Here is a 121,896-nt window from a genome sequence, read left to right on the forward strand (position 1 = left end):
TTTCTACATGTACCCTTTCTACCTCCACCCCATGATAAGGCCCTTGCTTCTTGTTGGCCAAGGATGTAGGCTGGAGTTTTTCTAGTACCCTTTTCATTAATATTCAGTCTTTAGACTTTAGGCTTAATGCAGAAGTATCTGCTGTTCTTTTCATATGTGCCTAAGGCCACATCTCCTCTCCCAACATTAGTGGGCAATGAAACTCTTAATGGCTAGTGCTTGGGGTCTCTAGCCAGTCCACAATTCCCGTGTAACACCTGAGTATTTCCTTCATTTTCTACTGAAATCCTCTGAGATTTTGTATTATGGTTGTTCAGTTCTGCTCAACATTTCTATTGTTTATTGGCTAGAAGAGGCATTTCCACATTGGCTTAGTCCAGAAGTGTCATTTCAAAGAGTTTATATATATATATATATATATATATATAGTGAAGGTTTTCCCAGAAAATCTTCATGATAATCTTTGTTCTTTTCAATAATTATGGAATATTTAAGATATACAAGAATGTGTAAAATATAACAAACACTCATGCGTGTGCCATCCAGGTTAAGAAGGGAAACGCTGATGATACAGCAGAAGCCCCTTGGGCTCTCCGCCTGGGTTCCACCTGCATCCTCCGTTTCATCCCTGTCCCAGACGTAATCATTATCTTGGATGTGGTGTCATCATTTTCATGTACTCTTTTAAGTTTATAAATAATATTAGCCAAATGAGCACTTACAATGTTCCAGGTACTCCTATAAGAGCATTAAAAGTGCTAAATTTTCATAAAATCTTCTATGATATAGGTAATATTTTAATTACTATTTCCCCATTTTACAAATAAGGAAAATTAATCCCAGAGGGGTTAGGTGACCCTCCCAGAGACACACAGTTGACATGTGTGTATAATTTGTACCCAATTAGTTAGTCTGGCTTCATGATCTTTGCTATGAACCACTGTGCTGGGGTGAACTGTATCGCACTTACAGATGTTTCTGCAGTTACCTTCCCCTCCCTTTGTTTTATGTTCTGAGTTTCACCCATGCTGATGTTTGCAGCTCGGATTCATTTTCTGTCCTACGTAGAATTCACTCATGTAAATTTACCTGTTTATTTATTCATTCTCAATTTGCTGGATACTTAGATTGCTTTAAATTATTTTGCTATGACAAGTAATTTTGCAATGAATTTTTGTATACATATCTTCAGATGAACCAATGAGTTTCTTTAGGCTGTATTGCTGAGTAGAACTGGGGTCACTAGGCATGTGTGTGGGCAATTTTACTGGATTTTACCAGGTTTGACTTTTGTAATTGTTGACCAGTTTACATTTCCAGCAGCAATGTATGCGAGTTTTGATTGCTCTACATCTTTGCCACAACCATATTTTTAGGCTCTTTAGCTTTTGCCCAGGTGATGTGTACACAACAGAGTCTTATTGTGCTTTTAAGCATTACGTTCTTAATATTTCATGAGGATATACCTGCTCCAGTTATCTGTTGTTGCATATTAAATTACCCCGAAACTTAGCCTCTTAACACAACCAGTTTATTAAGTTCAGAGATTTCATGGATCACAAATTCAAACGAATAAGAGCAGAAATGGCTTGTTTCTTCTGCATCAAGATGTCTGGAGCCTCAGCTGGGAACACTAAACAGCCAGGAGTGACTCCATGGAGGTGGCTGGTATCATCGGGAGGCAGCATTACTCACGTGCTTGGTGCTGGCTGTCGGCATGGACCTCAGGTGATGATATTGACTCAAATAGCTAGGTATGGTCTCCACATGTGGCCTGAGCTCCCTCACAGCATGGGACACCAGGATAAATGAACTTTTTTACGTGGTGACTTGGGCCTCCAAATCAGAGTATCTCAGTGAACAAGGTTGAAGCTCCATTGCCTTTTATGACCCAGCCTTAGAGGTTATACACTGTCACTTTTCATAAACAATATTGATTAGAAACAAGTCACTGAAGTCAGTACAAAGGGAGAGGGCATAGACCTCACTCCTCAATGGGAACCAGGTCAAAGAATTCATGAACATGTTTATAACTACCATAAATGTCCCACAAGTGCCGTTTGGTCATTTTCCCTAAAATAACAGTCAATAGGGTGTAGTTTGTTTGAAATAACATTTTCCACTAATAAAATGTTATTGTTAAATTTCACATTTTGTTAGAAATGTATTAATGTCTCCAAAGAGTTTATTGAAAGGCAAAAGTAGTGGTAAAATAACAAACTTCATAATAATTTTAAGAATGTAAATAGTGAAGTAGATTCCAATGAGAATATTTATTGTGAATCTATATATTGGGACAAATTAATCTCTGAGTTTGCTGATTTCCCACAAACAAGAAAAATAAAACTGGAAAGAGGGAAGAACCAGAAAACTAAATAATAAGATTTTGTAGGATTTATTTGTAGGATTTGCCTCTGGCCAGTGATGTTATTAGGATAATTTCTTAATAAGCATTATGTGAAGTTGTTGATTTCTTAATAAGTAGTACCAGTGAAGTTTTTGCGCTTACCACTCTGGTAAACTCATAAATATTTTCCGGAACACACAAAGTAATTTTTTTCCATGCAAAGTCATTGGATTTCGTTGTTGAAAATGTAGAAGAGATTTTAGTCAACATGAGCTGATTTTCCTTTCTGACCAGCACATCTTTCTTTGGAAAGCCACACCTTCCCCAGTCCGTGTAATTCTGGTGAGGCTGTCAATCATGTAGATCCCCTTTGGGGATCAATATAACACACAAAAGACCTCCTTCTCCTTCATCTGGGACCATAAACTCTTTTGTATGCATAGACCTGGAGTTGGGGGCGGTTTTCATTTCTGCCCCATGGAGAGAGCCTGTGGAAGATGAGGTCAATTCTGAGGAAAGCAGGGCAAAGAATTGGACAGAGAGAGGCAGAGTACAGATGATAGAGTTTGATCTTTTAGATCTTATTGTGACAGAAGTCCACGCTCGGATTTCCTGGTTTGTGAGTTCACTGCTTCCATTTTCTGTTAAAACCACTTCGTCTTGTGTAGTCTATCACTTGCTAATCAGAGAGTCTTGACTACTATCAATTCCAAAAGTACAAATGCAAAATTCAGTCTTCCTCCTTATATTAATAAATGGTACCGGTCGCACCATATTGAGAAGTGTGCAAAACCAGCCCCAAACAAAAGATGAGTATATGTGGAAGAAAAGCAGAATGAGCAATAAAATTTGGTGGATACAACCTAGACCAGTGTAGGTAGGACTGCTGAGGAGTAGTCTTACGCTGGGTTTTAGTGTTGCGTATCTGTGAAGGAGAAGCGCTCAGCAACTTTTTATTTTTCATCACATGGAAGACACCTTTTGTTTGGATAGTGATTGTTTTCTGAGTCATGATACAGACAAGAATGAGTTATCCACAGGTGAGTCAGCAACAAAGAAAGACATTGCTACTTCAGTGAAAGTCTTTTGGGGGATGCCAGTAACTGTATGATTTATTCAGAGAACAGTCCTCACTAGTTCAGCCTTGTGCTTCCTGACTTGGACTTACTATTACACAAAGTAGCGAAAAATTTAGTAAATTGGTTGTGATCACTGAGTAGGAGTTTTTAGCATACTGTGTGAAGAAATGAAATGGGCGGCAAAGATGAGCTTTTTCCCCACATGACATTGGTCTGGCTATTAAAGGAAGGCTGCTCATGAGCTTGGACATGAGGAATGAGATGAAAGCATTTTTTAAGTAACAACGATAATGCTAGTGAGGCCAATTAAGTGGTATCTGGTGGCTTGCTCAAAAGCATCATCAGTGAAATAGTATCTCATTTTTAATCTTGAAAGAAAGGGATCAGGATTTCTTAAAAGACTTAACTGGTGAAAATGTCTTAATTGCTAAGACTAAATGTCATGGTATTTGATGATTTTTTACATAAATAAAAATAACAATGCTCTGTTTAGGTGCAATTTTTTTTTTTGATTTGGGCAATTTGACAAAGTACTGAGGAGAATAAGATAGCCCATACCATCAGTAACATTTTCCAGGCTTCTCCCTTCACATATACAGAGACAGAAGGGGTGTGTGTGTGTGTGTGCGTGTGTGTGTGTGTGTGACAGAGACAGACAACTACATAGCACTAATTTTCTAAACATTGTATCATACTTTTTAATAGAAAGTCTTCCATTTAATTTTACATTATAAAATCTAAATTATCAAAAGAAACTGAAATAAAAATAAATGTAATTGAATTTAACATAAAAGAAATTGAAGCTGCTGATAAATGTTCCTTCCCCACAAAAGAATTGTAAACTTATTTAAAAAGTCATTTAGAAGTGACAATCATTATTCAAGCATATGTTACTAACTTCAGATTCTACATTAGTTGACTCTCTGCCATAAAAGGTGAGGAAATTACCAGTCTCACTTTCCATTCTCTCCTTCCAATTTTGTTAGTTTTTCTAATTTTTCCAAGGTCTAAAACATTTACACTTGGTTCTAGAATTGTAATGACCATAGTTGCTTATAATTTAGTGTGACATTTGGACAGACTCAATGTTCACCACGGGATTTTATCACTGCTTCTCTATTCCAAAGCTTTTTAAAATTTTGATTCATATATTCAGTTGGATGTGAAGGGGTCAGAGATTTTCTATTTCTTTCTTTTGGTTGTTCAAAGGTGCCAGTCTTAGGACTTTAAATTAAATGCAGCTTGGTTGGGTATAATACTCTTGGCTTATACTTTCTTCCTGTAGAACTTTATAGCCAGTGCTTAATTATCTTTTGGCACTGAGTAGTATTGCGAAGATTTCTGAGGCTAGCCTGATTCTATCTCCACCTTGGAATGACTTGACCTTTAAACATAAAGTTTTAAAATCTTGAAGTTCAAAACCATCACTGGGATATGGATTGGTGTTAAAAGCTCTGTGTCCTATTTTCCTGAAAAACAGTAGTATATTCTTTCAGTACATAAATTCAGTTTTTTTATTTTAGCAAAAATTTATGATATATTTGAATACTTTTTCTATTTCACTCATTAGATTCTTAATTCAGGGATGCCAATAGAGGATCATCTTTATTCTCAATGTCCATTACCATCTCTGAATTTTCTTTAATCTCTTTATCTTTTTCTTCTGCATGCACTGTAATTATCTCATTGTAGCAAAAAACCTTTTTTCTGTTAGTAAGTCTGTGGCTTCAACCCCCCACTTAGCACTACGCACTTCTGTGTGTTTGGGAAGGAGGATGGGAAGAAAAGGGGAGGGTTTATGTGTCCTTAAACTTGCAGACTGATTAGAATTTTCTTCTAATTTTTAAGCTCTTCTGTGTCTCTCATTTCTTATTCATAATGATATTTACTTTAGGGCCTTTTCTCTTTTCTTTATTTCCTTTAGTCTTCCCAGAAGCTATTTCTTCTTTCTGGGACCATTTTCCTTCTCCTTAAACTACATTTTCAGAAGTTCTTTTTTGAGTATCAGATGATAGAAAATGTTCACAACTTATTTGGAATGGTCTTTATTTTAGCATTGTTGTTTCTTCTCTCACAGTGATGACTAAGATCACTTTTGTTCTTCTCCCCCTCTCTTTTGCTTTTTTTTTTTCCACAATGGTATGCATGGCCTTTACTGATTGCAATAGGAAGTGGAAAAGGAGGGGAAATGACAGCTCACGCTTCTGGGAAGGCTTCACAGACTGTGACTACCCTTTGAAAGCCATTCTTCTCTTACTGTGATGGCTAGGATCCTTTGGTAGAACGTAGAATAGGAGTGGTGATAATGGGAACATCAATCAGGGGCCAGTCAGAAGAATAAAAACCATTCTAGATATTTCAACAGAAAAGATTCAATAGAAGAAACTGGTCACCCAGGTGATGGAAGAATAGTTGAACAGCTGTACTTCATATAACAAAAATAAGTACCAGTCATAATACTACTAAAATTTTTATAAAACCAGCCCAGTATAGAGACAAATATTAGAATGGTGGGGAACGTTAGGGAGCTCTTTCAGCCCTGGGACTAGAAAAAAGAGAGAGCTGGCATTCACAGAGCTTGGGAGATGGGGATAGCTGGGAGGACAGGGAACCAGGGTAGTAACCAGGAATTGGGACAATGGAGAACTCGGGAAATGGTAGAGATCACAGACAGGGAGGGAAACACTCTAATTATACCTTTTGGCTTCCCTTCAGTCTTTCACCACCAATTCTCATTGTCTAAGCCTATCTAATGCCTGAGGGTTAGGTGCCTGGGTCCCAGAGTCCCTATTTTACAATGAAACAATAGTTTTCCATGTGTAAAAGCCTAAGAAAAGCAATCATTCAGAACTTTAAAGACATTACCATTTTTTGGGTCTCTTTCTTTTAGAACTTTTACACAATTATCATGTCTCCTGAAGCTAAATTCCCATTTTTTAACTTATCATGGATATTTTTTCTTTATACTTTAAATATCAATTCAGAGATTTCCCAGACTGTATCTTTGAGATTACTACTATAGTTATAGCTATTCTAAAATTTATTTTTTTCATAATTGCTTATTTTGTAAAAAATCATGTTTACTAAGGTATAATGTACTCGTTTTAGGTATACAGTTCATGAGTTTTGGAAAATGTATACAATCAAAATGCTTCTTAGGTGAACTCATGTTGCAGCTTGTGGTCGTAGCTTGTTCCTTTTTACTGGTGAGTCGTATTCCATTCTATGGATATACCACCATTTGTTGACTCATTCACCTGTTGCTGGACATCTGGATTATTTTCAGTTTTCAGACTGTGATAAAGATGCTGTGAACACTCATGCCTTTGTGTGGACAAATGTTTTCATTATCTTGGGTAAATACCTAGAAGCAGAATAGCTAGCCATAAAAGTGAATGACAAACTTTATAACAAACTACCTAAATGTTTTCTGAAGTGGTTGTGCCATTTTCTGTTCCCACTAGCAATGCATATCAGTTCTAGTTGCTCTAAGATCCTAAGACTTGGCATTATTTGTTTTTAATCTCAGTCACTCTATTGGTATGTAGTGTTATCTAATTACTGTTTTAATTTGCAATTTGCTGATTTATAGTGATGATGAGTATCTTTCAAGGTACACAGAACTGATATTGCTACTCAATTAAATTCTGTGACAATGTACTTGACTACTCATTGCACGCTAAGCATATGCTGCAGGAAAATCTCAGTTCAAGCCTTGGTTCTCTTTGAATTGTGAGCACTGTCCTGACTCCCATTATTCAGATAATATTTCCCACTGAAAATGACATTATTAAGCGTGGTAGTCAGTACAACTCCTCCCCTCAAGATGTCCACGTCTGAGTCCCCAGAAACTATGGACGTGTAAGGTTATACAGCAAATGAGGAATTGAGGTTGCTCATTGGCTAATCTTATCATGCGGAGAGTATCCTGGATTACCCGGGTGGGCTCAATTTTTACAAGGATCTTTAAAAGTGGAAGAGGGGACACAAGAGGAAGTCGGAGGGATACAACATGAGAAGGACTCAGCCCGATGTTGCTGGCTTCGTAGGTGGAGGAACGGGGTTGTGCGCCAAGGAAAGTGAGCAGGCTCTAGAAGCTGGAAAACATGGGGAAACAGAGTCTCCCCCAGAGGCTCTAGAAAGGAATGCAGTCCACATGACACCTTGATTTTAACCCAGTGAGACTCACTTCAGTTGTCAGACTTTCGGAGCTGTGAGATAATATTAGTGTTGTTTTCAGCCCCTAGGTTTGTGGCAATTTGTTCCAATAACAATAAAAAATTAACACATTAGGGGCATCATTTGCTGTGAGCATTACTACCAAATGAACAATCAGATGACAAACCACCTAGGGTTTTGTCCCAACCCTTTATACCTGTTCCCACAGTCCTTTGGCCACTTCATTAACTCCACCGCTAAGATACGGGCTGAGACTCTAAATTTCATGTTGTGCTAGCAGTGCTCCAGGAGGATGGCTTGATGCCCAGGCTAAGACTGACCAGGCATCAGGAGTGGTTTCAGTTACCCAGGCTTCCCCCGACTTTCAGTCCTGACAGTTTCCTGTTCCCCGCTTGCATTCCAGGAAAGAACAGAAACAAGATAGCAGGTGCACTGAGGTCTGTGACCACACACGCTACTGGTATCTGACTTTTTAAAAAAATTTTGCTTATGGTAAATTAGTTTAGTTTTGACTAAGTAGAAAGCATTTGGGGGAGGATTAATGCAAGTCTTTCACCGTGGGAATACAGTGCACACCGGGGGACTATACTTAGTCGGTGTACCAGTTTGTTAGGGCTGCCAAAACAAAGTGCCACTGGGTGGCTTAAACAATAGGAAGTTATTTTCTCACAGTTCTGGAGGTAAAGTCCAAGATCAAGGTGTCATCAAATTTGGCTTCTTTTGAAGCCTCTCTCCTTGGCTTGTAGATGGTCATCTTCCTCTTACGTCTTCACAGGGCCTTCCCTCGGTCTATGTGTTCTCTATGTCCTGATTTCCTCTTCTTGTAAGGACACCAATCACATTGGCTGAGAGCCCATCTGTATGACCTCATTTTACCTTAATTATCTTATTGTTTTAAAGGCGCTATGTTCAAATACAGTAATAATCTTAAACTCTAGGGTATAGAATCTCAACATATGAATTTTGGCGGGACACAATTCCGTCCTTATCAGAGAACACAAAAAGCTATTAAATAAAACTGTAGAAAATGTTCAGGAAAGCAAAACTGGAAGTATTTAACTTCATATTCAATATTTGTGCATAAGAAAAAAGTTAAATGGAGTTCAAATAATGATAGTTCTTCAGTAAAGATCCATCTGTTCAGATTTTTATAATTAGTAATATAAGGAAACAAGCAAACTGGAATTTACATTAAGCTCTAACAATTATAAAATGAAGTAAGCACTGGTATGAAAATAGTAAACACCATGCTTTAAAATGCATCAATATTTACAAATGTTTGTAGTAACAATCATAGTAATATAAATGGTAAGCTATTAAAATAATTACCTACAAATTATTTCTTGAGGTCAAGGACAATTATAGAAAGACATACTAATCAACCTGGCTGAAACTGGAAGAGGTAATGTGAAGCTCAAAAGCACTTCTGGAGAAAAATGTGTAAATTCACAGTTTGCCGTAATAATAAAAGGATGAGAAATCTTGTAGCAACAATCCTTTAAAGATGGATATTTTCATAATTAGACTAAGAGCAATTTGAACTAATAGCATGAGGAAGAAGCAGAAACACATTTTTAAACTATGGAATGAATTTAGTAGTTTCTTAGTAAACCCCCAGTTGGAATAGATGGGCAGACGCTCCTCCCCCTGTTGCTCTGTCCCCACCGGCAAAAGACCAACCCAAACACACAAAAACTAGGAATCTCTAAGCATCTGCAGTATCCACAGAAAAGAAATCAGGAGAGAAGGGCAAGAAACACAGTTCAATACCCAATAAATTGTTTCATCCCTTGAAGATACTTTAATTTTACAGTTACTGATTAATTAAAAAACACAGCTGTTTTCAGCATTTCCTAGCTACAGTAGTGCATAGGAAATTCCATTCTAAACAAAGAAGTAATTAGTGAAATAACAATACACCTTAACATTTTACATTGATAGGTTACAGGTTACAAGGTGCTTTCACATACATTATTTCATTTGATTCTTATAACGAGCAGAAAAAACAATCAGTGGGAAAGAAAAATGATTATTTTTCAAGCTTACAATGAGTATTTTCAGGCCAATGGGCAGTCAGTACAAGAACATATCAAAAACATGAGAGCAACACCCACAAGCCACAATATCTTTTTTTGGTAGGTTGACAGTTTGATATTAACTGGATATTGAGCATCAGTGAAAGAGGAGGGAATCTAAACAGACATGAGCTTTTCATGATATTCAAAGAATTTTATGAACACTGGAAGAAAGAGAGATGCCCTAAAAGATCATCTTAACAAGATTTACTTCAAACATGTTATCCCTTCAGAATGGTATAAAAAGAATCTTATCACATGTGAACATTAGAAGGGACTTTAGAAACTGCCTGATGGAACTTTTCCATGTTACAGCCGAGAGGCCTGCAGCCGAGGTCCTGCAGGTAGTGACAGGCCGGCCTGAAACTCCGATGTCTGGACTTTCAGTCTAGGGCTCTTTCCTCCACACTGCCATCTTCTTATTTACCAAATAAAAACATCATTTCTTCTGTTTCAAATAATGTAATTGGAGGTTAAATACTGATTCATGCCACTTATTTTCTATTTAAGTTTTTATATTGTTCTTGGCTAAATTGTGGCAGAAACTGAAAACTTTGTACAATTTTAAGATATTCTAATTCAGTGTACTTGATTGGCTGAAAATAGATTCCCTGGATATATTTAAAAGCTTGCTCATGTCCTTTAAATACAGAGTAAAATGCAATGGCTAAATAGCCCTCAAAACCAATGTATTGTGTAGGCGTCATCTACCCAGATAGATTCTACAGCAAGTTGTGCTGCACAGTAGCAATTTCATTAAAAAAAATATTTTTAGAATTCATAGAAATCTTTTTAATTACCAAAAACTAAAATGTAATAATCAAATTGTCATCCCCATGATTTATTAAAATAATTTTACAATAATATACAACAAAGCTCCCATAGAATTTGTAGCATACATATAGAATACAATGATCAGCGTGTTCTTGGGTCTAAATGAAATACAAAAAAACTAATTAAAATATTTTATACAAATGATATTTTGTAAGTTTATGAACATGATGATATATTTTTGTTACATCAAAACTTGCTATAGCAAAGTAGTTCATTTTTTTTGCACATTTTAAATATAGGTGGACCAAAAGCTGAAATCAATACCAGCTTGTAAATGACATAACCATGCAGAAACACTTGACAACCAAAAGATGTACCAATCGATCCAGAGAACGTCTGACAGGCTGTTTCAGTGTCTTCAAAGGGTTCACAAGGGTGCAGTGGAGACAAAAAGAAGAGCGTCAGTGCCCTGCCCGCACCGATAATGAAGCAGATGAAATACTTGTACACATTAAGATCAGTATGATTAAAAACTACATCCTATGTGCATGTAAATTGATCATAAAAAATGAGCCAGTTTATTTTCAACTATTTTGGTGTGTTCTTTTAAGATAGGTCACTGACTCACAGAGAGAAAACCAGATGGGAAGATTTAAAAGCAAAGATAAAAATATTTCAAAAAACCAAGTTAAGCCATGAATTCTCAACAAAAACTAAACTAAATGTGCAAAAGTGCTTGAAATTTCCACATGACCAGAACATTATTAAGTCAGTTGGCAAAAGAACATATAAAAAATTAAACTCCAATGATCACACATTCTGTTTACTGAGAGAAGAGAGGCTGGAAATTATTACATATCTGGAAATATCACACCTCAAATGAAAATGCAGTTGTGGCAGTTGTATAAAGTTTGCCCCTTTCCTCACTGACGAGGCACAGGATAGAAGCCAAGGTCGCCTCCACTCAGGCTGACACACAGTATAGTACACTGGAATAATAATCTGTCCAGAACTTCCTTTGTTCTCAACTGTGACAAAACACAACAGAGCAAAAACAAACGAATACCCTTATTTAAATAAGTGTGTCTATATTGTTCACAAGCATTAAGCCATTTGTTTGGTTTAGCAAAGTATTTGTCCACATTTAGTTTCTTTCCCTTTAAAAAGTTTACAATGAGGACTTATTTGAGAAACTTAAAATTTTGTCACTTCATTAGTCATGTTTTATTAAAATACTGGCTAAAACCCTTATGGAAGAGTCAAGATTTAGGAATCTGAGAACTCTTCTCTAATACCTACAGAAATATGGACACCAAGGGACAGAGTCTAGGTGATCACAACCCATATCATTAGTTTTTCCTGTAAATGAGATGCCCTTGTCGCAATGCACAGGCGGGTCACTTAATTATTTGAGGGGAGGAGGATATAAAAAGAGGTGAGGGAAATAGAATCTTTGATCTACAGGAACCTATGTTGTTGTCTCTAGCTACTTTATATTAGTCCACCCAAATTTACTGCCAGAACAGTGAGTTTTGAGAAAGTTATTTTTTAAATTTGTATATATTTCCTTGACAATAAAACATTCTATCTTCAAAAACTGTCAAAGAGTTCTGGCAAAACTGAGTCTGAACTACTCAAAGTAAGAATAATTATTAGAAATTCTACCTTTGAGCCACAGACCAACACAAATATTGGCAAGAACTACTAGAAGGAACACTTTCCTTCCCTTCAAATATCACATAGCCATAACACTGCCCTTTTCAAACACCAACAAAATAAAATGGAGCACTGTTTGGAGAAAGACTAATGAATGAAAAAGGAAGAAAAAGGATGCAGGTGGAGAGGAGAAAGGCGAACCAAAGAGAAGCAGGAGAGTGCCTAGTTCTGTGTGATGGCACAGACAATGCTCGCTTAGCGGTGTCTTGTGACACAGGTGGACGCAGAGTGCACACAGATGATGGCAATCAAGACCTCACTCAGTCGCTGTGATGAAGGAACTAGGTAACTGCTTCAACAAGGACCGTCTCAGCTCCACCCTCTCTCTCAACAGAGTGCAAAGACTGAGCGTGAGTTCTGATGTCATCTTGTTGTTCATATTTAAAATTCACAAAATTCTTTTGCACATTTTTCTGTTATAGAGACACGGATATCTTCTTCTTCATAGTCATCAAAGTTGCTGGTATCTCCAGAACCTCTGAACTTTGGTATGAATGGAGCTTCAACCTATAATTGAGACAGAGGGAAAACTAAGTGTGAGATTGTGATTTATAGTAAGAAATATATTTGGTCTTCAGCCTGATTTTGTAGCACAGAGTTCCTAAAACCCTTGGAATTTCCTGAATACAGAGAGTGGTAAAGATGCCTTTTGTTATGTTAATGAGGCAACTTTTGGAAAGTCCCTGGGTAACCTAAGGGTGGGGGCTGGTTGCCAGGGAAACCAGCTAAGTGATTAGAGGACTGGAACCTTCAGACCCCTGGGAGGCAGAGAGGCTGAAGATTGAGTTTGGTCACCCAAGTCAGTGATTTAATCAATCATGCCTATGGAATGAAGCTTGCCTAAAACCCCCAGAGGATGGGGCTGGAGAGCTTCTGGGTTGTTGAGCAGGTGGGGGGTACGGGGAGGGTGCCATGCTCTGGGAGAGCAGGAAGCTCTTCACCCTTTCCACATTCCTTGCCTTATTTATCTTTTCCACCTGGCTGTTTCTAGTTATATCCTTTTACCATAAACTGGTAATGTAGTAAGAAAGGTTTCTCAGTTCCGTGAGCCGCTCTAGCAAATTAATCGAACCCCAAGAGGGGTTCGTGAGAACCTGCAATCTACAGGTAGTTATTCAGAAGCAATGGTGATGAACTGGACTTGAGACTGGTGTCTGTAGTGACTGGGGGAGGAGGGAGCTTTGCAGTGCTGAGCTCTTGCCCTGTGGGATCTGTGCTATCTATCTCCAGGCTGACCATAAGAATTGAGTTAATTGCTTGGTGGTATATAAAAAAAAAACCATACATGTTAGAATAAGAGGAAAAACAAATGACTGAGGGTTTTTAAACACTAAGGAAAATAAATTCCCACTTAAGACACAATGGTGTCTTTAAATGCCTGTAAGTCCGTAAGTGGTAACAGCACTAGAAAAAAGCAGCAAAAAGTAGGTTTGCTCTTAATCTCGACATTTTCATTCAATGAATAGGACAGGCCAACAGAATACTTTTAGAGATTTATAAGATAATTAACTGTTGGCATCAAATGCTCGCACTGAATGTTATAGGGCTCCAGTTTTTCTTTTATCAGTTCCTTATTTCTAAAGCCTTTATTTTCCCATCCTCTTTCCCTTAATTTCTTTCTCCTGCGGTTACAGATTAACTCTTAGACTTACTTTTAATCTCCTTCCTTTTTAAGTTCCCAAGTTTATTTTGTTTAAAATATCTAGCTATCAAACCTTTCTGGAAGTTGGAAAAAAACCCAAATTTCTGTTAAATTTATAGAATTGTTAAATTCTGATCATTTCTCTCCTTGGATCCTAAAACTAAAATCTTTCCATTATTTAAAATACGGTCTTTATAAAATTTATGTGGTATATTTAATATGTTTGAGGAAAAGACTTTAAATATTGAAAATATAATACACCTTACACAGTATTTATAGTGTTTACAAATAATCATATGTATGGCTATTTCATTTCTTCCTCAATACAACACTGTGAGAGAGGCAGGTATCTTCTTGCCATTTTACAGATTATAAAACAAAAAGTTGACTAAATTAACATGACTAACAAATGGCTAACGTAGGTCTCAAATTCATGATTCTCTACTAGTGGCCGGAGTCCTTTCTAATATCTATATACGTGGTCTCCAAAGTATTTTGATTTATATGACTTTTAATAAAACACCAAGTATATGCCACCAATATATGTCTAGTATTTATTTATAAATCATTTATATGCATGACTATAATAAGACACATAAAACAAGATATTTAAAAAGAATAAGGTAAAAAACAAGTAGGACTGCAGAGCCTGATAGCATCTTAGTGTTTGTCAGCTGGGTGGCTTGCACATGCTGCTTTGGTGAAGGGACTGCTGTTCGCACCATGCATAAGAATGAGCTAAGGAGACAGTCGCCTCACATCTAGTCATGAGGCAATGTAGCACTGTGCCTATTGGTACAATCATTTGTAGAAAATGATTGCACGATCTGAGTTTCCTGCCTACTTTCCTGTTTCCTGTCTTTCTGCATAGTTACAGTTGAGGCAATATTAAAATAAACGGCTATGCTGAGTACTGAATCATTTCTATTTGTAAATTATCCTGGGATGCCCAAGTCCACTTCTACTGATAATCAAGATTTGCTGCTGATCAATTTGCCCAGTACTATAACCTGTTTGTTATAGTATGCTACTTTTTGGCAGATAAGCTCTTTACTACCTGGGACAAGTCAAGTCCTTTGGAAAACATATGAACTCTAAATGAATGGTTGTATACCATTTTAAGAATAATTGTTAAAAATACAATAATGATGGGCATTGTTTAGTAAATTTTTTGCCATATGAATAGATTCAAAATATGCTATAAATCTTTAAAATACTAATAAAATGGACAAATCTTAAGCAAATCTGATAAGTACTTCTATATGCAGCATTAACAATAAATATAACAATAAAGATAATGTCAACAGTGATAATTACAAAGGGATATGATTAATTTTATAGAAAGATATACATTTCTAAAACTGACTCAAGAAGAGGCAGAAACTCAAAGAGACCAATATCCAAAGAATTAGTTTGTAAAAACTCCTGAGGAATAAATACAAGATGATTCCTATGTTCCTTAAATTTCCTAAAGAATAAAAAACATGGAAAATTTCCAAACTCATTTTATGAATCCACATATTCTCAACTCCAGAAAAACAAAATCTAGAGGTCAGTAAAACTGATGATGATGGAAATAAAAATCCTAAATTAAATTTTAGTAAATCGATTACAGGCAGACTTTAAAATAATACCCCAGGATTAAATGAAGTTCACTGCAGGAATGTGAAACTATCTCACCAACAGTAATATGTCAAAGATAAAATACAGCAGACTGGGTAGCAATCAAGGGTATTTCTCAATCAGGAAGACTTATACAAGACCAAGAGCTAACTTTGTATTTGATGGTAAAATAGGAAAAGGATTCATAGTGCAAAGAAGAATAAAATAAGAAGCTCAACATCACTATTGTCTTAAAATATTATTCTATACTTTAGCATGTAAAATAAAACAAAATGGAAATACAAATGTAAATATTGAAAAAGAAGAATCAAATGATACCTCCACCCCCTGTGATTATCTGTCAATAGAGTTCAAGGGAATCACTGAAAAAGCTACGGAAATCAGTAACAGAGCTTAGTAAGGGGACAGTAACAAGGAAAACATGGAAATGTCTTTTACCCCCTTTGTTCTATCATAATGAGAAAGAAACCATTCAGGAGAGCAGCCAATAAAAATTTAAGGAATAACTTTAAGAAAGAAATTGGACTTGAATGGGAAAGGGGTCTCTAAAACTTTACTAAATAAAAGAAAATATTTGAATAAAAGCAGAAACATAATGTATTCAGTATAAAGAACTCTCAAGATTTTGGTTCTCTTCTAATGAATATACTGTGATCCCAATTAAGAGTCCCAAATATCATATACATGTTTGGAAAGATTAACAGAACAGAGGAGCTCGTGTTTCACGGGTACAGTTTCAGTTTCACGAGATGAAGGACTCTGGAGATGGATGGTGATGATGGCTGGTGCAACGACATGAGTGTACTTAGTACTACTGACCTGTACACTTGCAAATGGTTAAAACAGTCAATTTTATGTTGTGTGCATGGTGCCATAATAAAAAGGCTGGAAAAATATGGAATTATGAATTCTTTTCCATGGCCCAAGGGTTAGGGACCCCTGGTGTATGGCACAAGAACAGATAAAAAGAAAAGTTCTGAAACAGACTGAAGTATATAATGATTTTCTATTAGTAAACATGGAAGTTCAAATATGGGGTCATATAAGGATTATTCAACAAATGCTGAGAGGATAACTGGCTAATTATTAAAGAGTGACAAAAAAGATAGGTCAAAAGCACTAAAGGAAAATATAGATGACATAAGTCACCCAAATAGCATCGTGATATTAACAATCGGAAGGCGAGGGGAAGGTGAGGGGAAAGTATGGGAGGAAGTGAATCTGAGGTGGTTACTGAGGTCACGTAGTGACACAGAGCACAGAGGTGCTGTCTGGATGGAGGGATTATGAGTTTCAAATTCATTTTCTTAACAAATTATCTGATTATAACTATATGAAACATACCTCACCCAGAAAGAAAAATAGAGCCTGGACTCATCCATCCAGTCTTTCTCCCCAGACTACTCTTCCTTTTGCATTCTCTACCTCAATCCAAATTTTCAGGATAAGAGAATGGATGCTTTCAAGAGTGTAAACATTTGCTCAAGATCACATCGCTAGTGGCCGGTTGATTTAAGATTCGGACTGATGTCTACCTAACTGCAGGGTTCATGGTTTTTCTTTGCTGCCTTTGAGGCAGTCTTCCTACTGCCAATATGATGAAAGCATAGCAGTTAAGCAGATGATATGTAAAATCTGTAAAAATCTTGTGAAGAAATGTATTGTTCAGTGGTTTGGGCTTCATTTTAATAGTCACATGATCCTGCAATCAGAAATCTGAAGAACCTGGGATCAAATACAGGTAATGTCTGGCAGCTATCCAATCATGTTTAAAGTAGTTAACCCTTTCTGGGCTGACTTTTTTTTATCAGTGAAATGGGGGGAATGGTAGCACCTGTCCCGCAGGATTACTTCAAAGATTAAAATGAGAACTTAACAGAGAGTTGCTTTTAATAAATTATAAAGTACTTCACTGGTTCTAGGGGGAAAAAGAATATAATATTTTATGCCAACTATACTTTGGAATAAAAATAAGTAAATAAATAAATAAATAGGAAAATCTGAAGTGTTTGTTTCTAAGATCTAAAATCTACTTTAAATTGCCGAGAACCTTGCTCTTAGTGACATAACACGTCTAGTTGACACAAGGATGCTAATGGCTGTTTCATGAATTTAATGGCTGGAGGCTTTCTGAACCCTCCTCAGGGGATACAGAGGTGGTGCCATACTCACATTGTTTTGTTCTTGCTATATTTTTTATTTCTTGCACTTCAGAATTCTTGTAGTGCTTTGATTTCAAAATCTTTTATAAAAGATACAAATAAGAAAAACTGTGCTATTAATACTTAACTAGAGCATTTACATTTTTTGCTAAGGAAATTCACTCATGTGACTGCAAAGCATTATTAAATATGGCAAGTCTGAAGCATGAGAAGTTTTGGTTTTATGGAAAAAATTAAATATGTTGAAGATAAAAACACTTTATTCATACAAATTATCTTTAACTTGATTCAAGAAACAAAAGGAGAAATAAAGGTAATTCAGCAAAGCAAAACCTTTTATTAAATGTCTCAATTTATTGCAAAGGTACTGATAAAAACTGAATAATAACTGATGAATTTAGCAATTAAATGTTATTAAATCTGGCTATGTGCCAATTCTGGGTTACAGACTACATTTGTTTACACATGGTCTTTCTAAGGAGGCTTCACATCAGTTTGGAAATGCAAACCCTTAGGATATTGTCTAATACAAAATATATGCTTTCCCTTTAATTAAGGAGAAAACTCATTGTTAAGTTGTGTGATATAAAGTTCCTTTAAGACTTGAATAGGATTCATGAAAAAGGTAAAAAAAAAAAAATTAAAACCACTGTTAAGTTGAAAATACTTCTAGTATATATAATATAAATGCCAACTTTAAAAAAGCTCTAAAGTTAAAAAGGGAAAGGCTCACCTTCCTCTGGTAAATAGCAATCCAATCGGTTGTGGCAAACCACTTGTGAGTTTTTATATCACTCACACCATTCTTTAGATTTCCAAACCGCTTCGTCAGATCCACCTGCAGCAAGTTCCTGAGAAGGTCCTTCAGATCTGAACTGAAGTGTGATGGGAATCGGACCTGTGCAAACACACCATGTGATAAACCACACATTCCAAGACTCGTGACATTTCTCTTTTGATTTCAGAAAGGTTTGTTTTTTCTAAAGATGATAAGTCATATGTAAACAAAAATATGTAGTGATAACCTTCAAATACTCTTAACTACACATTTCAGTCCCTGCAGAAGTCTTAAGGAGAATAATTGGGTGAATGAGACTATTCTCTTAGGGTCTTGTTTTGGTCAGGAGCCCTCTTTAAGAACAGAGGCCCCTCTCCAGAAAAAGGTGTGTAACATACAAAACTTTTCCGGCAATGTCAGAAGGTTCACCCATCTTTAAGAGAGACCCCTTGGGTCCCACGTTACAAATTTCTGTCTTAGAGACATACAAATTTAAACTTGTAATGTCAATAGAAAACACAGAATGTAAAGACATCAGTATGCACATTTTGAAAAGGGAAGTCTACAAATGATTGTAAAACCCACGCTGCCTTTCACAGCATTGGAAACCATTTTTCATGTATTTGTTGGTGACTTTTAAGCATAATTTTTTCTATTATGCAAAAGTATAAAAATGATTTAGATTGGTTTAAAAGCATTTTCTATTTCCTAAGTTATGAAGACTTTATAGTTAATTGATTGGCCTTGGGCCTTAAAACAAAACAAATAAAACCTCCCAAAATAACTGAAGATGTTATTATGTATTAAGCAATCAGTAAAATACAGTATTAGGCACAGAAGACCTAGGGCTATTTTTTGTTTTGTTTTAATAGGTTCTTCTCCTCTAACTCTCTACTCCAACATAATTCCCAGTTCTCATCTTTTTATTAACATGGGTACTGAAAAGTTAAAATGGGTACTACCATCATTCCACTCTCCTTTCCAACTTGTTGCCCTCTTCCCCATGACACATGAAGGTATGTACGTGCATATATCTTTGTATGTACATGTGTGCTCACATGCACCTTTATTCTCATCCCCTTTTCCTATTACTTACTGCTTGGACCTATTTCATATTTCCACCCCCACTAAACACAAACACTATTCTCTGGACTATCATTGCATTGACTTCAAACTGGCCACACGACTCTGTAGACAATTCTTTAAAGGGTTAACAGATTCATTTCTGAACTCCTCACACTTTTATGTTGGTTCCCTACAAGTACCACCATCATTGTGTAACTTGCAAAGTGACGCATTACGTCACCTCGGCTGATTTCCACAATGCATTCATTCATTTAACTATGCTGTGACATTCGTGCATGTCTGTTTCCCTAGACTATGAGCTTCTGGAGGGAAGGAACTGTGCCATTTTTGTGTTTTTATTCCCAGAATTCATTAGATCATTTCAAATAATGCAGTTCATCGATTCTACAATTACTTACTTAGTATCTACTATGTACCAGGCACTGTTCTAGCTGCTGGATATACAACAGTGAGCAAAAACAAAGCCTCTGACTTCATGGAGCTTATATCCTAGGTAGACATGACATAGTCAGTGGATTTTGTATTAACTCTAAAGATGGAGAAACTAAGATTCAGAGACATTATATAGCTTACCAAATCATTAGAGTATAAAAGTGGCAGAGCTGGGATTAGATAGCAAGTCTTATGATTCCTAGCCTCATAAAGTTTGTTCTTTATTATACTGTCTTCAAACATATAGAACTCTGATTTTCAAAAAGCCCAACATACTTGTATATTCTCATGTTCTCAAAGTAGAAGTCAAGAGCATGTAAAGCTAGATTCTATGGCAATGCTAGAGTCATAACCATAGTCCTCTGACTGCTACTCTCATGCTACTCTGCAGATACATGTTTCTCAAAGTGTGGTCCTAGGACCCACTTCCATTAAAACCAATTGGGAGCCTTGGCTTGTGTAGCTCAGTGGATTGAGCGTGGGCTGCAAACCAAAGAGTCGCCGGTTCGATTACCAGTCAAGGCACATGCCTGGGTTGCAGGCCCGGTCCCCAGTGGGGGCACGTGAGAGGCAACCACATACTAATGTTTCTCTCTCTCTCTTTCTCCCTCCCTCCCCCTCACTCTAAAAATAAATAAATAAAATCTTAAAAAAATAAATAAAAATAAAATCAACTGGGAGAGTAGAGGATAAAAATGCAGATTCCTGGGACTTACTTTAGGTAATAGGGCTTTGGGACTGAAAATCTGAGTTTCTATCTCCAAGTGATTCACATGTACGTACATGAAAGCTTGAGAAGCACTATTTGCAACTCTATTTACTTCAGGCAGAAATTTTGTCTTTCTGCTAGTGATAGGTAAAAAATTTAATGTAAATAATAAACTAAAATTACCATACCAGAGGAAAACTAAGAAGTATTTGTGTCAAGCTACCAAAGACTATTTGAAGGTTAAATAGTTAGTGTATGACCAGGATTTGTGTGTCAATTCATATAAATTAGCAACTGAAAGCTTCATTTTTGAAAAGTCTGTATTATCACAGACTATAAGAGGTTTTTTGTTCCCAAAGGACACAATGGCTTATTAGAAGTTAGGCATGTGTTAAACAGTTTATATTCACTGGCTCATAAAATCCAAAACATAACACTGAGGTAAGTACTATTATTACTCCCATTTTAAAGGTGATTACAAGTAATTTGCCCAATACTACAGAGCTAATAATTGGTAAACCTATAATTTCACACCAGGTACTCTGAGTCCAGCATGTAAACTTTTAATTAGTCTATACTATTTCAACATTCAATATATACTATATTTCCAACATTCAATAACCTGACAATAACTATTATAAGAGGCTGAAATTTTAATCTTAAAAATATTTGCTATACATTTCTTCATTTATCCTAGTTCGAATAAAAACTAGAGTGTATGGGGTATTCACTGTCTAATTGAAAAATAACACAATTTATCTCTAGACAGTGGTTATATTCTTTGTTAAATTCCAAAGAAATAACTTATTTGAAGTAGATCTCTCTTTGTTTAGAATAGCTCTCGTGAATTGGTCAGTGCAATGTGTTAGTTATTCTCTCCTTCATGGTGTTCAGAATAATGGACAGTAATGAACTGCATATAAACTATCTTCTGAGTTCAGGTAATGTGCACTGCAATGCATGAAGAACATACACACCTAAATAAAGGTGTTCTTTTGGAATGCAGATAAACTGATGGTCGTGAATTAGTTAATGTGTATCTGTTTAATCTTCAGAACAGTGACTTTCAGATGGGGAGGGGTACTGGGAGAAGGTGATGGTAGACAGCAGAATCATTTAGGGACCTTTTCAAATTGTAGTCACATCCTCCTCACCTCCATCCACATCACACCCTCTTCTTCCCCAGTGATTTGGATAGGTAGCCCACTCTCATAGTAATCCATGTTAATGAAGGGAATCTGTCATAGCCTTAAAGTATACTGAGGGAGAAATAATGAGAATCATTGTGAAAGACCTTTTCCCATGATTGTTCTGAAATGTAATCAGACACCCAGTTCCTTTGTTGACTGAACTTTCTGTAGAGCCATGCTGATTCATCAAACTGAAATTAGGGGAAAAAACCCCCAAACTCCAAAACAAAAAGCAAAACAGAAAACAGCTTACAATTATGTTTTAATTGCAAGACCTTTATTTTTAGTACAGGGTGGGACAAAAGTAGGTTTACAGTTTGTATGGAAAATATAATAATTAATAAATAATACTACAAGGATAAACTGTTTTTTGTACTCACAACTGTAAACCTACCTTGGCCACACCCTGTGTATTAATCTGGGAACACCAAAGATTTTTATAAGGGAAAGAATGACTGATTTTTCCTTCAAAACGGTATCAAAGATGGTATTATTTCTGTTACCATTATCAATTATAACTTCTTCAGAAACTGAAACCAAAATTGTGGAATATGGAAGCTAGAGAAAGCTTAGTTTAATTTAGTCTAAACCTTCATTTTAAAGATAAGGAACCTGAAAGCCAGTTAAGCTACCATCTCAGTCAGTTTCATTGTTGGGAAAGTAACTTAAATCTAATGCTTGCATTTTTCTGCCAGTTCACACTAGGGCAAATAGTATGCAGGTAGCTGTAAAGAGCCAGATGTGGACAAGAGACAGTCCAGACCCATTCAACCATCAAATCTAAGAGATAAGTTGATTAGAAACTGGAATTATTTAACATGAAAGAGGTGTTTGTGCAGTACACACTTCCTGGAGTGTTTATTTGATCCTTTTTCCTTAATATTTCCTATTTAGGGTTTTCCCCCCAGACTTTAGACACCAAGTTACTTCTGAGTCTCCTCATGGTATATTCTTGAGAATAAATCTATTTCTACAGTGAGGTATAGACAAACAAAACACATGGTAGGTATTAAAACTGTCTATGATCATTTAGAAAATACAGATGTTTGTAACACACATAAGACCAAATGAATCAGTATCCCTGACTGTGAGCATTGCTGCTCATGAAAGCTTCATGAAGGCAGACAGACCACACTGATCTGCCATATTCAGCAGGGGCATGGCATATTTTATGAGCTCAAGAAATATTTAATGAATACATATATTCAAATCTGACAAATCCTGAATGGGCATCTTCAGTGTACCAGGCACTGATGTGCTTTGTATGTAGTGGTACACAAAATAAGACAAAGATTCCTGTCTTCACAGGGTGTATGTCCTAGTGAGGATGACAGATGATAACTTGGTGATAAGAGTGATACTTTACCAACTGTCCCCCCAGACTCCTCAGAAACCTTGCATTGTAAGGTCTTTATTTTGTACTCTGAAGAGAATGGAGAACCACTGCAAGGTTCTAAAGGAGTAGCAGGATCTGATTTAACATTTTAAAGACCTACTCTAGTGACTCAGAAGACAGCGGTACCAGTGGAGGGGGTAGGAAGTGGTTGAATTCTGCACATCTTCTAAAGATAGAGCCAAAATGGTTTTCCTGTGTATCAGTGAGGACTCCAGGGTATTTGGCCTGAGTAACCGAAGGGATGGGGTTATCATCAACTAAAATGGGAAAGCTGGTGGAGGAATGCATTTGCTAGGGAAAACAAAAATCTGCCAGTCTTATGTTGAATTTGAGATATTTATTAGACATCAGAGTGGAGAGCTCAGGTAGGAAGCTGAATACGCGAGTCTGTGCCTTATGAGTCAGGAATGGGCTAAGAAAATGAACTTAGAAATTGTCAGCTGGCATTACAAGTCATGAAACTGGATGAGACCACCAGGGAAGGAAGTGCAGAGAAAGAAGAGAAGCGGGCCAAGCCAAGGAGAGTGAGGAGGTACAATCAGTAATGCAAGAATAAAACTAAGGTTGTGAAGAGCCAAGTGAAGGAGTAACAAGTGAACTGCTGCACTTGATTCTATTTCTTGCTTTGCCACAGTTCCTTTAGTCTTTGGGCAATTTTGAGTCTTGATTTACCTACATATAGGATGAGTGAGTTAAGCTAAATAAAACTGAATACTCTTGTCATGTAAAAAATTCTACCAAGCTATTTCTTTAAGCTTCTGTAGAAAGAGGACCTGGCCTCCAACCACAGCTCCAGTTACACACGTGCTGTGTGCTTTGGAGAAAAAAAAGCCTTTTGCCTTCTGAGTTTCAGTGAATGCATCTGTAAGATGAGGAGAATATGTTTCATCTGGCAGGTATGAAAAGAAACTAGATAACTTTTATGAAATGAAACTAGATAACTTTTCATCATGCTTAATATCTTGCAGGCACTAATTCAATACATTTTTCTTTTTTTTTCAGCCTTTCCATTAGAGCAACATGTAACAATCTGAAGCTGAATTTTTGAATCAGAGGGAATGTGGAAGATGGCAATATCTATCACTGTGCTTCCCCACAGCCCAAGGGCGGTTTGTGCTGGAAGAAGCACCTGGAGAGGGCTGGAAGGCTCTCCTTCCTTATGTCATGCTTCACCTAGTACTGTATAGAAAAACACTTTCTTCTTTATGCATGTGCTTAAAGTTTGATTCAGTGAGGAAGAAAATGGACAACTATGACCCTGCTTTGTAAGGACAACGTGGTGAATATGACTGATGACTTAAACAGCTGTCAAATTACATTATGTAACATGTTAAACCAGCTACGAAACTCTGAATCAAGCCAACTTAACAAAATATTTGTTCTGTTTTCAGCACCCATTTTAAGGTCTTGTACATTTTGGCCTTAGTAATGACAATTATTTCCTGAAAATTTAAGAGGAAGTTACCTCCAAAGGCCAATCAGTTCATGTTGTTATTATATCCACACTGAGTGATTTAAATTCACTAATCAGTTGTCTGAATTTATTTTTTCTTTTAGAAATAAGACCAAAATAAAATTTGCCTATATGCAGCTTAATTACAGAAATTAGAAAGTTGACCTTTGATTGAAGAAGAAGGGGAAGTTTTTACTGCTGTTCTTCAGCAGTCAGCGGGGCAGGGGCGGGGTGAGATTGTTTAGCTAGTGCATTATCTCCTATGCATCAGGATAAACTTCACTGGGCCAACATAACTCAAAAGAGTTTGCACACAGCTGACAAAAATAATCTGTCACCTTCTGTCCACAAGTATGTTGGAATAAAATTAAAGAAATTATCTCTCATAAATTAAGTATAGTTCTTAGAAATCTATAATCCCAGTAAAAATTTATCTAGCACATATAATAGTTATTTTTTCAAAAGAAATAACAACTTTTCATACATTAGGCTTTCCATAAATATGGTGCCAAGCTTATACTGCTTCAATAGGACCTGGGGAAACTTTAATCAACCTGGATCCTATCTATGAACAAATATCAAGGACAATTAAAAAATACTTATCAATATCGGTACCACAACTGTGGACTCTCCGAGGTGTTTTCTTACCTATGCAGAAAGCGTGGTAGATATAGCAAAGCTGGATGGTCGCAGAGGGCTATTACCCACCCCACCCAAACAAGCTGCAAGCATTTGTCCATAGGACCAGTAAAGAGCTATCTCGAAGCAGGTATTAAGAAGAATTTTAAATGATCACAGAAAAGTGTTAAAATGGCCCTGGGTTTTATGCAAGTAGAAAAGAAGGCTTTCACATTTTATGAAAATGACTCGTGAGTAGTCTAAGTCTGTTTAACTATAGCCACAGTTAAATAGAAAACGGCATTTTAATTTCCCAAAAAGCGTAACAATGGTATCATAGAAAAAGTGGAGTAGTATATCCACATACACGTATGCTGTTTGGGATACAGAACTTGTGCAAGCCTGTAAGTGCTATGAAAGGTCTGCTTGTAAGTTTGGCCCTTGGCAGGTACCCAGGAATTGGAATGGTAACAGTTCTCACACTGATATGAAACTTTCTTGAAGTGATATGAGTGCCCCACTGACCCTAGGCTGTTTGTACACATGGTTTATCCTGGACATCTGCTTTTGCTCCAAGAGTCTGGCTTTTTGGTGTGTGCTAGGAGAGGGTGTGTGTGTGATTCCAATAAAACCCTTGGGCACTGCGTCTCCAGTGAGTGTCCGTGGTAGACAACACTTCACCAGTGGTGTAACAGTTTGTTCCTGGGGACATTAAGTGCATCTCTCGTGACTCTGTTGGAAAAGAACTCATTTTTCTTTTTACTTCAGAGTTTTTTAAAAAATAATTTTTTATTTTTCAATTATAGGTGATGTACAATATATTAGTTTCAGGTGTTCAAGCTCATTAGACATTTACAGGACTTACAAAGTGATCACCCAATAAACCTAGTACCCATCTGACACCACACACACAAGTTATAACAATGTTATTGACAGCTTTCCCTACGCTGTACTTTATATCCCCATGACCATTCTATAACAACCACTGTGTATTTCTGTAAAAAGATTTTCCTTATTTTTAGAGAGAGAGAGGAAGGGAGGGAAAAAGAGAGGAAGAGAAACATCAATTAGTTGCATCCCACAAGCCCCAACCGGAGACTTGACCCTTTGGTTCACACACCAGTGCCCATTCACAGAGCCACACCAGCCAGGGCCCAAGTTCCACATCTTCATCCCTTCACCTTTTCGTCCGTTGCCCAACCCCTCTCCCTGCTGGCAGCCTTCAGAATGTTCTCTGTGTCTATGAGTCTGTTTCCATTCTGCTTATTCATTTATCTTCTTTTTTAGAACTCACATGTAAATGGAATCATGTGGCATATATATTTCTCTGTCTGACTTATTTTATTCAGCACAATACCCTCTGGGTCCACCCATGTTGTTGTAGACAGCGAGATTTCATTCTTTTTAATGCTGAGTCATATTCCACTGTACATATGCCCCATTTCTTTGTCCGCTCATCTACTTATGGTCACTTAGGTAGCTTCCATGTCTTGGCTATTATAAATAACGCTGCAATGAACCTATATTAATAGACATATATGCCTTTTTTTGGCTTGGTGTTTTGGGTTTCTTTGGATAAATACCCAGAAGTGGATTTGCTGGGTACTTTGTCTCTTGTTATAGCCTTTGTTTTAAAGTCTATTTTGTATGAGTATTGCTACCCCAGCTTTTTGTTAACTTGTTTGTTTCAATTTTCATAAAATATCTTTTTCTATCCCTTTACTTTTCAATCGGTATGTGTCTTTCCATCTGTAGGGAGTCTCTTGCATACAGCATATCTAAGGGTCTTGTTTTGTTATCTGTTCAGCCACTGTGTATCTTTTGATTGGAGCAGTTAATTTACTTGCATTTTAGGTAATTATTGACAGATATGTATACACTGCCATTTTATTATTCATGTTATTCATCGTTTTTTTTCTTCTTAAAGACGCTTTAACATTGGGAGAGGACTCTTGAAAGTCTGTGACAGGTTTAATCTGGACTTAGCCCTCTGTGCCTTTCCCCTTTGCTGACTTTGCTTTGTACCTTTTCCTTGAAAGGAACCTTACAATGCAGGTGTGTGTTACAATGTAAGCTATCCATTCCTTGGTTGTCACTGTATGCTAAGTTCTCCCAGTCCACCCAGTTTATCTCCTAACCTGGGAGTGGTGTTAGAGACCCTGCACACACAAGGAATAGCCACGTGGCTGCTGATCAATTAATTACCTTTCATGTGAATGTGAATTTCCTTTCAGGAAAAAATAAACCAAAACTCTTCGATTTCCTATGTACACAGATGTTTAAAACTTTGTATTTTGTATCCTGTTTCCTTGTACATTTCTGATGCTCATTAAAAGTGGAATAATATTTACTTTATATACAAGGAAGCTAACAATTTTAATAAATTACATAAGTCAAGGGCTCTAAAGTTGTGGTTTCCATAACAGCTGTTACTTGACTGCCTTATTCGCAAGTATCATTTTTGAACACAATATTGACTTTCATGTTTCCAAGAGTAATTCAGCCAGATAGAGTTGCTGTGGAAACCAGAACTGATTCTTGTCACAAAGTACATGGCACTGAGGCATGAAATTTAAATACTACAGAAACTAAGCACAGTCATTGTTAGGATGAGGCATAGTTAATTTGGGAATTATAAAACTTTTCTATTAACTGCATTTTTAAACCCGAACCTTAATATTACATGAATAATTTGACATTTAAATACCTCCTCCTTTGTTTTTTAAAGGCAAAATATGTGTAGGAGAGAATCTAACAAGCTGATTGATCATTTTTCTGTATATTTAAAAATACCAGTTTGAGTTACAATACTGTAATAGAGAAAGTAATTAACAATCTAATGCTCAAATATATGTATTTTAGTGAATTAATCACTTCATTAAATACATTTTAACTTGGATAAGTCATAGATACCTATAATCTTTATAACATGGTTTCAGAATAGAAGATACAATCAACATAAAATGTTGCTGCATAAAATAAGCATATGCTTATTTTTTGCTGCATATGCTTTAAAAATTAGAAAAAATTCTAAATAAGAAGTATATTTTACATGATATATTGCATCATTAAAACCATTAAAAATGTAAATGCAAATAGGATTCATAAATAAAAAGCCATAATGGAATTTTTAATAACTTGAACAATTTTAAAATATTAAAAACTAGTTAGTCTCCTATTTGGATTTTAGCTATTAAGCAGAGGGACATTTTTGTAATGTGGGGAGAGAGAGATGTTCAAGTATGGATCTGAGTGCTGAAACAGATGGTTGTGTTGGGAAATTATGAATATGATTTTATATTTACGTAATATAGAACCTAGAGATCATGTAATGGTGATATTCTGATTTTATGAGTTCTACTTTAACTGAGGAAAGGAACAAGGAATGTAAATAACTCTATGTGCAATATGAGGAGAGGCAATCTGGCACCTTTAATTAAAAGCAAAACACCCTATCATATTTCAAAATAAATTAAAAAAAAATCAAATACTGTGATATATTATATTGCTACTCTTATAAGGTGACCAATTTTAACCTGTTAAGATTCTAGAATATATGCTGATTTAAATTTTAAGATAATATTGGATCTTAAATGTTAAAGTCTGATATGAAATAAAAACATATTCATAAACAGCTGAAAAATTTTATGCAATATAGAATGATTGGCAAACTGAGGCCAATTCATACAGATGAATATATATTCATTTTTACTAAAGTAATTTTTCAAAGTAATAAAATTTACTTGTGACATCATCCTTGTCCAATAATTTGATTCCTTTTACAAATTTAAGCATAAATAAAAGCAATGAAGATTCAGGAACTTCGTAATTACCAACGATTAAATTATTTGGAATTATTACTATTTCTGCATTCTTAGTCTTTGTATTGGTAAAATGTACTTCTTCCCATCAGTGATTTAAGTATATTTTAGTTCTCTCATTATTGTCTCTTGAGAGTTTACATAATCACTTCTCAAATTCTTAAAAAATAAATCACTTCCTTGTCTAATATTTTTTGATGTTTTCTTTTGTTCCACTGAAATATTCTTTTACTGTTACTTCAATATTCTGCTTAGTGAAAACAATTTCAAATATAAGAAACCTGAAGCCTAGAGAGCTACAAAAGTAACAAGGATATAGCACTGGTACTTAACTACTTAAAATGCGTCATTGTGCCTTTCTGTAAATTTTTCAATGGCTAGCTTTAGTTTCCTTATCTGCAATAGGTTTATTTTTCATAAAACTTCTCTCATAAAATACACTGAAATATAACGGACAATCTCTGACCCCAGCAGATGGTACATGCACCATTAGACACGGAACACAGAGCGTGAAGACCTGGGGTCTGCGGACAGACTCATTTTATTGGAGTCTTATTCTCACAGCCAAGCTATGCAGTATCGGTGATTTAAATTTGGGTCCTGGTAAAGAAGATAAATTACTAGATTATTGGCTTTTAGGTTATCTTCTTAACATTGTAACTTTTAAGACTGTAAATTTTAAGTTCATTGGTCCTGACTATCAGCTTTCACACTAAAGTAGTGTGTAAACCTGGCTGCGATACAAAGAAATCGAGACTTTCCCCTCTATCTCCTCCAAATTTTTTAGGTCTATTAGGCTAATTTCCGCATTCAAAGGTAGAATGCAAAAAAGTCAACTACATCACATCTCAAGGTAATGCCATGTCAAAATTATCGCTCTATTTCCTGGTCATATTCTAAATGGGGCCAAATAATCTAAACAAAACAAAACAGAAACCCACAAAGAAACAGAATATACTGCATGTAAGAATAGCAAAAAGGGAAAATAAGAAAATTTTCCCATAAACTTTACCTTAAATATAGAAGGCATCCTCCTGGGAATTCTAAAAAGCCTACTCCTTTCTTGCTGTATGGCAGGAAGAAACAGTCTCATCTCTATTAAAATTGACTGTAGTATTTTTTTTTAAAAGACCTGAGGTCTGGGCCAAGGCAAAGAGCGAATGACTAACTCTAAACAAATACTACTGGAAACAAAACTAAGGATTATAAATGTAAAAGAAGGTTTATGGAGTAATCACAAAATGTAAAATACTGTGGCGCAGCATTTACTTGACACATGGTCAAGAAAAATTAATGTTATTTCCATACTTGCTAAAAGTAAATGGCAATTATCACAATGAACAGGAATAATTATTTACATAATTTCTATGAATTTCTATCTTAAAAATATTTTATATTTACTTTCAACTTTGTGGTGTCTAACATAATTCAAACAAGAAGTCTCTCCTGAAAAAAGCAAGAGCACATAAAAAAAAAGCCCCTAAAACATCTCTCCAATGAGATATCTACATGAAATGACTAACAATTTTTACTTATTTGAAGCAAGCTATGGGTTATAATGCTGTGTTTTGCAAGTGATAAAAGTACTAAAAATGGAAAAGGTTTTATTATTTTGCTAATTTGTTTATAAAACTGTCTCTTTTTTCTTAAGAAACTTTGATAATGTAACATTTATGCTGTTATCTTTAGTGAATGTCCGTTACAAGGACAGCAACTCTGGATATTTCCGTATTTTTCTGAATTTAGGATAATATAATATCAAATGGCTTCAATCTATAAAGCTTAAAATTCCTGTATAGAAATAATGAATAGTAGAGGAATAATAAAATGTATTACTTACCTTTCCTGAAACAATCTTTTCATAAATCTGAATTGGTTGGTCTGCAAAGAACGGGGGGTAGCCAGCTGCCATTTCATAGATTAACACTCCCAATGCCCACCAATCCACTGCCTTATTGTAGCCCTAAGAGAAACCATACCCAACGTCAATTAGTAATTCCCTCAGCAGAGAGTGAAGTCATATATGACTTCAAAAGGACCTTCAAGCCTAGGAAATTTTTATGGTTTATTTTAGTTTTAAATGCTTCTTTTTTAAAAAAATATTTTATTTATTCATTTTTAGAGAGAGGAGAAGGAAGGTAGAAAGAGGTGGTGGGAAATATTGATGTGAAAGAGTTATTTTGATCATCTCTTGCATGCACCCTGACTAGGGATTGAACTCACAACCCAGGCACGTGCCCTGACTGAGAATTAAACTAGCAATGTTTTGCTTTGCAGGACTACGCCCAACCAACTGAACCATATTAGTTAGGGCAATCTTTTTTAAAAGCAGTTGGAGTTATTTGGGACAGAATGAAACAATGACCCGATATAAAATGTACCAGGTCAAGTTTAAATTAAATTAGGGGAGACTTTCCCAATATTGAAATTGAATATCAGAAAATATTATTAAATCTCCTTTAGAAAATCATTAAGAATATTATGGACAAATAAATTATTCCTTATTTTATTTACTTTACTTTTATTGTTGCTCATTTATGGTTGTCCCCAGCCCCCCCATTACTTTCCCCTGCCCTATCTATCCCCCACAACCCACATTCAGTCCCCCCTCAACCCCTGTTGTCTTTGTCCATGGGTCCTTTATACATGTTCCTTGACTTGACCTTTCCCCTTAAATTGGGATAATTTAGTTGCTGTTCAACAATAGGGAGAAGGACCAAATTACCTCTTAAAGCCCATTTCAGGTTTATGGTGTTATGAACCAGGTTTTCTGGAGAATGCTTAGGAATGTCAAAACTTTTAAAACAAAATAGTAGATATTGAACTTCACAATAAATAGTGGAGTTGACTTCAAAATACGCTTTACTGTTGGATTACAGGATGGCAAATATACTAAAGATAATCCCATCTACTTCACAGGATCTCATGAAAGCTAAATGCTTAATTTGGAACCTTATAAATATAAATATTTAAGTGCATTCTACTATAGCTATCTATTGCTCTGCTTCTCATCTCTAGAAGGCACACAGAAAAGACAATGCATGGGGTTTTATGAGGACGACATCAAATGGAAGGAAATACGGGTGTGGAACGTGCGCGAGTGTGCTTGCTGCAGCAGCACACTCACTGAGAGGGCCTGGGACCCAAAAGTACAATCTAAGGGTGTTTTCTTTTTTTTAATCTTTTTAAAATTTTAATTGTTGTTGCAGTACAATTTTCTATGTTTTACTCCATCCCAACCCACCCACCCAACCCTCCCCTCTCCCTCCTATTTCCACCCGCCCCTAGTTTTTATCCATGTGTCCTTTATACTCGTTCCTGTAAACCCTTCCCCTTTTCCCCTGAAATTACCATAAGGGTGTTTTCAATTGGGTTGTTTATTGAAACTAAGATGTAGAAGTATTTATAAAATAAAATAAAATATTAACATGTTTACATGAAGTTTGTTATCAACCATGATCAGTGTCAATTGGCACAAAAGATGATAAAAAATAACTCCATTATGGAGAGGAATGAGCTGACTTCTTGCCAGATCTTTGGTCAAAGATGTCCTACCTTTACTACTTCCCACATTTCAGTCTTTTCTTAAAGTTTTGGCTTTGCAAATTATTTAGTTTTTAAATTATTAGCTAAAATATGACACTACAATGCAGAGATTCTCTTCTCCTTTTTGTTCTGCTCTTGTATTTTTTTTAAAGGGAAAGGCTAGTATAATAGGAATAGCACTTTGTTTTATTAATGGAAATGGGCATCAATTTTGCTCAACTCTTTTAACTCACTAATGCTGTCATTCATTACAATATTTTCATTATAATGAAAGCATATAATGTTGAACCAGATCATTATTACTAAACTTTGGTTTCTATGTTTCAGGTTGTATGCTAATGTTCACAACAAATGTGCCAGATGCTTTTAATACACTAAGTATACAGAATGAACACAAATCAATAAGAAAACCTAACTTACAATAAATGGGCAAAGGACATGAAATAACAATTCATACACATACAAAGAAATGCCAAATGGCTGTATTTAAAAAATCTAATGAATATATGAGACTTAATATCATTTATTGCCTATTAAATTTGTAATGATTTAAAAAACAAGAATACCCAATGCTGGAGAGAGTATGGTAAAATAGGCACTTTCATGTACTGCTGGTAGGAGTACAAAATGTTACTATCTTTTTGAAAAGCACTTTGGCAACATATATGGAGAGCCTGAAGAATGTTCATATTCTTTGACCCACTAATTTCACTTTTAAGACTTTGTCCTAAAAAAAACTTGAAATGAAGAAAAAGCTTATGCACAAAGATGCATAAGCTATTTATCATAGCTATTAATAACAGGAAAAAGTCAAAAAGGAAACAACCAGAATATTCAACAATAGAAGAATGGTGAAAATACTTTGTGGTTATATTTGCAAATAAGCCATTAAATGATGTTTGCATGCTTCATATCATTCAAGTGAAAAAAGCTAATAAAAAATTGTACATTCACTATATCTCAACTATGATAACATACATGTAAAATGTATTAGGGTTTTTTTTTAAAAAAAGACTGTGAGATTATAGGTTTTTAATTGTTTCTATATTTCCTGTATTTTCCAAATTTTGTACAGTGAACATCTATTACTTTTACAAAATACATACATTTTATAAGTCTTGGTGTTTATTCTGTCACCATGTTATCTCTTAAATCCACATGGATGCATGCTTTGTATTTCTACTTCTTACATAACGACAGTGTGAACATACCTTGCTGAGGATTATTTCTGGAGCCAAATATTCTGGAGTGCCACATAATGTCCAAGTCCTGCCTTTTACTCTTTTGGCAAACCCAAAGTCTGTGACCTATAAAAGAAAAACTGTGAATGTTATTATTTCACAAGAAATGCATTTACTGTATTGAAGTTGAACATTTAAAATCAAAGTTAAAATTAAAACCAGGAAAAAAACAAAGTAATTCAATGGAATTGAGGCTAATCCCTGAGGGCCACTGTTTAGTGAATGTAGTTGAACAACCCATGCTAAATAACCTTTCCTTGACTCACACAAAGAAGCAAATGAACCACAGAAGTGGTCTTCATAAAAATGAAGCAGCACTAGAAGTATCCCTTAAATCCAGTATGTGCTCTGCCATTAATTGTATTATCGGAAGGGTGAAACCGTCATTGGGGAAATCTGTTAACTGTCCAAAGGGACCCCCCACTCTATTAACAGCAGAAGTGGAATGAAAACACCGCCTCCAATCCAGCATTGGTAGGCGGGGACCCTTTGGCAGCTGTGTTGTAATGTTAAAAAGCGTGGACTCCAGGGACAGATTGTCTAGATTCAATTCCTTTTTGTTTTCCTTTACTTTATTTTATTGTTGTTCAATTACAGTTGTCCCAATTTTCCCCCATTGCTCTCCCCTGCCCCACCCACCCCCCAGTCCCACAGTCAATCCCCATCCTGTTGTCCATTGTCCCTGGGTCCTTTATACATGTCCCTTAACTAGGCCCTGACACCACCTGTGTGATCCTGCTGTGCCTAGTTTCATCAGCCTTCAAATGAGGATAACAACAGTCTTTACCCTTCATGATGTTATCGGGATTAAAAGAGATGATACATATAAAAACACTTGGAATAGCGCGTGGCACTAAATGAGTGCTCACAAATTCAGCTATTACTAATTCTTTATGCAAGAGCCTGTGGTCAGTTCACAAGTACAGATTACAGGAGACATAAACAAGGACTATCCTTCATGGTATTTTTTTGTTCTTTGTAATAGCAGTGGACCTGTAAACTGTGTTGAAGTTATTAGGGATAGGTAATTTTCTCCTCAAAGACAAAATTCTAATATTGGTAGTTGTCAAATACATGTAACTTTTTTACCTAGTACTTTCTCAAGTACAGTATGTTCAGTTCATACCTGGATATAACCTTGGTGGTCAATTAGGAGATTCTCAGGTTTCAGATCTCTGTAGATGAGGTCTAGTGAATGGAGATACTCGAATGTTAGCACTATCTGAGCTGCATAGAACCGTGCATGGGGTTCGCTACAAAGAGACAAAACATTGGATTTCTGTAAAATGGGTTAACACATAGTAATTAGTAGGTTATACAAAAAAATTAATATGGGGTTGAAGTATTTTGGAAGTAAAAAATGTTTTCTCTTTTAAACATATGTAACAAATCTTGTTAGTTTTCTAACATTTTAAATCTCTAAATTATCTTCAGATGATGCTTTGATAGACTCAGTGAGCAGCATACATTGGTCCAATTGTCATCATATTTTAAATTATTATTGGCCATAGTAGAAGGTACTGATGTGTTAATAATTGTCTGACCTTGAGGATGACTGAAAAGCAAATGTGCCGATTAGACCATTGCTACTGTTGATACGTTCCATTTACACCTCTCATAAATTTCAAGTGCTTAAAGAATTTTATTATATAAAGAGATCTTTAAATGCAATAGTTAAAAAGATCTTTAACTGTAATCTGTGGATTAATGCCATTTACCTAGGCTGTTCCTATTACAAAAATGATATATGCTCATTATAGAAAAAATTCATAAAGTAGTAACGAAGAACAAGACATTCTTAATCCCATCCAGAAGCCATAGATGTGATCCTGGTATCTGAATTCCCAAACATTCTACTGTGCATGTTTACACAGACATACAAGCACAGGAATAAGCTGTGCATTTGTGTAAATGTGCACAGTCCTTACAAGCACAGATTAGGTCAGTGTGATCTTGATGCCACATTCTGAGAATTATTCTGAGGGTGTACTGACATTTTAGTTTGAGTTTATATTTCATCTTCTAGGGCACACACCAAATTCTGCTAATCTGCCTGACAAATTGCAATGACTTTCAGATTTGTGTCATCAATGAACAACCTTAACTATGAACAGGATTTCCCTCAAGATGGCTGGCATGAATTTGATCTAGTGGGACCAGAAACAGAGATTCCAAACCAAGATTATCTATGCTGCTCTTTTCGCTTGCTACTACATTTCCTAGGCCCCAGACTGATACACATCAGGTGCTCAGTAAATATTGTTGAATGAATAAATGTAAAAAAGAAAAATACACTTGGGAGCAATATTTTATAATACCCTTCCAGTTTCAGCTCCACCTCAACACTGTAACAATCTGCATCCTATAAACAATTACAAGGCAGGAGGACACTGTGCAGGGAGACCAGAAGAGTTGCCTTGGCCAGTCATTCCTAAACTTTGAAACATTTTGTCTGTGAATGTCTCTACTATTTTCTCTGTAAGTGTAAGATGCACTTACCATCTTATAAGTAAATATAAATTTATCATAAAAATATAAGCTACATTCAGCACTTTATATTTATTTCTACACACCAGTGTTTGGGGAAACACAGTACATAGATCTATAATTGAATTGTTGAAAGGTGACAAAATATTCTATAGGAAAATTTAATGTAAAGTAGCTTGAAGTCTAGACAGATGCTATGTAATGGAGAATCAACGATTCCACTGATTCTGGTTAGAGCTATATTCAACAATAACTCAGTAGTCTTGTTGCTTCAGAATTTCTAAGATGGGAGTTAGCAATCTTTCAAGTGTATACAGGACTGGGCAAAAGTAGGTTTACAGTTGTTCATAAGGAAAATAATACAATAATTAATAAATAATAAGAATAAACTCTGTGTTTTGCATGTTGACAGCTGTAACCTACTTTTGCCCAACCCCATGTGTAGTGTGTGTGAACGGTTAGAAGAGATAGTGCCTCAGTATGAATTATGTCAATCAATATGCTTTCCTCCTAGTACCAAGTCAACTATTAAAGAAATAAAAGTATGGGAGTTGCAAATAAGTTAGTAATTAAAGAAAATGGACAAAATATATTTTTAAATCATTTTTTATTGTTGTTCTATTACAGTTGTCCCAATTTCTCCCCATTGCTCTCCCCTGCCCTGCCTCCCCGCCTCCACAGTCAATTCCCACCCTGTTGCCCATGGGACATTTGTACTTGTTCCTTTACTAGGCTCTTCTCCTTCTTTCCTCCCATATCTCTTCCCCCTCCCCTCTGGTCCCTGTCAGTCTGTTCCTTGTTTCCATGTCTCTGGTTCTATTTCACTCATTTGTTTGTTTTGTTCATTAGGTTCCTGTCATAGGTGAAATCATGTGGTATGTGTCTTTCGCCACCTGGCTTATTTCACTTAGCATAATGCTCTATTTTTTGAAGACAGATGTAGGTGTGGTTCTTTGGTGTAAAACTTTGAGTTATTATAGGGCAATAGGAGGATTCTGGGCCTGCCTGGACAAGAGGTAGTAGGATAAAAGGACAATATGAGATGAAAAAAAAATCACTAAAGATAAAAAGAAGTTACTTTGCACTAATATAGTGCCTGAGACATATTAGGTGCCCTGTATATATTATGTCAATAAATGAATACTGGCTTAGACCTCAGGAAACTAAAACAGCTCTAATGTTGGCCACTACTGAATAAACTGTCATGATAATCCAAGTCTATCATATTTTTGTGAATCTAATTACCATCATAAGTCCTGTTTGAACTCATACTTACGTGTTAATTACGCCAATATATAATGTGCTGAATGAAGTTGTACCTGATATTGGTTTCAGTTTCATTCCATTACTGATTATTAGTGAACAGTAGTAGCTTATAAACTATTACAAATGGGTAAAGATAACAATCTGTAGTCTGTTTTAACAGCTGTGTGACTTTATTAGTAAAAAATCTCATGAGGTACAAACTCTTTTAAAATTATGTATGTATTTTAACCTCAACATAGAAAAAAAACTACAGAGAATTAAATATGTGCAAAACTTTCATAACCTCATTACTATACTATTATCACCTTTTCTATATATTGCTTTTTTATCTTTATCCTTACACATACCTCTTCCCTAGAGTTGTGTAATTAATATTTGTTTAATAAATACTGTTATGTTTATATTCAGTTACTTTTGGCATTTCTGGAAATTCTTCAAATCATGAATTTCAAATAATACTAATGGTAGAATATTTACACTGCTATCATAGTGCTTTTATTTGATTTTTAAAACTCAGTATGTAGCCTCTTAGTAATGTTTCCACATAATTCTTCATATACTAAAATATTACTAAATAAAATGAAATAAATTTTTAGCATTGATAATAACTTAAAAATTTGGTCTAAAACAAATACACAGCAAGATTTTAGGAGAATAAAGCATCAGTTACCTGAACCTTCCAATTCTTCTTAGATGTGAAAACATTTCACCCCCAGGGACATATTCCATAACCATATATAAGTTAGAATTATCCTATAAACAAATACAAAGGATAAATAAAACAAAATTATGAAACTAAGATTTCTCAAAAAATATTTTAAGATAATGCCATGTTCGATTAGAAAAAGGCAAATTTAAAAATCCTCCTGATAGATTACTGAGAACAAATAGAAACAGAGAATAAATAGAAAATGCTCTCACTTTTTTTTACACTGGGGCCCTCATTCCCTCCTCATCCTTCTTCCCCATCCTCCATATTCTTGCTACAATTTACTCTGGGATTTTTGTTATTCTTGCTCTTGCAGGGAACATTTAACTCTTAAATGAGTAAACAGTGTGGCAATAACTTAATGTTATAGTGTATGCAAAGGAATAACTAGGTTAAAAAACAATTTGAAAAAGTTATTAAAAAATATTTACATTTTATGTACCTTAGGTCAGAGAAATTAATGATTGTTAACACCATCAGGAATTCACTAGGTCTTTATCTGATTTAAAGAATAAAGGAGGAAAAAGCAAAAAAAGACTAAAACATTTCTTATGAATGAATATCGCAGAGAAATGCCGACTGTCAGTCGAAGGAACTAAAAAGCTGACAATTTACAGAATAGATCTTTTGCAAGTTTAGGAGACACTTGAGGAGAGGGTGAAAGTCTATTCTAACTCATATAAATGAAAAAACTAGAGTACAAACTACTAGGAGAAAGAAGATAGTGAGACTTAGGCAGAAAAGTTTCAGGAGAAAAAGAAGGTATATAGGTGTACTCGTTTTCAGGAATGTAAGAATTGCTTTATTAAAATATCACTATGGATTCTGATACACTGAAATATTTGATTTTATAATACCATCTTATAAATAATTTTACATTGCCTTTCGCCAATTCCCCAGGGAGAACTAAAACCTTTTTAAATGTTACCTAAATTTATATATACAATAGGATTTAATTACGTAAAATCTAAATACATTTACTTGTTTTTTTTAACATTTTCCAGGTTTACATCTGGTTTAGAATCCTATTATAGCTTTATATTTTGAAAAATTATGAGGGTAAAAATATTTTATTTGAATATTAATAAAATTTACCTTAAAAGAATACTCCAGTCGAACAAGAAAAGGAAAATTCACTGCCTGTAATATTCTTTTCTCATTCAAAGTATGCTCTATTTGCTTCAGTTTAACAACCTGTAATTGAAAGATAAATATATTAAATCAATTTAAACGAAATTTAAAACCTACTATCATTGTATAAGAAGAAAATTACATAAATGTTTTCCATATGATAATGAACTTAGATCAAACAAAATTTCTAGAGTCACACAAGGATGCTAGTAATAACTACCAATGAGGCTTATCAGATTCAACTGAAAAAACCTTACACAGAATTTAAAACTTGGTCTTCAGATATTACAGCATGATTTTCAGTAAGGAAGCAAGAGCTAAGAAGAATTAGACTCATGATAAATTACTTAAAAAATTCATATGTTAAAATATTTAGCTCTTAATGACTTACAGCCTACTAAAGGAGCTAGCACAAATCACTGTATTATGTAGATATTGATTTAAATCCTCAGATCAGCAAAGAAAGAAAGAATTGAGGAAAAGCCAATAACTGAAAAACAGTAGGTAAAAATGAACAATCTGTTCATTTCATAATACCTGAATAAACACAAGGACAAGTCCCAAAAATTCAATTTGCAAAGCCACAAAAGAGGACACACCAAATACTGGTAAAAAAATGCCTATATTTTTATAACAAACAGATCATTTAGGATCAATCAAGCTTCTACTGGATTGTCTACTCAATTACGGACATAGCTGGAGAAGCAGCTTATCCTGACTTCATGAAGAACACGATTCTACCCCAAATGTGATTCTTTTTTTTAATTTAAGAAAAGTTGATCTTAGGGAGATATAAATAATTGTCTTGTATGTGTATAAATCATTAGAAAGTGGCACTCTTTCTTTATAAAGACTTATTGTCAATGTGGGGTAAAGACAGAATTCATGAAGCTGAACATGGATAAGAAGGCAATTAAAGATATCATCCAGTAATTAGTATACAAATTATAGCATGAAAATATTTGACTAAGAGTAAAAAGATCTGTGTTCTAATCAAGGTCTTCTATTCAACCAGTTTTGTGACTTTGGAAATGTAACTTCAGCTCTTAAGATATCAGGATCAGGGTTTATTTTTTTTGTGTGTTTGTTTGTTTTATTTTATCTGTAACATGAAGTGGTTAGATCAGCACTGTCTGTACTCTAACTAGTTACAGAACCAATTAGTCCATACATATCACAATAAATTATATAACTCTATCTGGAGGGTTAGTATTGCTTTGTGTTTACTATTTTTCAATAGACTATATTTTTTAGCAGTTTCAGGTTCACAGTAGAACTGAGTGGAAGTTATAGAGATTTCCCAAAAACCTCCTTCCCCCAAACATGCATAGCCTCCCCCACTACCAACATTCCCCACCAGAGTGGCCCATCAGTTACAGCTAATGAACCTACGCTGATGCATCATGATCACCGGGAGTCCACAGTGGACGTTAGGGTTCACTCTTGGTATTCTACATTCTATGGATTTGGACAAATGTACAATGACATGTATTATCATTACAATATCATACAGGGTAGTTTCACTGCCCTAAAAACCCTCTGTACTCCACCTATTTATCCTTCCCTCCCCATTACCTCCTTGCAACCATGGATATTTTTATTGTCTCCAGTTTTTCCTTTTCTAGAATGTCATATAGTTGGAATCATACAGTAGGTGGCATTATCAGAGCAGCTTTTTTCACGTAGTAATATGCACTTAAGTCTCCTTCATGTCTTTTCATGGCTGGATAGTTCATTTTTTTAGCACTGAATAATATCCATTGTCTGAATGTACCACATGCATATGTGGGACATAATTAAAAATAGGAATGATTCCAAGATATTTATATGAACTGGCAAAGCAAATATGCTTAATTTTTAAATTAACTTAATTGAAAATCTAACTAACAAAAATCTACTTTAATTTTAAATGTATCTACTACATGTAAGACATAAGTGCAACAGAGATAAAGCCAAGAGAATGTCTGCCTTCATGTGGCATAAAATCTATTTGGATGCATGATACATGAATATGTGAATAGCAACATAGGACAACTGCCATATGAGAGGTATGTCATAAGTGTTCAGAGGGGCAAGTATACAAAGGTAAGTCAGAGTGCTAGTTCCATTGGGCTAGAGCTTAGGACAGTGCCGCTCATGTTTTGGTAATGAAGTATCCCTAAATGACAGAGGAAAATTAACAAGCACCCCTGGGATTTTTTGTCCATGTTTTATTTCAAAATTTATATAACATTTATATTCACTTGTTAATATTTCTGTTGGTTTAAATACATATATTTAAAAGCATTTATAAATGATTACTTATCAGCAGACTTATTTTTTCAGCCAAGCACTTGAGGAGTTATTAATAAGGAAGGTAGGTCATATATCATCACATACTCTCCTACCTGACCCAGCATATACTCCTATGGGTCATTTCAGGCAAAGGAGTAGAGTATGGAGGACGTGGAGGGGAATAGTGTGAGATAAGACTCGAGTTTGGAAGAAAACTAAGAAAGCTTTGAAAGTAGGCTGCAGAATTCTGACTTCATTGAATAAACATCAGGAAGCTTTCTGAGTAAGTGAGATGATATGTTACAGTAAGAAGAACTTATTAACAATGAAGAAGGTGAATCAGTAGAAGGTAAAAACTGATATTGTGGAAATTAATGAAGATGTTATTGTGAAAGCACAGTTAATATTAGTGATGGACAAAGTAGGTAGTGGCAGAAAAGATTTAGGAATAACAAAAACATTTGAAAGGAAAAATTAATAAGGAGTATAGGAATAGAAATGAGAAAAACCTAGGTCAAATTCTTGGTTTCTCTTGCTATGTGCTTGACTTTGAAAAAAATTACTTAATTGTTTTAAGTGGGAGATTAATGTCACACAAAGTTTGTGTAAAGATTCACTGATACAATAAATATAAAGTGCTTTGCAATGCTTGACACACAGTATGGAATAAAAAATGGGATTTCCTTAATTTTTGTACTGATTTTCTTCCCCTAACTCCATACACCCTAAAATAGGAGAAGCCAAAAAAGAGCTAATTAAAAGATATGTAACTTTATTAACAGAAAAGAAGATGATGGAGCATTATTTTATTACTTTGTTTTAGCAAATTAAATAAACTTGAAAAAATCAGAATATAGTCTTTGTCTTAATTCTAAATAGACCCAGAACATTGCTATAGAGCAGCAATTTTCAATGTTTTTCATCTCATGGTATACATAAACTAATTGCTAAAATTCTACAGTACACCAAAAAAATATTGTTTGCTGATCTGACAAAAAAATAAGTATAATTTTTATTCATTCACACTGGATGGCTATTGTGTTGGCTGTTGTCATTTTTTCATTTGACGATCTAAGGGATAAGGGGTCAGTGCCCCTAAGTAGTCAGATACTGCATGCCTTAAACATTCTTGCGGCACACCAGCTGAAAATCGCTGCCATAGAGAAATGACTTAAAATGGCGGCTGTTATTCTGGGAAGTACTCTTTCATCATGCTTTATTCCCAAGGCAGCCTTCTCAGTAACTTACTTAACAAGTCACTGTCTTACCAAAAAAGAATTTTAAAAATTCTCCCTTATATATTTTCAAGTATAAAAGTACTTTTTGTAAATATTTTATGACTACAACACATTCTGTTAATTCCTTAAGAAAGATAACATAAAATATTAGGGGCTATAGAGACAATATATTTTAATGACAATTTTAATAAAAAGCATAAATTCGAAGCATTTTGTTGTTGTTGAACTGCTACCACAAGTATACAAATCATTTATCCTCTCTGAGACTCAATTACCTCATCTAAAAATTAGGACAAGAACTAGTTGCTCTCTAAGAGCTCCAAGCTCAGCCTGTACAAATTGGAGTATAGAGCTCCAGGGTGAGTTGAAGCTTGGGTAAGAGTACATAGGGAGACTGTACAGAACACAAAAATGAGAAGGAATAGTCCAGATATTGGGATTAGCAACCTTTAGTGAGTAGACAGAAGGGAAAAAAATAAAACTAAACAGAAAAAGGCACATAAAAAAGAAGAGTCCAAGCAGTTAGGAGCGTAATTAGAAGAGCACAGGGACCCAGAAGGCCAGGCACAAGACAGTGTCAAGGGAAAAGTCAACACAGCGTAAACTCTAAAAAAGTCACATAAGACTAGCAAAAAGAGTCCACTGGACTTGGTGATTAAGCCACTGGACTGATGACCCTTGGCAGAGACATTTTAGTAGAGTAGCAAGATATTGACGATAAACAAGGAGGCAGCTAAATTATTGTGGATTAAATAATTAATAGAAAGTGAGTTAGTGTATAAAGTGACTAAACTATTTTTTCAAGAATCATGGTTAGAAAAGTTACTATGTGGGACTTCCCATCAAGATGGAGGCGTAGGTAGACACACTGTGCCTCCTCACACAACCAAAATAAGGTCAGCAACAATTTAGAAACAAGATAACAACCAGATCTGACAGAAAATCGAACTGCATGGAAGTCAGACAACCAAGGAGTTAAAATAGACACATGCACCAGACTGGTAGGAGGGGAGGAGTTGGGCAGCTAGGCAGAGAGGGGTCACGGCTCAAAAAGCAGCGGCACCCAGCGTGTAAGGCATCCCAGGCACAAGACTGCAGCAGGTGGACCCTGGGTGCGCAGGCAGCTGGCAGACTCAGCGAGGCAGCAATTGTGAAGCAAGGCACTGCGTGCAAGGCGCCTGGCTGTCCGGGTGGTCCCACATTCACACGCAGATACACCAAGTGAAATTGGGCAGTGAGACTGACCGCGCAACCCAGGGTCCCAGCACCAGGAAATGGAGCCTCAGGGCACTGACTGAAAACACCTGAGGGGGCTGAGGTGCGGGAAGGGACTCCCAGCTTCACAGGAGAGTTCATTGGAGAGACCTACAGGGTCCTAGAACATGCACAAGCCCACCCACACAGGAATTAGCATCAGAAAGGCCCAGTTAGCTTGGGGGAAAGCAACGGAAGGGACTGAAATCAGACCCAAGAGCGGAGCAAGAGCCATTGTTCCCTCTCAGACCCTCCCCCCAATACAGTACCACAACCCAGCAACTGGGTTATTCTGCCCAGGTGAACACCTAAGGCTATGCCCCTCATACATAACAGGCGTGACAAGACAAAAAAAATGGCTCAAACGGAAGAACAGATCAAACCTCCACAGCAAATACAACTAAGCGGCCAAGAGGTAGCTGGCCTATCAGATGCACAGTTCAAAGCACTGGTGATCAGGATGCTCACAGAATTGTTTGAATTTGGTTGCAAATTAGATGAAAAAAATGAAGGCTACAATAAGTGAAATGAAGGAAAATGCACAGGAAACCAATAGTGATGGGAAGAAAACTGGGACTCAAATCAATGGAGTGGACCAGAAGGAAGAAAGAAACAACCAAACAGAAAAGAATGGAGAAATAAGAATTCAAAAAAATGAGGAGAGGATTAGGAACCTCCAGGACATCTTTAAACGTTCCAACATCTGAATTATAGGGGTAACAGAAGGGGAAGAGTAAGAGCAACAAGTGGAAAAGTTATTTGAACAAATAATAAAGGAGAACTTCCCCAATTTGAAAAAGGAAATAGACTTCCAGGAAGTCCAGGAAGCTCAGAGAGTCCCAAAGAAGTTGGACCCAAGAAAAAACACACCAAGGCACATCATAATTACATTATCCAAGGTTAAAATGAAGGAGAGAATCCTAGAAGCAGCAAGAGATAAGGGGACAGTCACCTACAAAGGAGTTCCCATCAAACTGTCAGCTGATTTCTCAAAAGAGACCTTGCGGGCAAGAAGGGGCTGGAAAGAAGTATTCCAAGTCATGAAAGGCAAAGACTAATATCCAAGATTGCTCTGTCCAGCAAAGGTTTCATTTAGAATGGAAGGGCAGATAAAGTGCTTCTCAGATAAGGTCAAGTTAAAGGAGTTCATCATCACCAAGCCCTTATTTTATGAAATGTTAAAGGGACTTATCTAAGAAAAAGATGATTAAAAATATGAACAGTAAAATGACAGCAAATTCATAGTCATTAACAACCACACCTAAAACAAAAAACAAAAGCAAACTAAGCAAACAAGTAGAACAAGAACAGAACCACAGAAATGGAGATCACATGGAGGGTTAGCAACAGGGGAGCGGGAGGAGGAGAGAAGGGGAAAAGGTACAGAGAATAAGGAGCATAGATGGCAGGTAGAAAATAGACAGGGGCCTGGCTGGCGTAGCTCAGTGGATTGAGCGTGGGCTGAGAACCAAAGTATCGCAGGTTCGATTCCCAGCCAGGGCACATGCCTGGGTAGCAGGCCACGGCTCCCAGCAACCACACATTGAGGTTTCTCTCTCTCTCTCTTTCTCCCTCCCTTCCCTCTCTAAAAATAAATGAATCTTAAAAAAAAGAAAATAGACAGGGGGAGGGTAAGAATAGTATGGAAAATGTAGAAGCTAAAGAACTTAAGACACATGGACATGAACTAAAGGGGGGCATGTGGATGGGAGAGGGTGTACATGGTGGAGGGAGTGAAAGGGGGAAATGGGACAACTGTAATAGTATAATCAATAAAATATATTAAAAAAAAGAAAAAAGTTACTATGTGAAAGAGGGCAGTAGACAAAGATGCACAATTACATGGGGGTGTACTTACTTTTAGAGGCCTAAAAAGCCATTACTCCTTTAATGTTAGAGGTTAGTTTTGATTTTTGTTTTAAAGCAGAGGTTGAGCCCTGGCTGGTGTGGTTCAATGGACTGAGGACTGGTCTGTGAACCAAAGGATCACTGATTCAATTCCCAGTCAGGGAACATGCCTGGGTTGCAGGCCAGGTCCCTGGTGAGTGGTGCGTGAGAGGCAACCACACAGTAATGTTCCTCTCCCTCTCTTTCTCCCTCCCTTCCCGTCTCTCTAAAAATGAAAAGGAAGGAAGGAAGGAAGGAAGGGAGGGAGGGAGGGAGGGAGGGAAGCAGAAAAAAAATAAAGCAGAGATTGGATTAGAACTACAGACCAGTCTTAAAACTGTACTGTCTAAAATGGTAGCCACTAGCCACATGTGGTTATCTAACACTGGAAATGTGGCTAACCCAAGTGGAGGTGTATTATAAATATAAAATACACATCAAATTTTGAAGATTTGCTATGAAAAAAGAATTTAAAATATCTTAGTAATTTTATATTAATTATGTACAGCAATGATAATATTGTGGATACACTGGGATAAATAGTATCTATTATTAACATTAATTTCAACTATTTCTTTTTACTTTTTAAAAATTAGGCTACTAGAAAATTTTAAATTACATATGTGGCTCATATTTATTAGATTGCATCAACAGTCTAGCCACTATCTGTAACCCTGTTTCCTCTACATTTTCTCATCTATATATCCTAGTAAGCCAACATATTGTTGTTCTTGGGAACATACTCTCTGTATAATAATATATCAAGATTAGTCATTTTTCTTTTATTTTCCCTTAATTATAAATGATTACTAAAAAAAATAGAAGCTTAATATATAAAGCATGAATAACTGAGATATCCTGATTCTTTAGATATAATAATATATATAAGCACTTAAAAATTATTTTTAAATTTTTATTGAGACATAATCAACAGGTAATGCTATATTTGTTTCAAGTGTATAACATAATGATTTGATTTTTAATAGTATGTAGGTTTTCAAATTTTACCTGCTTTAATTGGTATTTTTAATTAAGCAAGCATGTTAAACAAAAAGGCTTCTACTGTCAATCAAAGTAAGTTGTACAATTGCCCTGGCTGGTGTGTGGTGTGACTCAACGGACTGAGCGCTGGCCTGCAAACCACAGGGTGGCTGGTTTGATTCCCAATCAGCACACCTGTGTGAATTGCAGGCCAGGTACCCAGTAGGGGGCACGAAAGAGGCAACCACACATTGATGTTTCTTTCCCTTTCCCTTCCCTTCTCTCTAAAAATAAATAAAATTTTTTAAAAAATACTTGTGTGAGTATTAAAAAATATAAATCATAAAATCGCTGAATATCTGTTATCTCAACCTAATGATCAAGTAATTTATTCCTGCATTTTTCCACAAGGCAGAATGTAGTAGAGAAGCCTGTTTCTTACATGTTAAATTCAATATTTTGTTAGTAAACATACACATACCAGTTATATATAAATAATTATTGGAATAATGTACTCCTATATACTAAAACTATAATTATGTATCATAGTCATAATAATAATGAAAATGAAGTGCAACAATAAAATTTGACAGTGTTAATGGTTAAGTCGTTACATTGCATCTATTTAATAATTTAGCTGATAAAACTGAAGTTTACCCTTCAAGTAAATCAAAACCACTAACCTTCTGCTTATCTAAGATCTTCATGGCATAATACTGTTCAGTGGCTTTATGTTTCACCAACATGACTCTTCCAAATGAACCCGTTCCAAGGGTTTTTTTCCTTTCAAAATCTTCCAGGCCAGCATTATTCTACACATACATAAAAAAATCAAATAAACTTTAAAATGAGAAATTTGCTGTTCTGGCTGGTGTGGCTCAGTGTATTGAACATTGGCCTATGAACCAAAAGATCAGTGGTTCCATTTCTGATCAGGGCACATGCCTGGTTGTGGGCCTGGTCCACAGTTGGGGGCATGTAAGAGGCAACCAGTAGATGTTTCTTTCACACATCGATGTTTCTTTCCCCATTTTTCTCCCTCCCTCCCCCTCTCTAAAAATAAATAAATCTTTAAAATTAGAAATTCTCATAAGAAGACTATCATAACAGTAATAGATTTAGTGGTAATATCAGAACAGATAATTTAATTTATAGTCAACCATTTAAAAATAATACAAAAGACTAATGAGATTCCAAGTTATTGGTGCTATTTTTTTCCTTTGAATAAAAAAGGATTTAATATTTGAGAAGAGAATTATATTGCAAAACAAAACATAATAGTACCTGGAGGAAATAAGAGCTTCAGCTGAAATATTAAAAGGTCCTATTCCAATATGTATTCCTAGTATTGGAATTCTAACAAATTAGTTTCATGTTTGAACTATTACAAACTGACCAGGAGCATACTGACAAAGATAATCGTGAAAGCTATACAGTCTTAGTGCACTTGCAAAAAATTGGAATGAACAGATAAGCTGAGGGATCAGAGTCCTTTCACTAGAGTTACCTCTGAAGAAAGCACATGTAACTTCATTTCTATCTTTATAAGAGCTCACAGAACTAGAGAATAACAGCATGAGTGATTCTTATAGCTTTCTTTCTAATGTTATAATAACCCAGTATTATCTAAAACAGTAACAATAAGGAAAGAAGAGTTCCTCATTCCCACAAAGATAACTGAGAGTCATAGTCCTGGAACAATAATCAGACTCTTTTTTTTCCCTTTGAATAGATGCTTTGTTACAAGCAAACATCTTTGTTTGCCTTTGACTATAACACAGAAGCAAAGAACTGGAAGCATCAATCTATTGAATTTGTTGCTGTCACAACAAAATAAAAAAATACTAGGAACAAATTACATGCTAAATAGCAATAAGTAGTAATTGCTGACCCACTTGTTTAATAGGTTTTAATTACAAAGATCTCCATGAAAATCTTATAAAAATTATTTCCACTCAGAAAAATGTGGCAAAATATGACTTTTGTATAGGTGAGGAATCTGGACAGCTATGGAAGTCCACTGTATTTGGATTTTATCTCTACTGAAAATCAAACCTTGTGTTTGGAGACACAGCATAGCTTCTTGATGAATCATGGAGAGAACAATCAACTCTTAAGTTTTTACTTACAAAACCTGTTTTCATCATCACTTGTTTTAATTTCAAATTTCCAATTTTAAATTGCCATGAGATTTTTACATCAATGTAAACAAAAATGTCCTTCTAATTATTATTAAATTATTTAGATCTATGAATTAATATTTAATTTTTGGTTTTATCAACACAGATGGATTGATATGGTTAATACAGTTCCCAACCAGATAATGAAAATAAACTTCATTAGTAGACACAGGCCATCCCTTCTTGCTAATCATTGCTTTTCATACAAGAATATGCCATCTTCTTCGCCTCCCTTAATGTTTCATGTTAGATAACATCTATCACTTGAGTGATTATGTTTTAAGTTACAGGTCATGCTATAAATCTTGATAATGAGGGAATCTTCATAAAGCATAACATTTATTTAAATCAATATTTCTTGAGTGAAAAAATACTGACGTCAAAAATTTCTGTGCTAAGGAGGTTTTCAAAATTTAACTCACTATTACATTTTGTTAATCATAACTTCAAAAAGAGATTTTTTGCAAGCATAGATGACTTTTTAGATATAGTTTCTAGATCTTAGTTAAGATCTAAAGAACTTAAATTATATAAAACTGATCTCATGAAAATGGTTATGAAACGATCCCTGTGTTTGGTATGTTATCAACAGCCAAGTGTTTGTGAGTATGAATTTGAAACTGCACAATAGGATTGCTATTGTTGCAATCAATAAAAATAATAAATATGCTAGCATAGGCATAAATTGAAACTATCACATTAGAAAATATCAAGAGTTTGTAGCAGCTTGGAATTAGTGTCAATATTTATAATCAGGTATTATACTGGAAATTAGTTCCTTCTCCAATTTATGTATACACAAAACAATTAATAGATTAAAACAATGCTATGGCAAAAATTCCCATGTTAACCCTATTTATTAATGCTACTTGAAAATTAAAGTTTCTGAAAGTAGTAAATTATCTAGTCTTGCCTACTTAAATCCTACTTAACACAGGACTTTAAATCATAGAAAATTTTAAATACTCGTTACCTGAGCAGGATTTTCCCATTTTCTTAAGAAGTCTTCTTTGGCTTTGGCTAGAAACTCTTTCACTAAAAAAAAAAAATTTAAAAAATTGTCTTGTAACAAATATTCATATTACATATAAATATACATGCTTTAAAAACACAGACTCATGTCCACTATGGCTGCTATAAAACATGTGTTTACGATCATGATGCACTAAATAACTGTTCAGTTTCTCCAAACAGGAGGCAAACATTTTCTCAAACTACTAAAATTCCCTAATATCTTTCTATATGGATCACCCTGATCATTTCAAATGTAATAATAAAAAATTGAAAACATACACAAAAGTAGTATTAAAAGGACAGAACAATCTAGAACAAAATACTCATTGTAAATAAACCATTAGTGATAATTTAAAGGCACAACAGAGCCTTTAAACATAAGAACTGAAAAAATCTGGAGAATGTGAACTTACTCATCTGTAGAGTTTCAAGAATAATCGATTTTGACAAAGGGTTATTTTCAGGGATAAGAGTAAGAATTTACGTTATTAGATTTGTGTTTTCTCTACCACAGACTAACATGTAAAGAATACCCATGGAGACTTAAAAACAAAACAGAACAAAACTCAACAAACAAACAAACAAACAAAAAACCCTCTAAAGAGCTTAAAAATCTCATTCTAAATGTGGAGCAAAAAAAAAATGCCTTAATAACTAACTTTAAATGTACAGTGAAGTAAAGCAAATTCAAACCAAATGTTTATATAGTGATTAGCAATAGCCACATTGTTTTACAGATCTGCAGCTTGAAATTTTAGATTTGTTAAATGAGGAATCATTTTAAAAGATTCCTCCTTCTCATTGGCTTTCCACAAAGTTATTAACAATGATCTGTTTACATTCAACATCAGGTGTTTAAAAACACGTAATAGAGAAGAAATTCCAGACAGATAAAATGGCATAAACAATATGTACTCTTGCTCCCAGTTAGCTCTATGCAAGCAAAACCTAAATATACAATAAATAATTATTTTAGTCTTCTGTTCAGAAAGTTACCAATACTTCTCTGATATGTGAATCTGTAAATAAAGAATAACATAGCATAAGGTAGCATTTAAGTTATGGTCGAACAGTAAAAGGCATACAGAGGGAACCGAGAGCAGCGCCCGCCTGGCCTTTGTTTCAGACGTCCCAGTAGTGATGACCATGACAGTGGCGGGTGATGATGACAGTGAAAAGACAGAAGTGGAAGCGAGGTGCTCACAAATTCTGTGCCGTGATCATCTAACAATGTAGTACTATTAAAATGAGGCATTTGAAGATACACAAAATTATTCCCTTTTATCCCCAGTGTAGTACTTTTCCCAAAACACTGCTCCTAGACAAAGAGCTACTATTGGTATTCTAAATCTTCTGAGATTTCAAAATGGTGATGACAGGCACCAAGAGCAGACATTATTTAACTACTTTATATAAACTGTCATTTGTATTTTGCTGTTAAAATAGTCTCCGAATACCTCCTTTAGAAGGTTTGAGAAAAATAATTTTTAAAATTAGAATTTCTTTATTGTATGGAAATCTTATCCACCAAAACAACGAATCAAATAATTGCACCTAATTATGCAAAATGATCTAATTTCTCCTGGAGGTGGATTTGGGGGGTGGAAAATTCTTACACTTCCTTGAGTTTAGGATGATTTAAGTCATCCTACTTCTAAAAGTTAATGTACTTGTTACAATTGGTTTTATAAGTAAGATTTTATTTTTTGGGTCATGGAGCAGACACATCTGTGTATGGATGGCACTGATGTGGAAACAATGCCTATGACATAAATTAAAAACACAATTTATTGCTAAATGCAACTATGGCTTTTAAAAAACAACTTGTAATCCCCAAAATAGAAATCTGATTTAAAAATATATATTTTTAGTTATCTTCTATTTATAGAACTTGCATATCAAGTTGCAGAATAAACTCTCCAAGTTAACAGATAACTTGGAGACAAGGAAGAAATTGAAGTTTAAAAAAAAAATCCCCCAATATCTTCTTCTAGCTTCTCGTGTCACTTCCTGATCAGTAGATATGGAGTAAGAAAATGTGACTGGTCAAAGGAAGAACAGGCAATATTGGCCAATGATGGTAAGTTGAAGGACATTTCCTTTTCCCTACTTGGTGAATAAGCTAGAGGAAAAATTTCAGGTACTACTTAATCTTATTCACTAACAGGGTATTCAGGAAATTTGATAATATTCTCTGTACACATCGGTATTCCAAGTTTACTGGTAAGTAGCAATGTAAAAAGTAAAGAATGGTTCTCATAAAAGTCTTGTATAAAGTTATCAGAAATGGATATGAATCAAAGATTCATATCTTTTGGATATAAATCTTGTGAATTATTTCAATAAAGAGATTTCTTTTTAAAGGATAAGCATTAATTATAATGTCATTAAAGAGTTCCATGAAGAAAACTGTTCCTGAAGCACTTTTTGTCACATAAGTATGCACAGACACATGAAATCTCTCGTTTATAGGTGCACCATTTACATGCAAAGATGAACAAAGTTAACTCTTTGTAAACATATACATCTTGTAAATACAGATACCAAAAATAAAGTACTTCACAACATTATGGATTGTGAATAACTCCAAAACAACAGGCAGCCCAGAACTACATGTATTTGTTTTGAATTTTATTATTTTTAGACAGTAGTCAATTGAGCTTTCTAAATGCTTTTCTCTGGTTAGTTTTAATATTTATACCTACTGATATAAGGTGTTGGCAGCTAATTAATAAAGTAAGTGGTGGGGGAGACAGCCAAATTCAAACACTATGGCATATTTAATCCAGAGTTCCCTATAAAGCATATATTAAAAGTTCTCCCTTTTTTTTGGTTTTCTTACTGTGTTTTAATACGTAAGCTGTATCTATACTTTACCATTTACACCAATGCGATACCCTAAAAGAGTGCAGGTTTTGGAGCTTGAGGTACAACTGAATTAGAATGTGACTCTAATACTTCTTAGCTACACAATCATGGGTATCTATCTACAAAGCAGCTAACAATGATTAGGAAAAAATATCTTACAAAAGAATTTTTCTGCAAATATATTTTGTTTCGTATCGATTAATAATGGAGTGAACTAGCTACCACAAAAATGAGGACATACCACATATCAACACGATTTCTTCTCAGAAGTGTACTTCTGAGATAGTTGAGATTTCAACTATCTTTATTTTCCAAATGAACTTATTTTCTCTTCATTTAGTGTTAAAGGGTCTATCACACTGCGTTCTAAAGAAATCAGCCCATCAATGGAATCTCTACGTTCGCTGAGGCCTGGTTTGTACAAATGTTTACCCACATTCACGAGATGAAGCAAGCAGAAACTGCCAATTTCTATGCATTTCCACAAGTACATTAAAACACTTAATTCTTAGCACTTTCAAATTATTTTTGAATATGTTTATACATAGGACATAGTATAAGAATTAGATTACAAAGTTCATTTTAAACATTAGGAAATTTACTAAAAACTCAAGTATGGCACACTTTTATTTCACATTATTCATATAATTCTACAATAAATAAGAATGCTTTATTAATTATATTTAGTAAATTTATTTATTAGGTACTTTGGGTTCTGTGTTAAATCAACTGCATTACTGCTTATTATAAAAAGGTAATGCTGTTAGTCATGGCATCCAGTTAAGCATCTATTGCTTAAAAGAGGTTATCATTCGTATTTTGTAAGAAGAGTTTAAAAAATATTACTATACAGACTACAACTACTCCAGATGTTGAGTTCTCCAGTCTCCTTGTAACGAGATAAATGTCACCTCCATCTTTTACACCTCTTTATAATAAAAGCATGACATTATTTAACTTTTCTAATGGATGTTAGAAAAGTAGAAGAGACACAAACAGAAAAATAGAACAAAATACAATATAAACTTACTAGCATAAATACCCAATTAAATATCAGGTATTTTATTCAACATTTACAGTAGTATATTTTCTTTCGAAAACCACTCCTTAACCTAGGGTACCGAGTTTAAAGGGAGCATATTTGCCTGTCTCCCGCCTCATTGCACAACTCCCACTGCTGCGGCTCTGTGTTTGCTGTTTCTAAAACATCACTCAAGAAACTGTAATGTAAATCACTTTTATAGCGAAAACTTAACATAAAACTAAAGAAACCATTTCCTTCCTTAACTAAAATGTTTTATTAACTCAATATACCTTATAAAAACAGAACTTTTATGAGGAGCATAACAATTTGTAAACAAACAAATAAAAACCTTGGTATCATTTTTGTTAAATTAAAAAGTAGTTAGTTGCCTACCAGATACTTCTGAAGAGGAGCAAGCTTGTATCCAAAAAAAAAAAAAAAAAATTAAACAGTGATTAAATGACACTCATAAAAACAACACAGTAGCATGAAATCACTTATATACATTTTCTCAGATAATTAAACACAGAAGTAAAATAATAATGTAGAAACTTAATTATTTGACTGAACATATTCAGATAGGACATATAAAAATTAAATGGTAAAGAAATAAAATCAATAATTACAGTTTAGTGCTCAAATTGATACCATTTTAATTCTTCTTAAAACTGCTAACAAAACCTTTAACTTCTCATGGTAATAGTGCTAAAAATATTAAGTAGCATGTATTGCAGTACACATCCTGTAACTATTGCAATACTATCTCTGGACTTTTGCTATTTATTGACAATTCTACTGAGAAAAGAGACTCTGAATTATAACATTCTAACACCCTTCGGAAAGACATTAGTGTCTTTCAAGCATTTTATTTTCTTGGTGCTGGTTTAACAATCTTTTCAACATTTACTGAGTACTGTTGAGTGGTGCCAGAAACCAATGTAGGCTCTGAGAACTCTACAAAGAATAAATGCATCTCCACTATTTAAGGGGATGAGAACCTGACTGGGAGATACAACCATTATACTGGAATGTCACAAGGACAAGGATGAGAAAATTGTAAGGTGCTATGCAAGCTTGAAAGGGGAAATTCTTGGGTGGTAAAGGTAAGGCATCGCATCATTAAGCTTGAAGGATAGAGTTCCTTTGGCACATGACTTGATGAAGAAGACATCCCAGGCCTGGACAGTCTTGTATAAAAAGGCATGGAGGCAGAAGCATGGCTTACCCAGGAAGGGCACCTGACTTGTGATAGCTGCAGCACAAGGTATAGCGTACAGCAGCAATGGGAGGTGAGGTATAAAGGCAAGCAGGTGCCCTATCATGAAGGCAATTGTTTGCCATGGTGACACTTGTCAACATGTGGGGAGGAACAGAAGTAAACTGAGTTCCACAACTCAGTTTTCTTCTGGGAAACAGGAGGCAAAATCACTTGCTAAGGAAGAGGGGAGCCAGTGTAAGGAGAGATAGCTGGGGGTTTAGAGGCCAGAATATTTCAAACCCTGATGACTATGTAGTGAATAAGGGAAGGGGCTATTCCTCTAAACGTTTCTGTTAGGAAAGAGCAGATGTGAGGTAATAAAGCAATTATGTTTCTTAATAGCAACCTTTTTTGTAATCATAGTTCAAAGTTTTTTTACTGAACAGATTATAATTCACAGGCTCCCTAATCACTTTGTAATTAAATTATTTTCATCCTTTACCTTAATAAAAGTATTATTCTATTTAAAAATTATTTAGTGTGTATCAGAAAGCAAAAAACAAGATGGAAACTGATAAATTACGCCTGAAAATAATAAATTCTATCAATAAAGAACAGTAAAATCCCTTCCAAAACTTCTGTAAAAATGAAAATCTAGCCAAGAGTAAAATAGGTTTTTTTTTGCCTCCCTTACTTCAAACTTCCACCTCTTTTGAGCTCTACATTTGTTACTAAGAATATCCCCCCAAACACATGCTATACTACAAATATTTTCAGTAAACTAAATACAAAACATTCTAGTTGCCACAAAATTCCCTCATAAAAACCCAATTTATAGCAATCAAAGTAACAGAATTTTTGTAAAAGGTGGTGTCCTACCAGATGCTTCTGATGATTTGCATGCTTGAGCAAAAAGAATAAATTAAACAGATAAATAACACATACAGTAACAAGCCCAGAAGAAGTTATTCACCCATACATGTTCATTAAAATATTTACATACAGAAAAAGAATGAAAAATATTTGAGCATACAAATTCAAAAGTGTTTTATACAAGAATTACACACATTCTTTGGATATTTATTTGTCTATCTGTCTGTCTATCACATTCCATCCGTTTAATCCAAAGAGCAATTGTGTTCACTTTGCTGAAGGGATACTTTATGTGCTATGTGCTTCACCATCTTCAAACAAGTTCGGTCATAGCCTTAAAAACGATAGTGGGTACAACAAACTTTAATTACTGTAAATAAATCTGTGCAGTTCAGTGGATGGGACCTTAACTACTTTTGTTATTTAAGACATTAGTCATGCACAAAATTGCACATGAGTCTGGAATTTATATAGGCAATAAAAGCTACACTTCCTATTGTGACATTTATTTTACTTTTCTTTCCTCTCCTTATTCTCCCCACCCCCGTTCTTTATCAAGTCTTAATTACAAGTGAACAGTATAATTGACTAACTTTCACTAAACCATAGAAAACTTTTGGTGAAACATATATTAAAATGACCACATTATAAAAAGAAACACATTGACACTACCAGTATCTACATGGACAGATACACGATGAATCCATGGCACACTATTCACAACTAATTACATGTGCATGCTTTCTCTCCCAACTTGCTCTCTTTTAGCGATGCTGTGGATTTTCTAGGCCATTCAAACCATGTTTGATTGGAGATGTTCCCTATAGGATTTGGTAATAAAACTTAAACTAAATTTACAGTCATAAAACCAATGACCCAGGCAACCTTCAAAATTTTCTTTGAAATGCATTTTACTTCCATAATTGTTCACTGAGGCTTTTTCTCAGAGGAATAGTACATCTACCACATCATATGCTAAAGATTTTCCATTTGGTTCTAAATTCAAATATTCTGTCTTGCTGACAGACAGGATAGAAAGAGGAAATGGATCCCTCATGACAGGGTATACACGTTTGCAACTTGACCAGATAGCAGTAAGTAGATCTATATATGGTTATGCCAATTTATATCACCACCACATCTTGATGCTCCGTGTCCTCACAAAATGTCAGACTTTCTAATTTCTGCTAATCTAATGGCTATTCAATCATATCTTCTTGTTAAAGATTAGGTAAATATCTTTATAATTTTATCATTTTCCCTTAAAGGTCTCATTTATTAGATTTATACATAGGTTCTTAAGGGCTTGGTTGATTCTGCAAAAGGGAGATTTTCTGAAATTACTGTTTCTGTTTGTTGCCGATGTACAGCATTGTTGATGTTTGTATGTTGATCTTGTACCTGGCAACCTTGCCAGATTCTGTTATTAATTCTAAAACAGAATTCGTATGTTCTCTTAAATTTTCTATATAGAAAATCACATATCACTTGTAAATAATGACAATTTTGTTCCTTCCCATCTTTTTCTTGTCTTAATGTGCAGGTTATGGCTAACACTACAGAACAGAAAATAAGCATTCTTTTTCTATTTTTAACTTGAGAGAAAATGTTTCTAGTTTTCTTTTTCAACACTTGCCTTATAAAACTATACTAGACTCAAATAAATTTAAGAATATCTCCTCTTTTTCAATTCTTTGGAAGATTTTGTACAATACTGCAATTTTTGTTATTTGAATATTAGAATTTGACTGTAAAATAGTCCTGTCCTAATTTTAGTAAGTTTTGAGTAAGGCTTTTAACTGATTAAATCTTAAATAGGTAAAGTACTAGTCAGTTATTTTAACTGTTTTCCATGAACTGACCTTTGGCGCTCATGTATCTTCTTTACTTCTTATTCCACTGATTTTTGTTCATGTCTTTATTAGGTATTTTTTCTTTTGACTAACCATGTTGTGCTTTCTATAATTTGTTTACTTGAATACTTACATCATGAGTATCTTTCCCCTTTCTTAATATAAGCATTAAAAATCTTATCTCAGCCCTGGCTGGTGTAGCTCAGTGGATTGAGCGCGGGCTGTGAACCAAAGTGTCGCAGGTTTGATTCCCAGTCAGGGCACATGCCTGGGTTGCAGGCCATGACCCCCAGCAACCGCACATTGAGGTTTTTCTCTCTCTCTTTCTCCCTCCCTTCCCTCTCTAAAAAATAAATAAATAAAATCTTAAAAAAAAATCAACTAACCTTTAAAAAAAATCTTATCTCTAAATCCAATTTGGCTGCACCCCGAAAGTTTTGCTGCATAGTTGAATTTTAAATTTATATTGAGTTAATTCTTGACCTGTGAGTTATTTGAACCTTTTAGTTCTTCACATATAACATTTGTGTGTTTATTTGTTTAATTAGTCTTTTATTATTCATTAAACTTAACTGCTTTGTGATCAGACACCACAGCCTATATATCAATTCTTTAAAATATTTTGAATTTTTTAATTGTATTATCAATTCTGTGTTTTATATTTTTCTGTATATTCTCCAATAACTGAATTGGGCTTCTTTATATATATATATATATCTATAAATCTTATATATTTATAATTTTTCCTTCTAAATGGGTCAATTTTGTGTTACATATCTTGAGGTTCTGCTAAAGGTGCATACAATTTTTTCATAATTTGTATTTCTTTTTGATGTGATTATTGGTTTTAAATGGTAGTGTGTGTGACAAATCTACTCTCTGATATTCTTGGGAGGGTCTAATCCTGTTGTATCTGTCTAATATCATTTATAGATTTGTGTGCATGTGTGTTTGATTTTGGATTGTGAACTCAAAGTTCACAAAGATAGGTCCCAAAGTGGGGCCTTATCTAAAAAACCTGCAGGGCTTGACCAGAAGATGTTTTGTACTTTCCCGTCTGGCACCCTATCACAATGGTGTATTTTATCTCAGTGGTTTTCATCCGGTGTGCCACGGAACACTCATGTGCCACAAGCATTTTTAAAACACCTGACTGTCTAGCCAGGGGCACTGACCTCTTTTCCTCTAGACTGTCAAATTAAAAAAGTGACAACAACCAACACAACAATAGCTGTCCAGTGTGAATGAATCAAAATTATATCTATTTTTTTGTCAGATAAAAAAAATACAATATATTCTTTGGTGTGCTGCAGAATTTTAGTAATTAGTTTACATGTGCCATGAGATGAAAAGGCTGAAAATCTGTTTTATCTTATTGGCAATTCTAGACCACACAATTAATATAGATTAACACCTGAAATGTACTGGAGGAGAGGCAATTGATTATAAACTCTCAGGAGAGGCATCGCACACCACGAATGCACCCCCCCCCCGCCCCCCCGCCCCGTCACTAGAAATTCAAGCCCGGAACTACAAGCTTCCTTATTTTCTCCCTGTGTCAGTGGAGAGGTTTTAATTTCTAATCTATTCTCTTACTGATGATGTAATCCTTTGAGGATCCTGGCTTTATATAGGGGTCTAAGAAATCCCATGTTGCATGGATCAAAGAAATTGTATTCTGTCTCTGTGAGCCATTTAAAAACCAAACTCATTTAGTTACCAAGGTATGAAAATCTCCTTGGAGTAGTCAAAGTATGCTCTCCCTTGTAGTTCTGCTTTTCACTTACCATTTCACTTTTTGCACACTGGGGCTTCATATTGTGTTCTTGTAAGTTCAGGCATTCATTTAAAGGGATGCTTGCTATATTTTATTCTGCATTTCTAGGTGCTGTTCAATCTTCATTAATTTTTGCTCTAAACGAATTTTCTAATTATCTAGTCTCTAATTTCTTTATTTCCCCTCACCCAAGGATATGTTTATTGATTTTTTTTTTTTAAGAAAGACAGGAAGGGAGAGAGAGAAACACTGATCAGTTAGTTGGCTCTCACACATACCCTGACCGGGGATCACACCCACAACCTAGGTATGTGCCCTGACCAGGGACCGAACCTGCAATTTTTTTCTTGATGTATAGGACAATGCTCCAACCAACTGATGCACTCAGCCAGGGCTGGATTTCTTTTTTCTTTACAAGGCAAGGTTTGTGTTAAGTGTAAGATGCAAAGATACCTGAATGTTTGTGAAATTCACTTTATCCTTGAAGTTCAACACTTCCATCAGGATATATTTAGCTGTTGGGTTTTCTTTGCTAATCTTTGTCAAACACAATGAGCTCTTTCAATCTAATGATTCAAGTTTTTCTTCAACTATGAAGTTTTCCTGAATCATACATATATTTTGTTGTTGCTTCTCTTCTATGAGTCATTTTCTGTCCTTTGGGAATGCTACCCATTCCATTTGTAGAGTCTCCTACTTTTATCTAACATGATTTTCACTCATCATTTCTATCCTGTCCATTTCCCCTCTATTTTCATTTTTCTTAAGCTAGTTCTTCACATCATTAATTTCCTTTCTGCAGTGATTACTTCAATCTTTACTGCCTCTAATGCTGCTTTATATTCTCCAAATGCCAGGTTCATTTTCTTATAATCTTATCTTATATCATTACTGCTTCTTTTCTATTTCTGCCTCTTAACCAGCTCTCTTTTCATTCTAGCCACTTGTGTTATCTTATCTTTCTTGTCTTATTTCATAAATCCCATGTTCAGTTGAAAATTTTAAGAATTCAACAGAGAGGCTGTCTATAATTTCTTATTTTTTAACCCTCCCGCACAAATATTTTCTAGACATAGGTTCCACTCTCCTCCAATGAAGGCTGTGATTTTTATCCTTTAAAGACACACCATCTCTTTCATAGGCTCCATGTTGTTGCTTTTCTTGTTTATTCATTCATAAACAATGAGAAGCCTTTCAAAACTTTACATTTTGTTCTCTCCCAATAAAGTGGATCCTCTCATCTCCTATTAGGATGTGTCAGAATCAACTTCTCAGATCTTTTAGTTGATACATATTTACATTATCAGTAAAATAATACAGTGACTTTCCAAAATGGGAACGAAGCCAAAGCATCCCTTAATAGTGGTGATACCCATCCACTTCAAGGAAGGGCCCTCTCACATCTAGAAGAAGGAAAACCACTTCTTCCACTTGGAATAGCCTAACAAATGTTTGGTTGTCCCATCCTAACTATTTTAAGTAAAAGTAATCAGTATATTGGATCTGCCGCTTCTCTTCCTAACAGTCTTTCTTATAAGCCTCATCCCTCTAAGTTAGTGAGGGCAAAACTACTGTTTATTTCTTTTCCATGAAGCAAGCTTCTCAAAGTAAAACTGTTAGTTAAAGTTTGGTGTCTAATTATCAGTCTGACATTGTACATTTCTGGGCAAGTATCCTTTAATTTCAGAACTAATACACTGTTTTCCCAGTTTTGTGTTCTCTCATATTCGGTCAAGACCTAGAAACAGGAATTAAGTGCTCGTGCTTAATAATGTTCTGTAATTTGCAAAATTTAATGCCTTTTTTTGACATTTGCCCTCAACTACAGGTAGACCAGCCAGAGTTCTCATCTGGAATGTTGGTATAATGATGCTAGTTATGTTTCAGTAAGCATCATAAACCAAAAAGAAATAAAAAATTAAAAATGGCCAATATTTTTCATTGATAATATTAACAAAAGTGTTCAAATATGTAAGAAATGAATAATATTTAGTTATTCACTTATACTACAAGAATTTGAGTTTATTGCTGTTTGGGGGACAAAGGTAACTACTGAAAACACACAGATCAACATGGCACTCCCTGACTTAAGTTCAAAGGTTGGAGATTGGAAACTGACATTCTGATATATAATTTCAATATAATATAAACAACTGTTACAGTTTCCAAGCTTGCTTTGGGCATACAGGGGGAGCATCCAACTCTATAAAGTCAATGAGAGAGGCACTAAGCATAGGTGATTTTCAGAACTTTTATGATATGATATAAATACAGAAAGGTAGCAAGGAATAATAATATGTAGGATAATATAGCTATATCAGAATTTTATGAGAGATGCAAATAAAGCCAGAAAGGTTGGTCATTGATCTTATATGCCCTACTAAGGAACTGAACCTTTATCTGAGGGACAACAGGAGTAACTAAAATTTCATGCTGGGTTAAGAAATGGGTATATCTACATTTTAAAAATGGTAGCATAGAAAATGGTTGAAAGCATATAAAACTAAAAGCTAGAGGCAGTGAAGCAGTTACTGCAATAGGATTGAGAAGCTACACAATGCTGATCTAAAAGCATTCCCAGTGCCAGTGAGACTGGAGAAAACAGGGACTTCTGAGACATTTCTGACGTAGGCTCAACAGAAACTAATGATGGCGTGAGTGTTTGGAGGTAAGATACAAGCTAAGAATGACCATGAGGCTTATGTTTTCGGTTCCTGCAGGGGCAATGAGATCATTAACAAAAATCAAAATCAATGAAAAAGGAGCAGACTTGGGATGAAAAGAGGGAATTCACTTTTGAACTGAATGTTCAGGAAACGAATGAAGATGTGAGCATGGATGAAATCATTCAGAAGGAATGTAGCTTTAAAAGAGGGACAAAGGTAGATTCCTAAGAAAACTAATACTTACTAGTCAGGAAGGAGAAAAGGAATAGCTCTTTAAATAAAAGAGTACCACATGCACTACCACATGTATAGTTATAGACTTAGCATCTACTTATGTTTACAAACAGAACCACACTCCATTTGTAATGTTCCACATTTTGAAATGGCTAAATATTTCACCAATTATAACATGAATAAAAATCAAACAATCCTGAAAAAGTCAGAATGTCTAGTTATGATTACTCTTCCTCTAGTAGAAAGGGCTATAAAGATATGCCAATATGATCAAGTATATCAAATTCTATTTGACTAATTTACACTTTCTTGAAAGAAAATAAAGCAATAAAGAAGCAGCAACAATTTTCTTCAGCTAAAACCAACACTTCCAATTGTCAAACCTCTATAACACTTCAGTGGTTACTTAAGATTCTGTTATACACTGAACTTTAAAAAGAGAAAATACATATTGACCAGATTCAGAGAAATCTAATATTTTAAATATGATTACTGGGTATATGCAATTTTGATACTCATAGAAATCTAAGAAATGTTAACATGTTGACTTTGTAATATTAGCCCAAATTTAAAGTGCTAGATCAGAAACATCAATCTAACAGGATAATAACAATAATTCTTAATATCTTGCATATAAAATTGGTCATTTAATATCTAATATCATTCTCTAAGCAAACATTTAACAGTGTGGATGACGCTTACGTTTATACTGTAGCTGAATAAAAAGTGTTTATTGGCAATAATGAGATGATCTTCAGTTATGAAAGAAAGGTTCCTTTATTTTGAATTCTATCTTTGTACAGCAAAAATTCAACTCTCTCAGGTTCTGAATTCCAATTCCAAATCTTTTAAGTGTAAATTATAGACTGTTATAAGAAAAACCATATAACACTTCCTTTAAAAATCTGATTCAAAGGTTAACTTATCAATATTCTCTTTTCTAGTTAAGCACAAAGATACTAATGAATTATGCTCTAAGCAAATATTTCTCACACTAACAACAGGATATCTATTTTTAGCTGCAGGTTTGGCTTAAAGTGAATAGCTTTTACCCTATCATAAACTGCAGCATATATGATAGTATATATTCTCAAAAAACATTTTTGGATTTTTTTTTAAATAAGTCATGTTATAAAAAGAAAAATGAAATCAATTATCACAGTAGTACTTATTCTAATAAATTATTTTCCCCAAACTATTATATCTAAACAATTTAACAAAGCCTCCAAAAACAAAATATATTTATTTCATCACTAAATCTGTTTCTCAATGAACTGTTTATAAAGGCAATGAATACGTCAATAAAATTTTGCCAATGTCTTATTCAAGATATTTTAATATTTTATATAATCAAAAAGAAGCCACAGAAATTAGTATTAGAATGACATAGCTAATAAAAAAAGTTTATCTTCAGGATCAGATACAAAAAAAAATGCCTCTTATCCTGGTGGGTCTTTCATTCACTAATTTATAATACAATAACAACAGTACCTAATAAGTATAACAAATCAAACCTAAAGAAATTTAGGAGCTGATTACTGGCATTGACTATTAATAGTGTTAACTCTTCAACAGTACTTAACGGATTTTAAAAGCAAATTAGTATAATGCCTAAATGCAAAAGCATCAACAGAAAACGTAATTCACTGAAGCTCTGGCTTTACAACTGCTCCTTTGAAATATATTTTTCCTCCTTTGGTTAAACATTTCTAAAAAATACATAGCTGCAGAGTCTCAGAGAGCATACTTACCACTCATGATGAAAACCAACCTTTCCAAAACATATTGCTCAAAACAACAATCCAGCAGCAAAGGGAGTTATGCTAATCTCTAGAGGTAGAAGCCTATGGTGTAAACACACACACTGGAACATGCAGCACACAGCAAATGAAAAGAGCTTTCTTTTGTTTTAGAAAGCAAAGCCCCTAGAAGCAAAGCATAACTGCCCAGCACGAGATATCACTAGTAAACATCAAATTAATGCCAATGATATGTATATATATATATATATAGCTAGATTTAATTTCCTTCAAGCTAGTTACCCTAGCTTCCTTCATATACCACTAGAACAACTCAAAATGGCAGAGAGAAAATATCCGAACCAGGATGTATAAGATGTTCTCAATTATATCAGCATGAGTTGTTACCACGGCAACATTAGACCAGAATTATCGGTTCACTTGTAACCATGGAGTAGCTTTTCTGAAGCTTTAATCAAACAAGACAAATAAAATGCCTCTTTATTTTAGAGCCACATGATTTTAAAATTACCACATTTCTTAAATTTAAGCACCTATCTATCCTCCTTACATGTTTCAAGATATAAAAAAAATGCTCTTTTCCTCCAATACTCACACAATCCCATGTCGAACCTGGCAAGGAACAAACAGCAGAATGATTGCACCTAAACGTCTTTCAATCACACCAGCTCTTACTGCTAGCCGTGGACCTCACTGATATTAAAATGCTGTGTGCTGTTGCTAGTGACTATTGGCAATGAATCTTATTGCCCAGATCGCTGATAGCTTTCATTTTTCATGAGCCAGAAAGCTATACTGCAGCACAAATGTTAACCATTTAAACATTCTGTATTATGGACAAGACAAAATATAATTCTTTATATTTTTATTTGTAGAGGGGATCTTAAAATAACTTATTTATAAACTTGCATTAAATTCAGCATTACAGTGTCAAATGCCACATAGGTAGTTTTCAAAAGAGGGGGGATACACAAAAAAGTTACTGGCAATCATTGTTGAAGTGTACATTTCCTTACATCAAACAGGATTAAAATTGTATAGCAAGACAGATGGTATGGCAAGGTGGGCAGACTGGATAAAATGGTGAACAGACTTTTCGGACTCCTAGAGTCCTAAAATTTGTACCAAAATGGTTCAAATGATCCACAGAATGGTGCCGTTCACTTCAGCAAGTGAACTCGCCATTGTAAAAGTTGTCAGTGAGACGGGACTTTCACTGATGGGAGAGTAAGTACATCAGCAAATCTTCTCCCCAAGAGGCAACTATAACATTGGACAAAATTGTCAAAAACAACTTCATAGCTCTGGAAATTCAGCAATCACAAATGATGTATTGAGAGGCATTTATTCATGAAAAACTGCTGAAGTCTGCATAAGAACGGTAGGGCCCTGTGGTGGTCTTGCCTGGTGCTGTCCCTCTTCCCCCACAGCTAGTTTAGTACGTTACTCCTTCCTCTCAGGGTGGGGGAGGCCATGACCACAAGCAGCTTTACTGCCATGGAGGGCTGACTTGATTTGGAGAGGAGGCCAACCCTGCCCACGCCCGCGCCCGCCCGCCTCCCCCGGCCCCGCAATAAGTGATACTATCAATTAAAAAAAACCAAATTGCAGGATAAGAACAGGGAATTGTCCAGCTTTGGCAGTCTGAAGTACGGTTTTGGTTGGGGTGAGCAGCAGACTGGTGGTCTAGCAAGAAATTAACAGAAAATGGACATCAGAGAGGCAGAGAGGGCCCAGACAAACTCTCCGAATATCCTCAGATTCCTGAATGACAAGAAAGCTGTCCCACAGGGGAAACCCAGGAGAGCCCAGCAGAAAGTTATAGCTGGTATAAACTTTAAAGTTGCCTGAAACCTGAATGTGTTTCTCCACCCACACTGTTCCATCAGCACAGACTGGCTCAAAGTATATGAGTACAACCCTTGGTCAATCACTGACTAACAACAAAACTATGCAGACACAGGGTAGTCCCTAGCAGAGAATTCAGCAGCCAGACACCATGGGAAATGCAGTCTATAGATTAAAACAAAACAAATACCCTTCAGGGAAGAAAAAAGTCAGAAACCAGAGCTGCTAAAAATATTATTTTAAAATGTCAATTTTTTACACAAATATTATATAACCCATGAGTAGGAAAAAGGCAGTCAATAGAAAATGTCTTGGAATGGGCTCAGATATAGAATTTAGCAGTCAAAAGATTTCAAAAACAATTATTATAAATATATCAAAAAATAAAAGGAAATTGTGTTTAAGGAATTAAAGGAAAGTATGATGGCAATGATATAACAAAGATTTAATATAGAAAGAAAAACTATTCAAAAACCAAATTATAGACAAAAAACAAAAATTATAGACTTGAAAAGAGACAAACAATCTTGAAAGATGCAAGAGAAAAATGACTAATCATATAAAAAGAAACAACAATACAATTAATCATGAATTTAACATAAATAAGAGTGACGAGGAGGCAGTGGAATGATATACTCAAAGTACTAGAAAAAAACAGAGACAAACTAGTTTACAACAATTCTCTATCTGGGAACACTATCCTTCAAAAACTAAGGTGAAATACAGAATTCCCAGATAAACAACAACTGAGGATATTTGTTAAGCAGAAATACTTAAGAAAGTCCTTCAGGCTAAAAGAAAATGACATGATACTAGACAAGATTCAAGTTGACAGGAATAAGTGAAGAGGACTGGAATGGTAAACAGGGGAGTAGAAGGTTATGGAAAGCCCTGGCTGGGTGGCTCAGTTTGTTGCAGTGTCGCCCTGTACAGCAAGAGGTTGCAGGCTTGATCCACAGTCAGAGCTGGTACAGGAAGCAACTGATCCATGTTTCTCTCTCACACTGATGTTTCTCTCTCTCTCTCTCTCTCTCTAAAATCAATAAACATATCCTTGGGTGAAAATTTTTTAAAAAGATTATAAAAATACATATTTTTATGTTTTCTTATCTTAATTTCTTAAAAGGCTTAACATTTTAAGATAAGGTAATTATAACACGGCATTGTTAGGTTTATACAAATGTATGTAATATATGTAAAAATGAGACAAAATTATAGAAGAAATTGAGCTATACGAACTCAAAGTAGCTATACTTTACTAGAATTAAGTGTAGTACTATTCTAAAGGAGATTGTGATAAGATAAAATACATATTATAACAACTAAGTGAACTATTAAGAAAATACTTTTAGCTAGTTAAAAAATCAAAGAATTAAAATGAAACCCTATAAATATTTATTTAACAAAAAATGGAATAACAATAGCAAAACCTATAAAATACACAGAAAACAAACAGCACAATGGAAGATAACTGTACTACAAGTGAGTGGAATAAATATAGATTAAGATGCAGTAATTATCAGACTGGATTTAAAAAAGTAAGGTTCAAGTATATGCTGTCTACAGGACTCACACTTAAGAGTTAAAAATATAAATAAGTTGAAAGTAAAAAGAGAGAAAAAGATATATCATGCAAACAGTAACCATAAGACAGCGGGAGCAACTATATGAGTACAAAGCAGACTTTAAACACAAGAAATATTACTAGAGACAGAAAGGACATTTCATAATGACAAAATGGCCAATACATCTGAGACCACTAACAATTTGAGAGAGACTGAATACAAGAGTCCCCAAAATACTGAAACAAAAATGACAGAATTTAAAGAACTAGATAATTCAAAACTGTAGTTGAAGATTTCAATATCCCTTTCTCAATAATTCATGAAAAAAACAGAAAAATCAGCAAGGATAATACCATCAGAACTGGACATTTATAATACATAGCACCTTCTCAACAGAATATACATTCTTTTCAAGCACACATGGAAATTCTCCATATTAACCATATACTAAGCAATATAACAAATCTCAATTAATTTGAAATGATTAAAAAACCACTCAAAATGTGTTCTCTGATCATAGCAGAAATAAACTAGGAATCAACAACAGAGAGAAATTTTCCCCAAATATTTGGATTTAAAACACAAAGAAATCCCAAAGAGAATGACAAAATATTTTGAACTGAATGGGAAAAAACCTACAGGGAATCATCATTTATGAGATATAGATAAAGCAGAGCTTAGAGGGAAATTCATAGCTTTAAATACCTATATTAGAACAGGTCTCAGATCAATCATTGAAACTCCCATCATAAGAAACTCAAGAAAGAGGAGCAAATAAAACCAAGACCAAGAAGAAGATCAGAGCAGAATTCAATAAAATAGAAAAACAACAGAAAAAAATAAGTTCAAAAGTCTTACTGATAAACATTTAGCTAGACAGACCAAAAACTAAAACAAAACATGACAAAATAAGACAGAACAGAGAAATAACTAATTACCATATTAGAAGTGAAAAGACAGCATCACCACTGACACTAAAGAATTAAAATAATGGGGGGGGGAAGGGTTTTCAGGAACATGTATGAAGGACACATGGACAAAAACCAAAGGGGAGGATCAAGGTTGGGAAGTAGGGATGGCTGGGGGATGGAAGGAAATGGAGACAACTGTACTTGAACAAAAATAAAAAAATTTTTTTAAAGAATTAAAAGGATTGTAAGTGGATACTATGAACAATTTTATGCCAATTAGATAACTTAGATAAAATGGAGATATTCATAGAAGGACGCAAATTACCAAAAGAACCCAAGAAGAAACAGAAAGTCTGAAAAGACCTACAAAAAATGAAAATATTGAATTAGTAATAAAATTTTGTTCCACAAAGCTTAGGTCCATATGGCTTCCATGGGGAACCCTATAAAACATTCCAAGATATACCCACCAATCCTACAAAAACTCTCCGGATATAGAGGAGGATGGAATACTTCCCAACTTATTCTATGACTGACACCAAACTTGGACAAAGATCAAAAGAAAACTACATAAACTGGTGCAGCCACTATGGAAAATAATATAGAGGTTCCTCAAAAAATTAATAGAGTTACTATATGACCCAGTAACTTCTCTTCTGTGTATCCACCCCCCAAATTTGAAAACATTTATTTGTAAAGATGTATGTACCCCTATGTTCACTGCAGCATCACTCACAGTGGCCAAGAAATAGAAACCACTGAGGCATCCTTCAATAAATGATTGGATAAAGACATGGTATTGCGTGTATATATATATATATATATATATATATATATATATATATATATGAATAAATAATGGAATACTACTCAGCAATAAGAAAAGATGTTTCCTTTTGTGACAATACAGATGAATCTTGAAAATATCATGCTAAGTGAAATAAGTCAGATGGAAAAAGTCAATAGCCATAGGTTTCACTCATATGTGGGATATAAATCTGGAAGCAAAAAATGAACACCAGACAAGCAGACAAACAAAAACCTAATAGACACAGACAACAGTATGTGGTTACCAGAGGGAAGGGAGTTGAGGGGAAGACAGCAAAGGGTAAAGGGGGTCAATATATGGTGACAGAAAGGGGTTTCACTTTGGGTGGTAAACACTCAATGCAATATACAGGTGATGTATTCTGGAAGTTATAGAAATTATTGAAACCTACATAATTTCATTAGCCAATGTCACCCCAATAAGTTTAACTTAAAAGTAAATAAATAAGTAAATAAGAAAATTACAGACCAATACATCACAATGCAAAAATATTTATCAAAATATTAGCAAACATAGTACACCAGTATATAAAAAGGATTATATACCATGATCATGTGGGATTTATCCCAGGAAGGCAAGATTAGTTCAACTCTGAAAATCAATTAATAGAATGTACCATATTATGGAATAAAAAACAAAGCCACATAATCACCTCAATATATTTAGAAGAAGCATTCAGAAAACCCAATACCTGTGATAATACCTCTTAACAAACTAGGACTAGAATGAGACTTCCTCAAGCAGATAAAAGCCATGTGTGTTTGTGTGTGCATGGTGGTGGGGGATGGGTACAACTTACATCATAAATGTAAGGTGTGGGCAAAAGCAGGTTTACAGTTGCCCCACAAATAAATAATACAATAATTAATAGATATTAACAGAAGAGTAAACTATGTTTTGTGTACTCCCAACTGTAAACCTCCTTTGGCCTACCCCTGTATAATGGTGAGAGACGAATGCTTTCCCTCAAAGACTGGGAGTAGGGCAGGATGTCTGCACTTACCACTTCAAAGCACCTTTGTACTGGAGGTTCTAACCAGTGCAGTGACTTAGAAAAACAGATATTAAAGGCATAAAGATTGATAAGAAAAAAATAAAACTGTCTATATTTGTGGACAACATAGGTCTATACATAGAAAATTCTATGGCATCTACAAAGAATCTACTAGAACTAAAAAGTAAGTTTATCAACATTACAGGACGTAAGACCTAATATACAAAAATCTGTAACATTTTAACATAGTAGGAACAAACAACCCAAAAATGAAATTAAGAAACAACTTCATTCACAATGGTATTAACAGAAATAAAATTCTTAGGAATCAATTTAACGAAACTTGCTTATTAGAGAAATACAAACTGAAAACCACAATGAAATATCAATTCACACACACGAGAATAGCTGTAATAAAAAGGACTCCTGGTACCAAGTATTAACAAGGAAGTGAAGAAACTGTAACCCCAACAGCAAGAAGGCAAGATGGTAAACCCACTTAGGAAAAAAAAAAGAAAACAAAACTGGAAGTTAAAAAGATAAACATAAACTTACCACATGACCCAGCAATTCTACTCCTAGATATGTACTCAAGAGAAATGAAAGCATATGTCCACTAAGTCTTGTATATAAATGTTTGTAGCAATGTTTTGCAAATAAGCTCAAACTAGAAACAATCCTTTAAATTTATCGATTGCTGAGTTGATAAACAGAATGCATTATATACAAACAACATGGTATAATTCAGCAGTAACACAAGGAACCAACTATGGAAATGCTATGTAACATGGGTGAATATCAAAAGGCAATTCTAAGTACAAAGAGACGGAAACAACAGAATGCATACTACATAATTCCATGTATACAAAATGTCCAGAAAAGAAGTCTGTAGGGAGAGAAAACAGGTCCGAGTTTGTCTGAGGTTGAGGTAAAAGTGGAAATTGATTGCAAAAGGGTACAAAAGAAATTTTGAGGCAGTGGAAATATTCCAAAACTGAATTGCAGTGACAAGTGAACAATTCTATGAATTTATTGTTAAACTTATCAGTAATTATACACTTACAGTAAGTTTTATGATATGTAAATTATACTTCAATTAAAAAAAGTTGTAAAGTGCTTCTCTACCTAGTTAGAGACAGTTGGCTTCAAGCAGACCTTTACTATGGGGAAGAATCACTGCCGTGGACAACTTAATTGCATAGATGTAAGGCTGGTAGGCATCCATCACCTTGGGGGAATGCTCTAACAAAATTAGTCTTATGAAGATGGGTCAAGGCTGTTCCTTCCCAATACCCCATAGTATTGACATCATATCCTCAGAGTACTTTTTTGGACAATATCTTATCTTTTAAGAATGCTAAATTTTCATATTTTCAAAAATTTATGTGTTATTTTCTTATGATAAAATAATCTTTTGCTCCTGAGTCTGAAAATGCTATTCATTCTTCAAGTTCTTGAAGGCCCCATCTTTTCAGTGTTAATTTCTTCTTACATTAAACTCCCACAGCAAAGTATTTACACATTTTTAAGTAACCACTTCACTGTGCCTTGAATTGCTGTTTGTGTGTTTGCTCTTCCTACTCTTGTTTTTGAGGATAAGAACTAGGTTTTATTTTTCCCTGAGACTTGCTTATAGGCTGATACAATAAATACTCAAAAAAGTTCACTGAATGAATAAAAATTGATTATTATTCAGAAGCTTAAGGGAATAGTTGCAGGTGAAAAAGGCAGATAAAAAGGTAATGTGAGAGGTCGTCTAGCTTAGAAGTTACAAAGCTACAGATTCAGTGGGCCAAGGAATAAGCATAGAAGTGAATTGTCTTCAAGACTGTATGAGCTTTGGAAAGGAAAAACTGACTACATCAAGCGGTCTGTTATAACATTTTAGTTAAGTGATTTTACCTGAAGAAATCCATATACAAAGTTGCTCATTTGTTCAATATAGTATTTAAATCTAAGATTCACTAATATGGATTTGTATCTGCCAGAAAAATAGTCTGCCAATTCATGGAAAATGAGGAATAAGGCTTTGATGCTATTCACTTAGTCAGTCCTTAAATATCTTATAATTAGTAAGTGTATAAAGTCCAAATTTAAAATGTGCAAAACTCCATCAAATCCATTATTGTATAACTTAAATATACCATTTACAATCAAAGGAATTATTAAAAGTTCACTGTAATAAATCTGCTAGAAAGAGAACTCAATGACTACTCCCATTCATTTTGAATCAGAACAAAAAGCAGAATTCCTCCATGTTTTTCTTTTCAACTTTATGTACTTATATGTGCATGGAATCAGCTGTTAAATATTTATGTTATCAAATAGGAATTCCTGTTACTTAATTTAGTAAAAGATGAAACACAGTTAAGGCACCTGGAAACCACTGTGGCCTTCATTGTGCATTCTTTCTATATTTAAGGTCACTGCAGAAGAAACTTGGATTAAAACTTGTTACATTCCAAACATGCCTAAATTGGTAATAAATCTTTACTCCACAGTTTATGAACCTAATTTTTTAGCTTCTATGATTAGTTTATTTCTTAAAATAGCACTTTTGAAACAATCATATTCAAGCTATTTATCAGAAGATATTACTTTTTCTTGTCAAACAAGTCATTCAAGTAAGCTGCTTTGAGTAGCTTTGGAGAATGTGGTTTGTGTAAAATCATCATACAGTCAAAACTCCTTCTATAACTACTTCTATAAATGAATAAAAATGGGTGTTTTTGCCACAAAAATAAATCTTCGAATTTTGCAACGATAGAATTCCTCTGTTTCTGTTGTATCAGTGTTTTCTCCTCTACATCGACAGATTCCACAATCGGAAACAAGAGCTCCAAGCTCACTGTACTTATTACACATACAAAGTCACTGTGTGTATTCGATATTTTGGGGATATGAAAGAGAGAAGAGAGCTAAACAATATTGGTTAATGAACACTCAGCTTCTGTTTATTTCTTATATCATACTATTAATAGCAAATTACAGGGTTCCTCTAATTTTACTTGTGTACATGATCTGAATTATTATATTTGGTGACATCACAATTAAAAATGTTAACAGTATATTATCAGTTTTTTTCCAAAAGACATCATGGCTCAAAATATTATCTTCCACTGTTAGATTTTAAAATGTGTTTCAGAAAACATCAGAGGTCCCATACATTTTAAAAATGGTAAAAGTATGGTTCAAATATTACCTTTAATTATTAAAAGCCCATGACATTCATTCAAGATACATTTATTAAATACCCACTATTTGAAGGAGCAGGTATTTTAGTGAACAGAAATTAGTTCAGTATTGTCTTCATTCCTCATTGAACTTTTAAAGATTTTTGAAATGTATAAAAAAGATTTCCAAAAGGCCCTAGGAGATGGCAATTTAACAGAATAAGGCAAACAGAATGAATAATAAACTTTTGTTGCAAGGAAAATTTTAATAATGAACTATTATTTCAATATTCATTAGTTCATTAACTTGAAGATATTTGAGATTCCTCATCTATTAACTTACTGTATAGTAAGAATTAATTACAAATAATAAAAACCTCTAGAGTAAAAAAATATGATACAAATTCTTTACTTTCTCCCTAAAACAGCTTGAAGGGAAAACACAATTCTGATGGAGTAAAACAAAATGATTCAGTAAGCTTCTACAGATCTATGAAGGTACTATATAAACCAAGAAGTAAATTTTGTAAACCAGTCTTGTTTTTTGTTAAAACTGAGTTTCCTTCCTCAACTGCTATGGAATAAATTTAAAAAAAGAGGCAAAACCTATGGCTGTTTGATGATCAAACAAACATAAAAAGAGCAATAGAGTACTTAAGGGTAATTCTACTGTTCCTTTAATCTATGACAAACTACCTCAGGGAGGACTCAAAGTGGTATGTGAAATGGAAGCATTGGTATTGTTTATGTGTGAAATATATCTTTTAAAGTACATGTCACCATTTTAGCAAAGCAAGCATAAGTCCAAACATTTTAACATGACTGGAAAGAATGTGATACATGCACAAACAACTTTTCCCCCATTTAACCATAATTATAAGTAACATTAAATGTAGTTTTTTATTTTTAAAATGTTATAAAATTTCACATAGACTAATCATACTATACTTTGCTATTAGAAATCTTGCTTGTAAAACTGAAGTAACTTTCACACATATATTTAAAAACAAAAGTTGGCAAACAAAATTGGACATTTAAGAATCTCCTATGCTCCTTTCAAATTTTAAGACTTATTTACATCCCAATTAAAAAAAAAACTGATCATTGTTTCTAAAATTTAGCCATTTCACTTTTATATAAGAACAAAAAAAATAAAAGCAAAAAACCCAGAAACACACAACAGGAATGATGTAATAAACACTCTGCAGACTTTTCCCACTGTTATTCGACATAACTAGTTGTAGATAAAACAAAACAATGAACTACGTGGTTCGGCTCAACTTATAATCAAGTTTCTGTGGAACTTTTTCAACTTCATCTTGCAAATGTCCTTGTGCAAATCATAAAAAGACAAACAAAACATAGTTCTTTATACTTGATCCTAAAACTCCAATTAGTATTTTAGCTTCTAGTTATAATGTATTATTAAAAAAAACTTACTTGATCTGTCCCATAAGGCAGTATATTCAGAGAAATGAAGGCTGTCATTGTCCAGAGCTGTTTTCTGATCATGTGCAGTGCCTTTAGAGTGTCTATGAAAGAATCGGCTAGCAAAGCCTTCCAATTTCTGAAGAGCTGTTGTACCTGTACACTGGTTACCAGAGACTTCTCTGTAAGCTGCCATTCATGTGTATTTACACTTTACTTAAAGTAACTAAAAATTTTTCCAGGAGCTCAACAACTTCTTACACAGAAGCTAAGAGCTATGCATGTGTCAAACTTCCTGTTTGCAGGGTATTCAAACCACTACTGCTGTTCTGTTTCCTGTTAATATAAAACAGCACATTACTGAGCCTTCTTAGCAAAACTCTTCATCTCAACTAGAGATGAGGATTTGAAAGACTTGAAATATTGACCTAAAATGCTGTGTTGAAGACAGTTTTACTATTACTATTCAAGTTAATGAGAGCATTAAATATAAAACTTCATATTATGTAAATATATATACTTACATACTTATACTTAAATATGTAAGTATATATATTTACATATATATGTATATGGCTATTTTTTTTTAAAGAAAAACTAGCTAAATATGTATTATAACCTTATGCAAACAACTAAAGGTCAAACCACCCTCCAAATAAAATATGTTAAAATTGTTTTTTTTCCTAGAAAAGCAGTTAATGTATAGATTCTGTGAATCCTTATAAGCAGTTAACTTTTCATCAAAAACTGGTATGGAATAGATATTACAAAACTTGTCAAACAAGTTTATAATACACATATTTTAACTAAGAAAAAATCTGAACTAGCACTTAAAGAAGAACTGAATGTTGCTAGCTCATTTACTTAAGTCTAATACATACAGGAAACTAAGTATGTTAGTATTGCTTATCAAATTTATAATCTGCTTACAAATCCTATAAGTGGTATATTTTTAAAAGTTTAAATTTTTTTAAAAATATATTTATTTATTTTTAGAGAGGGGAAGGGAGGGAGAAAGAGAGAAAGAGAAACATCAGTGTGTGGTTGCCTCTCATGTGGCCCCCATTAGGGACGTGGCCTGCAACTCAAGCATGTGCCCTGACTGGGATCGAACCTGCAATACTTTGGTTCGCAGCCCAAGCTCAATCCACTGAGCTATGCCAGCCAGGACAAAAGTTTAAAAATTTTTAAAGAACCAAAATAAGATTTAAAATTATATAAAATCAGCCATAGCAAGGAATTTTAATTGAGAGGAAAAAAAATCCTTCTAGTTGACAGAAACATATTAACTTTTAAATGTAACATGGAAAACTATAGCTTATCTTATCCCTGATTTAGGAGTCTCACTTAGAAACATCTCCTTCCATTAAAAGTAAATAAAATTCACTACTGTCCACTTTGTAGGGGAAAAAAGTAACCTGTGACATATGACAATGATATTGAGTACTTGCCCTTTTTCCACAATGAGAAGTTTGGCCCTGGCTCGTGTGGCTCAGTGGACTGAGTCTGGCTTGTGAACCAAAGGGTTGCTGGTTCAATTCCTAGTCAGGGCACATGCCTGGGATGCAGTCCTGGTCCCCATTAGAGGATACAAAAGAGGAAACCATACATTGATGTTTCTCTCCCTCACTTCCTCCCTTCCCCTCTCTCTAAAAATAAATATATAAAATCTTTTTTTTAAAATGAGAAGTTTGTGTGGTTTTCTCTTTAGAAGCTCAAAATGAGAGAAGGAAGAAAGGAAGGAAGGGAGGAGAGAGGTAGGTGGAGAGATGGGGTGAGAGGGAGAGAATGGGGGAGAAAGAGAGAAAGAACGAAGAGACGGAGGAAGAGAACATGAACGAACTTTTTAAAAAATGTATCTAAAAATATCTTAGTCCAAGCTTCCTGCCAGCTACTTGACAAATAGAATAAATTGGAATAATGACAAACAGAATACATAAAAACAAAAATATAACCAAACAAAGCAACACACAACACACGAAACATTGTGAAATGAATTTTGCCAATTAACAGCTCATTTATGTACACTTTGTTTTATGTAATAAAATTAATATTAATCTAAACAAATAACAGTATCTCAAAGACTAAACTTAAATTTGTAGCGTTCTTTATAAATGTGTATATAACAACAGATAATTTGTTTTAACATCTGACAGTGGTTTAACACGAAACAGACACCCAACAAGTCCCTGCAGTCTTTAAACAACTACAGAGCATGGACTGACTCTGTATGGACAGGAATAGATAAAATTCCTGAATTATTTGACTTGCTCTCTCTCTCGGGAAATTCTATTCACCCTCAAGGCTCACCACAAATGTCACCTCCTCACTGAAGTTTCCCACATACTTACTAGAAAAATAAACTGCTCTCTCTGGTTTCCACTGATCTTATAATTTCATGTTAAAATTTGCTGTTTATAAATGTATATCTCAAATAGTGAATTACTTGAATTCATAAATACAATGCATGTATTACATAATAAATATATGTCGAAGTATCAATTTTTTATAAATTAAAGGTCTAAGTTAAATCATAAAACACTTGAAAATATTTTAATTTTATTCGACAGGATCATAGTTGTAAATTATCCAAGAAGCACCAAGTTGTTCTTATACATAAACAACAGTAAGAAAAAAATGTCATTTAACTCTTTTTTCCCTATATTCAGTTACTAAATTTTATTCATTCTTTGAGTTTCATTTTTATTAGTGTAAATGTGAATTTCTAAAATAACTTCTTGTCTTCTCTGCTTCTAGTCATTCCTTTCAATCACTCATCTCTGACATATTAGCTTCCCCAAAATATTATACTCACCATATTCCTTCAGCAAATGCACAAACTAATCCTAACATTTCAGCCTCACCATATTCACTTTTAACACAATGTGTCTAGCCAGACTTATATTCAATGTTGCTTGAGTTTAGTACAGATATTTCAGATTCCTAACTAGGACACTAAGATTAATTAACTGTTTAAACATATAAACTTTACAACAAAATTACTATAGAAACAAAAAAGGAAGTAAGCCTTACTGGATGGTTATCTAGAAAACACTACATTTAACATTTGTACTTAAAAAAAAGTTTCCATTTGTTACAAAGTGCTTACAGAAAGAATCTTCAGTTCTCAGAGCAATGTCTCTATATATGGCTATGTGACCAGGAAGCTGTTGCTATGGAAGTACTTGGGCATTTGATTTTTTATTAAAAAAGAACTCTACTGGCATCTACTGCTAGAAAGAAACAACTACAGCTTTCACTAAAACAATTCCTTCATAATTCAAATTAATCTTAAGAAGTATTTTATTTGTTAATCTCCCTAATTTTTTCACAACTTTAATTTGTACTAAGATGTATAATCATGTACCCCAAATCTGCTGTAATAGATCTTATACTTTATTAATAGTTTAATTAAATATGTATGATAAACTAGAGAATATTCAACTTTAGGCTATAAAATCCTTATTATTCATTCTATATCATTTTTAGAAATTACAAGAATATTCAGAGTGCACCTCTTTTGCTTGCCATAAGATACCAAAAAATACTGGTTTTTTATACTCAATAAAATAAGTCTTCAGACTGCCTTCACATCCCTTTGATATTGAATTGTTTGTATGTATGGGCATGGGTGTTGGAGCACTTACTTTTCCAGCACGATAAAATCCCATGCTCATTCTCTGTCCTTCCTGCCCCAGTCCTAGAACCAGTCAAAGAACCCTCATTCTGTTTATTGGAGAATGGTATTAGAAACCAAGACCTGGGAACTAGGTGTGTAAGTGGGATGTTGTTGAATCTAGGCCCTTTCAGCTGACAAAGAAATATGAAGTCTATCTGGAAAAAGTCTAGCCATTGTTAATATGAGGATGGTTTGAGTGACATTGATGTAACCTGGTAGCCAAGGAGAGTGGACAGGAATGCACATGTGTAAACAATGACAACTTCACTGTATTAGTCAGTGGGGATGGTAGACACCATTGAGTGAGCATGTGTACTGTGTGACTGTCACATTCAAAATGACTGAGCAAGGAGAGCAATGAATCTGCGTCAAATTTTGCTTTAAGCTTGAACATTCTGAACATTCCTCCACAGAAACTATTAGGATGATTCAGAAGGCCACAGCTATGGGCAACTGGTGATTGGCAGCTTCATCACAACGTGCTTGATCATGTATCATGTCTTGTGCAGAGTTTTTTTGGGAAACATTTCATCACCCAGGTGACCCAGTCCCCATTCAGCCCAGATTTGGTGTTCTGTGACTTCTGACTTTTCTGAAAACTAAAATCACCTTTGAAAAGAAGAGATTTCAGACTGTCAATGAGATACAGGAAAATACAACAGGGCAGCTGATGGGAAGAACAGTGTGAGGTCCCAAGGAGCCTACTTTGAAGGGGACTGAGGCATCATTGTCCTATGTACACTGTTTCTTGTATCTTCTTCAATAAACATGTCTTTCATACCATATGGCTGGATACTTTCTGGACAGGCCCCATGTATCTGTGCATACCCATATCTATAAGTATTTCTACATGTAACCATCTTTGTCTATAATAAGGGTAATGCTAAGTTCTCTTCCTGGTGTCTCCAACTTTATTCATTACTTCATGATTCACTTTAGCTTTGTCCTCTTGCTTATTCGAAAACTCCCATTCCAGACAGTGAGCAATCTGGCTTCCACCATACATTTACTTACTTGTTCAATTTCAGTATATATATATGGCAATGGTAGAACTGTTAGCCTGGTACAGTTTAATATGTTTATCCCCTTGGGGAACACCTTTGTCAACCAGATACACTACTATGAACAGTTTCTTTTGCCTCTAGTCTTACAGACTTCCACTCATTTCCAAAGTTACTTAGGGCAGCACCTTTTGCCTCATTTTCTGTGACACTTTCATATATTTGTAATAAAGTTAGATTGTTCTGCCACATTCTGCATTTCATTCTGGGGTCCTCAACATTCTAAATAATTATAGGAAGTTTTGCATAATTAGGATTTACTCTGTATAACGTAAATGCTGAGTGTTTGAAAAAAATGCATGATGTCATGTATCCACAATTACATATCACACAAAATAGTTTACCACCTTAGCAATCTGTGCTTCCCTGATCTTTGGCATCTCCCAATGTTTTCCAACATTTTTACCATTGCCAGAGTTCTGCCTTTTCCAACTGAAATCATATAACTGAAATGATACATTATGCAGACTTTTCAGACTCTTCTCACTTAGTAATATGCATTTAAAATTGTTGCATGCCTTTTTATGGCTTTATTGCTCATTTATTTTTACCACTGAATAATATTGCATTGCATGGGATATGACAGTTTGTCCTTCACGTACTGAAGGGCATCTTGGCTGTTTCCAGTTTGGGGCAATTATGAACAAAGCTGCTGTAACTGTCATGTGCAAGTTTTTGTGGGCACAGTTTTTAAATCAGTGGAGTAAACTCCTAGGAGTGTGACTGCTGGACTGTATGCTGAGACTGTGTTTAGCTTTGCAAGAAATTGCTGAAGAGTCTTTCAAAGTGGCTGTTTTAATCACCCCAGACAATGATGAGCTCCTGTTTCTCTGCATCCTCATCATCAATGGGCAGTCAGTTGTGTGTCTTAAACTTAGCCATTCTAAAAGATGTATGGTGGTTTTCCATTGTTGCTTAATTTGCAATTCCTTAATAACAAATGTTGAGTGTATTTTCATATGCTTATTTGTCAACAGTATCTCTGGTGAGAAGTCTGTACGATCTTTTGCCCACTTTTTAATAAGATTATCTTACAATTTTTTGTTTGGTAGAATTAATCAGTGAATCCATGTGCTCCTGATGCTTTGGGGTTTCTTTTGGAAACTGGTTAATTATAATTTTAAGATTTATTCTAATTTTAATAGATACAGACTTATTCAGATCATTTATTTCTATTTGTGTAGTTTTGATAATTTATGTCTTTCAAGAAATTGGCCCATTTCATCTAACCTATCAACCTTGTGAGCATAGTGTTTCATAGTATTCCCCTATTACTTTTTAACCCCATAAGGGCCGTAGTGATAATATGGCTTTCACTTCTGATATTGGTAATATGTGTCCTCTCTTTTCCCCCCTTCATTAGACTAGCTAAATGTTTAACAATTTTATCTTACTATTTATAGAACAAAATATTGTGTATTAAACTTTGTTGTTATTCATTTTCAGTTTTGTTGATTTTCCCTCAATTTGTAGTTTTTCTTTTCTTTCACATGAATTGGGCTTAAACTGCTCCTTTTTCTCTAGTTTCCTAAAGTGAAAATGTACCTTACTGATTTTAGGTATTTCTCTTCTTATTTTGGGGGGGGGGGTATTTTTTAAATTATATTTTATTGATTATGCTATTACAGTTGTCCCAATTTTTCCCTTTGTCCTCTTACACACAGCACCCCCTCAGGCCATCCCCACACCATTGGTCATGTCCTTAGGTCATGTGTATAAGTTCTTTGGCTACTGCATTTCCTATACTGTACTTTACATCCCCATGGCTATTCTGTAACTAGCTATTTGTACTTCTTAATCCCCTCACCTCTTCACCAATTCCCCCACACTCCCCTCCCCTATGGCAACGATCAAAGCACTCTCCATATCCATGAATCTGTCTGTTCTTCATGTTTGCTTACTTTGTTTTTTAGATTCAATTGTCAATAACTATGAATTTATTGCCACTTTATTGTTCATAATTTTGATCTTTTTTTTGTTGAATAAGTCCCTTTAACATTTCATATAATAATGGTTTGGTGATGATGAACTCCTTTAATTTTTCTTGTCTGGGAAGCACTTTATCTGCCCTTCCATTCTAAATGATAGCTTAGCTGGGTAGAGCAATCTTGACTGTAGGTCCTTGCTTTTCATGACTTTGAATATTTCTTGCTGATCTTTTCTAGCCTACAAAGTTTCTTTTGAGAAATCAACAGACAGTCTTATGAGAACCCCTCTGTAGGTAACTAACTATAGGGAACTGGTCCGCATGGCAGTGGTGAATGTAGCTCAGCCCTGGTTTGGAAAACCAACAGGAGAGAGGCAGCACACAGGAGTCAGGTCCACAGATCAGCTTTCCCATGGGAAAGCAGGCTTGCATTATATCTAGAACTCTTTGAGGCTTCCTTTTGCTAAAACTCCCTCACCCTGAATTATGGCAGCAAATGTTTAATGCCTATCTTTGAAGTAACTTCCTAAAGTCTATGCTAAACCTCCCAAGGATGGAGTGTAACCAGTTCAACCACTTTTTCCCTTGCATTTGCAACATCCTTTTCTTTGTTATCTGTAAAAACTAATAACCTAAAGCAAACCTGTGCATAATGAATGAGGACCTTCCTTGATGTAATGCTCCCAGAAAAGCAATAAAAGCCTGTCCAGGCAAGGGTTGGGGCGCTCTCTCACTCAGAGAGTAGTCATGCCATCCCTTTTCTCCACAGGACTTCTGCAGTCCGTGTGAATTTGTTCGTCACATCCACAACACCGTGGACACCACTGGCCAGAGTCCACATCAACTAACTGCCTTTCTCTTGCTTCTTTTAAGATTATCTCATTATTTTTAACCTTTGGCATTTTAATTATGATGTGTCTTAGAGTGGACCTCTTTGCATGCATCTTGTTTGGGACTCCCTGTGCTTCCTGGACTTGCATGTCTATTTCCTTCACCAAATTAAGGAAGTTTTCTTTCATTATTTTTTTTAAATAGATTTCCAATTTCTTGCTCTTTCTCTTTTCTTTCTGGCACCCCTATGATGCAAATATTGGAATGCCTGAAGTTGTCCCAAGGGTGCTTACATGATCCTCATTTTTTTTTTGATTCTTTTTTTCTTCTTGTGATTTTTTTTCTTCCTTGTGTTCCAAATCATTAATGTGATTCTTGGTTTCATCCTCTATTTTTTTTTTTAACACAAAGTTATTCCCACACAGTTCTATTGTTTTGAAGCCTGACATGGGTCTCATAGAAATAAAATGTTGACGGGGCTGCATTCCACTATGAAGGCTCTAGAGTAGAATTTGTTTCCTTGCCTTCTCCAGCTCCCAGAGACCGCTAACATGCCTTAGCTGGTAGCCCCTTCCTCCATCATCAAAGCCAGAAACATCGCATCTCTCTGACCTTTCTTCCTTTACCACATCTCTCTGATTGTAGCTGGGAAACATTCTCCACTTTTAAGGATTCATGGTTAGATTGGGCCCCCTGGATAACCCAGGATAATCTCATCTCAAAATCAACCTTAAGTAAATTCTTCATTTCGATTATTGTATCTTTTGTTTCTGACTGGATCTTTTTTATGCTGTTGAGGTCCTCACTAAGTTCCTTGAATATCCTAATAACTAGTGCTTTCAATTCTGCACCTAATAGATTTCTTAACTTCATGTTGTCTAGTTCTTTTTTCTGGAATATTGATCTATTCTTTCAAATGGGCCACATTTCTGTCTCCTCATTTTAGCAGCCTTAGTATGTTTGTTTTTATGTATTACATAGAGCTGCTATGACTCCCTGTTTTGGTAGTGTGGCCTAACATAGTAGGTATCCTATAGGGCCCAGTGGCACAGCCTCTCCTATCACTCTACTTGCGTACTTGAGGCACACACTTTGTGTGAGCTGAATACACCCTCCTTTTGTAGTAGAGCCTTATAGCTGTTGGCAGGTCAATGGGAGGGATTTACCCAGGTCAATCAGCTGCAAGGACTGGCTGTGACCACTGACCACCAAACCCTGACTTCCGTGGAGAATCAGCTGTGCAGGGGCAGGGTGATGGTGCTCTGACATGGTTTGTAGTTGTCCATTGGTTGCACAGGCCCTAGGGTTCCCCAGGTGGTGCAGGCCAAGGTCAGCTGCCACCTGTGTTCTACCCAGGGACACCCTGCCTGAGCTATAAAGCAATCTGGGATGGCTGCTATTTGTGCTGGGCTTGGAGATTCCCAGGTGAAGCCAGGCTTTGAATCTAGGCTGGCTGCTGCTAGTGCCAAGCCTGGGGCCACTTAGTAAGGGGTTGGAAGGCTGGGGGACCACTGAGGCTGGCTATTGCTTGCTTGATAGGCTTTGGGAAGTTGTGAAGCATGAGCCAAGACCAGCAATTCATATGGCAAAGTCAGGGTAAACAGCTTGGGTGGGCCCATAAACTGGATAGGATAGAGTCACAGGGAATCTCCAGGGTGGGGCCAACAAGTGTTAGCCAGATACCTGCCTGCTGGCTCTGTGGTTTTATTGGGGGCAGGTTCAGAGAAGGGACAATGGCCTCTGCCCACCTTTCTGTCTGAGAGAAAGTTGTCCCCCAGCACCTACCTTGATGTCAGACACTTCAGTTCCTCCCTGTATGCCACTGGTGCCTTTCAAGCTACTATCCTAGTCCTGGAACTCAGAGGGAGTGAGTCTGATTAAGTCCTTGTGTGGATTCTTTAAGGGGATCTGCTTGGGACTCCTGAAGTTTCTTCCACCAACTCAATCTCCACTGGTTTTTGAAGCCAGAATTTATGCGGACTTATTCTCCTGGCACTGGAACCCTCAGCTGGGGGGGCCTGGTGTGGGACTCCTTGCTCCTGAGATATCCCTCCCAAATTTTTATCACCACACATGGATGTGGGACTAGCCCATTCTGTGTCTCTGCTCCTCTTACCAGTCTGGATGGATGTGGTTTCTTTAATTCCGTAGTTATCAGACTTCCATTCAACTCAATATCTGACTGTTTCAAGTGGGTTGTTCTATATTTCAGTTGTAGTTTTGATGTGGTTTTGTGAGTAGGTGAGCTGTGTTTAACCATCTTGACTGGAAGTCAAAGAAAGATTTTGTTGAACATGTTTATTAGACATCAAATTGGAGATTTCAAAAAGAAAGTTGGATATGAATCTGGAACACATCACTGCATGCTAAATTCTATTTTAGTCATATGCATATCTGTTATTAACTCTTTTATATTTCTGGTTGTCCAGGAGAAGATAGAATACCTTAAATTTACTTTAAATGCTAAATAAATCCCCCTCTCAATGCTGACAGAGACTGATATGAATACCAAAGGTCACAGTTTGTCTGTATTTCCTTTTCTCTCCAAATTCCCAATGTCTTAGTTCCCACTCATCGTATTTGTCATCTTATAAAAACACAATCATATTTCTAAAACAATCTTTTGTCATTCCAAAGAAAAACAAACTCAAGAGCTTTCCCATTGCCTATGAAGTTCAAACCCTTAGCACAGTAATCAAGGACCTTTGCCAACCTTAAACAGGACTCCATTTAGCTCTGTTTCACCAATTTATATCACAAACAATAATATTAACTTAACTTTCACTTCTTGAGTACACCATGCTCTTTCTTAGCTCCATGTCTTTGCACATATGATCTCCAGCTTTGGTTCATAACCATATTTGAAAATCAAACAAGGGATTTGTGATAGGCAGAATGCCCTCTCCTCTGTACCCATTTGTTCCATCTCTTACCTGAAATCTGTAAATACATTACAAGAGACAGCTACAAGGACTTGGCAGATGTAATGAGGTTACTAATTAATGACCTTAAAATAGGTTCTAGTGGATTATCTAGGGGCACCCAATCTAATCACATTACCTCTTAGAAATAGAGAATCTTTTTAGCCTGAAGCAGAAGCAAGCCAGGATAGGAAACTGTCAGATTCCAAGCACGAAAAGGATTCAGCACCCTACTGCTGGCTCTGAGATTCTAGAGTCTGTGTGCAAGGACCAGAGAAAGGCCTCTAGGACCTTAGGGCAGCCCCCAGATAACAGCTAGCAAGGACACACAGACCTCAGTTCTATAACCACAAGGAACTAGATTCTGACAAAACTATGAATGAGGGTTGAAGTAGATTCTTCCCCAGAAATTACAGCTAAGAGTTCTGACCAGAATCCTGACCTACAGAATTGTGAGAGAATAAAGGGACATTGTTTCAAACCACCAAATTTATGGTCACTTTTGATGGCAGTGATAGAACACTAATACAAGATTCAATGTAATAAGGTGACAGGGGTAAGAAAAGTGGGATTCTATTTTCAGAGTGTTACAATATATGAAATACAAAAATATGAAACTCCTAATCATGATTGATGCACACACTGTCCCCCTATAGTTTATAGCCCGTGATGTGGATGGAACCTTCCTACTGAATCACTACTGACTCACTAGCCAATGTTACGGTCAGGCAGGATATCCAAATCTCCAAGGAGGTTTATTTTCTAAATAAACCCCTGATGCAGAAGGGAAGATGAAACATATTCCTTCAACTTTCATTACCACAACACAAATGGAGTCACTCCTTGCATTCACACAAGAGTCCTCATCAGTACAGACAAGAGCAAGCTCCAGGCATCAGGTATCTGACCACAGAGTGGGAGGTGTGGCTCCACAGAATAGGGAGGTGAACAAAGGGGCCTATAGGCTCAGATGGCAGCAGTACAAATGCCCACCCAGAAAAATACAGTTTACCTTTATGAAGAATTACCATGAAGGAAGCTTGGTCTTCCTCACTAAGATACCAAAGCTTGAAGATTTTTCAGGAGATGGGTGTCAAAGTATTCTGGACATGAAAGGCAGTACAGTTGTACCAATATAAAATGTGAGAATGTGCAGATAAACCAGTAGCTAAAAGTCAACCACCAAAGTCTAATTTATGTGTGAAAAATAATATAAACGGAGTCGGCACTGCCACCCCAGATGTGCCATATGGGTCTTACTCCTCAAACCTTTGGAATGTTTGAACTGAGCAAACCACCACTGGGCTGGGCCAAAGCAACACTGCATTTCAAACAGCTGTTTGCAAAGCTGACAGGAAAGCAGACATTTTGACTTTCAAACCGAAAAAGACATTCTTTAGAGTTAGCACCACCATGTATAGCTATAGAAGTTTCTTCCTTAACTTATTAATCCTAATAGAAATTCCTTTCTTTTTCTATTCATATAATTTATTCCCATTCCCTTTCTTATAAAATCTCCTTACTTTCACTTCTTTGGCAGAATACTATATGGGTTCCTGCCTCAATCACTGCTTCTTGAATAGCTATTCTCTGGATCTCAAATACTTGCTGCCTCTCTCTTTGGCCTTTTATTTTTAAGTACACACACACAAACATTTATAATATGTACATATATACTTATACGCATACACATATATATTTATGTATGTATATATTTTTACATCTTTATATATATAAAGATGACTTTATATATAAGATGACCTTCTCCTGATAAATTCCTACTCGTTACTCAAAGTCTAGTTCGATGTTACTTCCTCTTTTAGGTCCTAAAATACATTAACTGCCACATTATCATACTGACCACACTGCACAATAATTAGATGTTTATACTTCTAGCTCTTATTGTGCGCTTCACCCATAATTGTCTACCTCTAAAATCCCACACAATGATCGCATAGTAAGCATTCAATATATATTTTTGAATTGATTAAATGTTTAAGAGAAACCATAGCTCTTTCCTGAGATAATTTCAAGTTTCTCGAGTGATGAGTCCCAGACAGAGACAGAGGGGCCTTTGTTAGGCCACAGTGTATCATACATGGTTCTGCTTTAGAAGGCTATGCATTTCCACTATCTTCAATTTCTTTATTTTAACATTGGATATAAAAGTGTAAAAAATATAAAACATTGTCCAGGGTATCTTGGAATATATTTACTTATAATATATATAAGAATATGTAATAAATTCTAAATGTTGTAAGATTGATGATAACACTAATTTATTACACATCGAGCATTATTCTAAGCATTTGACAGGAAGTAAATGACATATTTATTTCTCACAACAATCTACCTCTAAGGTGGGTATTATTGTCTAATTTTCCAGAGACACAGATGTAAAGTGTGTTGAAAAGGTCACAAAAGTGCAATATTATATATTCTAATTCTTTTCCCTTACCTCCTCCCAAGAAGTATATCATACTTATTTTAAACAAATTACATTTTCCAGTTTTAAACCTCTATCAAAATCCTTTTTGAATAAAAATACACTGAAGAGTCACAAAATTAAGGACATGCAGTACTAAGATTTCACTAATGTGTATATGGTTTCTCCTTTAGAGTTCTAATAAATGATTGTTGGATACAAAATTAATTTCTTTATAAGAACTTAGCAATGATTCAATAACTTTCATGTCTATATCACTCGCCAAAATATTTTATTATTGTGACTGTGATAGGTAATAAACTTGATACAGTTTTAATATCAAATAATATCTGAAGAAACTCTAGTATTGTGGAAAAGCCAAAAGTAGCTGTAACTACATACAACTAGAGGAAACAACCCCATACATCATCATGTGGTACCCAATTCTATAAACTCTGACACATTTTAGAACTAAAAAACATGTATGTGAAAAAGTCATTAGACCCATGTTATAGCTTAGACTGACCCCATCTGAAATCTCCCAGGCCCTAAAATATGATCTGGTGCCAACCATGGCAGAACAGCAGATGACATTCAGTTCATGGTAATATAACATACAAAGTCAGCCAGAAGGTGGCAGAATGGGGCCATTTAGGCTTCACACAAATTTTTACATTTTATACAACTACTTTTGGCTTTTCCACAGTACTAGAGTTTCTTCAGATATTTGATATTAAAACCGTATCAAGTTTTTTAGCCATGACAGTCATAATAACACAATTATTTGGAGAACGATACAGAAATGAAAGGTGTGACAGTGGTGGCCAACTGTATAATTTGGTACTAGGGCAGCAGAGAATCACTGTGATATTATGGCTAAACTGAGGTGAGTATTGTCCAGAAACTGATACAGGGACTGACAGATTTGGAGGTAGAAGCTGAACGTTTTCCTTCAGATGAAGGATAGTAGCATTAAATTAGACATAGCATTTTGTGATTGCCGTTTTTGTCTAGAAATGTCAGTAAAAGGGTACATACAGGTGAACAGCCAAGGAGTGGACCATGTTGAGTGCTGTAAATTGGCTCATCTGGCATCCTTTCTATGCTGTAATAGTAGGAGGGGCTGCAAAGCACAAAATATATTTCCTGAACTCTCCTCTGCAAGTTTGGGATGCAAGTGAAATTCTCCCCATTAGACACACTTCTACAATATTTAGAAGATAGAGGGCCCTTTTTTGTATATTTTTTTTATGGCAAGCATGGTCATGGAAATAAGGTTTCCCAGAAACAGTATTTCAGTGACTTCCAGCTCTAGCTTCTAACCATGAAAGAAATCATATCAGTAACATGAGACAGAAAAAGAAACACACAGGAAGACAGAGACAGAAAAATCCAAGTAACTCAGGGCCTAAAGTCAGTTTCATCACTTGAACTTCAAAATTACTTTAGAAAATTCTCTTTGTGTTTCAGTCAGGTTGAACTGGGTTTCTGCCTCTTGCAACCCAAAGACACTCATTTAATACATATACCAAAACAATTATAATTGTTTGGATTACCCAACGTTTTACAAAAGTAAACTGTTTTCTATATGTAAACTCATTTTAAGAGCTAAGTAATGAGAAAAGTGAATTCCTCCATTCCTCAAATGAAGAAGTGAATAGTGTAGTTTGAAAGACATGGTCAAATTTTATAAGCAAGGTTATTGTTGAATGAGAAGTAGAACAGGATAGCAAGTATGCCTCATGTTCAAAGTATTATGGTCTGGAAAGTTTGCTTATAACATTATGGCTCCTACCAATAAAATACATGATCCCTAAGACTGTTCTGGTTGCAGGCAGAGCCCTAGGTTTTCTGGTTGTAGCCACTTTTCCAAATACAGTGACCTTGATGGTCAGCTGCTGTTCTGCTCTTGCTCTGTCGTTGGGTGTGCTGTAGCTCACATGGTGATCACTGCCATTTTCGGGCCTTTTTATTTTCAATTTTTATATTTTTATAGGTCTATATTAGGTAACCAAAGAGAAGGATGGCTCTTTTGTGTTTCTTTCTTAGATTTTAGGTTTTCTCATCTTTATTCCTACCACACAGAAAGACCAATATGGTTATTTTAAAATATTTGCTTCAAGTCTATTTTTCTGCTTATACTTTTTTAAATTACATGGTTTTGAACACAGACTCTATTCAGAAATTAAAACATTACATACAATACCAAAGGCCCTCCTGATTTCTACCCTCATCCTGATTGCTCTGCTCTGCTCCCTGGAAACAAGCACTACTTTAAATTTGCTTGTGGCCTTCAAATCTCTTTTTTACATAATTCTACAGAAAAAATATCTACTACTTTTAAAAAATATGCCTGAAGGGTATCATGCTCTATATATCCTTTTGCAAGTTACTTTTTACAAATACACCATATTTTACTTAGCTGGTTCTCTACTGATAGACTTTTATATTATTTCAGTTTCTTTTTTTTTAAGAAAAAAGTAAAATATTTATTATTTATTTTTAAGTATATTTTGATTATGCTATTACACTTATCCCATTTTCTCTCCTCTTTATCTGCCTCCTCCCTGCAACCACCCATCCACAAGCATCCCCCCCCCCCCCCCGCCCCTTAGTTCATGTCCATGGGTCACACACATAAGTTCTTTGGCTTCTCCATTTTCTATGCCACTCTTAACTTCCCCTGTCTGTTTTGTACCTACCAATTATGCTTCTTATTCCCTGTACTTTTTCCCTCATTTTCTCCCTACCCTCTCCTTGCTGATAACCCTCCTTGTGATCTCCATTTCTGTGATTATGTTCCTAATGTAGTTGTTTGCTTAGTTTTTTTTTTTTTAAGGTTCAGTTGTTGATAGTCAACAATGACAATTTGTTGTCATTTTACTGTTCATAGTTTTGATCTTCTTTTTCTTAGATAAGACCCTTTAACATTTCATATAAGGGTTTGGTGATGATGAACTCCTTTAACTTGACCTTGCCTGGGAAGCACTTTTTTCTCCTTTCCATTTTAAGTGATAGCTTTGCTGGATAGAGTAATCTTGGATGTAGGTCCTTGCCTTTCATGACTTGGAATACGTCTTTCCAGCCCCTTCTTGCCTGCAGTATTTCTTTTGAGAAATCAGCTGATAGTCTTATGGGCAATCTTTAGTAGGTAACTGTCTCCTTTTCTCTTGCTGCTTCTATGATTCTCTCCTTATCTTTAATCTTGGGTAATTTAATTATGATGTGTCTTGGTGTGTTTCTTCTTGGGTCCAATTTCTTTGGGACTCTCTGAGCATCCTGGACTTGCATGTCTAGTTCCTTAGCCAGATTGAGCAGGTATTCCTTCATTATTTGTTCAAATAAGTTTTCAATTTTTTGTCCTTCCTCTTATCCTTCTGGCACCCCTATGAGTTGGATGTTGGGACACATGAAATTGCTCCAGAGGTTCCTAAGTCTCTCTTTATTTTTTTGAATTCTTATTTCTTCATTCTGTTCCTGTTGAGTGTTTATCTTTCTGTGCCAAATCAATTTGAGTCCTGGTTTCCTTCCCTTCACTGTTGGTTCCTTTTGTATTTTTCTTTATTTCACTTTGTGTAGCCTTCACTTCTTCCTCTACTTTCTATCCATACTCAATCATTTCTTTGAGCATCCTGATTACCATTGTTTTGAACTCTGCATCTGATAGGTTGGTCATTTAGTTTTTTCTGGACTTTTGATCTGTTCTTTCATTTGGGCCCTATTTCATTGTCTCCATGTGCCTGTTACATTGGTAAGAGGCAGAGCCTTAGGTATTCACCAGGGCGAGGCAACTCACTTCACTGTGTTGTGGTACTATATGTGGGAGAGGGGTCAGAGAGAAAACAATGCCACTTGTTCAGCTCTTACCCCCACTTTCAGTCACTTCCCCCCCTACCCACAAGTAAATTGGGCCCTCCTGGTGCTGATTCCTGGGTGGGGTGGTTTGTGTATGTTTTATGATCCCATGGGTCTCCCCAATGAATTCTCCTGTGAAGCTGGAAGTTTCTCCTGCAGCTGTAACCCCCACAGACTTTTACTGCCAGAGGCTTTGAGACTTTAGTTTTCAGTGCTGGAACCCTGGGTTGTGCAGTCAGTCTTGCTCCCCAGTTGTTCCTCCCAGCTTATCTACACATGAATGTGGGACCACCCAGTCCCCAAGCCACCTCCTTGCCACGCATCCTCTCCACCCCAGCTGCCTGTCTCTGCCCCTCCTAATGGTCTGGATAATGTTTCTTCAACTCCTTGGTTGTCGGATTTCCATACAGTTTGATTCTCTGGCAGTTCTGGTTGTTTTTTGTTTTTAAAGTTGTTGTCCTTCTTTTGGTTATGAGGGGAAGCAAAGTGTATCTACCTATGCCTCCATCTTGGCTGGAATATTTCAGTTTCTATTATTACAAACAATGTGATAATCAACATCTGAATCTCTCCCTTCCTCCCAACTTCCCTACCTTCTTCCTTCTATCCTTTTGCCAGATTTTTTTTCAAATGCACCATATTTTAGTTAGCTAGTTCTCCATTAATGGGTCTTGAGGTTATTTCAGTTTCCATTATTACCAAGAATGTGATAATGAACATATGCATCTCACCCTCTCCCTACCTGCCCACCCATCTCTCCCCTACTCCCTGTGTTCCATTATCTGTATTTCTTCTGAAAGTCATGATACGTCTCTGGTCATAATCTCTTTCAGTTATTCCTTTGTACAAGTGTTGACTTATTATCTCATGCTACAGTGTTTATAAAATCTCCAACTGTTAACCATTTTAACAATTATATTGAGCTTTAAATTATATACCATAAAATTAACCAGTTTTAAGTGTATAACTTTTAAACTTTTTATTTTAATATTGTTGTTATTTTTATCCTCACATGAGGACATGCTTATTGATTTTAGCAAAAGGGTAAGAGAGGAAGACAGAGGGAGGGAAACATCAATGTCAGAAACACTGATCAGTTGTCTCTTGTATGTGCCCTGACTGGAGACTGAACCTGCAACCTAAATATGTGCTCTGACCAGGAATTGAACCCATGACCTTTTGGTCTGCAGGATGATGTTCCAATCAACTGCGCCACACCAGTCAGGGCCAGTGGGGTTCTTAAAGTAAATTTATAGATTTATGCAGTCATCACCATTACTTAATTTTAGACCATTTCCCATCACCCCCAAAGGAAACTCATGCCCATTTGTGGTCCTTCTGCATTCCCACCACTAGACATGGGCAACCACTAATTTACTATCTGTCTTTACAGGTTTTGTCTTTCTCATATAAGTGAAATCACACAACGTGCAGTCCTTTGTGTCTCACTTCTTCCAATTAGCTTGTTTTTGAGGTTCGTCCATGTCAGAGCATGTACCAATACTTTACTTTTTATTGGTTAAAAATATTCCATTATATGGATAAACCACCTTCTGTTTCACCAGTTGAGTTGTTTCCAATTTAAGACTATTATAAATAATGCTGCTATAAACATCCATGTACAAATTGCTGTGTGAATGTGTTTTTTATTTCTCCTGGATAAATTTTTAGGAGGAAAACTGCTTGGTATGGTAATTTAATGCTTAACATTTTGACAAATTGCCAGAAGTTTTCCAAAGTGGCTGCACCATTTTACATATCCACCAGCAATGTATCAGGGTTTTGATTTTTTTATGTTCTTACCAATACTTAACATTTTCTTTATTTTTTAACACACAGTTTTGGGCACATATGTGTGTTTCTAACCAGAAGATACCTAAAAGGTGAATTTCTGGGTCACAGTTTATAGCCATTTTCAGTTTAATCAATACACCCAAATCATCTCAGGATCAGCTACCCAGTCTACACTCAATGTGCTTGCCATACACGATATTGTGTGACTTGTTTATCTTGGCTAACCTAGTAAATGAAAAAAGACATCTCACTTAAAGTCATATTTCACTGATATAAGTAGAATACATTTTTCATTAGTTAACTGATCATCTGAATTTTATCTTCAGTAATTTATCTTTTCATATCCTTGACTATATTTTTCTTCCTCATTTTTCATCAACTTATATTTTTTTATTCTGGATCTTAATCCTGTCAGTTTTATGCACTGGAAATATTTCCAGTCAATCCCTTTTCTTAGAGAATTTGGAGCACCATCTTTTTGAGTTCTGTGCCAGAACACTTCTCTGAACATACTCCTTGAATCCTGTACCTAGGACCTTAATTATCCATCTTAGGAGTACTTTGCATTGGTTTCCTGGGAACTGTATGAAATATGCATACAAATAAGACCCCTAGCTGCCTTTCTTGGGAGGACATGTGAAATAGATGCATACATTCTAGAATGGTTAGGAAAATTAGACAATGAGATTAAGGCAAAAGCCAAACGAGGCAAGCCACATTGCAAAGCAATCCATTTAAGACATTATCTACTGTGAAATGGACACTCACCTCCAATGCTGATAGGAATGCTGACAACAGACATTCAGTGCTATACCAATATATTCTCAATTCTTCAAAACAATCTCCATTTCACTGTCTTTGAGCCAAATTCCCTTGTAATATTAGTTTCTCATTAACATATTGCTCTTAAGAGAACAAATAAACCCTGGCCTGAAGTTGAAGTACATAGTTGTAATTATCTCCAGGGAAATAATTAATATTCTCTACTACCAAAGCAGAAGTGTTTTAATGACAATCTTCCCAATCTTATATTAGAGGTAAATACAAAATAAAAAATATAAGTACCAGTTGGTATATCATTTCATAGGTTGAGTAGAGATTTTTTTACAGTAACATTTAGATATGTCTTGTTATGTGTATATTTTTAAAAAGCATCTCTCTGAAAAATATTACTGATTATCTTCCTTTGCCTATCAAGAAGCTCTTTACTTACTGAGGATTTCTTAAGTGCCCACTATGTGCCAAGCACAGTACTATGTGCTACATTTCATGAAGAGAAAAAACAGACATAACAGTTCAGTGAGAAAGAATGTACTATGAAAAGAGTGGCACGATCCTATGAAAATATGTAAGAAAGGACCTTAACCTAGTGTAGGAAGATCAGAGAGCACCTTCCTGAAAACAGAATGATTGGAATGAAATGCGAAGGATGTGACGAAGGGTTAATTACACAGAAAGAGATGAGATAAGGTGACTTCCAGATAGGAAAAAGATGGGTAAAGGCCTTATGAAAGAAAAGAATGGGGGTGCATTTCAAAAATTATAGCTTAAAAATAAGCATATTTACCAAGTAAAATAAAATAAAGAAATTGGTAATTATGCATAGATACTATTTATATCCTTGGTTAATTCCTGTGAGATTTTCTATAATGTCAAATAATGGAAGAACAGATCAGGTACAGTAATCCTCAATAATCCATACTAATCAAATCTTCAATAATCCATACTAATGGAAAGTATCAATATGGATAACACCAAGCAGGAAACCAGAAACAAAATCATTTTTAGTTTTAAATTAACCCCATATATTTTTCCAATAGTAAATTGATTTGTTTTACTTAAACTAGTAAAAATTGATGTGTAATATCTGAATGAACATTCACTAGCAGTAGAGAAAGAATAATTTTGTGTTTGGGGCACATTTCTGAACACAACTTTCAGTGTTAAAGTCAGCAACAATGCCAGTGAAATCATAGTAACAATGATATTTTATTGTGCTTTTGTGTGTGCATGTGCTTAATTTTATTTATTTATTTTTGGGGGGGAGGGGAAAAAGAGAGGGACAGCAACACTGGTTACCTCTCACACGGATCCTGACTGGTGAATGAATCTTAACCCAGGCATATGCCCTGACCAGAAATCAACCAGCGACTTTTTGCTTGCAAGGTAACACTCAACCAAGTCACATCAGTCAGGAAAGAATAGTTTTAATATTTTTTCTTTATTTTTTAAATTTTTTATGCTATTACAGTTGTCCCCACATTTCCCCCCTTTTTTTACTTCCACCTAGCCCCCCATTCCCCACCTCCCTCAGGCCATCACCACACTATTGTTCATGTCCATGGGTCATGTGTACATATTCTTTGGCTAATCCCTTCGCCTTTTTTCTTCCAGTCCTCTCCCCTCCCCTCCAACAGCTGGCTGTCTGTTCCACATATCTATACCTCAGTTTCTATTTTGTTCATTAGAGTCCACATATTTATGAGAACACATGGAATCATGTCGTAAAAAGCACTATAAAAGGAGGGAATAAGAAGGAAATCAAACAAGAGAAAGAGGCCAAATCATGACAGGCCTTACATGTCAGGCTAAGAATAATCCTATCCTATACACACCACAGTCAACCCTATCCTATATGGGGCCCAGTGAAAGCATAAAAGCAAGCAGGGAGTAACCAGATCAGATTAGGGAGATGGTAAAGATAACTGAAGGTGGAGAGAATGTTAAGCAACTATTTTAGATATCTTGGAAAGAGATGATAAATATCTTAACGAAGCTAGAAGTATAATTGGAAATGATGGGATAAATCAGTAATAACAGCCAATCACCAATGAGAGATTGGGATAAGGAAAATGAAAAAGTCTAAGAAGGACTCCCAGATTTCTGACTTACATGACAGGGAATTTCCCCATTTGTACCAAAATAGGGGTTATAGATTTAGGTAAAAGATGCTTTCCTCAATTTGATTTTTCAAGGAACATGCCCAGTAAAAATCAGATACGCCTGGAGAACAGACACAAGATATGAATTGGTCACCAAGTTGAGAATACAGCAACACGATGTAGCAGTAGTTGAAGTACTTGTGTGGATGACTCATTTGGGGAAATACAACAGAGTAAGGAAACTCATGGGGTTGCCGCCGCCACCTTGTACCAGCTCCTCAGGTCTCAGTGAGGCTGATGACACTCCGGAATGGGAGGCAGGCCAATTTGGGAGCAGAATGGATCCAGCTTCATTCAATATTACTATCAGTTATCTGACAATGACAGAATCCAACTAGGTGCAATTTACATTGACACGTCATCCCTTATGTGGGAAGGACACCAATTCCAGGGGAAAGCTGCCATTGTGGAGAAGTTGTCTAGCCTTCTATTCCAGAAAGTCCAGCAGAGCATCATGGCACAGGACCATCAGCCCATTACAGATAGCTGTACCATCAGCATGGCTGTGGGACAGCTTAAGGCCGATGAAGACCCCATCATGAGGTGCCACCAGATGTTCCTGTTAAAGAACATCAGCAATGCTTGGGTTTGCACCAATGTTCAGGCTTGCCTCGCACAACTCTGCCTGGCCTCCTCCCAGCCAGGCATTCAGGCTGTTTCCTGTACCCTCCTCTTCCCAACACTATTCACACTCCTCCAGATGCTCCAAATATCAGATGTTCTGAATAAATGAGCAGGGCTGCAGTGGGAGTGGGTGCAATACGCCACTGCTCCCTGGGTATTGTGCATGATGTTTGGATGCTACACTAGTTACATCTGACAGGAGAAGTTTGTATTGTACCAGCACAAAGTTCTCTCTTGCTCTCTCCCTCCTTCTCTCTCTCTTTAATGTACTGACAAGTTGCTCTAGTAACCCAAAGAAGTGGACGAAGCAGCTGCCTCACCACCCAGATATTGATTTGTTCAGATGTTTCAATGCCTCATGACACAATAAAAGCACAAAAATTTTCTTAACAACAAAAAAGAAACTCTATTATAAAGGAAAAAAACCTCGCAAACAGAAACAACTTGAGGATCACTGATGATGCTTGCCAGAGCAGGTAGGAATAAAAATCAAACTAAGGATGTGAAGTGTAAACAGAAAGTAAGAAAGTGGAAGCTGTGAAGTTTGCTTATTACTTACAAAGTTTGTTTTGAAAGGAATTTGAGAAAAAGAAAATAATATAGCAGAGAGGGAGTAAGTTGACATTTTCATATTATTTTTCAAATGAAAAAAAATTAAATATACATCTAATGTGCATATGTACAAACATACAACACTAATGGGAACGAGAGAGCAGAATGCAAGAGTTGAATATATTAACAGGCCTTTTAAAGCATGATATCAAAGACAAAAACTTAAGATATAAACTTGCTTATATAAAAATATAAACTTGCTTATATAAAAACTTAACTTTTTATAATATTTAAAGGTAAATAGGAAAAGTTTCTAACATATAGAGCCAGGAAAGGGTTGATAGTGGTAACAAATAGACATTCACAACCATTTCAATAGAAATATAAGCACTGGATGAGAACAGTTTATTAAAAATATAAAATTACCAATAAATATAATCTTCAACTTTTGCTGGAAATAAAATTAATTTAAATTTAAAATATGAGATATCTTATTTCACTTTCTTTGACTGGCTTATTTCACTTGGCATAATGTTCTCCAAGTCTATCCAGACTGTTGCAAAGGGTGAAATGTTGTTTCTTTTTTACAACCTAGTAGTATTCCATTGTGTAAATGTCCCATAGTTGTTTTAGCCACTCATCTACTAATGGACACATGGGCTGCTTCAAAATCTTGGCGATTGTATGATTTCACTCATATGTGGATCTAAGGAACAAACTGAACTAATAAGGAAAATGGGGACAGACTCATAGATGGAGAACAGGATAACAGCTTGCAGGAGGTTAGGTGGTGAAGGCATTGAGACAAAAGAAAAAGGGACTCATAGACATGAACAACAGTGTGGTAATTGCTGGGAGGAGGCAGGCATAAGGGAACTAAATGGTAATGGTAAAAAATACATTAAAGATAAAATTAAAACATAAAGTATGAGATATCATCTTTTACCAAGTAACTGAAGTTGTAAAAGTTATAACTCATTCTTATATCAGTGAAACAAACTGTCATATTATTTGTACAATTATGTGCATTAGAAACATGTACCAGAAATTTAAGAAATAAATCTATAAGAATATTAACCTCATATTTATATTTTTCAAAAAATGGAGATAACTTAAATAAGAGCTTTTTAAAAAAGATGGTACATCTCTACACAATGGAATACCATATATCATTAAAATGTCATTGTAACACCTATCACAATGAGTAAAGCAAATAAGAAAGAAAAACTGAAAGTTGGTAAAAATGTAGCGCAACGAAACTCTCATACATTGCTGGTAGTAATACAAAATGATATAACCACATTAGAAAACTATTTGTATTAAAGCTTAATGTCTACAACTATACTCAATAGAAATGCACATGTATAGTGATCAAAATACATGTACTAGAATGTTTACAGGAGCATCATTTATATTAACTCCAAATGGACACTTATCACACCCCACAACAGTATTGATAAGTTGTGATATACTCCAACAATAGAATACCACACAGCAGAGAGAACGGACAATTTCCAACTATACTCAGTAACAGGGATGAATTCTATAAACTGTCAGGCAAAAGAACCCAGTCATGAAAGAGTATGTACTATATGATTAAATTCACAAAACGAGCAAAACTGATGGACCAATGCTATTGGAAGTAGAGAGAATGGTTACTATTGAAGTAGAAGTTTAAAAATTAGTTCTATACACGTTATTATTTTAAAAAATTAATATATTGAATGTAAAAAATTTCCTACAAAACAGTATCTGACTACATGGAAAAATTCATAACATAAAAATAAAAAGAAAACAAAATAAAACTAAAGAATAAGTCACTGTATTAATACAGATGGCAGGTTAGGTTAATGGTTAAAAAGTGCAGGCTCTAAATTCTAGACTTCTTGCATTTGAATCCCAGTTATGTGAGCTTGGGTAAATTACTTACCTGTTTCACTTTCTTCACCTGCAAAAGAGGTTAATAAAAGTACAGAGCTCACTGGACTATGACACAGATTATATGGAATAAACCTGATTAAAGCATTTATAATAGTGCCTGACACATAATGAACACATACTATTATCATCATAATCCCATTTTTGTTAAAACTCACCCATGTATTTTTAAAAAGGATATATGGTAATTCCCCCTTATACACGGGTGATAAATTCCAAGAATTCCAGTGGATGCCTGAAACCAAGGATAGCACCAAACCCTATACATACTAAGTTTTTTCCCATCCATACAAACCTTTTTACTTAAAGGAAGCAATTTATGGTGTATCTTTGGCATATCCAAATTGCCAGCATCACTACCTCTGTGCTTGGGCCATTGTTAAGTAAAATAAGGGTGACCTGAACACAAGCCCTATGGTCCTGCAACAGTCTATCTGACAACCGAGACGGCTGCTCAGGGACTCGCTGGCAGGGAGCATACACAGCATGGACACACTGGACAGAGGGATGATTCACATCCCAGGAAGGACGTGAGATTTCATCACCCACTCAGAGTGGTGCAAGATTTAAAACTTATGAACTGTTCATTTCTGGAATTTTCCATTTAATGTTTTTGGAATGTGGTTGACTGTGGGTAACTGAAACCATGGAAAGTGAAAAGGCCGATAAAGGGGGACTACTATATTGAAGAAAAAATGCTAACAGTGGTTATCTGAGAATGGTGGGATTCTGGTTGAGATTTTCTTCTCTTTTTCTAATATATAAGTAATGATAAGTGGAAATTTTCACTTTCATAATAGTTACTATGAAAGTTCTTTGAGAAAAAAAGTTTAATAAACTCACTCTAGGTTTAAAAAGAAGTCAAGTATCAGTACCTTGATGTCAGATTGACTTTCCTGTGAGAGAAGTTTCTCTGCATATTAAGAAGGTGGGAAGGAATTGGATGTTCCAGAAGAAACTATCCAGAAGGGAGAAGTGACCGGGGTAGAATTCTGTTCTAGGAATGGTCAAGAAGAAGACTTCTAATCAACAGTGCAATTAGAAGGACATTTGATGAAAAACTTCAATGATTTATGAGTACTAACTTGTTTACTTTTTTATATATTATATAAATTATTCTGAATTTCCTGTAAGAAATTTTAAGTCAGATGCTAACTAAAAGCTTTTGTGAGGAATCTGTTTTTCAAAGAGCTCATAAGAGAAGGTACCACTATTTTATTTTATTTATTTATTTTAAAGATTTTATTTATTTTTAGAGAGGGGAAGGGAGGGAGAAAGAGAGAGAGGGAAACACCAATGTGTGGTTGCCTCTCAAGTGCCCCTACTTGGGACCTGGCCCACAACCCAGACATGTGCCCTGACTGGGAATGGAACTGGTGACCCTTTGGTTTGCAGGCTGGCACTCAATTCACTAAGCCACACCAGCCACAGCTATTTTTAAAAACAGTGCTATTTTTTATTTATTTATTTATTTATTTATTTTAAAAAAAATAAAATAGTACCCAGCTTTAAGTCAAATTATATTATTACTCTGTAGTTAAGTCAAGGAATTATGCTACCTATAACTGTCCAACTATCAAATGTAAGGTGCTAGGGAGTAAACTTCCATTACATGGAAAAACTGTAGGTACAGACAGGTTTGCTAATGATGGACAGAGGTTCTGGAGGGTCCTCTGGAAACAACAGAGACATAGGCAGTTAAAAATATAATTGATGACAATAGTTCTTACTGTCTCTGGGCAGGTGATAGAATTTTTCTGTATTGCAGTTTCTTCCTTTGTGTTTCAGTTATCCATTGCTATGTAACAAATACAAAAATTTACTATTAACACAATAATTATATTTTGCTCACAATTCTGTGGCTCAAGAATGGACAAGGTACAGTAGGAATTGTTCATCTCTCTCTGGGGTCTGGGGTTCAAACTTGGTGGCTGAAACAGCTAGAGTATGGCGGGAGCAGCCCAACTGAGGTCATATCTCAAATCTCAATCCTCACTGCTGGCTGAGCCGCTCACTCAATTGGCTTCAGGTGAAGGCTGACCTGACTGAAAGGTCTAAGAAAGCTTCGCTCACTTGTCTAGTGCCAGGTGCTACTATTTCATGTGGCCAATCTCAATCTCTCTCTCTCTCTCTCTCAACCTCTCTCTCCCTCTCTCCCCTCATGTGCACTTTCCTCTCTTTCTCTCCAAGTGGCTAGTTGAACTTCTAACAAAGGCTGGTCTCAGAATAGCCAAACTTCTTACATAGTAGGTAGCTTCTTTGAAAGCAGAGGCTGTCAGTTCTCTCAAAGGGATAAGCCTACAACTGATTCAGCATCATATGTACTATATTTTGCTGGATAAACAATCATGGACCAAGCCCAGATTGAATGGGGTGAAGAAATCAACTATGCCTCTGACTGAAAAGGGTAGTTAAAAATCTGCCGTCTTCTCTACTCTATCACCGTCTACCCTCTGGCCACATACTGTTTACACTCTTCCATTTTCGAAATATATTCAACCCCCCAGCCCCCACAACTGTCATCCCATTACAACATTGGCTCAAAGTCCAGGGTCTAGTCTAAATCAGGTGCAGACAGGTATAGATGAGGCCCCTCAGATCTAGATTCTTAGATGCAGCTCCTCAGGAATGATTCTTCTAATCTGAAGACCTGTGAACTAAAGATTCAAGTTATCTTCCCAACACAGAGTAAATATATGATACAACAGTGAGACCAGAATAGAAAACACAATGGGAAATTCAAAAAGGGAGAAATAAGAGGCACATAACAGTCATTGGTCAATAGCAATTCTGAGATCCAGTGGGGCACATGTCACCAGTTCCCTGATTAGTCCCGGGGTGGTTCTCTATCTCTCAGCTTTACTCGGTGGCTTCTAGACTGCATGCTGAGTCGTTTTTCATTTTCCATAAGAAACGGTCTATATTTAGAGCTGACAAGCTTCTCAGCCTCTTTGCTGTCCACAGGAGGCTAAAGTCCCTGAGACTTTTTTCCTCCATTATGAGCTCTCTGCTCCTTTCAATCTGAGTGATAAAATTCCTTTAAATACTCTGTAGGTTCCTTATGATCAAATTACATCAACTCCAATAGACAAAAGCCACACTTATATTTTTTTTCCTGAGATCTCTACATTGAGCCACAGGTAAGGCTACTGCTACAGGACAATGTCCTTATTTCTAGAAACTCCAACTGTCTAACGGAGAGGGTCTGTGTGGCACTTAAACTTATAGCCTTTTAGTCTAGTTGAAAGTTTATGACATGTCGCTTTGCATCACTTTAAATCTATGTCTTAATAAAGAATCTTAGAGCCTGTCAGCCTGTCCTCTATTTCAGTATCTTTGGTTATATTTTTCTTGTTTCTTTGTTTTGTTGTTTAGGTTGACAGTGATCAGAGGGGAGAGAAGAGGGAATTTCAGGGGACAATGGGAAGGGTTCACGGGAACAAACTTAAAGGACACATGGACAAAAACTAGGGGGAGGGTAGTAATGGGAGGGAAGTGGGGAGGGTTAGGGGGGCTGGATTGGGAATGAAAGGGAGAAAACTGTACTTGAACAATGATTAAAATAAAATAAAAAAAGAATCTTAGAGCATTTTAAATTTTATTTATCAAAAGGATAAATGTAAAGATATATAAATATTTTATATACACATATATATCTGCAGGTAGTGCTCTCTAAAACCCTCCTTGCATCTAAAAATCTAGAGAGAATTCTGTATTTTATTAAACACTAATTATCTCATCAATTATGTGGGCCAATGCTCCTTGTATTTAATAAGTTAAATTCCTGTAAGAATTACATGCTAACTTCCTGTTATAATGTCAGTAAATTCAGAAAGACATTCCACTGTGTGACTCCCTTACTGAGGCAATATAAGGCCTTGGGGCAAGGAACATAAAATACTTGGTGGCTAGGAAGCCAAGTTAAGACCAGGTGGTCAGAATAAGCTGACTACAAAATGTCATCACCCCTCCACTCTCTACTCAAAAACTCTCAGAGGTAGCTGATTTTATCTCACTTCTAACTGCCTGCTTAAACTGCTGACCCACATGCACAGCTGATCAAGGTTTTAATGCTACACACATTTTCTAGGTTGGCGGTAATGAGCGGTCGGCCATCTTGCCATAGTTACCGGGCAGCACAGCTAGGAAAGGACACCGCCAACCCTGAAATGGAAAATTCCAGAAATCTGCCCTTTTCTAAAAGCCTGCCTTTTCACCCAAGCCCGCTTCATCCCCATCTTATAAAAGCAAGCCAAGCAGAGCCAGCCCCCAACTCAGTTCAGAGGGCCTTTCCTTCCTCTGTGCTGACTCTCTCCTGCTGGAGCATAAACTAAATAAAATCTGCCTGGAAATTTCTCTGGATTTCCTCTCAATTTCTAGCTTCTTAGGAGAAATCCATGAACAGCAAAACTAGTTACACTGCCATATAAAAAGTGATCAACTTTATGTTCAAACACAGTAGCCTCAGCATAGATTTCCTGGTTCAGTAATTTCTGTACCTTTTATTTTGAGGCTTGTGTGTTTTTTTTTTTAAAGGTAATGTGGTTTATGTACACTGTGGGGTCAGGGTGGAGTTGAGGAGGTGGTAGGAGTGATCAAGAAATAAATGAAGGTTGAAAAGAAAATAAAAGATTCCATTTCTAGCTTGGGAAAATGAATCCACTTCCCCACTCTTCCCTATACACACTCTGGGGTTAAAACAAACAAACAAACAAACAAACAAACAAACAAAAATGTCTGTGATCATCTGTTTTATTTATTGATTTGTGATGATCAGTTTTAAAGGCAGAAGATTTTTACCATCTGAAGAGAAACCAGAGTATGTGATGATTGGTTTTCATTGTCAGCATGACTAGGGTTCAGTCTCCAGCAATTCAATCAAACACAAACCTAGGTTTGCTCTGATGGTATTTTGTAGATGTGATTAAAGTTCATAATCAGTTTACTTTAAGTAAAGATTATCCAAGATAATCTCAGTAGGCCTGATTCAGTTTTGCTTAAAACTGAAGGCTCCCTAAAGAAATTGAGCTGTGGACTATAGCTTCAGTTTGTGGCCCCGAGTTCCAGCTTGCCCTTCCTAACAGCATGCTCTGTGAATTTTGGACTTGCCTAGCCAGACCTCACAATCAGTAAGTCAATTCTTTGCAATATATCTGCTAATATATATCCGTTTGACATCATTTCTCTAGTGTAACCCCAGCTGCTACACTGCCTTGTAGAGTAATGAGTTTACTATCACTGGAAAGATTATGATGAAAGAGATAAGTAAATGAAGTAAAAAAAATGTACAAGTTTTTAAAAAGTAGTCAACATGGCATGCGGGTAAGAACAAAGACTTCAGAGTTACACTGCCTAGGTTCAAACCCCTGCTTTACTGCTTACTAACTATGTAGCTTTGAAAAGCTACTTAACCTCTCTGCACCTATATTTTCTCTTGTATAAAATAAAACCAGGCCCTGGCCAGATACTCAGTTGGTTAGAACAAGGTTGTGGGATCAATCCCCTGTCAGGGCACAATCAACTAATGAGTGCATAAAGAAGAGGGACAACAAATCAATGTTTCTCTCTCTGAAATCAATAAATAAAAAATTTAAAAAATAACCAATCATAGTTTGCACCTCAACAGATTATGAAGTTAAATTAGGAGGTATCATGCAGCACTGACAACAATGCCTGGCACACAGAGAAAGCTAAGTACTAATATTCCAACAAGGTGATAGGCAGGTACAAGGATCCTCTAAGGGCCCTTTGGATTCTAGAACAATTTCAAATGCACAATTTTTAAAAGAAAATTATCATCATCATGTTAGGGGAACAGTGTAACACTGATTATAAGTAGAAGTCCCAGAATCAGATCAACTCAGCTGCATTACATGAAGCTGTGCCATGTAACTAGCTGTGTAACCTTGTTTAACTTTTCTAAGTCTTAGTTTTCTTACCAGAAAAAAATGAAGATGATGATAATAGTATCTATTACATAAGGTTATTGTGAGAAATAAGCTATTTTATGTAATTTTTAAAGTTCTAATGGATAACTAAAATTCCTCCCTGAATTTTTATACCTTTTTATTCTAGAAGATCATGAGATTATGAATATAAATGATCTCCTTATAATGTGTAATTACTCCATTAGATTTATTTACTATTTCTAGTTGTCCATTGACTGGCAATCAAACTTGTTTAAAAAAATGTGCTCACTCTATATAAACAGTGGTTAAGGATTTCCCTTAAAACATTATATTTACTATTTTTTAATCCTCACTCAAAGATATTTATTGATGTTAGAGAGACAGGAAGGGAGGAAAACAATGTGAATGAGAAACATTGATTGGCTGCCTCCCGTATGTGCCCCAACCAGGGACCAAACCTGAAACTTAGGCATGTGCCCTGACCAGAGCTCAAACCCACAACCTTTTGGTGTATAGGGCAATGTGCCAACCAACTGGGCCACTCAGCCAGGGCTATATTTACTATTTATTATCATATTCTAGATGCCAACAGAAACATATATACTTAAATCTCACGGCTCAGCACTATCTCCATTTTGCAGGTTAGGAAAGATTTTAAAAGTAACAGTGAGCATATATAAATACATTGTTACACCCATTATTGCCTCTTTGAGAACACTTTTATTATTTTCTGAATCTCAGCATGATCCAGATACTAGAATAATAATGTTAAGTACTCGGGTTAGTAACTTCTGATCACCTATGTAGCCGGGTTCTAAATTCTCAAAGGGCAGTCAGTTAACTTATTTTTTAAAAAGGGGGCAAGGGGAATAATTTGATGTTTTTCTCAGATAAATTAATATTTGCTGTCAATAAATGCTACATTTCCACAGACAGTAAGAATACATTCTCACTTAAATATGCAATTATATATATTTTTTTCATTCAAGAAAAGATAGGTATTTAAACTCAATCGTATGTTAATCTGCAAAAGATTGGTGAATGGCTGCAACAGGATGGGAACATAGCAGTGGTAGTACGCTGAATGGTTAGCAGCCTCATCTGTTCAGGTTGCTATAACAAAGTACCATAGACTAGGTGGCTTATAAACAACAGGAATTTATTTCTCATAGTTCTGATGAGGTTAAAGTTCAAGGTCATGGGGCTGGCAGACAGGGTGTCTGGGAAAGCCCACTTTCTCACTGACAGTCATCTTCTCAATGTATCCTCGTGTGGCAGGAGGGGCAAGAGAACTCTCTCAGGCCTCTTTAACAAGGACACAAATTCCATCCATGAGGGCAGAGCCCTCATGACTTAATCACCTCTCAAAGGTCCCACCTTCTGATACTATCACCTTGAAGGTTAGGATTTCAACATATGAATTTTCAGGAGACACAAACATTCAGACCACAGCAGGCCTCAAGTGAACAGGAATTTTCCCAGCCATTAGGAACACAATGCTTTTCCCTAATCCAATGTCTTCCTCTCTGAAGAGTGAGACCAATCTCTCCCTACCAATTAAGAGTGATATAATTTTGACATATAAATGTCAAATAAACTTTGTGCTAAGAAGAGAAGGAAAGAGGTATCTTCTTATCAAGTAAATTGACTACTATACCCAAATAATCAATATACTCAACATTACAAAGAAAGTACCTGCCGACTGAGGGGGTGGGGGCTAAATACTTCTAAAACAGGCTTGAACTTTTTATTCACTTACCTATCCATGATTTTAGCTTCTTCCACTATGAGCTAGGAACTGTGCCAAATTCTAGGGATCAAAACATTAAACAATGTAGATACTGCCTCTCCCCTTACAGATCACAATGTGTAGTAGGAGGTACAGCTGAGAAATCAATGTTGGTGTAAGTGCTACAATTACAGATGTAAATATATCCAAAATGGACTCAAAGCCAGTTTCTATTTCAGTCAATTATAGCCTACTTCCCAGTGCGATCTCAGAAATTCTATACTTATTCCTATATAAGCTGTTGTTTTATTTTTACCCAAGTATCAATCTCAAGTGCCTGTGTATGATTGTGAACTTTACCATAAATATCTGTATGTATTAGCCCCACAGCTTAAGAAACCAAGTCTTATTTTCATTTGCATGTTTGCATTTCCAGATGAGCATAGCACCTGGTGCAAAGTAGGCACTCAATAAGTACTGGCTGAGAAGGACAAGATGAGTGAATGACTAACAAACAAAAGACTTTTATGTCTCTGTGTCATTCTATCTGTCAAACTATGGTTTATTTAGTAACATCAAGACTACAGCCCAAACAGGAATTCATATTCTTCCCCAGTTTAACTTTTCATGTCTTTTACTTATCTAAAGAGCTGAGCTAGGATTAGGTTGAAGGAGCTAAATTATCAGTAGAACTGGCTCCTACAAAAGAAGCTAAGTAATATCTGTATAAACATGTTCTCTCAAGTTTGTGGCTCACATAGCACAACAGTCTGCTGATGCTATGTAGTAAAATACTTAAAAATAATATGGTATAGAAACTGAATACTCATTTTGTTAAAGCCCTAAAATAATGAGCTCTCAAGACAGTATCTTTAGTTTTTTTGAAGACAAAGTCCAGATGGGAATACAGATTTGCCAAAGACTTCAAGATTTAGATTCAACAGTTGCCTTACAGGAAAAGAAAAGTTTCAGGAGTCATTGAAAAGTTAACATCATATAAATAGTAGGCAACAAAGAATACAACCTTAAACCATGACCATAAAGCTTGGAACTTACTAGCTGGTTATAGCAAGTCAGACAAAGACCTGACATCTATGTTGGATTTCCTAAGGCAGCCCTATTGTCAAATATGCTAGTGAGTCATACATTCATCACTGTGAATTATCAACTAGTGAATATTTCTTTTTATGAGTCCCACATTTGATTCAGAAAACCATCTGCATTGATACAGAGCATTTCTGAAGCTAATTTACATTACAATCAAAACATGAAATATATTATTACTATAAGAAACATACTATATTATACTTCCTAAAAATTCTCATTTACTTATCTAGATCTTCCAATGGTCTATGAGCTACATAAAGACAACTATTTAGCTCCCATCATCTAAAAATTTTTAAAAATAATTGAATGGATTTATTATAGCAAATTAAAATATCAATATTTATGCTATACCTCCACATTAGGGAAAAATTTATTATTTGCATTATAATAATAAGCCTCAATATTAGAAAAAGGTGAAGATCTATTTTTTAATAGATTTTTACAGCTACTGAGAGAGTAGCTGTAAAAGCTAAAGGGATAACAAAACCCATTAAGAGAAAAAAAAAACCTGATAAATTTTCCTAGCAATTGCTGAAAATACTAACAAAATGTATAAGCACAAATGTTTTACTTATCACATAAATGACTGCAAAACAGTTAAATATATTTATTTTCTAAGCTTAGTTTATCTATGTTTTACTGCACATCCTTTCATTTGCTCTACAACTAACTTTTATAAATTTTGCGGAATAGCTTATGAGATCTAGTGTTTCAAATTTAGGTGAACAAGCCCTTGGAGTATATTTTTATATGCTACTTGATTTATTAAAGTAGTATATTTTTCTGTCTATACTACTTGATTTATACACTTTGATAATGTAGCCCTAATCTTTCTAGATTGAAGTTTTTTGTTCTGTTTTGTTTTGTTTCTTTAGTTTATTCTCATACAATAGACCCTTCCTTTCTCTTAACTCCTATTAGCTGCCCCTGATCTTAACTTTCTGGATCTATTATACACAAAACATCACACTACATGTCATACTGTAAAGGTTTATATTAAGAGTAGAATGTGCTATGTTTTATTTCTAGTATACTCTAATGACCAAAAATTAAAGATAGTCCCTTTATCTGTAGAACATGAGATTGGCTTCAAAGGCCAAGACAGTGATTCAGAAATTTCTTAAGTCAAAATTTAGAGACTATCATTCTTCAAGTACATCAAAAAATTTCCCTAAATAATTAACTTATATTTGCACACACTGAGACTTGTTTACCACTTCTTCACCTGCATTATTTTATGAGAACCTTCTATAATTTATTCCCAAGACTTGCTCCTTTTAAAATGCACATTTTTTTCTTTTAATAAATACATTGGAATCGTTGGATTATAAAGACATCACAGCCTCTATCAAACCCATCTTTCTTAATTTTATAGTGTAGCTTGGAGACATTAAAATATTTGTCCAAAATGAATTAACAGAATGTATTAGGAAACAGATTTTTCTTAGTCTAAGTTCATGTTCTTACTTAAATTACACCTTAACTTTTTAGTATGTATTTTGAAAGACTCTAGAGGAAGAAAACTGATTTACTTAATATAATATATGTTTGTATTATATTTTACATGTTCTTTCCACTATTCCACGTGACTACAAAGCTCAATATTTTACAGGATGCACACTTTAATTATGAAAGTAATATTTCATCTTACTTTAAATTAATTTGTGTTCTTTAAAAGTTATACTGTTCTCATTAGTGCTTTAGCTTTTACTTTCAAAACAAAAAAGTTGAACCTTTAGTAGCTATAGTTCTTAACTAATATTAATAGAACTTATATCAGATATTATAGTTTTATAGTTTCTAAATAGGGGGACTTAAAAAGGGGAACAAAATGAGGGTGAAATGTAGAAAAGAACCCTTGACCATCCAAAGTCACACCCCCTTGACTATAGCTGGGCAACTAAAATAACATCCACAATCAACCCTAGCTGGTGTGACTCAGTAAACTGAGTGTCAGCCTGTGAACCAAAGGGTCACCGGTTCAATTCCCAGTCAGGGAACATGCCTGGGTTGCGGGCCAGGTCCTCAGAAGGAATGCACAAGAGGCAAGCACACATTGGTGTCTCTCCCTCTCTGTCTGCCTCCCTTCCCCGCTAAAAACAAAATAAATTAAAAAATTTTTAAAATTTAAATAACCAATAAGATATAATTTCTCAAAAATGCCATTGGCACCCTGAGTTCAATATGCCCCCCCCCCACACAAATCTGCTCTTCCCCATATATTCATTTCTGACTTCACTATTGGAATCACAATCCACCCACCAAGATACAGAAGCTAAAAACTTGGGAGCTATTTCTAATTCCTTCTTTTCCTAACTCCCCACATGCTATCAATTAAGTACAGTCTGCTCACTTTACTCTTCCAAATTTCCCACATTTTAGATCCTTACCTCTAACACCTTGACTTAGTCCCTGAAAGCCCCTCCTGTGAGTAAGAAAGTCTTCTAATTAATCTTCCTGCCTCCACCCACCTCCTTCCATGGTGACTCATCTTCACATTACCACCAAAGCAATCCCTCTAAAGCCAAATTTTATGTCTCTCCCTTATTTCAAAGACTCTAATAGCTCTCTAATGTCTATGGCAAGGGTGTCAAATTCATTTTCATTGGGGGCCACATCAGTCTCGAGGTTGCCTTCAAAGGGCCAAATGTAATTTTAGGACTGTATAAATGTAACTACTCCTTAACTAGGGGCAAGGAGCTTGGCGCTGCCACCGGGTAGAAACAAGGTGCTGGGCGGGATAAAACAAGGTGGAGGGCCAGATTCGGCCCGCAGGCCTTGTGTTTGCCACCTGTGGTCTATGGGATGAACTCCATTACACAGCCTCTGTCCATATCTTCGGTCTCACCTTTTATCATACAGTCTCCCCTCTTCCCTACCACTGACCCTATCCTCTAACATTTCGTCCTAATGGGCAGCTTACTTCTTTTTCCTGAAGATGCCATGCTGTTTCACTCCTCTGCATCTTTGCTCACTCTGTGTCCCCTCTACTCAGAACACGTTTCTCCTGTCATCAGTCCTGCTATTGAACGTTTACCATTTTCAATGCTCTTATTCAGGGCTCACCTCCTCTTTGAAGTCATTTTGAACCCTCCACTCCCCACCCCAGTATAAATGACCATACTTCCAATAGGTTCCCCCACTGAACTTCTATGAAAGCACTGTAACAGCTGTTATATTAGAAGCTCAACTGTGTAGAATAAATGAATGAATAGATGGACAAAGAAAAGAACCATACAGGATACTCTTGAAGGAATTATTTTTAAAATAAAGACAAAATACTCAAAATTATATATTGACTTGGGTATATTTACCTCCCATAAATTCCATATTTTTCTATTTAACATAATTTTTTCATTAAAAACAAGATTTATTTCCCCCAAGGAAATCTGATCTCATATGTGTACTAACATTTATTATCACCTAGATATATAATTTCATAAGTTACACTAATTGTTTTATTTTATTAATTCAATGGGATATCAGAATGGTTTATGGTCCACTCCTGACTGTCTGACAGGATCTGAATAGCTACCCTGTCTCACCTAGGATCTTTTCATGTGCAGCTTTTGCTGCTCAGTCAGGGCCGGCTTCTACCCTAAGCTGGCTTTCATGCCTCCAGTCACCCTGCTGCTGGCAGTGAAAAGCCACAATCTTTTATATCTAAGTGGAGGTCACTAACCAGGAGAACAAGAAAAATAGTTCCTGAACAGAAAATAACTTTATATAGTAGATAATATGCACAAAATGAATTACAAAACTGGATGAGATAATATGTACTTATTGAAATTGCACTGCTGTTTGTTTTGACTTTTTTATTCTTTTTCTTATTTTGCAACCCAAGGAAGACTATTCCTAAATACTTCTGTTAATCCAGTGAATTAGAACAAATACCTGCTACTCATTTTCATTTTTAAAAAAGTCTATAACAGAAAAGTTTAAAGATATGAGTAAGCTATGAGATCACTTTGTTTCTAATCAACATTTAAATCTACAAAAATTTTCAATAAAAATATATTCACTGAGATTCAGTATTAAAAGCTATAAAATTTTAATTCTAGTAGAGCCCAAAAGGTAATTCTGTAATTAACTTTACAAATTACTAAACTATAATAATTTGTTCACTAAGCTTATAAATGCTTATTCAGAGAAAATGCTGAAGAAATAAGTCAATTCCTAGTACAAGAAAAAACAAATCCAGATTTTTGTTGATCTACACTACACTTACGAGGACCCACAAATCCCCCAAAATGATGGAATGATGCATTGGCATTTTTATTTTATGTAAAGACAGCTGTGTTCTACATCTGTGCTGTCCAACATCCCAAATACTAATAACCACCTATAAGTTAAAAATTCAGTTCCTCAGTCACCCTGGTCACATTTCAAGTGCTCCATAGCTACATGCTGCTGAGTGTCTGCCACATTATACAACACAGATAGGACCACTTCCATCACAGCAGAAAGTAAGTCAAATAGTGCTATTCTCAACTATGGCAAAAACCAAGTTTCTAAATACTTAAAAAAATCAATACAAGTTCAAATATTAATTTTTTCATTGGCTATTTAACAGGAGGGAAAGGCATACATTTACCAAAAAAATAATGAAATACAAATAGTACTAAATATTTTCAGTATATAAAATTAATTTTACCTGGCTTAATTTGAAATTATAGCATATTGAATCTGAAAAGACTTTCAAGGTAATTTAATTCTTTGTCCTCATTGTACAGATAAAAAAATTGAATCTAGAGAATGCTACAAGGAAAAAACAACTCTCATTTAATATATCCAAAAACAGGCACCACTGAAACAACCAAAATTTCTATAATTGATGATGAACTGAAACAACGTAAAATCTAAGCTGTGTGTCTCAGGGCCAGCTTTTCCACCGGGAACCCAGAGGTCTGGCACAGTAGCTAGGATTTCAGGGTCTGGGGCTCAGCTGCCTAGGTTCAAATGCTACACCTTGACTTACTAGACCTGCAACTTTAAGCATGTCATTTAGGCTCTCTGACGCTCCATTTCTTCAACTATAAAATAAATAAATAAACTACTTCATAGGATTAAAAACATCAACTGAAATTATTCATGCACCACACTTAGAGAACCTGGCGTACAGTAAGCCTTCAAAAAAAATGTAGTTGTTATACCCTGGCTGGTGTGGCTCAGTTGGCTGGGAGTTGTCCTGCAAACGGAAAGGTTGCTTCCCAGTCAGGGAACATGCCAGAGTTTCAGGTTTGGTCCCCAGTTGGGGAGCATGCCAGAGGTGACCCACGGATCAATGTATTCTCCCTCTTTCTTATTTCCTTCCCATCCCTCCAGAATCAATTAAAAATGTAGTTGTTATGAAACTTGCATTTTGTTTGAACCTAGTCTACTGGTGACACTGATTAATTTCTATTCTCTTTAAGTTCTTAAGACAGAGAGATACTCTGGAAAACATTCAAAGATCATTATGTAAACACTAGGTTACACAGTGTGTTCTACCACTTGTAACCACTGGAGGAGGATTTACATCCAAGTCTCTACCAACACTTCACCCACAGGCCTTAACACCTTTGCCATGAGAGTGCAATATAAAGCCATTACAGGAAAACTGTGGGGTATATTTTTTTAATGAAATAAACAAAAACACAAACAGGTTAAAATAAGTGGCATGTCTTTTTTATGTTGGTGACTGTGGCTAAATGAAAAAGAGAGAGATTGGATAATCAAAACAATTTTGAATGACAAGAGCTTAAAAAATTCTCAGAAAATTATATACTTACTTATATCTTTAAAAATTTCTTTATTGCTGTTCAATTACAGTTGTCCCCATTTGTCCCCCATTACTCTCCCCTGCCTTACCCACCCCTACCTCCCACATTCAATCCTCCCCCTGCCTTGTCTTTGTCCATGGGTCCTTTATACACGTTCCTTGACTTGACCCTTTGCTTTTTAACATTAATGTTTTTCCATATTAGATGAAGTTTAAACAACTACATTTAAAATTTGAAATGCATATATTTATTTTCAAGAGTAATTTTTAAAAAATACAAAAGACAAACATGTAATGGTAAGAGTTATTCTTTAAGTTTTAAGACATATCAATACAAATTTCTAGTTCACTACAGCACAACAGGTGCCTAACTTAATGTCATCTCCTGAAATTGTAGAGATGAGAATGGAATCTCTCCAGCTTTTAAGTCGTACTCCAAAAAATGTTTAATTTTAATAGCAGAGGAGTAAGTTTCAACAGAATATGATATAGGCACCAGGTTGTTGAGATAACCAAGACTGTTCTCAAATGCCCAGTTTCGTCTTCTGGAATACTTTTAGAAATTAATCTCCAGAGTCACCTATATGAAACATAGTCCAAATCAAACCTCAAATCTCAATCAACCTGATAGTTTAAAATCAGTTTTTAAAGTCAAACATTTTCCTATTGGTAGTTTTCAGAGGTCTAACTTCACTCTCTATGAGGTTAGCACCTATCATATATTGCTTTTCAGTTAACTTTTGTATGTTCACATTCAATCTTAACACTAGATAGAAAATTTCTTGAGCTTTTACTCACAGGATGCCCAAATGAAACTAATATACCTGGTAGACATTTTGAAAATATATGTATGAGGTCTGTCTGGAAAAAGTCCAGCCATTGTTAATATAAAGAGAACGTTTGCACGACACTGATGTAACCTGGCGGCCAAGGAGAGTGGACTGGAATGTGTGTGTGAACAATGATGACTTCACTGTACTAGTCAATGGGGAGGGGGGAGGAGATGCAGTTGAGTGAGCATGTGTATTGTGTGGCCATCCCATTCAAAATAACTGAGTAAGTAAAGCAACGAATCTGCATCAAATTTTGTGTTAAGTATGAACATTCCTCTGCGATGATTCAGAAGGCCACAGCTATGGGCAATGGGCAACTGGTGATTGGCAGCTTCATCATGACAACACACCCACCTATGCATCACATCTCGTGCAGGGTTTTTTGGCAAAACATCAAATCATTCAGGTGATTCAGCACCCTAAAGCCCAGATTTGGCACCCTGTGACTCTGGCTTTTCCCAAAACTTTAAAAAGTTTTAAAAAGGAAGAGCTTTCAGACTGTCAATGAGATTCAGGAAAATAAAATGAGGCAGCTGAGGGCAACTGGGGGAACTGTGTGAGATCACAAGGTACCTATGTTGAAGGTGGCTGAGGCATATTGTCCTATGTACAATATTTCTTGTATATTCTTCAATAAATGTCTCTATTTTTCATATTACATGGCTGGATACCTTCTGGACAGACCTCATATTAATTGATTATTTAGTGATGCAGAATGGAGTCAGGCCAATTCCTCACTCTGATATCACTAATAGTAGGTTCTCAACTCCAGCTTCTTCAGAGCTAAGGCTCTTTGGCTTTGAAATGGAATGATTACATAGGCTGATCTCTGAGATCACTTACATTCCTAAAACTTCATGCTTTTATGTATCCACTTAAGTTTAAATAAGTACATTCAAATTTTGAAAGGTATGTATTTTCAAGAGTAATTAAAAGAACACAAACATATAATTGGTCAAGTTCTCTCATTAACTTTTTAGATATATCAATAACACGGCTTTGTTCACTACAGTAGAACAGCAGCAACACACACCTGATAACACTGCCCCAAATAAAAATGACAAATCAACCTGTTGTATTTCAAATAGTTGTCCCTCATAGGGACAACTTTGAGACAACTATTTAATATTTTCTATTATCACCTCACAGGATTTATTCAAAGTACTAAAATGACATTTGGTTTTCATTAATAAACTTACATAAAAAGCTGGCAAACATACGTACCACGATATCACTAATAGTTAAATCTTAGGAAGTAAGTTATTCACTGGAACAATTTAAAAATATTTAGGTAAACATTTTTTCTCTTAGGTTTTCTGCAAATATCCAACATTATCCCATAGCTATGAGCTTCAGATTATTACCATCTAGGGGAGAACTGATTTGGTCACTTAATGACAGAAATACAGTGGTTTCCCCTATCCATGTGGTATACATTCTCAAGACCCCCAGTGGGTACCCGAAACTGTGGGTAGCACTGAACCCTATATATACTATTTTTTCCTATACATACATACCTATGATAAAGTTTAGTGGATAAAGTGGGCATAATGATTAACAGTAACTAATAATGAAATAAAAATAACAACAATATGCTGTAATAAAAGTTTGGTGAATGTGGTCTGTCTCTCAAAGTATCTTATTATACTACATGCACCCTTCTTGTGATACCATGAGATGGTACACTGCCTATGTGATGAGATGAAGTGAGGGGAATGACCTAAGTATTGTGACACAGCTTTAGGCTGCTATACGGGTTACTTGAAGACAAGCGCTGTGGCATCACGACAGTCAACCTGATATCCAAGATGGCCACTCCCAGTGAGTGCGCTGAACACGAGGAATGGTTCGTGTTCTGGGCAGGATGGAGTGGGATGGTGCAAAATTCCACAATGCTACTCAGAATAGGACAAATTTAACACTTATCAATTGTTTTTCTTTTTTTTTTTTTTGAAATTTCCCACTTAATATTTTTGGGATGCGGTTGACCGTGAGTAACTGACAAAAAGCAACTGTCGATAAGGTGAGGCTACTGTGTACAGGTCACAGAAGAGTCTGCTATCAATATGAATACTGTACAGGCCAGCACTTGCTGATAAAAATCACTGATATGACTCAATTACCAATCACACTTTTTGTAATACAATTAACACGATTTAGCTTAAATTTGCACAGCTTTAAATTAAAAGGGAAAACGACAACTCATCAGGCACAACTGACTCAACACTTTCTACATTCTTTATATTTTATAATATAGTACAGTTAGTTTCTGCATTTGTACAATTGAAAAAAGATAATTAAAGTTCTACCTCTACAATGGCTTTTTAAAATCTCCATATCACATACTAAAGTGTGTTCATTGATAATTCGTATGATTGTACATCCAACTTTTCTGGAGCTCCTGAAAATTATCCCCAACCACTTATTAGTGAAACATACACCATATAACCTAATCTCATTATTTGAACAAAATGAATGACTAAATCTTCCCAAATCAATTTTGCTTTATCGATACCAAAAAAAAAGAAAAAACTATTTCTTTCATGCTAAATTACAAAGTTAGCCTTAAACACGTTACAAACATAGAAACATTAAAAGATACTGTTTATACAAACTTGAATAAATTATCGGGCATTCCCTCAGGTGCTAAGATGTGATTTACTCCTCGTGATATAACAAATATGACTTGTTATTTGGTCATTCTGAATTTTAAAATCTGAGATGAACCCAACAAAGGCAAATAAATTTTTTTTACACAACAGTCCTGATATACTTACTATATATTGAGAGGGACCAAAGTTTTGCCACTCCAAAATGTGCCTTTTGGGATATAGGCACATTTTAAGCTGGTTATAAAGAAAAAAAGACTCAGAGAGAAAGTTTGACCCTCTTACTTTACCTGACTAAAGGAATTCAGATACAAAAACTTGCTTACTGGAAAAGAGCATCACCTTAGCATCCTAATATAAACTAAAAGTGTCAGACAGGGAGAAATGTAGCAAAGCCTGTTTGTTAGACTTCCCTCTATGTCCCACTGTTTCTGGGTGGCCCAGAAAGAATTTGTTTACCACGTTTGCTCTTTTCATCTACCTGTAAACTGCCTACTTTCTCTTTAAAATCCAAGAACTCTGCCCACTTCTTTATCTAAAATGGCATATAAACCTCAACTGCCCGATGTGTCTTCAGGTTTCATATGTTATGGTACCTGCAAATCTACATCAGTAAAAAGCTTGGAGATTTTCTCCTGTTGATCTGTCTCAAGTGAATTTATTAGCCCAGTTAGAAGAACTTAGAAGGTGGCAGGAAAATTATTTTTTTTGCCCCCACTGTGTATCTGTATAGCCGTACAAAAACTCCATTTTCATGGTTTTTTTTTTTCATTTTGTTTTTTGCTGTTTGATATAAAGTGTGGCCTTCTGCACTTTCAGATCTCAGAAGAAATCCACCGTATTCTGGAAGCTCTTCAACTCCCAGTGACCTTTAAGTTGCAGCAGATTCTTGAATGTCCTAAGAAAAACAAGCCTGCACTGCATTTTTTTCCCTCTAGTTGACAAAGTTGCCAGTTTAGTTTTATCATATTTCCCATTCCTATTCTGAAGAGGGAGGATCTTTAAAACATAGTTTCACATTCAGGATTAACGTCACCTACGAGAGCCAGGTGATAAGGTTGGGTTGCAATAGTGATGGAGGGAAAAGAGCCAATTCTGCCCAAAGCACTACCTGTGGCTCCCAAAGAAGGGGTGGGGGGCGGGAAAGCGAGGGCCGGGATGGTACAAGGTACTTCTTTATTCGAACCATATCTGGGGAAGTGTTTCAGAATGAGTGAGTCCCCCCTCTCTCTACTGAGAAGAGGATCGCAGAGACCGCTTCGCTCCCTCCTCTTTACATGTGGCCCTTCCCGGCCAGCCCTCACGCCTGGAGGGAGGAAGGTAGACCAGGAAAGTAGCTGGTCGCCAGAGCCCCCTCAAGCAACTCCCGATCGTGGCTGCGAGGCCTGGACCATGCCCGCGGCCTCGAGGCACCAACCCAGAGGGGCGCTCAGCGCACCGCGCCGGCCTGTCCCGAGGGTCCCCAGGCCCGGCCCTTGACTTACCGCTCTCCACCTCGTTGCCTTTCTTGGCGGTTGCCGCGTTCCCCATGATTGGGGCAGTAGAAAGAAGGGGTCAGGAAGGGGAATGGGGGCTGGGGCGGTCCCCGCCGCTCCACAGGCAGAAGCAACTCCCGCTTCAGCACAGGTCAGGGTGGTGAGTCCTCCAGGAGCTGATACCCTGAGTACCAGCGGGAACACTGGGCTGGTTCTGAGCGCAGAGCTTCCCCGAACTCCCCAGCCCGGGCGGCGGCACAGATAGCGGCGGTAGCAGCCAAAGGACCGACCGGTGGCCGCAAGCAGACACTCCCCCTTCCCCCGCCCCGCCCTCCTGCGCGCCCCTGAGCAGCGGCGCGCGCCGGCCGGGCCGGTCCCTCTCCGCCGGCGGGCGCGTGTACCGGAAGTGACGCACAGGCCCGGGACGCGGCTAGCCGGCCGCGGAGGGTCGACCCTGCGGAGCTGGACCGGGGAGGCTGGACTGGGTGGTCCGGGGCCCGCCGAGCCGGATGTTGTCGTCTGAGCTGGTGTCCGGCTGCGCGACCCCGAGAGTCTGGAGTCTTCAATGCCCTGAAGCGGCGCCATAGGAAGCCTTGCAGGAACTTGGGTTGCTTTGTGCCCTGCATCACGGTGGCTCCCCCCCACCCCCCGCCAAAGGCCGCCTTCTGCCCACAGCCTCTGCCAGAGGTAACCGCGCTGGGGGGTAGGTCAGTTTCGAGGTGACGTCCCTGGTTCCCGCCTCTGCAGCTGCGGAAGCAATCTCGTTCATAATCGTGATCCGGCGCTTCTCTTCGCCTCGCAGATGCAGGTATTCGCTGAGTCCACCACGTTGTCCTCCCAGTTCTTAGACACAAGCCAGTTCATGTCTCCAGTGCAAGTTTTCATTCGCCCTGGTTTCGCGGATCGCTGTCACAGGTTTTGTAAGACATCTGAGGCGGAGACAAAGGAAAAATTTACAATTTCTCCAGAATGCCTATTGATGTCCTGAGTTGTATGTAGCAGTTTTCTGTGTAGATGTGAAAATAAATGCATTCCCAATTGGTAGTTGCGTTTGTATTAATATACATCTTAGATAACTTAAATTTGCGAATAGCTTTACTTAACGGGTAATTTCTGTGGCACTAGCTTAATTTTTGGTTGCAAGTTTGTTTGAACTGTGCACTTTGAGCATTTATTTTCTCTTTAGTATAAAAAAGATAACTTCCCGCCCTGACCAGCATGACTCCGATGGTTGAGCATCATCCCTAAAAGCCAAAGGTCTCTGGTTGGAATACATCAGGGCTCAAGTATAGGTTGCGGCTTTTCGGTTGGAGCGTATGTTTGAGACAACCTATCCATCAATGTTTCTCTCACACATGATGTTTCTCTCTCCCTTTCTTTTTCCCTCCCGTTCCCTCTCTCTAAAAATACATAATTAAAATATTTTTTTAAAAAGAAAGAAAAAGACTACTCGAGGGACAGAGACCACATAAATTATGTTGTGTCCCCAAGGCAGTAGGTGTTTAATGGATACCTGGTGACTTGAAAGTAAACCGAGGAAATATGTCATCTTTTTATTGTATTTTGTCTATTACCATTTATACCCCTTAATAACTGCCCCTGTCAAATATCACAATGTTGCCCACATCCATAAGTCCTTTTTCCTTTTTGCTCTGTCCACCCCCTAACCCTGCACTAGAACTGTCAGCCAGCTCTTTATCTATGAGTCTGTCTCTATTTTACTTGTTAGTTCAGTTCAATAGATTCCACATATGAGAGAAATAATATGGCATTTGCCTTTCTCTGACTGGCTTGTTTCACTTAGGAAAATGTTGTCCAGATCCATTCATGCTATTGCAGAGAGTAAAATTATCTTCTTTTTTTTATGGCTGATAGTATTCCATTATGTAAATGTCCCACAGTTGTTTTATCCACTCATTTGCTGGTGGACACTTGGGCCGCTTCCATATTTTGTTGATTATAAATAAGGCTGTAATGAACATAGGGCTATTTATGTTCTTTCAAATTAGTGTTGTTTCAGGTTTCTTCAGATAAATTCCCAGAGGTAGAATGGCTAGGTTATAAGGCAGTTCCTTTTTTAATTTTTTGAGGTATCTCCATACTGCTTTCCACAGTGGTTGTACCAGTCTGCAGTCCACCAACAGTACAAAAGGGTTCCCCTTTCCCCACATCCTCGCCAGCACTTGTTTGTTGATTTACTGATGATCACCACTCTGACTCATGTGAAGCAACATCTCATGGTTTTAATTTGCATTTCTCTGATGATTAGTGACATTGAGCATCTTTTCATATGTCTATTATATAGTATCATATCATCTGCAAATAAAGACAGTTTTACTTCTTTCCAATTTGGATACCTTTTACCTCTTATTTTCTGATTGCTATGGCTAGGACTTACAGTACTATCTTCAGTAAGAGGTAAAAACAGACATACCTGTCTTGTCTGAGAGCACCTTATTTCTCCTTCAGTTTTAAATGATAGCCTCCATTTGGGTGAGGCAGCTTTGGTTGTAGGTCCTTGCTTTTCATCATCTTGAATATTTCCATGCCAAACCCTTATGGCCTTAAGTGTTTCTGTTGAAAAGTGAGATGACAGTCTCCCTTGTAGGTAACTAACTGCTTTTCTCTTGCAGCT

The 121,896-nt window shown here is 35.8% G+C and overlaps 2 protein-coding genes and 1 pseudogene across 7 annotated transcripts; 2 read left to right on the forward strand and 1 right to left on the reverse strand.

Moving 5' to 3' along the window:
* Positions 1–9,383: 9,383 nt before the first annotated feature.
* Positions 9,384–119,575, reverse strand: PRKACB (protein kinase cAMP-activated catalytic subunit beta). 6 transcript variants are annotated; one of them, XM_045835347.1, is made up of 12 exons: positions 65,137–65,161; positions 56,258–56,281; positions 54,574–54,597; positions 50,248–50,309; positions 47,778–47,906; positions 39,425–39,523; positions 38,291–38,373; positions 34,994–35,120; positions 33,838–33,933; positions 30,921–31,043; positions 18,331–18,495; positions 9,384–12,677 (listed from the first exon to the last, which is right to left on the reverse strand). In XM_045835347.1, exons 1-12 carry the CDS (start codon positions 65,144–65,146, stop codon positions 12,552–12,554), a joined length of 1,068 nt encoding a protein of 355 aa, XP_045691303.1. In that variant the 5' UTR covers positions 65,147–65,161; the 3' UTR covers positions 9,384–12,551. The 6 variants fall into 6 exon arrangements, with proteins under 6 accessions (XP_045691303.1, XP_045691304.1, XP_045691306.1 ...); XM_045835348.1 differs by lacking the exon at positions 65,137–65,161 and adding an exon at positions 64,533–64,788; XM_045835350.1 differs by lacking the exons at positions 56,258–56,281; positions 65,137–65,161 and adding an exon at positions 64,533–64,554.
* LOC123816547 lies at positions 96,975–97,449 on the forward strand (annotated as a pseudogene).
* Positions 119,353–120,292, forward strand: LOC123816401. The gene is made up of 3 exons (XM_045835318.1): positions 119,353–119,449; positions 119,614–119,948; positions 120,064–120,292. The coding sequence occupies exons 1-3, from the start codon at positions 119,353–119,355 to the stop codon at positions 120,247–120,249; spliced, it is 618 nt and encodes a 205-aa protein (XP_045691274.1). The 3' UTR covers positions 120,250–120,292.
* Positions 120,293–121,896: the final 1,604 nt, after the last annotated feature.

The sequence above is a fragment of the Phyllostomus hastatus genome, unplaced genomic scaffold (assembly GCF_019186645.2).
Source record: "Phyllostomus hastatus isolate PE091 unplaced genomic scaffold, TTU_PhHast_1.1 phas_contig_209, whole genome shotgun sequence".
Classification (NCBI taxonomy): Eukaryota; Metazoa; Chordata; class Mammalia; order Chiroptera; family Phyllostomidae; genus Phyllostomus; species Phyllostomus hastatus.

What these genes read in the sequence shown, in the direction of transcription:
- PRKACB (XM_045835346.1), bottom strand. Translation starts at nt 75,485, where the DNA reads ATGGCAGCTTACAGAGAAGTCTCTGGTAACCAGTGTACAGGTACAACA. An exon ending in AGATCTTAGATAAGCAGAAG is followed by an intron (nt 39,524 to 47,777) that starts GTTAGTGGTTTT and finishes TTTCAATTACAG; the next exon opens with GTTGTTAAACTGAAGCAAAT. An exon ending in GACTGGAGTATTCTTTTAAG is followed by an intron (nt 38,374 to 39,424) that starts GTAAATTTTATT and finishes ATTTGTTTATAG; the next exon opens with GATAATTCTAACTTATATAT.
- LOC123816401 (XM_045835318.1), top strand. Translation starts at nt 119,353, where the DNA reads ATGGGGGCTGGGGCGGTCCCCGCCGCTCCACAGGCAGAAGCAACTCCC. An exon ending in TCCAGGAGCTGATACCCTGA is followed by an intron (nt 119,450 to 119,613) that starts GTACCAGCGGGA and finishes GCCCCTGAGCAG; the next exon opens with CGGCGCGCGCCGGCCGGGCC. An exon ending in GCCCACAGCCTCTGCCAGAG is followed by an intron (nt 119,949 to 120,063) that starts GTAACCGCGCTG and finishes TTCGCCTCGCAG; the next exon opens with ATGCAGGTATTCGCTGAGTC.